Source organism: Oenanthe melanoleuca, chromosome 2 (assembly GCF_029582105.1).
Source record: "Oenanthe melanoleuca isolate GR-GAL-2019-014 chromosome 2, OMel1.0, whole genome shotgun sequence".
Taxonomy (NCBI): Eukaryota; Metazoa; Chordata; class Aves; order Passeriformes; family Muscicapidae; genus Oenanthe; species Oenanthe melanoleuca.
Window position 1 is genome coordinate 125142064 of NC_079335.1, and position 138940 is coordinate 125281003.

The 138940-nt window shown below is 39.9% G+C and overlaps 4 protein-coding genes across 5 annotated transcripts; 2 read left to right on the top strand and 2 right to left on the bottom strand.

Moving 5' to 3' along the window:
- Positions 1–24571: 24571 nt before the first annotated feature.
- BET1 (Bet1 golgi vesicular membrane trafficking protein) lies at positions 24572–32016 on the top strand. The gene is made up of 4 exons (XM_056483588.1): positions 24572–24784; positions 28114–28229; positions 30162–30218; positions 30747–32016. The coding sequence occupies exons 1-4, from the start codon at positions 24766–24768 to the stop codon at positions 30900–30902; spliced, it is 348 nt and encodes a 115-aa protein (XP_056339563.1). The 5' UTR covers positions 24572–24765; the 3' UTR covers positions 30903–32016.
- Positions 32017–32177: 161 nt separating this feature from the next.
- On the bottom strand, positions 32178–107830 carry LOC130249123 (probable acyl-CoA dehydrogenase 6). The gene is made up of 9 exons (XM_056483587.1): positions 107454–107830; positions 95930–96050; positions 62786–62915; positions 58245–58351; positions 51439–51606; positions 46195–46368; positions 40085–40246; positions 39828–39978; positions 32178–33048 (listed from the first exon to the last, which is right to left on the bottom strand). The coding sequence occupies exons 1-9, from the start codon at positions 107769–107771 to the stop codon at positions 32958–32960; spliced, it is 1422 nt and encodes a 473-aa protein (XP_056339562.1). The 5' UTR covers positions 107772–107830; the 3' UTR covers positions 32178–32957.
- Positions 107831–107912: 82 nt separating this feature from the next.
- LOC130249451 (guanine nucleotide-binding protein G(I)/G(S)/G(O) subunit gamma-11) lies at positions 107913–111364 on the bottom strand. The gene is made up of 2 exons (XM_056484251.1): positions 111051–111364; positions 107913–108306 (listed from the first exon to the last, which is right to left on the bottom strand). Exons 1-2 carry the CDS (start codon positions 111144–111146, stop codon positions 108181–108183), a joined length of 222 nt encoding a protein of 73 aa, XP_056340226.1. The 5' UTR covers positions 111147–111364; the 3' UTR covers positions 107913–108180.
- Positions 111365–114487: 3123 nt separating this feature from the next.
- On the top strand, positions 114488–120643 carry TFPI2 (tissue factor pathway inhibitor 2). 2 transcript variants are annotated; one of them, XM_056484252.1, is made up of 5 exons: positions 114488–114778; positions 114869–115048; positions 115504–115683; positions 116909–117082; positions 119516–120643. In XM_056484252.1, exons 1-5 carry the CDS (start codon positions 114697–114699, stop codon positions 119617–119619), a joined length of 720 nt encoding a protein of 239 aa, XP_056340227.1. In that variant the 5' UTR covers positions 114488–114696; the 3' UTR covers positions 119620–120643. The 2 variants fall into 2 exon arrangements, with proteins under 2 accessions (XP_056340227.1, XP_056340228.1); XM_056484253.1 differs by having other exon boundaries at positions 119519–120643.
- Positions 120644–138940: the final 18297 nt, after the last annotated feature.

The following is a 138940-nucleotide window of genomic DNA, read 5'->3' on the forward strand; positions in this document are numbered from 1 at the left end:
AAAAGGAAATTAAATTCAGTGGGGAAGTTGTTACAGGTTGGTTTGGGATAGTTCAACTCAATGAACATCTAAGGAAATTAAGCATTTAATATTCAAGACATATTTGACCATTGTACAAGCTTATTTTGATGCAGTATATGTAAATACTTTTAAAACAACTGAACTGAACTTTTTGAAAAATGTTTTCTTGTTTTCTGTCAGAAGAGTGGCTCGTTTCAAGATTTTCTCCACTGGTATAAATCCCTCTTTTCTGCCTACATAGTCAACACTAGTAACTTTTTATTATTCTTCTTGGAGGTTAGGAGTCAAGGAAATGAAATCAAACACAGGAACAATTCATTTTACTAGGATGCACAATCTGAAGTGCCATCTCCGGTGTTCAAGTGGTATTGGTGAGGTGCATTAAAGCAAAGTGCTCAGGAGAGAGAGGAATTCTAGTCTCAAGTCCTTGTGCATTTTCAAGCAGAAAATTCAGAGAGCAGTCCCCAGGTTTCTGGCATGCCTGGATGCAAAGTGGGCAGCTGAGAAGCCAGCAGCAGCCTCCTGGTCCCCTTTGCCCCTCCAGATGTTTCAGCAGGTACATTTCTGTGATGTTCACATTCCAGCTGTGCACTGATTCCAGGCTGCTATAGCAATTCAGGATTTGATCTTGAGTTGTTAGAAGCTAATGTTTTCCATTGGATGGAGGCTTCATCAGGCAGCAATGAAACATTAATATAAGGGTTTAAAAAGACTCTTTATGTGCTGTTAACTTCACTTGAGGCTGAATAAACCTCAGGGGCAAATACAAACATGACTTAGGAAACATGTTTAAAATAAGGCACAGTAACAAGTCAAATGCAGTATGTAAAATATGAACAAGTTCAATTCAGATGTTTCTCTCCATTAAATCCATGCTATTTCAGCTTTCCATCTAGATACTTTTATATATTGGCACCATAGAAAGGCCAATATTTTTATATTCCCTAGAGCTGCACAGAATCTGAATGGATAAAGCAAAGGCTCTATAGTTAAAAATTACAAATTCATGCTTCTTAAGATAAGTAGTATGAGACTGCTGCAGGAATATAATCATTCACTTCTCTGAGATTTATAGTAAGCTGCCAGAAATAGTATCTCAAAGTCAAAGCAGACATACTTACTCCAAGTCATCATGTAAAAAAATTTCAGTCAAGTCTTCTGGTAGGTATCTTACCATTGTGAATGGACAAAAATTGCATTTCAGAGGTCCCAGCACTTTAGAATCATTAGATAAATTAGAAAGCAGAAGAACCTGTCCAGTCAAAGACAGAAAGGTTAAAGCTTTGTGTCAAAGCAGGAGGTTATCTTGCTTCAGAGCCAACACAGCACAGTCAACAGGAGCTCTTTTCAGTGTTCCTCCTCTCACCCTCCCAAGTGACATCAGATACTCCTTAGTGTCAGACCCAAAACAAACTTTCCAGGAACCTCCTAAATAGCCCAGAAATTGATTTATTTACCTTGGACTGATTCAAGTCACCAGTGCTCTTCAGGTACAGAATTAAACCTGAATCTCCTACAAATGCCAGGTTGTTGGTGGTTATAAGTAGTAGCTTTTTGATCAAGCTTCTTAGAGCTGTATAAAGGGGGGAAGACTGTAATGTAATGATTACTATACTTACTTTGAAACATGAAGTTAAGAGATTCCTAATTAAAAACAGCTGTCAATTACCTTTGTAGGCATTACATAGTAGTTTGATAGCAGTTCTTTAAGCTAAATACTCCTGAAAATATTCCTGAGAACATAAAGAATAACTACTGTTAAATACATCCAACATGCATATCACCTGGAGGTTTCTCTGGATAGCTGTAAAATAATAAGCATTGTAAAATTTTCTTTATTCTGAGGTCCTCCCTGGACCTGCTGGCAATGCTTTTCCTAGTGAACACCAGGATAACATTGGCCTCTTGGCCATAAGGGCACTTGTGGATCATGCACAGCTTCTTGTTCACCAGGACTCCCAGGTCCTTCTCCACAGAGCTGAAGTACAACAACATAACTCAGTCAATTCTACTCTTTGACTGAAGTAGATTTGGCCTATTATGAAAGAAGAGGTTTAAAAGTGTGGGAGTCAGCACCTACTGCTCACCATCAGATGTTCCTTTGTGCAACAGGAGAATCACCTGCTCCCTTTATGGAATAGGTGGGCACCACATCTGCCCACTCCCCACTTTTCTCTGTATGTGTTATGACTTGAGGGCTTGTTACTTGACTTATTTCATTTGAACTAGCTTGTTCTTCAAACAAGAGAACTTCAGTAGAATCAACTTGGCATCTGTTCCATGACTAAGAACCTGCACTCTGTTGTGTGCCTGGACTAGTATTATTCCAGAACATCTGGGCAGTCCATGTGTAATGGAATCCTACTGCAAGAGCTCTTCAAGCAAAATATACCTTGAAGCTCTCATTGCTCACAGCCAGCAGTAGGCTGGAGAAGAGCATTTATTGAAGCAGGGTTACAGTGTAGATATAGAGCAGGGAGGGTAATGCTGTCCTGAGTGGAGACAAAGGTCCTTACAGGGACTCCTCAGTGCTTTGTAGAACCTCTGTTCTTCCTTTTGCCTTTTCTCTATTTCCTCATAGAAACTGAAAAAAGAAAAAACTCTTTAGAAAGACTGCTCCAGAAAGTATTGAAAAATGGAACTTCCTTATTAAAAACAGGCAAATTGAATCAGATGGGCTAAAGTTGCAGAGAGTAACAAGCACTCAATAACATGAGGTGAATCAACCTTCTCCCATGAGCTGAGAGAAGTCAGGAAAGGCCCTTTGCAGAGGTTACACAAATATGCTCCTACCCAAAAAGCACTTACTCATGCAAGATGCATGGTTTGGCAGATAACAAGACATTACCATACATAATTATCACTTTCATGCACAAGGGCCTATTTGTTTAGGCACACACACACAAATAATTTACCTACATGCAATTGAAATCCTGTTATCTTTGCTCTTATTTGTGGAGCATTTCAGATGTTTATTTGCTTAAATTTCTGGGAGGAATCTTAAACAAACATTCACTATTTTGTAAGAAACAGAAGATTAAAATACCAATTTTCTTTTGAATGATTTCCCTTAAAACTCTGAATGGCTTATAATTTCTAAGATGCTTCAGCTGGTATGTGTCAGAAAGCATAAAAAAACCTAAAAAAACAACAAAAAACCCCCCAAACAAAGAAACAAACCCAAAAATGAAACCACAAACAAAAAAACCACAACAAACAAACAAAAAACCCCCCAAAACAAACCAAAAAACCAAACAAAACAATAACCCCATTCCTGCACTATTCTGTCACCTGTAGCACATAATTGAAGGGATGAAGGATCATGACTTTATTATTAACTGATCAGGAACTTATTACAAGAGCATGTAGTAGTAATTCACAGGAATGACTTTAAACTGAGAGAAGGTGGATTTAGAAAAAATATTAGGAAAAAATTCCTAACTGTGATGGTGGTAAGACCCTGGAACAGGCTGTCCAGGGAAGTTTTGGATCCTGCATCCCTGGAAGTGTTCGAGGACGGTTTTGGTGGGGCTCTGAGCAACCTGATATAGTGAAATGTGTCACTGCTCACCATTCAATGACAATTAAGGAACAACTTCTCCAGGATGTGACTGAAATAGAGTATATGGGATTTTGGACTACAGCTGTCTATATAATATGTTCTGCTGAGTTTACAATACAATAGTATTAGCTCCAGTATAAAAAAACTACTTCAGGTAGTCTTTAAATTTGGCATCACAATTATTTTGTTGTTCTACAGTGAAGCTAGGAAGAAAACAGCTGTTTGAATTCAAGAAAGAGTTGAACCAGTAAAGCAAGGCAAGTTAGACAACATTTTAGCCTCTAGCAGAGTGACACTCTATATCCTTCTAGTTCCTGATGGGGTCAAAACTTCCACATGAGAGCCCACTGCATTTGCACAAGGTCCACAACTCGTGGCTCACAGCCACTCAACAGTGGGAATTGGTATTTGTTTGGAACAGCTAAGGAACATAGTCTGCTCCTTAAGTCACCTTTGCAAGCTTTCCTTGCACCATTAGTATCTATATAAAGCAGTTCTAGAATTAGAAATCCTGGAATGACTTTCATGGGCAGTGAGCACCTAAGGTTTAAGAATTTGGTGAGGAAACAGGGCACTGCTTTTGTGCACACAGGTCTGGAGTATGAATTTTCTTCATGGGGTATTTATTTTGCTGCATGACTGCACTGATCAACCTTGCTGCCCATCCCTTTTTTATCTTTTGATTGATCTGTTAGATCTGGAGTATTTTTAAACTTTTTTGGAGAATCAAGTTTTGTGACTACCAAGACTGTATCTTCAAGACCCATACTTTGCAACCAGTAGAACACATATCTAGATAATGTGGACTGGAAAAAGTAATTTTGCCATAAAATGGTGTTTACTGACTCAAAGTAAGCCATTAGTGATTCTGCACTCCTAATGGGTCTGTTTTGCCAAGATGCTGAGCTCCTTAATCTCTTAGCTATGCTCTCAGTGCTTTGCATTGAAAAACCAAAATAGCCCAGGTATTTCTACTCAAAATAGACACTAATAGGTTTCTCAGCCATCAATGAATCTCAAGGGTGCTTTATCCTGATGTCATTGGGGTTTTCTCAATTGGCAGTAAAATTGAGGACTTTCTAGTTAAAGAGACTTGGGTTATTGTTTTGAAAGCTTATTGAAACAGATAGGCACAAGAGACTGTTTCCCAGAGACACTTGAATTGTTTATCTTGAATAGTTTGGAGGAAACTATTAATCTCAGTAGCTTTTTTCCTCTGCTGGCCACGGTGTGATCATGAACTCTGCAAATAATCAGTTACAGCTGCCTGGCCAAAATATGTTTTGACATTTGAACTGCTTCATTGCTTGAACTTCTCTCTTCTTTGTCCCACAGGTGATAGAAAGAACCTGAGACTGATCTCTGGGAAAGTACAGTTCAGGTGAAGCACAATGAACACAAACTCTCTGCTGGGAGCACCATCAACCTAATGCTTTTAGTCGAGGTTGCATTTGTTACCAAATGGTGGTAACAGTGAAAATCATTTCTTCATATAAGTTTCAAGCAAGGCACCTTCAGAAAGTATAAAACCCAGATGATGAGTTACAATGATCCGTGCTTCAGCACAGAAGAGGAAAGCACTGCAAGAACCGGGTTGTATCACAGCTGATAAACAAGCTGATAAACTTGCATGCTGATAAACAAGCAAGAAGTTATTTGCTCAAGCAGAGGGTTGTCTACAAGAGTGTAGTGAGAAGTAAGTAAATACAAGATGATGAAGTTCTGCTCTCACTGGAGCTTGTGGGAAGTCTTGAATTTGGGTTTGTAGTTTCTGATATTGACTGGACTGAATTGTGAATTGCAGCTGTAACTGTGTCAGCTGTAAAACTCTACATGGTGAGACTTTTCCATGTTTGACTGAACACCAAATATTATGAAAATTAGTATCTTTTGAAGTAGGAATTCTTAAATTATAGTTTTCCATTGAAGCGTGCTGAGAAGAAATTACAGCAGAAGAAACAGCAAAACTGTTTACACCAACAGTTTAGTGCTACTAAAAATTACCATGGAGATGCAAAACATTGCTTCCTTCATATGAACTCAGTAGGCTACACACACCATTCTTCAGAGAAATGAAAATATTCCATTTACCAGCTCTGCAAGGTCAGCAATGGGCCACACTGTCCAATACTGGCCCAAAACCTACAACAATTAATTTTCAGCACAGTACATAAGTGAACCAATCTAAGTAGATGCTGATTTCAAGTTGTCAAATTTGAATAGGAGTCTCTGAGATCCTCTGGATTTGAAAGTAACAGAGTGTTTTGTTATGAGCTCTGTAGCAAAAGAACACACATGTTCTTTCACATGTAGAACATACTCCAACACACTTAGACATCTTAAAGAAAAGCAATGTATTTCTTTCCATTTTATTTTATAAGTTTTTTTAAAATGAAAAATGCACCCATGAAAGCTGATGCACTTTGCTAAAAGTATTTAATTCTAGTAAAATAATAAATAATTTAAAAATATATTTGGGGGTCATCAAATACATATTTTTTTAATATTTCTGTAAACCAGAATTCAGCAATTTTTATGTTTCAAACAGTTGTTTCTTCTATATGTCAGACTATCAACTTAGGAACAAAGTAAAAATGTCAAGCATTACATAAGGCAACAGGTTTTTGATCCCAAATAATTTTTTTCCTGCCTCTCAGTTCTGGAAATCTTCATGCATTTCTGCCTCCAGAATGAGAAAAGGAATTAAAAAAAAGAAAATTTCCCTCTTTAAGGCATGGTTTGTTCTGCTTCCTTAAAGTCTCTGTGGAAATGCTTACTCTACACTAGTCTGTATCCAGGGGTTGCTTAAGAACCATTTTCTGCTTGCACCAGTGGCTCTGGCCCTCTAATTATCCCTTCTTCTATCCAGGTTCCCAGTCAAGTTTCTGCCTCACCTGCTGGATTTCCCATAGCCTTAATTTACCTTTGATTTAGTTCCTTCTGGCTTCCAGAGTATGCAGTAGTTTATAATTATTACTTTACAATCAGTCCCAGGTTTGGCAAGAGCCAGGGTCTGCTGTTTCCCAGCTGCTGGCTCCAGGGCAAGCACAGAGCACACGCTGAAGGAGAAGGTGGCAGGGGACAGTGAAAACCTGCAGTGTAGCAGAAACACCAAATCAAAGCAAGGCCACATTTATTGCTCTGTCTTGACTAACAACAGAATAAATCACTTTCCCCTTGAGTTCTCCCCAGAATAATTCATCAGTTTCCTGCTTTGCTAATGTGTTTATAGACACTGCATAGAGCTGAGTCAGCCGTGGTCCCGCTGCCAATCTTGAGGATTACTCAGGGGTTTTGGAATCAGCAGCAGAAGATTCCCCTATGTATCATGACCTTTTCCTTAACACATTAAGCAATTAACAATCATCTAATTAGGCCCCAAACCACAGTGGATTCACAGCCATTCTTGATTAGAGCAGATGAAATCAGATCTCTGCTTGCTGGGGGCATCTATGTCTCACTGCAGGCACACCTCTGCTGCCTGAATTATCATGGGGTGTACATTGCTAAACCTTTTTTGCTTTATTAATATCTAGTTGAGGTTAACAAAGGAAGTTTGTCAGCTAAAAAAGAACAGAGAAAGACTTTATGAAAAGGCAGCTAACAAAGTCCTGACTTAAGCCCCATTAGTTGAACTCTTCACCCTATATTCAGTGTTCACCTTTATTGTTTTTACTGGAATCTTAAGATATGAAAGCATAAAAAATTTACATCTGTTTTATTAAAGAATACACAAATTATGCTTAAGCAGTTCAGGAAAAATATCTGGTTTAAGGGTAGTCTTTCCTAATCACAGATAATTCATCTTATTTGGTAAAAGATAGGAGCTCTCTGTTTCTGAATTTTATTCTGTTTTCCCCTGTGACATTTTAAATGGGCCCAAACAAGTGATTTGTACATTATGTGCATCCATAGAACTCATACCAGATACTGTCAATAATATTCCAACACACAATACTTGGGCATACTGCAGACATTAATCAGGTTACAAAGCTATAAACCACTCTTTAGTTCAGGCTGCTACAGAACTTCTGCAGAACTTGGTGAACACTGAAAGTGTGAGTCCAGATTTTGTATGATTTTTGTTTACAGCAGACTCTAGTGTCAGAATTTACATCAGCTGAGTCTAGTCCAGACTGCAAGTTATGAAATTTGGCAACAACTCATTTGTCCTATATCCCATACTGTTTGCTGCTAATAGAGAGGGAAGCAGTACACCCAGGAGGGAAAAAATCCAGAAGGAAAAAAATAAAACAGGGTTAAGGCTTCACCTTCAGCCCTGGAAACTCCCACCCACAACCAGCTATCTCAGTTTTAGACACTTGGAATTGGTCAGGGGACTCAACACTTCTCACACATTCCTGTGGCAAAAGAAGTGCAACCTTAACACAGCCACCAGATAATCACACACCTGTGGTCACTGCATGTGAGGCTGAAGGGACCAAATCACAGAGATGTGAGGAGCCCAAACTGAAGTTTGGTGACATAGTAAACTTAGCACTTCTAGAATTTCACAATATTACTTCTTGTGAGTTCTTCAAGCCTTGCATTTTTCCTCTCTAGAGCAACTGTTCCAAGTAATGCAGAACCATGTGGCTCTTTAAATGCATTTAATTTACCTGCTCTTAGCTCCTAATGACTTGCTAATAGCCCCACCTTGGAAATCATAAGCACATTGATGAGAAAATAAATAAGCTCAGTAATCACAAACATGCACCATAACACTCAAAGGAAAAGCACAGGCTATTTTATGGATTCATAAAACATACACATAGACAAAATCCCAAACTCCCAAAAGCTGGACTATATTTTAGTGGTTTCTCATTTGAATTAAATAACAACAATTTTTTCTCTTTAAAAATAAAAATCAGCTCTATTACCATCTGGTATTTCTACAACATTTTAAATCTACAGGAGGATGTCTCAATAATAGTACTATCCATTTAGAGTCAGCCATTTGACAGAAAACAAAAGCACTATCTCTTTAAGGTTTACTAATGCCTCTCTGTTTCCAAAAATAAGACATCTCTTTTGAAAATGAAGGCTACCCATATGGTAGCTTAAACAGCATATTTTTTTTAACATAGTTACATGAAGAATGATTTTTAATAGCTGTTTTCACTTTTTTTCTTCACAAGTGTCATACCTTTAGAACTTCCCTTATCCTAAGGTACAAACATTTATCAGAGAAAAAAAATTCTGAGTCAGACTTCATTTAAAATTTATCATATGCCCACAGATTTTGGAAGGTGTTCAAGATCATAATATAGAGAGCTGTCAAATATGAAATATAGATAGAAGGAGGTGGAAAAAAGTGATAGATTCAACCAAATTAGAAAATTTTATTCTTTTTCAGTATCTGACAGAAACACTTATGGTTTTTGCGGAGTATATTTCTGGCTTTGTGAGAAGATTCAAATCTTGATCCTAATTAGGATTTTTTTTTCATTCAAACTTTGAGGTACTGTTATGTATACTCTTCAAAGCATTTTTTTAATTTTTTTTTTTTTTTAGTGAGCTCTCAGGCCCTGACACATTCAAGAAAACCCAATTCTTTTATCACAGTGATTTGCTGGTATATACCCCAAACTGGAACAAAGACTGTACGAGGGGACTTCTACATCTAGAGGATTTCTTCACTGTGACTAAGATTTCACCCTTACAGAAACTCACTTTTTCATAACTGAAATCTGCTGTCTTCATAATGATAACTCCCTATGTTTTATTCAGCTTATTAAAAATCAGAATACCAAAAATGATACCTATAATCCACGAGAAAAACTTTGTCAATATCAACAAGAATTGCTAAGAAAAAAGTGGGAGGAAGGAACCTTTTTGTGAGCTCATCTATTAGCTAATATTTTCAAACTACTGAAGAAGCAATGATATTTTATTAAAAAATCACACTTATTGGTAAACATCTCCAGAAACCATGTCAAGGATAAAAACACACAAAGGCAGGGGAAAAAAAAGTAATTAAATTAGATTTGCTATAAAACCTATGAGTAAGAATATGAGATTGAATAATCCATACAGCAATCAAAAGAAGTAGCCACATCAGGGTATTGGCTGCTAGTCAGCAAAACTTATATACCTGATCTCTAAATTGAAAAATCCTGAGGAGGTCAGCCTTGTCCAAGCAGAAGTGCTTTTGAGTCTGTGTAGGAGGATTTAAGAGTCTAGAGGACTGGAGGGCTTAGGAGTTTAAGTGTTTGCATTATGAGACAGAAGTTGTGGAGAGGTTCTTGAAACTGCAGTTTGGGAGTTGAAAGCTAAATACTGCCTAAATCCCTTTTTCAGAAACACACTTTTTTTTTTTTTTTTTTTTTTTTTTTTTAGCATCCCTAATTAAACTTTCAGTTTTTTATTTTCCACCACAGTGCAGAAATACCAGAGTTTCTTGCATTATTCACACAATGTAAAGGAAATTATTAGGACTGGAAGATGTTTCAGACACAGCTGCCCTTTGTAAGGTCTGAAGATGAACCAATTCACCCCACAGCAGCTCCAGCCTTCCAAGCATCTGCAGATTTAGGAAATCCCTCCATGATAATGCATAAACAATCCTGTGTGCAGCAAACCTCATGGTCACACTGAGCAGACATTTAACACTCTACAAAATATTTGAGAAAGGCCTCAAAAGCAATGAATCCTAAAGAAATAAGGTATAATTTACATTTACAGGTGAGAAAAGCAGAGGTCTTTCTGACAAAATAATTTTTAATCATTTACTTGGATACTCATATGTGAAAAACATACGTCCTTCTACATTCTTCCTTTGTTCTGAGATTGTTTCAGTACAGAATAATTGCCCTTGCATGTGGAAGCTGGCACCAAGAAGCATACTGCAATGGTTCTGTAAACCACACACCAGAGATTTGCAGCCTGGGCCCTGAGCAGATACAAATAATAACTCTGGTATGATTCCTGAATTTACTGAACAGACACTGAAAAGCCACACAATGTAAATGAACACAAACCCCCAATATTTAGTGGACTCTAACAACACATCCAAGCATATCTCTGATGTGTAAAATTGTGAGCTATTAAATATTAACAGAGGAAACCATGTATTTCCTTTTTGACCAAAGAGCAGTGAAAAGATCTTTATTCAGCATAGATGAAAGGATTAACTTTTTCACTCCTCTGTCTAGAGCACTACAATCTAGGTTTATAATTACTTCTGTCTGTAATTTTTTAGTACTCAGTAGCACACTGGTAGTTCTACATCCTTTAAACTGTCCATAGGTAAATGAATCACTCTTGAGGTGCTCATTTTCATAAACAATTATTGTTGCCTTTTCTTTGTGGATTTGTTAATTCTCTCTTCATCATCCAGAAAACTAATTAAAAATATTATTAATAAAATTTAATTATTACTTATGCAAGTACCAGTTTGGGGATTTTTTCTCATTTTAAGTGAATTTTTCAAACTAAATTATATCCATAAGTATTTTGTGACAACAGCCCCAGAAACACTTTTCACTTGCTGGACATACAGCCATGAATATGTTGGTTTGCAGACTGCTGGAATGTATAGGCCACAACTATGGGAACACAAGCAACCCTTCTTTTCTGAGCACAGAAACTGTTCCCAGAGCCTCCTTTGTGGTTCCTGTGCTGCTGCTGGCTCCAGCATTGCCATCTCCTGCCTTGTGTGAGTCATTCTGCAGCACTCAGCTGCCACTTTCTAACTCTAATTGTGTGTGATAGCTCAAGAGATTGCACTTGTGCAAATTCAAAAACCAGTATGCCCATAACTAACTGAGAACATGGCCCTTAATGAGTTAAATTAGATGGTCCTGCTGAGACAAGCACAGGATAATCCATCTCATCCCCTAATCTATGGACTGGGGTACTACACAAATTCTGCCAGCTTATTTCAAGGGAGCCATGTGAAAAAATGTGATGGTAAGTTCTCAGCAGGTTTTTTACTTCTACCACTTCCACTGACCATGTGGATCTTTGAGGTCCATGGATCTTGGTGAGTTAGCAGATGGCAATGAAACAATTGTTTATGGGAGATGTAACAGACTCGTCCCTGCTAGGATACTATACACACAGTATAAAAGGTCCAAACATGTCCAAACCAAATGCAAGAAAAGAAAAGAAAGCTCTAATTCTGTGCTAAGAAACAAACAGCCTAAAGCCTGATTTCCCCTCTCAATGTGCCATTATTAAACAACAAACCCAACTAGTTTAAGAAAAGCAGAAAATACACTACATACAATAGAATTGTATATTAAGGGCTATTTATTTCTTCTCATTGAAGAAATCCTCTGTCCTAAAATCTGTGTTATTTCTTGATGCTATCAGAAATTGCTGCTAAATAAGTTTTTGATTGCCAGATTTGTCTGGTATAATAGATGTGTGCAAGCTTTCTATTTGTTGCCATGTTGACTAATACATACTCAGTATTAAGAAAGCTTTCTGGTATCTCAGATTAAGTGCTTTCTGAAAAATAGATAAAGCATCCAGCAGAAACCAGGTGATAAGTGGAGCATTTGAAATGAAGCAGTGAATCCTGTCAGCAACCTGCTGTGTGTTTGATAAAAAGGCTGGACTGGAAATACAATTGAAAGCTCAAATAAAAAATATAACTGTTTATGAAATTCCTCAGCAGATTTCTCCCAGTGAAACATATGAAACACAGTAGGAGGCAAATATTAAACTTAAGATATAAGCGAACCATACCAGTGTGTTCACTTGAGATTCCAGGAATCTCAACCCAGATTCTCAGGTAACCCCTCTGTACAGCAGTGTAATCCCTGTGTGTTTCACAGCTCTGAAGGATTCAAAAATGTCCTTGAGGCTTTCTCAAAAATGCTAAGCCTGCTTTCAGAGTGCTTGCAGAGTCATTGAGATAATCAATACATTATCCCCATCCTTGGAGATATTCAAAACCCTTCTGGACATTGTCCTGGCAGCCTTCTGGCTGAGAGTCTGTTTGAGCATGGGGTTGGACCAGTTTCCTCCAGAGGTCCCTTCTGAATTTGATACATAAGGAAATTTAACATAACAAATAATTTGTGTTCTTGATGCAATATCTCAGCTTATCTGGGAAATTTTCATATTGAAGATAAGGAATGCATCAACATGACATATTTAAACAGTGAACTGACAACTTCTTTAAAATGCTAACAAAAAAGTTAGAAGATAAATATATTTTATGAAATAATAATTATTAAGTGGCACTGGCCTAACAAGGCTACTGTAATTGCCAGCCTCTAAAATGGCTACAGTTTGTTGTTTTTATGTTATCTCGAGACAAACATGATTAATTTAACAAAGTTCTCAGTTTATTGAATCAATAGTTCAAAAGAATGAATACATCTTTCAAGAAAGCATCTAGGACAGAGTCACTATTCCTCACAGAAGAGAAAGGTGTTGCTAGAATTGAGGAAGGTGTATCTTTTTATCTATGCTATTACATATGTACAAGCTAAAACCTAAACCTGAATCTGCTTCACATCAGACATCTTTCTGGTCCTCTTTCAGCTACTTGTTTTCATTTCAGGATCAAAATTCTGTGCTCTTTAAGGTCAATTATACCTTTTGGGTCAGAAATTCCACCCAAGTTGTATGAACACAGGCTAAATAAAATCTGTCCAAGTAGCAATAATTGCAGATTTTACTGAGTTAAACCTACTGAAAGGCATTGAGTAATAACATCTCACATGACAGTATGTGAGAAATTAATAATCAATGACTAAAGCAAATTCAGAGCAGATGCTCATGATAAGCCTTTAGTATAGTAGATAAAATAGCAAATATTAACAAATATTCAGGAAGGAAAAAGATTTACATTTCTTTTTGCCAGTCTACCAGCTTTCAAACAATTCAAAGTGAAAGGTTTCAAAGATTTTTATATTTCTTTCCAAATCTTTATAATACCCAGCTACCACTAAGGAGTATGAAAAATTAATGTCTTAATTTAAAATCTATTTCTGTTTGTAGTAAGGTTTTTCCAGTCAGTGAGAATATATTTAAAATTATGATTCTTTTTGCATGAAAGGAAACACGCTGAGAATGAAAAAAAATACTTTACAAGGAAAGAGGAGAAGAGATGTCCTTCTCCATCCCTGGCACTCCTGAAAATGTTAACGAGGTCTCTTTTCCTGGCCCTGGGGAACTCAGCTGATTCTCCAAGTCATGTTTTTCAATGCTTCCCAACACCACCGAGTTATTTATTATACTTCTAATCTTGCACACTGTGGTTCAGGTTAATTTGCATAAACCATTTCCATTTTTAGGACATATTTATAAAGTCATTTACATAGTTGACAACTGCATTTCAGTGAAAGATTCAGAGCGTGGCTTCTGATCTCCTGCTAATTGAGGTTAGAAAGGCATTACTGATGTAAAAATAATAATGATTCCCTGCAACTCAGTGCAAACCTACTCATAATTCAGCTGTGGAAAGAAAATAATCTTTTCAAATCAATTAAATGTCATTTAAAATCCTTGTTAGTATTCCATTAAATAAAATCTTAACTGTCAGTGCATTATGGTCTCCCAGAAAGAGGTTTAATTGTTTTGCTGATCGTTCACAGTATGTGTAAACAGTTTTATTTGACTTCAAGGTAATATTCTACAGAGTCTTAGGAAAAAAAAAGCTCTTAAATGATTGAAGGCAGTGAGTTGGACTATTCTAAAAGTCCTGGCAAATAGAATTGATTATTATCAAAGTTCATATAAGAGATGCCTGAAAAGCAGTTTTGTACAAAACAGTTCACAGAAGAACATCAAAAATGTAAGGACTCATTAACCTCTTAGCAAAATTACAGAAATATACTCTTATTTTCAGCTGCCTACAATATTAACATCCTTACATGTGAGTGTCCAGCAGGATTTTGAGAATTCTTCTGGGTAGGGACAGTTGAATATCTCATCTCCCTCAGCACATCCCCTACACAGCTTCTTTGCTTTTGTGTTTGTACTGATCATGCACAAGGCTTTAAGTAATTTCTACCCCTCCATATATTTCCTCCAGTCTGAGGAGCTCTCTCTCCCTTCTACCCCATCACTTCTCCAGGAGAGGAGTCTTACCCCAGGAGTCTCCCAGTGACACTGCACTCAGTCCCTGAATCCATTTGAACACAAACCCGAGCTAATTGCTGTCTAATTTGAAAAGCCTTCTGGCCTTATTGGTGTTGAATTCCCAGAAGTGTCCTGCAAACACCTGACTGTTGAAAATCCCTAATAACACACCAGAGGAGGGAAAGGTGTTTTGCAAGTTCTTATGCTTTTTAGGCTACAAAAAAAAGCAAACCAACCAACCAACCAAACAAAACAGAAGAGGAAGGTTTCATTGCTTTCATTGCTCACAGGAAAGCCTGGAGTGGACTACATGTCAGGCAGCTCCCAAGGTCCCTGTCTTGCCTTTCCCTCTCTCTCTGTTCCTTGGGATCAGCACCAAGGCTGCTGCCTGACTTGGCCAAGAGTGGAGACAGCAGCTGTGCCCATCCCAGCACCCTTGCCATGGGCACCTGAGAGCTGATGCTGAAGAGGCTGAACCTGAAAGAGCAGAGAAACCTGCAGCTCTTCTGCCTTCAGCTCTCCTCATGTAGAAACCCCTGAGCCTGTAGCACATCAGGGTGCAGGGATCCTCCTGAGTGCTGCTGGCTGCTCCCCTCCCTGCTGCCAGTGCCACAAGGGAGGGATGGAGTTTCACTTTGTGACAATCACTGGGGGCAGGATGCAGGGAAGGTCAGGAGAAAGCCTTGAAAAAATCAATTCATAGTATACAATAAAACAAAGCTGCTTATTTTTATCTGTCCTCATCTGATTTAAAAAAAATATTCTTATGAATCTGTTAAAGGGTGATTGATATCAAATATTTCTTTATAATTTCTAAAATGAGCTCTTGCTCCATAAATTATGTGATTCCTAAGAATAGATTCTTCTCACCAGTAAGTGCACACACAGAATTTGTATTTATTCCGTAATAAAACATGACTTAGAAAAACCTCACATGAAAGCTCTTTGTATGTGTGTGAACATGATTTTGCAAACTTGTCTGCACATTCTGTGTTTTTTTAATACAACTGGAAATTCCAGTGCAACAACATCAAAACAAAGCATATAGCTTCTTTTATCAAGTGTACATTATTTTTAGCAAAAAATTTCTACTTTATTATAAAGACATATATAAAATACATATTTTATATACTGTTATATTCATGTATTTCTATTCAGTTTTCACTTCTATATACTATATATTTTTTTCCTCAAATGGCTTCCTTGTGGTTTAAATGTGGCATAAATTTGATGCTCACAGTAGGATAACATACTACAGGAGTCATAAGAGTTATAAGGCATCTAGGAGAGCTGCCATGCCTTTCTATAAAACATACAAGATGAACTCACCATATCATCTGACTCTATTATAATGCAAAATAAGGATCATTCCTACTGACTCTGAGGAAGGAATCATGTCTCCCTATGTAATCTACATCATAGATCAAGTCATTTGTTTCTACTGCAACACAAATAGTGGACATTATTCTTTCACTGACTATGAATAACATTTCTCTTTCCTAAGCCACCTTTCAAGGCATTAGAGCATATTAGTAAAAATGATTAAATAAACCTCTTAACATCCTTGGCAAGAAATCAACGTTTTAGTGACGGGGAAAGAGAGGAACAGAGATGTTTTTCACTCCATCCCAGAATTTATTTTCCAAGTTTAGAATCCAATTATCCTCTCCATCTTGCATATAGCTTTCTAGGAACATTTTCCGAGCTGTCCTTTGCACTTTGTGCTTTGAGAGAAATAAGGAAATACTGCCCCTTTCCCAGCAGCAGCATTTGGGCACAGACTGAGTCTCACTTCTCATGCACCGCCATGTCAGGAGGCACAAACCAAGAATTAGAGCCAGACCTGCTCCCCTGGCAGGTCACCAAGGTTTTCTCTGAGACTTGGCCCAGGATATTTTGTGTTTCCCACCATTAATAAGACCATGAGTCACATCCGAGAGAGGAGACTCAGCGCTGTGTGCACGCACACATTGACCTGCACACACATGGCACACACTGGGGATGCTGCACTTGCATCAAACCAGCTGCACACCAGCAGTGGCTCCAGTCCTGGAGGAGTCTGGCATCTGCTACAGGATGAGCTGACTGCATGTGCCAAGCAGATGCCAGAGTGCCTCAGACCTGCCTGTTCTGCTGCCTGGCTTTGCTGGGTTTTACAGGCTTCTTTCTGTTACTAATTTTTAAGAACTGTAGTCTCTGGAAATGGCCTGAAGCAATTTGGACAATGCAATTGGACAATGTTCTCAGGCATGTGGTGTAATTCTTGGGCTGCCCTTGTGGGACCCTCTTAACCCAGGATATTCTGTGATTAATATACAGTCAGTCACATTGTAGTTTGCCATGATTTGTCAAGATACAGAGAACTGCATCTTGTAAAACTCGAACATGTGGCCAGAATGATCCCTACTTTAGCTATGGTCTGTGACCTAGGCTGACCTATGAAGGAGGAATGTGGTTAAAGTTTATCCTGCTGACACCACTGAGCAGGAAGCCATCAGAGGAACTTTTGAAGCCAGATTCATGACCATGTATCCTGTCAGGAAATAGGGATTGTAACTGGGGTACTAGTATACTTCATTTAGTAATTCCTAAAGCATAGCTTTTATACATATATGGAATATATAACTTAAAAGACAGTCATATTGAGTAATAACTTTTATTGTAATGAATGAGGTTATCCTAGAACCTCATTCAAAGAAAAACTATCTTTTTAACTAAAGATTCATGAATATGAAATGCAGATATGCTGTCTAAATTTTCTTTTACACCAGTGGAGTATATGGACATTCAGGATTGCCCTAGTAATGTAGTAAACATTTGTATTTTAACTCTGTGAATTTCCAACAGAAGTAAAAGTAATTAGTGTTTGGACTCAACTCAGAAATGTCACTCTGAGTAGTTTGTTGTGTCTAGTGCCCACTCCATCGTTCCTGAACCCTTCCAGGAAAAGACATTCTCTGGAAACCACCAGCCTGACCCTTTCCCTTGATTCAGGATTTCAGGGAAGAGATTTGGATTAGAGGGTTCAGTTAAATAGTTGGATTCTAGGTAAAAGGATTCAAAAATTCCAGCCCATATTTACTCAGCTATGAAGAGCTACAGATTATTCAAGGATTATCTGAGCAGTCAGGATATCAAATAGTGTTGACTAGGATGGACAAACTGAATAAGGTCTCCTTAGCAAAGCATAAAAGGGAAGGAAAAAGTATTTAAGAGACCTGCTTAATTTGTTACAAGTCAAAGAGCAGGGGATGGAGTTCCAGCAGGCCAAGGCCAGCACTGAGAGTAGGAGACAGAAGAGCAGTCCAGCATAATTTGAGCTGTAAACCAGGACCCAATCCTCAACAAAACACCAGCTGGTGGACCCTGAACCAAGGAGCAAGGGCTCTTAAATACTTTTTCCTTCCCTTTTATGCTTTCCTAAGGAGACCTTATTCAGTTTGTCCATCCAAGTCAACACTGTTTGATACCCCAGCTCCACCACTGGACATGGTCTGCTGGACCTCAAGCCATCCACAACAGGATGCAGGTTTCCTGCATGTGAACTGGAGTTACATGGGGTGGAAACCTTTAACCCCAGTCCTTTAGCTCAACATGGTCCCTAAGGTGACAGAGGATGGTGCTTATTGTCTAAATACGTGTTTCCAAGTAGTGTTTGTGCCAATGTAGATGGTTAGTGTGTGATAGATGTGTAGAATATCATTTAATTCGAGCTCATAAATCATGTCCCTTTTGACCACACAAGTGACAATGACTTTTCAAGTTATTTTCAAGTAAATATTACTTCTGTTGCTGAATGATCTGCAGGAGACGGAATCTTTCTTCATGGTGCAGCATAAAATATAACCTACGTCTGATTTTAGCTACATTTACAGAAAATCATGAGGAGAACCTGACTTTTAATTCTGAAACACAATGATTCTTTCTACACTATAATTACTTCAGTCTTTGATCCCTTGCCATAAAAATGATGCAATTTTATCATTAGTTTCATTAAAAGTTAGATAATGTGCTCAGAATTTCAGTAGGTTAAAATAACTTTTTCTTAGAAGTACATTGAGGCATCTTTGTGGAGAACAATGCTACACTTCCTTCCAGTTTGCTACACTGCATCAAGCAAACAACAGAAATACAGAAATTAAACATGTATTCTTGTGGCCCATGCAGAAACACACAAGAAAACTCAGAATGAGCCACCACAGGACAGGAAGTCACATTGTCCCATTAGCACTGTGCTCTGTCCAGCACAGGCAATTAGCCCAGCTGCTGCAGCCCACGCAACAGTCTAAGAAAATTATCTTTATAAAGGTGCTTTGAATGGGCAATTTGCTTATAATGGTCTTTCTGGAAAACAGGTGGCTTGCAAGACCTTTTGCAGATTTATGCTCAGGCAGTAGCTTCTGTAATTAGTCATCAAATAAATTGGTTTGTGCCTGATTTGTTGACTTGTGAGAAAACTAAAGAGAGTTCTCTTAGGATGGAAGTGCATGAGGGTTTGTTTTTTTTCTTCTTAAGTAATTCTTCAGTGGCCAAGCACAAAAGTAGAACAAAGTGAGCTCCAATATCCGGGAATCTTGATTCACATTCTCAGTTTTGCCTTGTTGGACAAAGAAACAAGCATGATGTCTGCTTCAATGCTCTGCAAGTCTGCAAAACAGTGCTCCCTTCACTGAAACTCATTGTGCTCAAACTCTCTGTCTTCATTGAATTCTCTGTGAAAGCCTTTCCCACATATTTGAAAGGTCAAAATAAACATAACACAAAACATCAAATTGCTATTTAATTGCATCTTACAGAGGATTGGGTTTGTGTGCTCCATTCATCCCATATATTTTTTTTACTGAAATGAAAAATTACTTTGACTTCTATTTTTTATTTTAAATGTATTAGTCCTCCTCTTTAGACATTACAGTTATTAATGCTCAGGCTGCTGCCATGGCTCTGAATTCTTATCACTCACTCAGCTGATATTATTACCCAGTCAAAGCTGACATCAGAAATGGTACCTTAATATTAGAGAGAGAAATCATGACTGGAATTATTCATAGATTACACAGCATACACTACTTGGGAGACAAAGAATCAGCAGATGTGGTTTTATAATAAAAATTTATAGACTGATCCAAAGTCAATACAAAAATTTTCCATGACTTTAGTAAATTTTTATTCTAGCCCTATGTAATGAAATTTAGGAGGGAGGCAGCAGTTGTGTCCATAACTTCTCTTCTTTATTTTGATGTAATTTAACAGCACTGACAAAAAATTTATTAAAAAATGGCAGAGATTTCTGGGTGTATTCTCTGAATCAAACAGGAGCCAGAGCAGTTTACAACAATAAAAAGCAACTGAAGGAGAGAGAATAAGAATGATCACAGTATTTTGCAATTAGGAACACAACACTTACAATTAAATTATATTGTGCATGAGCTAATATAAAGCTCAATACTTCCCTAATGCAACTTATATCAAAGTGAAAAGGAAGATGCCTTCACTCTTAACAAATTCAAAAAATGTGCAAAGGTGAAAAAGATCATACTTTCTCACTAGACACTTTCTGCTGATGCATCTACAGATATTGTTTCTTTCCCCAAGGTGGTTCTTCACTGCTGATGTGTGTCTGACAAACCAATCTTCCTGATAAAATGTAAAATGGAGATAATATTGAAATCAGGAATAAGAAAATAGTGTGGAATGTCACAACTCTATATAAATGCAAACTGGAAATTTTGCTCTAAGTATGTTTACTGAGTTGTAAAATCTTGTGATAGGTTTATGTGATTTTTTAACCTGTAATCATACACACATGCAAAGCTATGAGGTAGAAAGTCTTTATAGCTACAAAGTGTTGATGATCCTTTGAACCTATGTATGGAAAGGCTTAGGTTGACTAGGCAGGGATAAATATGATTACATATATTCAAGGAAGCTCCTCTGATCCCCAGCAACACGATTTCATAAAAGATTACAGGAGTTCTCAGAATCTTGTCCGGGTAGATATCTTCTTGGTTATCTTCTAAAAACAATAAAAGGTTATTTTGGCAGATACTTGATAAATGCCTTATTAAAATAACATCACAAAAAAAATAGTTAGACTACAAAATGAGATTAAATGAGTCCAAACCCTATTTCAGAAGGAAGGTGCCAGCAATGATGGAAGTGCTTTAAGACCAGAAACAGTGATGGTTCTCTTTGGCAGTATTTAATAAAATTTTGAAGCATCATGATGGGTGACACCAACAGGTTTGCTGGTACTTGCACTGATTTACATGTGGTCTCATCATTAAAGAATTTTAATGATGACTGCACATACTATTCCTCATGACTTGGATGTTTAATTCTTTGCTTGACAATCTGGATGGCAATGAGCAGAAGCCTCTTTCAGCCACTTAAAGTCTTACAGAAGGTGTGGTTTTACACAGTATTTGGTTTTCTTGACAGGATTATTTAGAGAATACAACCAAGAAGAACAAGGTGATGACATACTAAGCCCACTATCAACAACTAACAAGATGGGATCAAAGTCCTAAATGATTTGACTGGGTTTATTGGAACAGAAGCACTTTGAGAGTTCTCATCTGCTAAACAGTCTTAGAAAAAACCAAGATATTAATTGGCAAGCACCCTGATGAAAGATGCTGACGTTACTCCTTTTTGAAGCTATTGAGGCTAATTAAAATAGTCTGTTTTCTGGTGCTGCTTCTCTGTCAATAATGTTTTAGTTTTATTTAGAAATGTCAGCTGTTACTTATCCATGCACAATGGATCAAGATTTAATTAGCAAGTGGGTTTTTTAAAATAATTGAAGCTTACTGCTTAACAAAACATTGATTGAAATATTTGATACTAAACATTATATCATGTGATATCTGCTTTTCAACTTGCTAATGATGCCTGTGATTAGTCAGGCTGTTTTCACAATCTATAATTGTTGAAAGTAGCAAGTTAATAATGAAGACTAAAAAGCTGTTTTTTAAACATGTAAAAACACTGAAATTATTGTTACTTATTTAATAATTTGATTAAAATCATGTCATTATTGTATCATGTTAGTATGAGTCATGTGTTATCAGATGAGCATTGGAAGACTGATTTTACAGGATGTTTGAATCAGATTCCCTGTGTTTGTTTGTTTTTTCCTTTTTATTGCTTTTGCAGTGGAGTCATGGAGTTATCTACTAAGAAAATCTATGGCATGTTTGCTATATAAATGTATTCATCTAGTTTAATTTGAGCCATTAAAGAAAACCAGTAGAAGTCAGTAAAGAGTCAGTAAAAATGGTAGCAGTGATAGGACATTTGGTAGGACATGTGGGATGCTCTTCTTATAAAAGACATAATTTTTGTTTTTTTAAACAGTAAATTGTTCATTAATATTTTGGGGAAAGGAGACTGACAGGCACATTGCCTCAGCAGGGTCTCTGACAATGACACACCTGCAGCAGGCTACAATTAAAAGATTGTAAAAGCATTGACAAGACGGGTAAGCTTGCAGGATTAATTTATTTATTTTATGTGAGTTTTCTTCCTGCATGTTGTCACTGGTTAACAAAACACTGATGAGTCACTCACTTAAAACCACTTGCTGACTACTCATTTAGGCTTCCTGGCAGGAAGAAGTGCAGATGCTGGGGAGCAGCTGCAGCCTCACCTGCACAGCTGGTTTGCCAGGGTGGGGGGTTCAGGGCAGGGTCTCCGCACAGGGAGCTGCCAGGGAATGGGCCAGAAAGACAACTGCAGCACAGATAATCACAACAGAAAAATTGTATTATTTCACAGACTTGCTCTGTGAAATCATTAACAGGAATACTATTTCCTGTTCCATGGAAATAGAGCATAAGCAATGTGAATATTAATGACACCCAGCTGACCTCTGTGTCCAGCCTCTGCTGTGAGATGGAATCACGATTTCCTTGCTATGAGGTACTTCCAGTGTATGAAAAAAACCATAAATTCAGTATGACTAAAATGGATTTGAAACATTAATCATGTCAGTATCATTTTCATGCTTTGCTGTAAGAAACTGTAGAATTAAACGTGCTATTTATAAATTGCATATAAACTCAAGATGTTATGTCACAACATAATAAGGAGATTATTCCTCTAACATTATGAGTTCTGAACATTTTACAAGTGGTTAATTGGGATTTACAAAAAAATGTAAATAAAAATGAAAAATGAGTCCCTTAACAGGAATTATAACTACAACACTTGTCGAGAGATATACATTTTACCTAGTTATATATAAATCCATGCTTACTGAAAAATTGAAGATGAGTCATGTGGGAAAGAAAAAAGTGATATGGTATACAAATACTGTAAAGACAAATCTTTTCATATAGCAATATCACAAAATGCAATAATTTTTTTGGATGATGTATGAAGAGGAAAATGTAAATAAAATTACACCTAACAAAGAGAGAGAGTCAGGCCAGCTGTTAGGAAAAGACATTTCCTACTGCCTCCTAAAACTTCAGTTTTAACTCTCTGACTACTTGTGTAGAGACTGTCACACTAAAATTGTGATGAAGAGGACATTGCACCCAACAGAGCCCTAGTTCAAATCTGAAGCACTCAGGAAGAAGGTTTTCTCAGAATCTGTTCATTTTCTGTAAATTTTGCAACGTGTAATTTTTGCTGCTCTAAGCACATAATCCTTTAAGAGACCTGGCCCCAATAAGGTAAGAAATGGAGCTCTCTGTGAACTTTAGATGGTTTTACCTCAAAGGGCAAATCCTTGAGCTTCAATCTGATAATAGCATTTTTTCCTTCTTTGAAACAACTGATGCATTTTCCTGAACTTCTGTAAATCAAGTGTCACGTTATCAATAATGGCAGCTAGCAAATTCCTGTAAGAATTGCTGAATTCCAGACAGAATCCCATGGAAAATAGCTGCACAGTGAGCACTACAGGTGACAGCTCTGCAGCTCACTTCTTCTCCTTGGCCTTCTCCTCTGTTCTAGATGTGCAAATGATGCTGTGCTTGAAATCCTGGATAAATTGCTTAAATTATCAAAAATTACAAAGCGACATTTGCATTAACTAACTTTACTCTTTATAAGGTTGTTTGAGACTAAGGCATCCGGAGGTGACAGAGAAGTAACTAAATCAACAGTTCCTCAATGTCTGTCCTGAAGTTAGACAGACACAAACTGAGGCCTTAAATGCACTTCCACAAATGGAGAGAAAATAAAAGCTGCAATTATTTTGGGGTTTATTCACTGCAAAAGGAGACTTGGGGTGCCTTACAGCAATTACACAGGAGGTCAGCAGGATGCCAGCAGGATGCCATGGGCTCTCTTATTGACCAGAACTATTTTATTTTCCCTTGTACAGGAGGGACTCCTGGTGTGCTGTGAGCTGGCTGAAGAAGGAGCTGTGGTCTGTGTTTATTTACCTTGTGCAATGCAAGTAGGGGCTGGTCCAGTACTGAGGGTCCTAGCTCCTGCCAGAACACAAACACCAGAGCAGCTAGTGACAAGGCAGCCTGTGGCAGCTGGAATGGCAGATCAGCTTCTTTAGGGCAGTGGACACCACACCTGAAATAGCAAACTCTGAATGGACTCCGGTGTTTGCTTTACATTGGAGTGCTGATAAACCCTTCTGGTATCATCCCGGCAAATAAATTCAATTCACTGGCGTAGAGTGAGTCACATCTTTCACATTAGCAGACAAAACACATATGCGCTAAAGCATTGCAAGAGGGGAAAGAATGAAGGAGAAATTATCTTCCAAAACAAAATTTAAATCATTCAATAATAATGTAATCTTCAGGTTTCCAGTCTAAGTTTCGGTATGCTGCAGCGGCATGCCTGTTACTTCTAAATAAACGGTGGAGGGAAAAAAGAAGTGAAAAGCTCCTGTCAGCACAGAATTTTTAAGTTTTTGGCGGTCCGTTTCGGCCCTCGGCCGGGACTACAGCTCCCAGCAGCCCCCGCGCGGCCCGGCGCGCTCCCAGCGGGCCGCGCGCGTAGCGCTGTCGTGGCGCTGCGGGTGCAGGGTCCGCGCCAGGCCCGCCGTGTCCCCGCGGCGCTCCCGGCCTCCTCCTCATCCTCCTCCTCCTCCTCATCCTTCTCCTCCTCCTCATCCTTATCCTCCTCCTTCTCCTCGTCCCGCTCCTCCCGCGGCAGCTCAGGGCAGAGCCATGAGGCGCGCGGGGCTGGGTAAGCGCGGCGCGGAGCCGGGCCCTGCCTGTCAGGGCTGGGGGCGGGAGGCGTGAGGGGAGCTGTGGCCTGGGGCAGGGTGTGGCCGGGCTCGGGAGCTTTGGCGGGGAAAGGCCGTCACCCTGCCTCTTCTTCTGGCCCAGCTGGATTTACGGAGCAGCGCTAGGGTTTGTTTTTTATCATGGAATCATAGGATTTCGTTTGGGAGTGACCTCGGAGGCCGTCTGGGTCCACCCCCCCGTACCGTGACCCCTTCCTCTAGACCCATTGCTCAGAGACCCATCCAGCTTGGCCTTGAACACTTCTAGGGATGGGGCATCCACAGCAACTTTGGCCAGCGTGTTCCAGTGCCTCACCACCCTCGCAGTAAAGCATTCTTTTCTAGTATTGCATTTAAACCCTTCCCCTTCTCCTGTCACTGCATGCTCTTGTAAATAGTCTTGCCCCATTTAGTTGTGCTGTTGTTTAGTTGTTCTAACATGTTAGTTTGGTGTTCCCATGGATAGGCAGATTTGTTGCTCTTCTGTCAAGTCCTTTCCAAATTCAGAAATTGTTCGTTTGGGTTGGATTTTTTTAAGTGCTTCTGTATGTTTTCCAGCCATGTTTAGGGAGCAAAATCCACAAGAATCCCAACTATTATAAATTTATTACAGATATAATCTGATGCAAATTGAGAAATCCTTGCAGACTTCCTGCTGAGTGTTGTGAGCAGCTCAGGCCTCATTTTTCAGCCAGGAGTCATGTTGATGACTAGAAGGAAACTTTGAACTCCCACGTCATGTTCTACAACCATGTGGGTGCTGTGACGGCACTGTAAAGCTTAGGAGATGTTTACACTTCTGAAATGTATCACTGAGTTTTGGGCTTCCTCCTAGAAAGTATTCAGGGCTGTGTCTGACACTACCCTAGATTTACTCCTACACTTCAGATTTGTATCGTGCAGTAGTGTTTTAATGAAATAGAACAAGTCTTGGGAACACTTCTTAGTGAATCAAGAGAGATGTTAGGATGTTTATCATTAAAACGTGGGCATTTGATAGTGCTTAGGTCTTCAGTCCTTTCCTTTGTGGATTGACAGGTCCCTCTTGGTTGGAATGGAGGTCATACAGCTGTGTGCTGCTATGAGGAGGGGATGGATGTTTCTGCAAGCAGTTCTGAAGAAAGAGCATGCCTGCTTTTAGGCTGTTTCTGGCCAGAATGCCTTAGGGATCGTCCTGAAACTGCTTTTTAAAAAAGTCTTCTGGAAGGTTAAGCAAACATCTGTTACCAGCTGCAGTAAAATTTTCTGCTTTACCTTGACATTTCAGCTGTCACTAGAACTACATTTTATTTACTAGGTTGGAAATAGAAGCTGGGTACCAGCACCTCTGCAGTTGTCACCAGCTTGTCACCTGGTGTCTCTCTCTTAGCCTGCAGTTATGTTCGCTGTGTCCCTGGTACAGTGTAGCAGCACAGCCACAGAACTGTCACGCTGAAATTTCTGTGCTTCCCCTGAATAGTTGTAGCCAGGCTTCCTCCTTGTGCTTCCTATGACATAGAAAGAAGTAGCTGTGCCTGTTGAAAAGCTTTGGGGTGTTTGTTCATGTCTGCATTGCCACAGTCCATTTAAGAACACTCAGTTTTGATGTTTTGGCATGAAGCTGTATGGTATATTAACTTACAATCAAGATCATGTGTCACTTGGTAGGAAGCAGTGTAGTTAGGTGCATTTGTACAATCAGACATGGTGAGAACAACCCTGACTCTATAAATCGTAACATTTTAGTTACATTTCTGTGTTAGGCATTTTAATTCAGGTCAGGGTAAAAAGGCTTCTTGACTCACTGTGATGAAATAAAAACATGCCTTTCATTGTAGTCTACAACTTCCTTGTGAGGGGAAGAGGAGGGGCAGGCACTGATCTCTTTTCTTTGGTGACCAGTGAAAGGACCCAAGGGAGTGGCCTAAAGTTGTGTCAGGGGAAGTTTAGGCTTGGTGTTAGAAAAAGGTTCTTCACCCAGAGGGTGGTTGGGCACTGGATCAGTCTCCCCAGGGAAGTGGTCACAGCACCAAGCCTGACAGAGTTTCAGAACATTTGGGCAACACTGTCAGGCACGTGGTGTGACTTGTGAAGATGGTTCTGTGCAGTGCCAGGAGCTGGACTTGGATGATCCTTGTGGGTCCCTTCTAACTCAGAAGATTCTGTGATTCAGTCTTGTTGAAGATCTGTCCAGCTTAACTTACAGAGTAACAGTTGACAAGTACAAATGAAAAAAGTCTTCACTACTTAGATCTAAAGGTTGGCTTAATGGGTAAATATAAAATATCAAAATAGCATTGTAATGCTTTATTTTAAAGTGTTAATATTATGGATGCCAAGCATACAATGAAGCTTTCTGAGACAGCTCTCAACGTGAATGTGGTTGGTGTCTCTTCGCTCCTTTTTTCTCAAAAACAAGAAATCCGCCCAAACACTAAATCTTTAATGTGTATTTAAAAGGCATTCAATTTTATTGTGCCATTTTCCCTATGCAAGAAAGTATTTATTTACATTTAAAAATATTTATTAATGTTATAATAGGATTTTTAGTTGAATTAATCTCGTGGGTTCTTTATCATAAATCTTACAGTATTTCTTTTCTGGTTGCCTTTCTACATCTTTATCTCTCTTCATTGTTTTCAATTCTTAGACTGGAGGTCTAAGACTGACTTTTTTCTTAACTGGATATGACTAATTCTCCTGTGCCCATGCTGCTGTCCAACTGCTGTGTGTAGGAGATCTTTATTAGAGGTTGGAGGAGGTGAATGTGTGGGGCTGAGCAGCTTTCATTCCTTCTGCCCCTCATACTGAGCTGACTTAGTTGTCTGGATGACAGTCCTGAAGCTCTATCACCCAAAAAAAGGCAGGAATGAGAATAGAACTGCAGAATGGTGACTGAAACAGCAGTGCTCTACTCAGAGGCCTGGCTTCTGCTCTAAGGTCTTGTTTATAAAGAAACTCACATGGTCATACTACAGTTTCTTCTTTAAAGGTGTGATTGAGTGATATTTTTCTTTGTTAGAGAATAATCTCAACTTTCCTATTTTCGGTTTGATTTACCACATATCATGACCTCAATGTTTCATTCATATCTCCATGAAGTGCCTGGATTGATTTCCATAGAACTCATCTGAAAACACTATCAAGAAAAAAGAAAATTACAGCCATTCCTCAGTTTCTCTTCTCTTATTTGCATATTGAAGGGTAACTTACGCATTTAGAAAAAGGTTGAGCTCCTGCTCCAGGAACATGCAGAACACTTGCTCCAGTGGTGTTGTCTGTCTCTGACTACTGACTGTTGTGTTTACAGGTGATGGAGCAGCTGCAGGGAGCTATGGCTATACCAACAGTGGCTACAGTGTTTATGAGGAAGAGAATGACAGACTGACAGAAAGTCTGCGTACAAAAGTCAGTGCCATTAAATCGGTACGTATTCAACTACAGTGGTATCACCACATTCATTAAATTCTAATATGTGAGTCAGGGAAGCAGTAGACTTAGTTAAAACAGAAATTTAAAACTGATGTGTTAACCTGGTTGGATGTCAGGTGACCACCAAAGCTTCTCTATCACTACTCAGGTAGATGGACAAGAGAGGAAAAAGTAAAATAAAAGGTTCATGCATCAAGGTAAGGGCAGGGAGAGATCACCCACCAAATATCATCATGAACAAACAGACTTGACCTGGGGAAATGATTTTATTGACAGCAAAATCAGTAGGGTAATGAGAAATAAAAGAATTAAAATTCCTTGCAACTACCTTTCCTTTTTTCCTGGGCTCAACTTCACTCCCAGTTTTCTCTACTTCTTAACCCTCAGTGGTGCAGGGGAATGGGGAATGGGAGTTTCAGTCAAAAAAATGTGTAATGTGAAAACAGCTCTTGGAAATAGTATGTAAAATCCTCTGAAGGAAAAATTTGGTGTGCTGATGATTCTGATACAGACATTGAAAACTTCTTTCAAACAACTCTAACTGAAAGACAGCTCTGAGATTAAAGTTATGCAGATTTCTTGTTCTTAAAAGCTTAAAGTTTTATAAAGCACATTCCAGTGAATTTTTTAGGCCTGAACTCACTCAAAGTCTTACTGCTTATACTGTTGCTTAAAATTTGTTTAGTCCCAAAGAGAAATCAAACAGGTTTAGAATAAGAATTTAGAGCAAGTTAAGGGGTAAAAAAAAAAAAAAAAGGCTTTGACCTTTGTTATCAGATTTCATTTCTTGTCCCCTGTTGTGGTAAGTTACATTTCAAAATCCATGTATGTCAACAGAACAGCTCATGGTGCCCCAAGGAGCTCTTTCTGGAGTTGCATCTTTTAGTGCAATGGAATAATCTTGGCCTATGGAATAGCCTTCACATAATCTTCCAAGAAGCCTCATGTAAAATCAGTTTCACTCTTGATTGAAATGCATCAGTATGAGATAATGAGATTCAAGTTTTGACACGTGAAAACAAACAAGTTTTGGCTAATCCAAAGCATGGAGTGCATCTCCCTCCACCCCAGAAGTTGAACAGATTGTTTAAGGCCAGTGTGCTGATAACAGAGGAACAGCTGCTAAGAATCAGGCTCAGTGCCAGTTCTCCCCTGTTTAACTCCAGAGCTGCTTTAAGCCAAGGCTCTTCTGGCTGGCTCAAAGGCATCACCTTTGTGATGTTGCAGCTCCAGCTGTGCCTGGTCTCATACCTCCCTGATTCCAACCCTAACCTGACTTCATTTTCTGGCTTGACCTGGGACCTGTCCCAGGCTTCTGCCCAGGCTGTTGCTGGCCATGGTCACTGTCTCAGGACTGGCTCTCCCTGGCCTGTGCAGCTTTCCTCCTTGTCCTGCAGTGCCCTTCTGTGACATAAAGCAGAGGATGGCTACACAAGTCCACTGAAGAAAGTTTCATTTCTAGCACAGCTGCAGCTTGGCAGAAGAGATGTGTTTGCAGGTTACAAGTATCAACTCCAGCAATGCTTTTAGTCAAGTCTATGCTCATGGTTTTCTCTGCTGTGTGCCAGCAGTTTTGACAGTTGTTCTAGGAAATGGGTAATTGCTACTTCAGGCTTGACTAGATCTCGAGTTTTTAAAAAGTCCATGCAATAATTCAAGTAAGACGTTATCTGCAAAAGGGAAAGAAGAGCATTGAGTACTTTCTGTGACTCTTTAGACTCATCTAGTTAGATGAAAAATCTTTGTTTCCTTAAGGGCTATTGATAGAATACTGTGCATGTTATTTTGTTTTTTGAAAATAGCAGGTATTGCTTTCACTGGGGAAATGCTAGTCATGTCTTGTATTTTTGACTGGGTTCTTTATGTATTAACAGGTTACTCATATTTAATACTTTTTGGTTTTTTGTTTTTGGGGTTTTTTTATAGCTTTCTATTGAAATTGGAACAGAAGTTAAAAACCAGAATAAAATGTTATCAGAAATTGTAAGTATTGAATAACTAGCTTTCTTTAAATATGGGTCAGGATTAGAAGATAATAATGTAAAGCATCCTGTTTTTTAGTATGAACATTGGTATTAAAATTTTGAGAGCTTGTTGTTGTAATATGATTGATTTGTCAGCAATATCAGTACTTCTGTTCAAAAAGATAAGATGTGCAAATACATTATGCTTCAGATATGAGTACAGGTTTTCAATTAGCAAATGTATAATTGAAAAGGCACTTTTATATTTAATTGTATTCATTCAAGAATAGAAGAAGGAAGCAAAAAATAAGGGAGTCAGAAATGCCTTTTTTGCTTATACTTTTCTTTGGCTTAGGGTAAAAATAGCACTGGATAAATGGGAGAAGGTTTTTCCTGTTTAATTTTTGCCTCTAAAATAATTTTAGTTTTGGAGACTTTGAAAAAACAGGGAAAACTGTATTTAGTGAGCTGTAAGGGTGTTTATTTTCTCAAAGTAACATGTTTTTTGTTCTTTTGTTTGCTTGTTTTGTTTTTTTTTTTAATGTAGGAGAATGATTTTGACTCTACAGGTGGACTTCTAGGTGCAACTATGGGCAGACTGAGAACACTCTCCAGAGGAAGCCAGACAAAGCTGTTATGCTACATGATGCTCTTTTCATTATTTGTTTTTTTTGTAATATACTGGATTATTAAACTGAGGTGATGCATGTTACCTCTGGTTTACATTGTGTAATTTCAACTCTAGTCTTAGTTAATGAAGACATTGATTTAAAGTGGCACATTTTGTGGATAAAACACAGTAAAATTGTTGTAAATTGCATTAACACTTAATGCGAAGTTATATATAGTTTTCTTAATGTATCAGAGTTTTTCCATCATCCCCTGTTTTGGGGGGGATTATTTGTAAATATGCAGAGAGTGCTAGCATAGCGGAATGGATTTTTTTTTAGGGAAAAATAGTTTTTAGAATTGATTGAAAAAATTCAAAGGACGATGGTTATTTGAAAATGAAATAATTGCAGAATTTCAAGGCTTTCTTTTTCATTCTGCTTTTCATTCTGGGCCATGCTCTAAATTAGAGCTCCAGTTTCAGGCATAAAGTAATTTCAGTTGCAAAAACACAAAGAATATGTGGATCTTTCTAAGTATATTTTACCTGTGGATTTTTAAAAGGCTGGCCTGAAGCTAGCAAGTGTAATAGTGGTACCCCCAAAATTACTTTTGTGTTTAGATCTGATAATGTTTAAGTAGTTTAAACTGCATATTTTGACAAGAAGTTACTTAAAACTGGATTTATATTTTTTAATTTAAATGTGACAGATCATGTTTACATATCTATTCTTTTAAGCAAATGCCTTTCATCATTGGGACCAACCAATATGGACACAGTACAAATATTTTCTTTATATTTAAAGTATCTAAAACTGAAATGATTCCATTGAATCACTCGAACTTTTACCATTAGTATGTTTACTTTTCAATTAGTGATAGACCCTAAATCTACAGTGCATGATATCTGAAATACAATGGAAGATATTTTGAATTTTATATTAAAGTATATTATAATTTGCTTTTGTTGGAGGTGCAGTCACATTTAGACAATTTATTTTGAAGACTTAGCTTTGGCTCACCAAGTAGTTTCTAATCATTGAGGCTATTATACTTCTGAGTTTAAAATTTAAAATAAAATTAAGTTTCTTAGATATTGAAATTTTCTCCACAGTTTTTGGAAAACTTTTCTAGAAATACTGTATGATGTGTTACTATTAATAACCAATTATGAACTTACAAATAAAGTGTCCTGTAGTATTATCCTAGCTAGTGTTGTTTAAATACATATTTTCCTACTGTAGAATACCAGTGTATTTTTTTTTAAATGGTGCTGTATTTAAGGGGCAATTTTTATTTTTTTAGTCAACAATACAGGCTGCCTCTTCCAGCTTAAATGGCTGTTTTAGAAAGGCTTTAAGCAATTCTGCACAGTTTTCATATTAGCATGTTTATTTTTTATTTTATATTGTTTTTATATTAACGTGTTTATTTTATTGTAATATTTTTTTAATAATTATGCACAAAACATGATACATTGCTGCTGAAGTTCAGGCCTCCACAAGCTTCAGATACACTTAAACAGTTGTTTGTAGAGTTCTGCAAATACAAATTTAACACTACTCCCATCACCAAAAGTCCATGACAGAGTGGAGTACAAATTGATATGGATTTGGCAAAGATGACAGAGCTCATTTTGATGATTGCTTGCTAAAAGTGAAAGATAGGAAAGGTACCTGTAATTAGAGAGGGGCAAAAAAGAGAAAGGGCACTGTTCTGGGGTTTGATTATGGCAGGGAATCATTTTGTGACATAATTGTTCATCTTGAAAGCAAAGCTATACTGAAATGAGATTAAGCTACACAGCTTCTGTTTTGTAATTGTCAGCTTAGGTGCTCTAAAGTGTTGATAAAGCTTGACTAAAGAACACATTTTTTTCTGTGTGCTTAGGATGGGTCATTGGAAAACTTAAGTAACCCACTGAAAACACAGAATGCAGGGGGCTGTAGGCTTTCAGAGTGCTCCATATCAACAAAAATTTGACGCTGGAAAACGCAGAGTGGTAATGGTGAAAGACCTTGATGTGCATTTTGCTGGCAAAATTACTGATCTCTTTTCAGCTTGAAGCGTCTTGGCTGCTTGTCACCTTCAGTGTGCAGCACAAGTCATGCTCTTGCTTTCTTCATTTTCAAGGAAGAGTGGAGATGCATCACTTTCTTGGAAGTACGTCCATGTGTTTGCATATGATGGAAAGCATGGTTTCATCTGAGCCACCTCCTATTGACATCAATCTCAAGTCCCTGCAGAAATACAAAGGGTAGATTTAAACATTTGCATGCTGTTCTGATGGTGCTCTGCTTGCCCAGAATTACTTACACATTGCACATGAACTCCACATGCCTGCAGAACACCTCATCCACTGGCTCCTGGGCAGGTGGTCTGTGATGCTTCCCACAGCACTCCTGCTGGGCCTGTCCCAAACCTCTAGGTGCCTAAGCCTACAGTTGAATTGTAGGAGGGGAGGGAGCTTTCCCAGGCCAGCAGCAAAAAGCGTTGCAGCACTTAAATTTGCTTAACTGTGGTGAAAGAGTTGACCAGCATGAGTTCTTGGAGAATTGCACAGAAAGGGGACAATTTCCATTCATGGTTTTTAACTAGTCCAGATTTTCCTAATGGCTATGTTAGATCAGGTAAAAGCCTTATCAGTGTTATATATAGTGCATAATATAGTACAAGTAGTGTTGTAAAGTAGTCTGGTATAGTTTTCTATAGTTTATAGAGCTTTTGTGCTATAAAATGAATGGCTGCTTCAAGAATATTTACTCTTGATTTGATACTTCTAATCACACTCGTTTAAAACCTGCCATTACCAGCCCTAAGTCATTCCTAACAGTATTGCCTAGGTTCCCAGTGCTAGCCAGAGTGGTAACTACTGCAGCCTTGGGCAATTTTACTCACAAATATTTTACCTCTGAGGAGAAGAAAAAAACCACCACCAATAAAACTACCAGAACAATTCTAAACTACCTACTTAGTAACCTGAAGATTCCTCCCCTTCCTATGGGCCTTGCTGAAGGCAGCAGACCTGGAACAGTGGTAGGTTGCTTGTTCTTAGCACTGTGGTGCTGTCTGGTTTGTCAAGCTGCAGAAAGCCCCTGCCAGTGCTCAGCATTTGGCATCTTCACTGTAGCAACAAGTAACTAATCCTCAGAGCCCCTCTGCGATGTCAATAGAAATCCTCTCTCTGCAGCAGGAATCCTGGACACATGGGGCTTGTTTATATAAAGTTACAAACAGGCAGTAGTAAGATCTGGCTTTGGTGGTGTGTGACAGACAAGTCAGGCTATCACATAACAAGACACATCTCAAAATAACAGAACACCTTTCATATGTTTTGTGCTTGTGTGTATCTTTATGAATTTGCTGATAATTATATTTTTGTGTCTATGGGTGATATAAGGAATATTTCTTACAGAATCTACAGCCAGGTGACTAATTCTGATCTCTCCTCTGGGGAGACAGGACAGAAGGTTTCCCCCTAATTTAAGCGGATTAAAATGACAAAAGACTCAAATGATATTAATCTAGCAGTTCTCTTCTGGGAAAGAAACTTGCTTTCATCATAAGAAAACAAAACCATGGGATTAACTATCCTGCCAGAAACTCTATAAGGAAGCTGGGGAAGAGGACATAGGATAGTCTGCTTGTGTATCAGTTACTTAATGTATGTTTATGGTTTGATATATTATATCAAGAATGCATTGTTAATACAGCATATAAATATTTCAATATATATAAATATTGGAATTTAAATGCTTTTGTAAGGGATATTTTTAGGCTACTGCTGTAAAGGCTTTTGATCTGGCACAGTAACATTTTGCTTTTGATTTCTGCATCCCCTTTTTGTTGCCACATGACAGAGCAGCACATCCTGAACTACCTGCAGCCCTGCTGAGGTGAGCACCAACCTGTGGTGGCTTCCCCCTGACCAAGAACCACGAGGAACCAGCCTGCAGCACACCAGCCAGTTTGTAAGGTGTCATTTTGAGGGACCAAACCTCTAGCTAGTTGCTGAATGCTGTTGAATGCTGTTTTCTTTAGAGAGTGGGAGTTAAGCTGAGGAAGGAGAGAAATCCAACTATTGTGTTCTATCCCTCTAAAATATTCTCTGCGAAGAGTTTCCTTATATTCAGGAAATCCCACATGTCTGATTATAAGACTTCTCTCAACCAAATCAAGATACATAAATGGTAAAAAATAATCCACATTTAATGAATAAAAGCAAAAAATTCTTCAATGTCAAGGTGAGAAACTGCACTTAGGAGGGAGGGTGAGGAGCCATTCCCACTAACCAAACTCAATCAGGTTGTCAATAACTTCAAGTTAGGTAGCAACAGGAAGAAAAAAAAAAGCCCTCCACGTTCTCAAAGTGTATTTCCCATCTCCATAGAAGCCATGTCATACAGCCTTCAGAAATGTGTCAAGCACTGCTTCAAGGAGAAAAAAAAAGCTCCTTTTAACCTTCGACCACCCTAATTTGAAGGTTATGAGATAACAAAGTTGTTCAAATGATTAGGATCCCTCTAATTTACAGCCTGAAATGTGTTTTTAAGTAGTGTAATCCAAAATAGCCTTCAGTTTAAATTCCTCTGTTGGCTGGTATTGAACCCTCAGCACCCTGAGTGACATTTGGACCTTGTTTTGCACAAGCTAAGCCATACCTATTACCCTGCCCCTAAAACTTTGGGTCCCAGTTTTCCTGAAAATCAGAGCTGCTGCTTATCCCAGTCTGAACTCTCCCTTGTGTACAATTTCCCTAGCCATAAAGCAGGGACAGATACCCATTCACAGCACAAGAGAAGTTTTAGTTCTTGTAAAATATCTTGTCTGTAGCTTCAAGCTGGTAAAATGCAATCATGTTTGCAGTTGTGCCTTTAAGTACCATTTATTACCTACAGCTGAGAAGCTGGGCCTGCTCTGGGAGCTGCTCTACACTACATTTTCCTCTGGAAAACCACATGAATTGGATTGAAGTCTTTTCTGTTCCCAAACAATCTGAGAGGAGCCTCCTGCACTATCTATGATGCAAGTGTCTTCACAAAACTTCAAACTCCTGTCAAAATAAACAGAAATTTTCTTTCCCTTTTCTGGCAGTGATCAGTGCTGGTCAGACATGGGGAAGAAAATGAGTTTTGCTGGCTTAAGCCCTGGTTTCCCCGAATAGCCTGGCTTTATGGCAGCAGTCCCTCAGAGATGCTGCTCTCTGCTTCTCTGGTTAGAAATCCTTACCAAGGTTTGCATGGCTCAGAGTAGCACTGCTTCCCAGGCCATTTATACACTGCTTCTTTTCAACATAAAAGCTTTATTCTTTTTTTCTCATAACTAAGGATTTTTAGGTTTTAACTATTTTAAGGTTTTATTCCTAGCAAGGATTTTTTCAAAAAAACATACTGATGAACTCTCAAGCCTAATATTTTGTGACTGCTTCCATCTGCAGACTCAGCTAGATTATAGGCTGTCCAAATTAAGCAGAATCTGAAGGAGGTTTTGTTCTAGAGTGAAGAGTTTGAGCTGGTGCCACCCAGTTCAGCAGGCCTCTGACCAGGCTGGCACAGCCAACAGCCGTGCCTGCCAGTTCCCATGACCCTGTCCCTTCCCCCTCAGGGACATTCTGAAGGCCAAGAGGAGGGAATGGGCATCACCTTGGCCTGCTCTGAGCATAAAGCAGAGAGTAGAGCATAGCTCTACTTTAAAGTCATCACTGTACAGGTATCTGCTTTGATTTGCTGTCATAAAGATAGATGTCATGTGCTTCATCTCCTAAATTCCTTCTCAAGTTACTCATAAAGTCAAAGTGGTAGACAGGCATCTGTCTCAAAGCCTCTGCAGAAAAAGGTGGAAACTGCAGATTTCGTTTCACAGATGACAGGAACTGGGATTAAGCCTTGTCTCAGCAGTTAGCTACAGACTTCAAAGCAAATTGTTTTTGTCAGCAGAAATGGATAGGTTTCATTTTGTTTGGTGCAAACATAAATTGCTGTAATGATAAAAACTGATTAAACCCCTGAATCGTCTGGACTCACTCAAGTTTAGACATGTTTTGTGAAGAATGAAAGATTATAAACAATGAAATACAAAATGAAACTGAATGAAGTATTTGAACTAACGTCCTGGGTTGGTGTTGTTTTTTAAATATGTGAAGGAAAAAAAATCTAGATGTAAATATATTACTTATTTTAAAAATCCACTTAAAATTATGCAGAAGTTTGTTTTTAACTCTCCTCAGTTACAAAAGGACCTTCATATTGCAGTAACTACATGACAATTGAGAAGAAAAATGAAAACGTGTTTCTTCAGCTATGCATTTGCAATGCTATTTACACTTCTGTTTCACATGAGTAGTCAATTTTTTTCACTCTTGCTTTCTTGAGTCTTTCACAATGTAGCAAGTAAAGAAAGGATAGCATTCTCCCCATCACAGCCCACAAGAGTAAAAGTTGTAAGAAATGGAAGCAGTTAGACATGGTGTTAAGTAATAATCTTAATTAAAAAAAAACAAACAACAAACCAAGTTCTTTTAAGAAGACCACATAAGTCCCTTCTATAACAACTGAAGTGCACATAATTACTATTAAAATATATGGATCATTATCTGAATTTTTTTAACACTCATGAAATCTGAAAAACTGCAATAAACTTGATACTAAAAGGTTTCTTTCCTCTGGTCTCTCATGACCTGAGTTTTTCATACAGATGATGGGTTTGTTCAGTAATTGAATTTTGCCAAGTCACAATGCCTTTAAGGCCTTTCAGACAGAGGAGAGAAAAATAAACACACATGACTCCGGGCTAGTGCTTTCCTTCTCCAGAATCCTGCTTTTAGGGTACAGTTTGGAAAGTCCATTCTTTATGGTTTTATATTGGCTTGTATTTTTCTATGAAACCTTTAGATATTTGGGCTCTAACTTCTTTTTTTTTAAACTTCTTCTCCTTATTAGAATCTGTACAAGTGAGACATTTACATATATAAAATCAAGCCAGTAGAGACACCTACATGGAGAAGAAGCTCTCTTTGTGCCTTCTAGAGAATAGGCACTTAAGAAATGCCAGTTGTTCTGCTAAGTTTAAAATGTTAATGATTAAATGACAGATATGAATAAAGTAATTTGGCAAACAGTTTTGTGCCATTTCTGTTCATGATCTCTAACTGACACTAAAATTTAGAGACTTTGTGGCCTGACCATGCATTGTGCTGTGTGTTCTTTGAGGAGTGACTAACAGCCTGATATGTCGAAGACTAACCAACATTTCTTTGGAAACTTCATAAAGATTATGCTACAAAAATGTTTGTACATTAGGACTAGATGTCCTGCTGTGCAATTATACTTCTGCTACTGGACAAACATCACACTGACGTGAATGGTTACTCAGATTGCTGTAGTAAAAACAGCAGCTTTAGGGAAGTTGCTGCTTTGCTTATTGTTACAGATTAACAACATTCTGACTTGAACCTATAATTATTTATTTAGGTAAAACTCTCCTTGTCCCTTCCTGGACCTTTGGTTACTCAATGGTGGAATTCTAATGATTCATAGAAAATTTCAGAGTATAAATATCACACTGTTTTTAGCCTTATTTATAACAGTGTTTGTTTTAGAGATAGATATATTTCTTTAGCCAGCTGACTGTGTACGCCAACAGGAAACACTCTGGATTTCTTCTAAGGAAAAATGTGACTGCTGGTGTACTTGGAAACCACTCTGGTGGAATCCACACAGAAAAGCCCTGCTCACAGTTAGCACTACTGTACTGGGCTAGGAAGTCTTAAAGCTATGTAAAAGCACATACTCATTAATCTGTACAGACTACAACATTTACAGTAAGTGCTGCAAGACAGGGATCCATTTTATTGAGTGCCTACTGCAGTAGCTCTTAACATCTCCATCATCCGTGACCATTAGTTATTAAAATAAGGCTGTGAAAAAAATAACTAAGAAAAAACATCAGATTGACAGCTGGCTTAAAATCACCATCATAAAGCAGTCTGTACCTTCGTAAGAAAATTTCAGAAGTCCACTTTTCAAAAATATTGAGGATCTCTTGACTTACTGCAATGACATTCTTGTTCATAAAATGCTTTTAAAAACAGAAAAAGTAACAACCTACCTAAGAAGAAACAAGTGTTCTGCTCTCACTTTACACAGACACATTTACCAAAACTTTTAGCTAATTGAACCACTAATTTGGCTAACTTTGGATTGGGTATTGTCTATGTAAGGGCTTAACAGAAAGCTGTTACTGCAAGAGAACCCAAGATTAATTTTTGTACTTCTACAGAATATGAGACACTGAGGCCAGATACCAAGAAAACTGTTTCCTTAAGGATAATTTTGCTCTAAGTAGACACAGACGAAAATTTGAAGGGATTTCAGCTGATTTGCAAAAAGGCCTCTGTACCATTTTAATGACCTGACAACTTTCTGGAAGCAATTACATCTCTCATATGTCTCACATAGTATCTAATGTGACTAAGAGGGTGGAGACTGCTATCAGAACAGACTACTGCAGAAGTGGGGAACTCCAGTTTCACACATATCTGGGAAAAAAGCTGATTTTCATTCATATTGGAAGAAAGCTCCTGGTTTTAGTTCTGTCCTTGTAATCAGGATTACAAGCAAATCAAAAGCAAAGAGAAAATTAAGTCACTGGTTGGTAGCTCTTAATTTCCCCCCCTCTTTTTTCTACTCTGTGGCAGATACCAGAGAACCATCAGGGAAAATACTGTTTTCTGCTTTCATTTGACATTTAAGCTAACCCATGGGTAGTTCAAACTTCACAACTGTAATGCAAAGCCAAGACTTGGCAAAAGAACAGTAACCTCTGACACTTAGTGTCCAAAGTTAATTACACTGGGTGTCCCTGCATCTGCAGCCCACTTCAGTGACATGCTATGAAGTGGAACAAGGCCATTCACACTGGTGAGGAGCTGGTGCTCTTTTCAAGTAGGTGATTGTTTATCAGGGCATTTAAGAGGCTGAATTTCTGTTAAAGCCACTTTGTGTTTTCATCACTCCCTTACCTGTAAAACCTGCTCACAAGAACTTCACTGGTGAATCCCATTCCTCCCCAAAACTGGAGACAGCTATCGGTCACCTCACGGGTCAGACGACCTGCCTTTAGCTTAGCCATGGAAGCAAATTTTGTCACATCGTTGCCTTCTACATAGAGAGCTAAAAAACAGAAGAGGAGATAAAAAAAGCAGTCACTCTGGAAATTTAGCCTGGTGAGGCTGTTGGCAGGAAGGGAAGCAGCCTGGGCTGCAGGTGTGGAGCTCACCCACGGCGCGCTGCAGCAGCGAGCGCAGCAGCTCCAGCTCGGTGGCCAGCTCGGCCAGGCGGAAGTGCACGCTCTGGTTGTGCAGCACAGGCTGCCCAAACACCTTCCGCTGACGGGTGTACTCAGTGGTTTCTTGTATTATGGTTTCCATTTGTGTCAGGGCTGGAAGAAACAAAGCACAGAACAAGGCAGCATTTTAGCTGGATCTGTTTAGCTTCTTGTTGAAAAAAAAAAGGTTTTTTCACATTGTACAACCAACACGTTAAAATACAAAGCAAATTGTTCTGTACACTCGTTTTGGGGTGAAGCTTCAGTTCTGAGAAGGGCTGGGTACCTTCTTGTACCTTGAAGACATCTATCTCACATGAGCACCAAATTGCCAAGGAGAGGGAAGTACACAGGAAAGAGGGAGAGTCATAGAAAGCAACATGATGACAGAAACTTTATGCTTAGTGTCTCATTTGGAGCCCTCGCAAAATCTTGTGGCAGCTCCTACTTTCCATGCTACCTGTGTCCTGAAGGTTTGTTAAAATCCTGAAAAAAAATCTGTAGGCAGACAGTGTAGTGTGCTTGTGAGAAATGCTGTAGAAATGTAAACGAAAGGAAGTCTTCAGGGAGAAGGCAGAAACCTATTCTGAGATCGAGGAACGCAAATAGACTGCTTATTACATCTGCATTCTGTGATCAGATCCCAGCATAGAGAAGAAAAAGTTCACATCCACTTTGAAAAAAACCATTCAATAATTCTCCTAAAGAAAACAGAATGAAAATAGGGTACTGCTGTAAAACAGGTGAGAGAGGCAGCAGACGATGCCTTAAAGCAGAACTAGTTTGCTGCTTTTTTTTTTTTTTTTTTTTTTTTTTTTTTTTTTTTGTGCAAACTGAAACATATCCCATTTTAAACAAGAAAAAAAGGGAAAAGTTTATTTTCCAAGGTAAACCAGCCTTGAAGTGAATGACTAAGCTATCAGTCTCTTGCAGTGTAGCTGGGATAACAGCAGGTACAGAATGTGTGGAGAATTTTGTTTGGCAAATGTGGACCTATCTTACTATGACAAGCAGCAGGGCATGACTTCACAAATCTATTCTATGAGAAGGGTCACATTTCCTCTTTTCAAAATATGCATATCCACATCCATTTGCATTTAGAGTCAAAACCACAAAACTCTGAATGTGAAATGCAAAATAAGCCCAAGCTTGAACTAGTATGAAATCCCTTTTACCTGCCACATGATAGTCCCTTGCAGGAGCCTGGTGTGGTTCCACATATCTTTTTGCTTTGTTTTCAAGATCATTGCTATTTAAATTTCACCTCTGTACTGCTCTCCTGTGTAGATTCTGCATCCCACCAATTCCCCCTGCCATGATCATTCACCATCACTTTCACAGAGCACCATTTTTCACATCTCTCTACATTCCATAAGGTGATCAGCTTTTCTCATTACCTAAATATTTCCTCCTCCTTTCTCATACAACTGACCTCAATGCCTATTTTTCAGAAGAGCATATACAGTAATATCCTCATTTCTTCTGTGTTAACACACTATGTTGTCACCCAAATACTGGCTTTCAGACAGGAAAATAAATTTTTGTTTTCAGGAACATCTCTTGAATAGAAATATTGTCCTTCCAAAAGACAATGTCACATAACACTGTAGCATATATAACAAGAACAGCTTCTTTACTTGTATGTCTGTGGTCTCCAGTTTGAGAAAAGTAAAGAAAGAGCAAGGAGTATCCAGGTACCACTTCTCCCTTTCCCTCAGACTGAAATCTGGGAAGAATACAGCAAAGTCTGAGCTTCTGGGTGGGAAGAGTGCATGCCAGTGCTAGGAGAGCAGAAGAGAAGTGGAAGGGATAAAGACAGGTGATTAATCTTGCATTGGTCTGTCAGAGCAAGGTGGTCCAGCAGGGTTTGTGTAGTTCCCAGCATCCAGCAACAGGGAAAGAGGGGATGGGAAACTGCAAAGAGTAAGCAGGAGCTTCAGGTGGGAAGAAACAGGACAGGAACTGTTTAGGTCCTGCTTGCAAAAGGTCTAAAGATCATAAAGACACTTTGGCCAAACTCTGCTCAGGCTGTCACCACACATCATGGCTCAGACTGGGGTTCTGCTCTGATAGTGTCCACCTCTCCAACTCACTGCCTCCTTCCTGCCCCTGCTGATCCATCCTCCTGTTTCCTTAGCTGCCATTACTGCCCTTCTTCTTATTTCAGGGACTGTCATTTGCACACAGAAACAAGCAGAGGCAATCTAAGGACTGTCCTGGGCTGCTTCAAAAGAGGCCATCAGGTCAAGGTCATGATTCTCCCTCTACTCTCTTCTCCCAAGACCCCATCTGGGGTACTGCATCCAGCTCTGGAGCCCACATTCCAAACAGACACTGACCTGTTGGAGCAGGTCCAGAGGAGGGTCCTGAAGGAGATTACAGGGCTGGAGCACCTCTCTCATGAGGACAGGCTAAGAGTGTTGGGGTTGTTCAGCCTGGAGCAGTGCAGGCTCTGGGGAGGCATTATTGCAGCCTTTTGATATATAAATGGAGCTTATAAGATGGGGACAGAGTTTTTACCAGACCCAGTAGTATCAGGACAAGGGGGACTGGTTTTAAATTGAAAGAATGTAGATTTAGATTGAACATAATGAAGAATATTTTGGAATTGGAACTACATAATCTTTAGGGTCCCTTCCAACCCAAATCATCATTCTACCATTCTAAGAAATTTCTTATGAGTGGTGAGACACTGGAACATTTTGCCCAGAGAAGTTGTGGGTGCCCCATGACACATCCATTCCCTGGCCATGTTCAAGGCCAGGATGGATGGGGCTTTGAGCAACCTGGTTTAGTGAAAGGTGTCCCTGCCTGTGGTGGAGGGGTTGGATGTGATGAACTTTAAAGGTCCCTTCCCAAACCATTCTGTGATGCTGATGAAAGGAATTCAGAGCTCTGAGCACAGCTCTAACATGGCAAAGCTTGTCTGTGCAGCAAGCAGCACCAAAATGCAGCACATCATGAATGCCATGACAGCCAAGAGCTGTGTTCAGCAAGATAACAGCACACAACATTCTGCCAGTCATACAAATTCAGAGAAATGCCATTCATAATATGGAACCCCCTTCTTTTTCTGTCTATTTGTTTCCTTTTTTATACAATGTTCCCCACATCCTCAGGCAAACTTAGCCCCATGGGTTTCAACTGACAGCACATGCAGGAAGTGTCACTCTAGAGCAGCCCAAGGAATGTGTGGCCCACCACACAGCTGAGAATTGTGAAAGCATTTGAAGTTGCCAAATGCAGAATAATCTTTTCCTGGTATCTCCATCCAACTTACATTATTCCACTTGAAATTTCTGCTCTCTGTAAAGACACTTTGTCTTGTTGCTAAGTTTCCTCTCAAATCAAAAAGAAATTAATATCTTTTTCTTAGGTTGTGGCTGATCACTCTCTAATGAAACATACAGTAAGCTCTAAGCTGAGCAATCTGATTCTGTGTTGCCCATGCAAAAGGATCTGTCATCCTGCTTACTGGCCATGACTCAATGGTGCTCATAAAAGTGAAGTCTCAGGAGCAAATAGAAGTCATTAGAAAAGTGCCATTCTGCTCTCATATGCACACTGAACTCCCTCTTTTCTCTGAGTTAAGCAATTCACAAAACAACTGTTTGCTTTTTTTGCCATAGCAACATTCTTTTCCTATGATCAGTGCAACAGGTCCTCAAACTGACAGCATTTACCAAGTGTCACAACATGGGAGATACGTGGCACCTCTCTTCTTCACGAGAAGCAAAACCACAGTGACTTGGACCAATGCCTTTGATAATGTGTCACTCAAGAAGAGACCACACCTGGGACCAAATTTTGCAATTCCAGGAAGTTAGTTTTACATTTGAATTTTAAACCTGTTTGACTGAAAATAGATTTTAAAAGGAAAAAAAAAAAAAAAAAAGTGAAGAAAGATACTGGCCACAAAGAAGATAATTAATAAATAAAAAAGATGTCCAGAGCATGTGATACTTGAAACTAAAATACATAAAACCCCCACCAAAGAAAGAGAAACAGAACAAAAAGCCCTGAACACAACAAAATAACATCAGAAAGGAAAACAGACAAGAATGGCAGTCAACTGCCTTTTCCAATTAAAGGAAGCAGTGAAAGTGAGGATGCCAGGACTGGTCCCTAAAGCATTTAAAGCAGATTGATGGTTTTCAATGTCACAGCCATGAACTGGGAAGGAACAGAAAAGTCCTTCTGAGGGTCAGAAGTGAAGACCAGGATTAAACATGCAGACCTAATCACAAAACTACTGAAGGCACTTACATCATTTCACACATCTGAGCCTTCAGCAGAGCATTTGTGTTGGACACATGTGAAACCATTTGCAGGACTGGAAGTTAACACCTCTGGATGTTATGGTACAACAAACTGCCCCCATCAAGTACTGGGCTCCCTTCTGAACACTGGTTACTCTCTCTCTTGTTTACCACAACTGGTGATCTCTGAGGTTTGCAGCTTGGCCCAAACCATGGACCCATTGTCCCTGCTGCCAGTGCTTTTATGCATTTCATATCAGATAGGTGAAGAAAAGCCAACCCAAGGGGTCCAGCAAGGCTTACACAGCAGCACTGCAGAAGGCAAATCCCTTTCCTTGTGAGCTCCCAGCCTCTTCCTCCCTGCTGGCCCTGCCTGGCCATAGCAGTGGTCCCTTCCCAGGCTGCTCATCCAGGGCAAGGGTTCACCTGCTCCTACTGCGCTGTTTTGGACAAAAAAACAATTGAAACCTGGTGTTCCAGTTCCTGGCAGAGCTCAGTGACAGCCAGGCAGTTGTGCAAGACTGGACAGTTCCAAGCTGCCCGTGGTTTTAGCAGGAGTGATCTAACCTGCCAGGCTTTGTGCACTGATGCTGTCAGTGCACGTCACTTTTTCTGGGGCATGACTAATGCTGCTGGCTACTCTGCTGCCTGGGAGTCTCACTGCAGCCCAGAGCTTCTCATGGTTTGTTTAACTGAGATTTCAAACTGAGCATAAAATGCACAATGCACATCCTTGCAGTCTGTATACACACCTCAGTTAAAGCAGAAGCAGTGGTAGGATCACAACTCCTGCTTGCCTTAGTCTGCAGTGACATCCTTGGCAATTTTGACCTCCTGTCCTTTGCTAAAACTATTCTCATATGTACTATTTATCTCAGGCCGAACTAAGAACTTTGTCTCAAAAAACTATCTTTTCTTTTTTAAAGGCATTTGAACTCCAAAATATTTGGTCTTGGATGAGCCCAAAATAGTGAGTGTTTTTTAATTTGTTCACTGAATCAAAACACCACTTCTTAGAATGCTCCATTCCCCAGCCACACACAGACAGTGACAGATAGGGAATGCACAACAGCATGAACACAGTGACATTATTTAGATAACCCTGGAATCTAAAGAGGACCAATCTTCTTACAGTGAACCACATTATATTTAACTTGAGAAGCAAACACTGGGAGGTAGAGAGAAAGTTTGCAGGCTGCAAGTAGACAATCCAGACTTGGATGTGGTTTCCTGGAATATCCAGAATCCACATAACCCAAATACATGGATTTGAGTACAGCCTGAGCTCTGAGTAACATGAACTCTGTGACAACAAAACTTCAGGGAAAGGTATGTGGTGCTGTACCACTTGTGTCCAAAGTGTACAGAGGTAAAACAGATCAAAACAAAGCTCTGACATCCTGCAAGAGCCACTTCTTTACACAGCCAATAGATTAATTTTCTGAAATCCATGATAAGCATCATAACTCACTGTACTACAGGAAGTCACCATCCTTCTGTTTCATGCCAGTATTTTGATAGCCTTTGCACTATATTTGTAATAGACACAACATGATGCCATATTTTCTTATCAGCAGAGAAGCACCAAGAAAAAGAAACAAGGCAAAAAGAGCCTCTGCAGTGGCTCACAAAATATTTTCTGCTTTAGGTTTTTCTACAGAAAGGGAATGTCGTCTGTATCCAGGCCATGACGGATTTCAAAAACAGACCCCAAAAGGTCATCACAACTCACAAGAAAAGTGCTGTTTGTCATGCACAGTGACCCCTGTGTCCCTGCCCTGCTGCAGAAGCACGATGACTTACCAGTGGCCACTCCCCACAGCCGCTCCTCCTGGAATTGCAGCATCTGGTACGTGAAACCCTTCCCTTCCTCGCCGATGACGTTCCTGCAGGGGACCCTTACGTCTTCAAAAAAGATCTGAGCAGTGTCCGATGACCTCATCCCCAGTTTGTCTATCTTTTTAGCAACCTGAATGCCTGAAGAGAAAAGCATATGGGAAAGTTCACAAAAAATAAAAGCACTATGAACAAGTACAATGTTTCCAGAAAGAAAAGTCTGCAGATGTGAATGCATGTTCCAAGACAACAGTGGAACATATCTTTAGGGAAAACACAACAGTATTCTGGAGTAAAATGCTTTTACAATTTTAAAAGGTTTTTCCACTTCATTAAACCAGCAAATCAGAAACTTTAAAAGTCCCATTTTTCATTATGTCCCCAAATAATAAATATTTACCAGTATTAATAATCTTACTCCACAAAGGTCTTCAAATAATGCAATGTTTATTTGTTTATGTTTGATTTTTATCTATCAATGTAATAAAATGCTGAAATTCAATTTCAGTATTTGCCAAGAGCATGCACTGCTGTGAAACACTACACAAATATTCAGCAAAGACAAAAACAGAATTATGTTTTAAGCTGCAGCCATGAGTATTTCTCCTCCTGGAAATCCTCTACCTTCCCTCTCTTTTTTATTCATCCTCCCCTTCCTAGCCTGTGCTGATTTTTTCTGGTGCAGTGATCACTCTGAGTTTTCATGTGTGTATGTGAGGAGGGTTTGCTTCCCCACAGACCCCTCTGCACAGCACTGGCTCTGACCCACCTGCACTGCTCTGCTGAAGATGAGCCTGGCTCATTCAGGTCTGGCTACACAAGGGTTCAGCTGCCTCGTCACAGCAGGCAGGACTCCTTCCCATTGCTTGTTTTTTCATAGCTACAAAGTTCTTTTTGCTGTTGTTCAGATGCAAGCATGGCTTACCACTGTGCCACGAGAGTTTAACAGGCACCCACTGTTTTCCCATGGAAATTCTCCTGACTTCAGCTTTATCTCCCTGTTGATCTGGAGCTAATTCAAATATTCAGGGTGAAAGTCAAGAATGTTTCAAAAGCAAAAGGAGGACAACAACCAGGCATAAGGATTTGTGCATAACACTTTAATTACATCTGACAAGTCTGTATATGTTGCAAAACAGTCCTCCAACTCAGCATATGTATCTTTGCCAGAAAACCAAAGCTTTTTGCTACTCATGTACATGTTATTCCAACCAGCTTTGTGATAAGGAGGTATTCTGTTGTTATTTTCCTCTTTATTCTTTTCAATCCTCTGTTACTCTCTGGTATGGCTCAGTAGAAGCTGACTGGTCACCACACAGATTGTTGTGGTCCCTCTGTACTTTTCATATCTTGCTGCTCTTCCCAGCTTTCAGAAAACATCTCTTACTGAACTAATACAGATGTCCCAACTTCTATTCACAGGAGGCCTTCAGCCATATGAAAATTACTTTGGTTTTGTGGGCAGAAGAAGTTGGCAGCAATTTCCTTCAAATTTACTCTCTCTGGCTGCATTAAATAAGGTTGTGGAAATTTTCATCTCTTCACAGAGATGAAATACTGACAGTATTTACAAATGCCAAGACTGCTCTGAGAACAAGGTCCACATAGATTTCCACAAGTTCTGCTCAAGGTTTTTTTTCCCACCAACCAATCTGTAAACAGATTATGTACTAGGAAGACTTGCTTTGATATATGATCAATGCAGGAATAAAATCAGGACAGCTGTATAAAAATTCTTGACTCTTGAACTGAAAATTATCCAGCAATTTGTACTCAGCCAGCCAAAAAAGCATTTGTGGTTTGTTTCCCGTATTAAGACAACTAAATAACCACACACTGAGCGATTTACAAGCCCAGATGAAATCTGGAACATTGTTTCCCACTGGAATATTGCTATTTGGTTTCTTTGAGAGCTGCAGAGATCATGTATGGTCTAAAGCCAAGTGGCTTTATGCAATCACTGCTCCTCACCCATGCACTTACTGCTCTTGTTAATGGGTGGTTTAAAAGGACTCTCCTCAAAAAAGCACAACTGCTGCCAGTTTATTACATTACTAAATCAATCCTGTTGTTTACTTCCCAGATCCACATACAGCACCAACTACTGAAGAAAGCTCTCACAGGCTTGGCTAGAGGAGCTAAATGTGCTCATGGCTTCTACCTGTAATTCCTCCAGACTGGGTGGTGTGCCCCGTTTTCCTGGGTCCAGCAGCATCCCCCTTTGTCATGCCCTACCAGTTTCACTTGCTCTTCATTCCTGCTTCTCACCTACAAGGAGACCAAGCTGCATCAGTCTCATGTGATGCCCCCTCTGAGGCAAGCCCATGCTTTACATCGTGCAAGAAAATCTTACACAATCATCTCTTTGGCCACTATGGGAACATCACAATCTCCCTTCTTTTAATTATCTTCCTTCTCTTCCTAAGGGGTACTACAAATGAAAAATTACCAGCAGCAGTAGAAATCATGGGCCCAGATAACTCCTGGTGTTTGTCTGTATTAGATAAATCACATGCAATAACTCACAAACCTCAATTTAACAAGGCCAAGTGCTGTTTCTCTGCCTTGGCAGTTCTTCCCAAGTGTCTTTGATTTTAAATTTTCTCCCATTCATCCAGCCTTCTGACAATCCCTTTTATTTCCTATATTCTGTCTTGAGAGAAAGGCAGTTGCTCTCTCCTGACACCATTTAGTGCCATTACAAATGGAAACAGACACATTTTAAATTGCAATCCAAGAAATACGCTCTTTCTCTTTTCCTAGTTGCTCTTCTCTTTATCAACTCCTCCTTGCAATGTCCCCTAGAGCTATCTGAGGATTCACAGGACAAACCAGAGGACAAATAGTTACCAGATCAGGGCTGCCACCCATTTGGCTATGTACCTTACACACAGACATTTTGTAACTTGCTAGATTCTCTTTCATTATATGAAAAATTCAGCTGCTTTTTAAACACATGGTTGTTTTATGAGGAGTATTCACCCAATCTGGATATCTGTTGTGGATCCATGGTGCTGTTATCCAAATTTCCTTCATGAGGAATGTATTCAGCAGTGTCTATCAAATCTAGACCATTTGCTTCAAAGATTAGAGAATATATATACCTAAAATTAGAAGAAGCAGATCCTACTTTGTCTATCCAGCAAACTACCAATTGTTGAAATTAATAATTGATTTTTTGGACTTGGAATCCCTTTTTTTTTTTTTTTTTTTTAATATACACACTATATAGATACAAAACAAGTAAGTTTTTTAGCAAAAACACACCAGATCCTTCCTTACCCAGCCATATAGGCTGTTGCCTGCAGAGGTGAGTCAGACATAGCACATTTGCTCTCCAGTGCAGTTGTTTCTGAGCTTTGACACACACACATCCACAGACGTTTGAGAGTGCATCACTCGGTGATGTCCCCAGACACTTCCTGCACAGCCTTGGTCTGCTGGCCTCCACAGAGCACAATCTTCAGCAGACAGACATCCTTAGGATGTATCAAACCAGATGGAGCTTCCTGAAAAAATCTCACTTCTGATATGACTCACCCACTGAGCACAATCACCAGCCTTAATGCTTCATTTGAAAAGGTCACCAATCTTGGTACTCTGAGCCCTTTGGAGGTAAATATGCTTATCATCACAGAAGAATTAAAACACATGCATCTTGAGGAGCACAAATTTTGTTCCTAGGAAGACTTCTACACTTCTGCAGATCAGCTTAAGGTCTCAGGCAATTTTTCTACTCTAAATCTATTTAATGCAGGTAAAGAAGGTCTGTGTGTAGGCTGTGAGATCTAACATCTCCCCTCTCTTATGACAACTTGTGTCTTTTGAGTAAGCAAAGTATCTGAAAACCTCTAAGTCCAGTTCTATATACTTTATCTGCCACCAGCTGTGGCTGCTGCTTTGTTGTTTTAGGAAGGTTGATCTCAGAGAAGCAGTACTACATTCACATGAAAAATCACAAGAAGGACTTATTTCATTTATCAGCAAATGGCTAATAAGTGAATTTACCAGGAAATTCAGAGAAATTCTGGCTCTAAGTTACATGTTCACTCATCACTTCTCAATAAGAATGAAGTTCACAGCTGGAGGAGCAGCTCAGGTTTGCCCATGAGCTCCCATTCAAAGCCTGTCTTGCATGAGCAGAGGCAGAAAAAGCTCACAATTCACTCAGAACCTGCTTGATTCCCAAGTCAACTCACTTGCTTGACTTACTCCATGCTGAAATTCACTTAAAAGACATCCCCTTAAGAAGCTCTCATCATCCTCTTTTGCAACACTGGAAAGGTTTTGTTCTCACTCTAATCCATTAAGTGAGCATAGGGACATTAACTTCACTGCTATGGTGGTGTTCCTACATGTGAAATGCCAATAATGGCACACATTTAGTGTGTAAAATACTCTGAATTGAATGAACAAAAGAGTCCAGAGTATAAATATTTTTTATATAAATGCATTAATATACAGTATTCTAGATTTAATGAATATTAAATTGTATTAAACTATTTCTTTGCATAAAAGAAATATTATTATGTTTAATTAAGTATTAAATATACTATATGTTGTATAGTGAATAAATAAATATGTTGCATATTTTTAAATATAAAAATGAGTAAAAACTGAAAAGGTTTAAAAACTTTTGAACAGGCATAAAAATTACAAGATTGCCACCAGCACAAACTGCATCCTCTCTGGCTGATGTTCTTTATGCATACAGCACTCATGCATTCTGCAAAGTCTGCAGATTACTTACAAACAGACACTGTGTGGACTCTACCACTGAAACTGATACCCTTTGCTCAGGATCTATTTCTTCCATGTCTTCACCTCAATTGCTAATCTTAGTCAAAACCAAATCCCAACTTACAGGATATTGGAATCTTTCACTCCAACCCACATTTGACTCTTAGACTATTTTTATAATTTAACTGGTAGTAGTGCCCTGGTGAAAGGATCCCTTTGCACAGCTATGAAACACTCTGAATATCCCTGCAATTCTCTTCAGCAAGCCCACCAGACTTGAGAGTACTTCCCAAGTTTGAAATCTCTAAACCTTTTATCCTTTACTTTCATGTGGTTATGAATCATTGCCATGAAAATGCATCTGAACAACTCCTCTAAATATATTTTTGGTTAAACACCTTTCCTGCTTGTATTAAGCATACCAAACAATCCATAAAATCAAATCAGTAGACAAAGAGTTCTGTGTTTTACCAGGTAGATTCATTGGCAGGCAAATGAGAGATTTGTTTCGATGGGGAGGTCCTTCACTGGTGTTTGCCAGCAGGCACATCCAGTCTGCCTGGCTCCCAGAGGTGATCCACATCTTAGCACCATTGATGACATACTCATCGCCCTTCCTCACAGCTGTTGTCTTGATATCTATTCCAAAACACAGGAAATGAAGGGTTATTCTGGTGAAGGAGGGGAATATTGGTCCAGGTGTGACTGGCAGGTCACTCCCTGGCTCTCAGACAGAAAATCATTTGGTTCTCCCTCAAACCCCCCGTCCAACAATCCTTCCAGGCCATAAGGCAAACCAGTCTGGACAGCCCTTGGAAGGCAAGCCAGGGAAACAGGACCACTTCTCCCACCTTCTTTAGACAGAGTCTTTATCCCAGTGGATGAGAGCTGAAAACTTCCTAAGTAAATGTGGTAGTTAAAAACTTGGGGCAGAATCATTTCACTGTGAGGTGATCTATTGGAGTTCCTCTTACTGTGTACCTTAGTCCTGAGGAGGTCATTAATTCCAGAGTTATGACTTAAACAAACACAAGCCTTGGTATCTGCGAATGCAGAAACATAAACCAACATGCACATCCTGTATGCTCTTGGTCACAGTGCTGCAATACATCCAAAGCTGCTTAACTATTAAAGGCCAAGTCTGAATGCAATGAAGACCATGATGAAGTTCTAAACACCTCCTATTTATACACCCTGGCAAAAAACAATGTTATTTTCATCTGTGATGGTTCACATCATGCTGCAGGCAGCCCTAGCTGCAAGACAACCAAAGAGTCATTAGTTATTATTTATTCTCCAGCAGAGTTTCCAAAGGGCTGCCTTCTTTTCCCTGCAATAGAACTTCTTTGACAAGAACCCCAGTTGATGAAGACTCTCCAACAGATATCCAGCTATAAGTAGGTGATGGTATAAGAGCACCCTGCCACACTCCTAATAGCACCTGTAAATCTAACAAGACTATGAAATCCAAACGAGACCATCCACTGAAAGGGATCACAGACTTGGAAGGCAGGAGTCAGACACCAGGTGGAGTGGGCAGGCATGTTTAATTCCTCTGGTTACACTTCCATACACAATCACCTCAGCCTGCACATGCACATTCTTCCCTAGGGCTCTAAACATAAACCAAAGGCAAATCCAACTGTCTGATCTTCATTTAGGAGAAAAACTGGGACTGAGGTCAGCATGGCTGAAGATTAGTCTTGTTAATGAAGGCACAGGAGAAAAATGATGGGAGAAAATTGTGTAAGGTATGAAATAAGGAAAATATGGGATATAGCTATGGATAAAGGAATGTACTAGCTGATAATGATGAACAGCAAGGGAAAGAGATAGCAATCATGTGGGTAAAACCAGCAGACACAGAGGAATTCACCCAATGAAAGAACTGTGACAAATCTGTCCAAGGGACTTAAATCTGTATAACGATGAATGGCAAGAAGCCTAACTAATCTAAAGTACTGGCACTCATTATACATGGACACAGACATTGGACACTCATACACATGGAGACTAAATAATAAATGAAGGACACACAAGAGCTGGAATAAGAAATACAACTGTACTGAAATGGTGTGATAAGGGTGGGAGCATACACAGGGATTTACATCACATATCCCTGTGTTGGGGAACAGCTACTGAAGAGATTAGATAGAAGACCCACAGAAGTTCTGCAGAGGAACAATGAGCACTGTGATGTTACCACAAAAGTAAACAGTTCTTGCAGCCATGGCGTCACAGGGGCCCAACCACACAAACACAGATTCAAGAACAAATGCCTTACTAATGAGAATGTACTCCAGATTCAATTGTTCACAGTTTGCTTCAAACACTTGAGAAACAACTATTTTAAATGATCTGAAGAACTGATGCTCTTTTATAAGAAAGATGATCAAATCAATACATAAGTTTTATGTTTAAAATATAGTAGGCTTTGAAAACCTCCTTAACAATTTACTATGGCCAAGTGGACTCCGGAATATGGCTACAAAGATAATTTTGAATATCTGACTAATTATTTTCCCTGGCAGAGCAAAGCTCTGGGAACAGACTACTTCAGTGGGTGCTCCCTGACCCATTTTACAGACCCACATCCCTGACAGCTTGCTCTGAGGAGCCCTTTTAGGGAAAAGCACAAGGCAGCACCAGAGGTGAAGGATACAGCTGGGGCCACATAAGCAACCAGGGCTGGTCACATCACCCTACAGATCACACGTACTCAAACCTCAATTTTCTTCTCCACTGCACTCGAGTCCAGCCTTGCATCTAAATAGATATGACTAAAAGTAAGGTTGGCTTCAACTTTTAAGGTCAGTATTACAGTCACAGATAGCCAGCACACATCCTTAAAGTAAAAGATGAAGAGCACTTATCTGAAATTTACATCATCAGCACAGGAAAAAAAAGAAAAACAACAAACCCCAAACTTTAAAGAAATACCTTTAAGTCTAACTGAATGAATAATCACTTCAAAAACCAGGAAATGACTTGCAGGAAATGAACAAGATTAATCATGAAAGTAAGTTACAATTTGGAGGTCAGAAGATAAGGACTGCAACAGGTTGAACTAAGTTAAATCTTGCAGATGAAAACCAACAAAATCAAAGAAGATTTGGTGGCAGACAAAACTGTTCCAGCCATAGAAATGAAAAGAAGATGGGAAAAAAATGAGGCATATAGAGGATACTTCAAAAGAAGAAATATTTCACAGGAGATTACAGACAGATTCACCCTATGGCTGAAAAAGCAAAACACCTACAAGAAAGACTGCACAGAAACTGAAATTAGTGAAAACAGAGGTTGCTGGTTTTGGCAATCTGCCCAGCCTCAAAACACATTTGGAAAAAAAGAGAATTCAATGATAAGATACTCATGGTATCTTATTTAAACTCAATCTGATTTATTATGAGATTAGATTTTCTAGAGAAAAATCCCAAGCAAGTAAAATTGACACTACTAGGTAACTATGAGTTAAAATTTGGAAAGATAAGAATTAGGGCAAAAGTGGAAATGTGTATAAGGAACTTGGCAAAGCAGAAATTGCATCAGGTTACATTAAAAGAGGAAGTTCTGACGTGCAGTATTAGTTAAGCCCTGCCTTGGATATCAGCCTCTGGACATAACCTCCTGAATATTTGCATTAATGATCTTTAAAAGGATAGGAATACACTAATCAAATTTGTTTGTGACAGAAACTTGTGAGACAGCACCAACACAGACAACTGAAATATGGCCAAGCAAGAAAGGAATGATCTCAAGTTTTCAAATTCAAGATGGCAAATACAAGTACCCAGACACAAAGGAGTAAAAGTGGTTGCAAAATCCTGAAATGTTTCAATAGTAAACTGGTGATGAAGATGATCCACAGGATTCACAAGTCTGTGAATAACAAAGTTAATTAATTAATTAATGAAAGTATGAGAGCCTTGGTAATCACAGGATTCACACACCTGCAAGCTGTTGTGTAACATCACATGTTGGAGAGTAACGCTTCTACTAGGGCTGGAAATGTATTTGTGCCATTCTAGACACCATGTGAAATTCTGGGGTTTTATGCTCAGAAGAGACAACCCCAGCCCAGAAGAGCAGAAAGGTTGGATTCCACTGAGACAAAATGGAGCAAGATATTTATGTTGAAGAGGCAGACATGAACAGTGTCACTAGTTGCAGATACCTGGAGATAACTTGAAGAAAGAGGACATGTTTTCCATGATGTGTTCTTATATAGCTACACAGACTACATTCTATAAATTGTGCAACTGGAATGAGATATAATGAGACAGTATCATTCAAACTGACACAAATGTTTATGATTTGTAGTACCAGAATACTGAAATTAGACACTTCCTGTACCATCTGTACTGTTCTGGTTTTTCTTCTCAAGCCAACTCTGTGCTAGTTCAGGTGCACATGGTCACTACTATGGACAATATAGAACAACTGCATTTGAAAGGTGGTCCTTCAAATTTATATGAATTTTGTATTAGACTAATACACACAGTCCTTTTTGTTCTGCTGAATTCTGAATAAATTAGTTTGAGGCACATTTTTGTTCTCATGTAAACATTGTTTTTTGTCTTTTGTGTTCATATCACCTTCAGTAATTTTGGAACTGTAGGAAAAAATGTTAGAGATACCTTACTCTGTCATTCTTCATTTTAAAATACTCTGGTTCACATGGCCAAGCACATCCCCAACCTTCACATGTGAACAGTTGCTATGTTCCTTCACTTCTTTTAGGGAGACAAACATCCCAAGTGCACAAAAGTGCAATTTCACACAGCTCACTCTACTTTACAGCTGGGCCATCTGGAGATGGTGTGAAATGGTGCAGCTCAGAACACAAGCTATTGTTGCTCACACCTAAGTTGCCCATTTAATTGCCCTTCAAAAGCACTGTAAGCTAGATTTGGCACTTATATCAGGGATCAAATATTCCAGGACAGGAGAAGAAGCATTTTCATTTCATCCTGCCGTGTGTCACCAAGCTGCAGCACAGGTCCATTAGATAATAATCTTTTATTTCAAATTGGCTTTTAATTACATTAAGTGTATCATACCACTTTAACTAGATGATGAACAAGATGCTGCTGAAGGAATATTTATGTTACTTATTATCTGGAGCACTGCATCCAAAAAAATTAAATTCCTACTTAAAATTTTCCAATAATCATCTAATTAAACTAGACGGATATTTATTAAAAGAAATTATGTTTTGTTTCTTAGCAAAATTCAAATTTATAATTACTTTAATAAATAAATAAATAAATAAATAAGTACTAGTAGAAGATTTATCATTTACATACTAATAATATCTAAATTATAAAAAGCAATAATGTTAGTTTAAATAACACTGAAAATTAATATTTAATAAGTATTATTTGTAATTATTAAGTATTATTAATAAGTACTATTTACTAAAAAGTCTATTTACTAAATAGTCTATTTATTAAAATTATGGAATTTTTCTTACGAAAAAAATTCAATTAAACCTGAAAGGAAAACAGCAATAAATTATGCAGGAATATTTAGTCCCGCTATTTCATTATCCACAATAATGTTCTTGAAATCTACCTACTGCACCCTTGCTTGAGCACCAGATGTTTATCTATCTGCCTTGAAAAAGCAACGGGAGTTTGGTCAAAGAGATGGATATAAGACTCCTCAGATAAAAATGTCTGTCACACTTGGCAAGTTTGTCTGCAGTAATTTGTAAGAACATGATGTGTTCAACAACTGCTCTGTCCAACAACTAAACCTCTAAAAGTGGCCACTTATCATTCCCTTTGCTGTGAAACCCATGATTCATCATCAGAGGAGTCATCTTTTCTCTTTCTACTGCAACTGTTTTGATTTAATTTTTCAAATTTTCAACTGCCTCAGGCACTTCAGAGTAATGGTTTCATTTATTCTGGTTTCTAAACATATTCTTGCACCAAACCAAGACAAACAGTTGCATGCAAAGTAACAAAATCATAAAGATAATAGATTTGACATGGCAAATTCTTCATAAGCTCTAAATAAAGCAATCACCAGTTGAGAGATATTTTTGCTTCACAGGAATGACAGAAGGGGCTGAGGTAAGGATGAACAAGAGGAAATAGCTGTGAAAGTGTTGCCTTGACAAAGCAGTCCAGGCTCTGGGTTATGAGCAGGTTATGTTCCCTGCCATTGCACCTGGAGCTGCACGACTGAGAGTGGCTGTGCAGCTGACGAGGTGCTGTCACTGTGTCACAAGTGCCCTGTCACTGGTGAGCCTGGTGTGTTGGGCTGATGTGGCCAGAAGTGTGTGTTCTGTCACCATCTGTTGAAGCTGGGTGGGGCAGTGATCCTTATCTCCATGGCACATACCATCTGCTAATGGGCCATCTTTAAAACCAGGTGGGGCAATCACCTTTATCTTTTCCATCCTCCCTCCAGGAAGATATCATCTGCTGCTGGGCCATTGAGCCCCACTGTGTGACTGATAAAATTACATCATCCCACTGGGAGGTGCTCCAGCCAGGGGGAGAAACCAAGCCATTCCTACCTTGATAAAAACTGAGATTTTGGACACCAAGATACCCTTCTTTCCACTGGATTCCAGAGAAAAGCTGGACCTTTCTACATCATCCCTATAATTTTGGAGGAAGGCTGCACCCTTCTACAGGAGCACTGCTCCAGCTGAACCACACCTGCCACTGCAGGAGGATGCAGCCACCATTGAATGGGACTGCTGCCAACACCCTGACTGACTGACAGGATGTCAGGTTGTATTCTGACTCTGTCAGGATTGGGATTGTTCTTTGTAATACTGTACTTCTATTTTAATTTTCCCAGTAAAGAACTGTTATTCCTAATTCCCATATCTTTGCCTGAGAGCCCCTTAATTTCAAAATTATAATAATTTGGAGGGAGGGGGTTTACATTCTCCATTTCAAAGAGAAGCTCCTGCCTTTACTGGCAGACACCTGTCTTCCAAACCAGGACACCTGGACAGAGCAGGACAACACTAGAAGAAAACTGGGGCCAGCATAAAAGCTGCATTAATCTGTTGTGCTCAGCCTCTACAAGGTTACTCCATCAATTCACCTGACAAATGCGTTAAAATTGATTGCTTTTGGATGCATGAGAAATATATGTTATGTTCCTGGAATGTCACTTTTTGCCCTCACCACACCAGACTTTCCTTCCTTTTGTTTCTTACAAAGGATGAGGGCAAAGTGAAGGGTCATGAAAAGCAGATTCTTTCCACTAAAGCATCAGTCTAAAACTGGCAGTTTGCTAATTTAACTTACTTGCAACATCCGACCCAGCTCCAGGTTCACTGATTCCCAAGCAAGCCACAAAATCACCAGCTATAGTTGGTACAAGGAACTGTTTTTTCAACTCATGAGAGCCAAACCTGCAACAATATAATAAAAAAGATTGGATATTAACAGCTATGAAGGTAAATTTTATCTAGAAGTTAGTTACAAATTCTGTTCCACCCACACAGTGATCGATTTTCCTATGACCAGGTAAAAGCTGTCCCAGAGCCAAAAGACAGAATAGATACCCTCCAAAGCTGTGACTCAGAGTCTTTACCAGAAGTACAGTCACAATAATTTCAAATGAGTTTTAAAAAGTATTCAGGCATCTTACTCCCAAAAAAACGTGGTCTGAGTGCCCAAAATCTATCTTTGTGACTGTTGCTTTAAAAGATCCAGATGTTAGCAAACACAACACCTGAGGATTCCCCTCAATTCTCCTGCACCACTCTGCAGCCAGCCAGGATGGGGGACCTGCTCTCTGTTGTCTTCTGACTTTTGCACCCTCTCTTTGCCAGGCTTTAGTGGTGACTGAAAAGTTTTGACATGTGATGGCCACCATCTGCAAATATCTGTATTTAAATAATTTATATTTCCCATCTGCATTTGAATCACATAGTAAAATCCATTAAAGCTTCTTCTCAGCTGCTTTTTTATCTCCACCAAAATAAAAAGGGAAACAGCAAACTGTTGATGGTATTTTAACACAAAAATTTCACTTGGCTGTATTTCAGTTCAGTTAAGAGGCACACACTATTTTCCCATTGTTCAGAAAATCATATCCATTCAAAATATGGTCCATCTCATTTTATTATTAATGTTCACTGATTTCTTCTTGTGATGAGTTCATGGTCTAGTTCTCAAACCTCTCTTGTGTGACTAAAAAATTCCTTGGGTCATGAAATGCCTTCTGTGTCCAGGTATCCATAAATTCAAGTTCCTCCTCGGCCTCCTCCTTGTTGTGAAGGATCTCAGATCATCATCACCACTTAGGCTTGCTGGGGCCTCCTCCTAAATCATTGTCCCAGAACTTCCAAAGGAGTGGTGCCATTTAAGCTAAGACTAAGCCATCCCCTCCAACCAACCCTGACACATGGGACAGCCAGGGAACAGACTGGGATCTGGCAGATCTTCCACTTGAGCACAAGGAGCTCAGTTCCTGGTCCTGTCCCTGCTGAAAATCCCAGCAGCAATCCCAAATAAATACAGGAAGCAAGTTTGGAGTGCCTACTCCTTCCTCTAGCACACTGGAACCAAGTTCCCATGTCTGTTAGGCAGCACACTTGGTTTTCTAATTTTCCATGGGACAAGTATGGCTAGCTGCACATTCATTTGTCAAAAAAAAAAAAAAAACCCAAACAACCCAAGCAACAACATCGAAAATCAGATTATGAGAGCAGATAGTGGTGATTTTTTGGAAACACTTTCTGATGCTTGAAACTTTGCTAACCTTTAGCATTTCAACAGAGAATTTTCACAGCAAGAACTTTGCTTAGAATAATATTTTTGGTTTGATGTCTTTCTTTGTTTTGAGTTCCAGAAAACAGTTCAGCTCTATCCAAAAATGTGGCTATAGAAGATGTTATTTTGCAATCAATAAAAGGTTGGGCAATACTACCTTTAGCAGATGGTGGGTCTCTGTGCCTTGCAGGAGACAGCTAGCTTCTTGCTCAGCTGGAGCTTTTGTGTTAGAAACATGTTACTTCTGTAAAATTCTACCTGTCTCAAAGGCATCCCAGAAAAATCTCAGGTTTGCACAAATGCAAACACCCACTTCTTCCCAATTTACAGATCCAGAATTAGAAAACTCTGTTTTCAAGAAGATCATGGTCTGGCTCAAGACAGACCCGACCACGTTTGCTTTCTGGTTGGGCCACACCCCAGAGGATGGATTCCCATCTGATTAACTGTGCAGCCTTAGCACCACTATAAAATAGATTTCTATGCATTTGGGCATCTATACACACACACAAGTCTACACTGAATCATGGTGATACTGTGTAAGACAGAAGTCCCAAGTGTGAGATTCTGACACACTGACTTACACCAAAGTGGTTCATCCCTTCTTGCTCCATACTTTGCAGCTAACACTGGTGGAAGGTCATGAAAACAGACAGAAATTCCAGTGGTATACAGTCTCATAATTAGAGGGTAACAGGAAAGTAAAACCATGGCAAAATGCACTCTGTGATGCATGCAGTTCTGTTTATATGTTCTAATTGTCAGCTGCAGCTTCTCTACAGCAAAAAATAAATCAGATAGTAAAACTAACTTTTTTGATATTGATTCCCAGCTATGCTGTGGAGAAAGAATCAGTGATGAAATAGAAAAGCACTCTCTTCCTACTAAATAACCATTATCCTTGCTATTTGCCTATAAACAACAGGGGGAAAAAAAAAGTAAAGTTCACTGCCTACTGCTGAGGTAAGCAGCTCTAAACTGATCTGGTATCACTACAGATGTGACACCCTGCAGCTCTGTCTGTAAGCTCTGGGAAATGCATATCATTCACTGCCTCAGCCAGGAGCTGCTTTCTCCACTCTGTAACAAGCAAGGGAAGTATTATATCTGAATTTTTGAAAGACCTGGCAGAAAGTTTTGTTCTGGATCATCAGACGTCAGATCACTGCTGAAAAAACATTTTTAATTTAGTTCTTAAATTTAGAAAGTCCTACTGCTTCACTTAGGGGATCCTGGGAATTACAGGAATCACATTCAGTTAGTTTGTAGGTGCACTCAGTATGTTCTGGATGAATACTGAACAAAGCCCAGAGTTATGAAAGCCAACAAAGAGCTACAGAGGCTTTTTTAGGGGTTGATGGCTGATTCCCACATTGTTGTTTGATTTGTGCAATGCATAGTCAAGATGCAAAATCTGACTTATTTCTGTGAAGATGCTCAGAATCCCCAGAGTGCACAGATATTTTTGAAGAAGCCACCCAGGACATGGGTGCCACTTGAATCCATGACCCAGGACAAGCAGCTGGCCCTCCCACCACACAGCATGAGGTCAAGATGCACACAGGCAAAATCTCCTGGAGCAACCAGCTTTCTCTTTTCACTACCAAGCTTCACTTTTACATGTGTGTGAGGGGCATTGCAATGCATAAACAGCCAGTGGAATTGGCTTAGCAGTGAAGGAAAAATTCGATAAGGCAGATAGAAATTCAGTTAAAGATTTCATCAAGTTAACAAGCATTTCACTCTTATTTTCCAAGAACTTCCACTGTAGGAATTCACTAGCACAAATATGCAAACCATCACTGTTTTACTACAGCAGAACAGAGTAACAGCAGGCCAAAAAACTTAAATGGAACAAAATTCCATTTTCTTTTACCCACAGATTTTCTTTAAAACCCTGAATAAAAAGCTGTCATGGGGGCAAGGTAGTACTGTCTGAAGTCTTTTAAAATACTATTCTTATTCTCAGTTGGACTATAGCTAAGGCACTGTTGCAACAGAAATACTGAACTCCAGGCATTTAGCAAGCTTTTGGTGCATTGCACAAAGGAGAAGAAACCTTTAAGAAAAATTTGTCATAGATGAGATCTCCAAAGTCACACAAACAGCAGGATAAGAAGATATCAAGGGAATAGAGCTTATATTCCAGACTCTACAGTAGATTTACAGGTGTTTTAATTCAAATTGAGGAAAAAAAACCAACAACTCCCTTAAAATGACCAAAAAAATCCCTAAAATGTTCTTCTAACTTCCCATCTTGTATATCTCTTTAGTGCAGAGAAATTCCTGATTTCTACATAATTATTAGAATTTAATTCCCACCCTCATCTTCCAGAATTGTAGGTGCATCCATATTCCAGGGGCAAAATGCTGGATCAGGCAGTTGTCCCACTCTAGTTTTAAGGAATGCTGCTCTGACACAGAATGCCTGAGAAAAGACTACATGAAGAAGTTGGTAGCTGTCATTTTTATTGAGGGAGGAAAATACCCCAACAAATCAGATTAAGAAAATGCAGGAGCCTGAATGGTAGTAAGTGATTAAAATGTGAACACTGACATGGCTGGTGAGAAAAAGAAAATGATTAATTGTCTAGAATGGATGTATTTAGGAAGCATGATATATGTGCTACAACTTCAGGATGGACACCTTGCAAAGCTGGAAAAGGAGAAAGTAAATTATAAAGCAGAATTAGATTGATCCTAATCATTACAACTAATTGCACACTTAGTATTACTGCCCTGGGATATAAGAAAATAGACAAACATGAACAAACTGGATTCTGGAATTTATTCTTTTTCAATTGGTTGTGGCACCAAGATTCTGTGTTTGTAAACATATCATCTACTACTAAACAATATGTTTTAACATATAATTAATATAACTCTAGCATGAAAAAAAGAAATGAAGCAGTATTTTCTCCCCTAAAGCAAACTGACTGAGAGAAGTAGAGAGCAGGTTCTTTCCTCAGGCATTACTGAATAGCAACAAGGCAGTAAATCTACACAGTATTGTTTTTTCCACTCATGACACTTGGGTTTTAGGCTAAACCAAACTTTCTGACAATTACCTTGTAAGGGCAGGGGTAGCCATGCCAGCTTGCACTCCAATGGCCATGGGAATTCCTCCACAACGGATATTCCCCAGCTCCTCTGCCACTGCAATGTTGTAGGAGAAGTCCAAACCCATGCCTCCATATTCTGAGGAAAAAAAAAAAAACAAATCTGTGATTCTCATATTCTAGACTGGCATAAGCAACAAGGAAAACAACAAAAAAGATGTTGCTACTGCAGGGACCTGCCAACTGCAATTTAACTGCTAATTTTTGAGTACTTGACAATCACCAGCTTCCCTTTCACAAAAGTGATACCACATTATTCTCCACAATATTGAGCAGTGAATTGAGAATGGCACCTGCTATAATTATCTATGTGCACATCAGTCACCTCTGAGTGTCCCAAGCAGCCTCATTACTTTTACTGGAAACAGCAGGGAGAAGCAGCACGCTGCTGAAAATGATACCAGAAGGCAAAATTATTCTTTCCAACAGCAAGGTCATATGAACAAATCACACCACAAGGTAATAAGTGCTTTTATTTCCCCGTGATAACACCTGACACCCGTTCTCATCACACAGTGCAATCATCTTTCTCAGTCCCAGCAGTCAAGTCAGCACGGAGCATGACCACATGCAGGTCATGTTTCTATTCTAAATTATTGTTGGAGCTCAAAATTCATGTTAGACACAGCTACAGTAGTGAACACTCTTATTCCATAGCCTGGCACCTGGTCTGTGCAGTGATAAAAGCACTCTTTGTTCACAGGGAGTGACAACCTGGGCTGCTGACCTGCTGCCAGCACAGCCCACTGCTCCCCTTTCCCTCCACAATTCAATTTGCAAATTCAATTAAAGAAGAAATTATTCTTCACCTCATTCCCTTGCCCAGTGCTGATAAACCCACTACATAGTGAAGCACAGAAAAAGGCTGCATTGCTATGATGGATGAGGTAATTTTTAGCTGTATTAAACAGCTCATGGTCCAAAGGAAATATGGTGAGAAAGGGAAGGTTACCACTTGACATCATTAGTTGACTGAGCAGCTTTGATTAGATAATGTTGCCTCTTTTGTTGTTTTTTAGCTCCTTTGAAGACCAGCTAAGAAAATTTCAGATAAATAGACACAAACCCTCAGCCCTCACACACAATGAGGGGCAGATGACCCTCTTCTGTTTTCACTTGCTGACCTCAAACACTGAGTGCACCCCTTCACTGACCTCCTCTGAAGTTTTCAAAAAAACACCATTAAATAAAGGTCAAAACACCACAGTGCATATAAACATGGGGCTTTGCATGCTATCATCTGTTTCCTAAACCCACAGAAACTATCTTTGTGCATCCTTTCTCTGCTGAAAGGAAAACACAATAGGAAAGGCTAAGCATAAAGTCTGCTTTCCAAAAAACATTATTCCTTAGGTCATACTGAATAGTCTGGACAGTCAGAATGCAAAAACAACTACTTCTCCAAACTTTTGATTGAAAAGAATGTTTTTTAAAAAATACACACAAAATCAAAGTTCCTACTGGAAGCTTAAACAGTACAATCAAACAACTGTAATATGGAAATGTGGTTTTAATATTTTTAACATAACCGATAATCTAATTTTCTTGCCTTTACACAGTGCCCATCAATAAATAAATGTTCTAAGGATGTGTATGTGTGTGTACATAAAGGCAAGACTGTTTAAAGATATCTGGCATGAGAGAGATTTTGCTAATTTGATATGGATCTATAGCAGAATTGTAATAGATAACTTCAGTTTTGCCACTTCAAAAATCCTTTTCATTAGATTTTTTTTTTACTTTAAATAACAAAATATTTATTAAATACTTCTATATATGAAAATACTTCTATTGCCAAACTTCTGTTATTACTGAAATAATTCTGTTATTTTAACTTTGGTCTACCAGGCAGTTATATTCCTATCTTTCACTTAAATTTCACAGATCAAAACCTTAGTCTCTTGATTTATCCAAAGTAACTTCCCAGGAGAAATGTCATGCACAAAACTGACCCAAAGAAGGGCTACATTATCCAAGTATATAGAGACATTCTATGTCCATACCACAATCCATTGTATATTACCACATAACAGATTCTTCTTGCTCTCACTTGAGAAAAATTACTAAGCAGTACACATTAATAACAAAATACTGCAAAAGGCCAACTTTTAAAGGGATAACAATGAAAGAATTTCTGACCAAAGAGTGTAAAGGAGCAGAATGAAACTTTGGGAGCTGGAGGTAGAGAGGGAATTCCTTTCAGGCAAAAATATTATAAAATCCCAAGATTTTATTATCTGGGGATAGATAATGCTAGAGACAACCACAGATGCAGGCAGGAAGGGCAGAAGGAAAAGGTAAAACCATTAATCAGACCACACCCAAGCTTTCATCAGTTCTGTTCCAGGAGACAAGAAGCTAAAATGTGATGGAGAAATGTGAGTGATTTGATGGACAATGATAGGCAATGTGGTTTTGAGCCTGGAATATGCTGGTGGCAGTAGGTTTGTATTTGTCAGTCTCATCAAAAACCACCACTTTCTGTACTATGATGTAATGCTAATAGGTCAATTAAATTTTAATTCAGAAGAGCAAACACCATGCCTAACATAGGAATGAAAATTTCAGTGAAACTTTTGGTGAAGAGTCCATAATGAAAGAAACAAAATCAATTCCAGATTTGGTTGCTTTACAAAACATACAAACAAACATACACACACAAAAAACCCTCAAAAAATAAACAGTAAAAAACCCACACAAGAAAAACTCCACAACAAGAATAATAAACTATATTTAAATATTCACATGTAAAACATTTCTGGGGTAAGTACTTCATTTTACTTTAAAATGAGATGAGGGATCTTTAGAGAATTGTTTGACTACATTACCATTTTTAATTTGAAAGAAAATAAAAAAACAAAGCACAAAGTAGATTAAACTAGGCAGAAAGTATAATGCACTGCTGCTTTTATAGCTGAAAACAGGCAGAAAGAGGCAACTCAGCTATATTCAAATGGTTACAGTTTTGGTGATAATGGCACAACTTCCAGCTGTTAAATGGCCTAATGCAAGATCTTATCCATTGCTGGATTTCATTTACAATTTCCTTTCCTCTGCTTTATATTGAAGGAATTTAAAGAATTAGCCAGGCTGTACTCTCTGTCTTGTACAATTTTCCATAAACCCATTCTGAAAGGCTGAGACTGATGAAGTTCAGAAAACACCCACTGCCTCCTTGGTTATTTGCTTCTGGCTGGGTGTAGAGGAAAAAACCTCTCATTAAATGTAACAGAAACACTGTGAGTCCACTTTAGTCTTGTTGAGATTAAGTATTTTTGGGCTATTGTTTCCCCCCCAGATCAATTCACAAAAAAAAAAAAAAAAAAAAAAAAAAAAGACGAAGAAACAACCAAAAAACCCAAACCAAACAAGAAAACAAAACCCCAACAAAACAACAACAACAAAACCAAACCAAACCAAAAAACAACCAAAGAAGAAACCTCCAGACACAAATAAACCCTTATAACAAAGCAAAGTTCCTTTTAACAGAGTACCTTAGTAAGACCAAACTCCCTCAGTTTAAATGAAATTTTGTCCCAAACCAGGAAAAATTATAATGCTTCGTGATTTTGTTTGGTTGATCCTAGAGAGACTGCAGTCACCTTCAGTACTTGCTCTCTCACAGGTACTACTTCATCCAAAAATTTCAAGACAGGTAAGGACTTACTCTGTTAACCAAACTTTTAGTATCACTCATGACCCAGTAGCCCTTGGAAAAGGAAGAATATGGATTGGCTTCTCATTACTTTTCAAGCACTCATTGTTAGCAGCACAAGTACAATCCCAAGAGCAATTAATGCAAAACGTGCTCCTGCAAAACTCCTTCTGTATTCTGTATTCTGTATTCTGTATTCTGTATTCTGTATTCTGTATTCTGTACTCTGTACTCTGTACTCTGTTCCTTCTTGCTGCAGAAGTCAACACAGTTGCCACCACAGAAAATAAATTTATTGAGACAAATAAGGTGATTGGGTCTGTCTAGGACTGTTTTAGATTAAGACAGATCTACACTGTAAAATAAAGGAGAAACTTCTCACACAGTGTAAGGATAAAAGCTCTCCTATTACACCACAAATAAAATAATACAGAGGAACTTGGCAGTGCCTGCCACTGAGCAGATAAATTCTGCCATTAATCAGATAAATGCACCACATAGACCTGGCCCCAGCCAGGGACAGCATGGACACATTTAAAAAGAGTTCAAAGCTGTATAGGACACTTAAAAAAGCCAGAGCAGTATATTCTAAATCACCAATTTGCCAAAACCTGCACCCTCTGATTTCTAAAACATCCCTCAAAAATTTGTAAGTTTACTTCATTTTCTAAGTGGTTATGCAGAATCACCCAGTGACACTGAGTTAGTAATCATGTCTGCATAAAACTTTGAACTCAGAAAGTTATCAGAGCTCTTAAATACAATATCTCACAAACCCCCAAAGCTGTGTACAATGTTATGGGGAAGGAAAAGCTAAGCTGCCTAGTACAACAGAATAAAATGTCCACATGGCAACATAAGAAATATTAACAATGTAAAAGATGCAATAGCCAAAAGAAAAGGGAAAAAAGAAGTTCCAAAGTGCACACAGCCCCAGGCACCAGCAATTGCATCAGCTCCAGGTCAGAGAAAAACTTTAAGCAATGCCTGGTCACAGACCCCTCAGTTGTCTTTTGCCTGGAGTTTTAAAAGGAGCTTGTTCCCCCCTCACTCAGCTCTGATCCAACTTCTGTTCCAAAGAAATTGGAATTTAATGGAAATAGTTAGACCACCTTACAGCTTTTTCTTTAAGGTTAAAGAGCACAGATCTCGATTATTGTACATTTGGAAATGTCAGTCAAACTAAATGCCACAGCATAAAGAAAATGAAATAAACACCAAACCCATAGAAAAACAAAGTCAGGAAGCATAAAGGCTGAATATCACCCTTCCTGAGCTTCATGTTACTTCTCACTGGGCATATCCTAGGGCAAGCTCAGAAACAGATCATGGGATGGATTTCAAGGATATCACCTTTGTAACCTGCCTGCTGCTTGAGATCCAGCAAGAGCTGCCAGCCTCCTTCTGCACATCAAACACACACACTGAGCCCAGCCCCTGCACAGGCACCTGCTCTAAGCTCTGCTTGAGGATGCTCAGGAAAGCTCTCTGAGTCAGGCACATCCAGCACAGAATGCTGGTTCTCTCCAGCTTGGAGGTGGCCACCCTTCTGATGGCCAGGACACTGCACCACATCCTTCAGCACAGTGTGTGCCTGCAGTCCTCCTGACACAACCACAAGTCAGCCCTCAAGGCACCAAAACCTGTCATCAGCATCTGTCAGCTCCACATAAAATGTGCTCTTCCTCCCAAGAAAATGTCTGAACAGCTGCTCAGCTACCTCAAATGTATTTGTTCCTGTTGAACAGGTAACAATTAGTCCCACACTACAAGGATGTAGCAGGTATGTCACCTTCCTGTGCTGCTGGTGCTTCTGTTCAGGACTCATCCTCTCCATGAACTGCCACAAACTCCTACAAAATGTTTACTTTACTCTGCATCATGGCAAATTTTCTTCCAGGAGGACCTTAAGTGTGAACACACAAGTAGATATTATAAGGAATATACAGTAATGTGCAGACATTCAACCATCCAGAGGTCAACAGGGAAAGAAAATGGGAATTGACTTATCAATGGGTAACCCACAGAGATATCCCAAAGAACACACCCCAGGTTAAGCACAACAGAGAGAGCAGAGGAGTGACAGGACTGAATACAAATATGTACATTTGTAAGGAATTTTAAAAAGCTGGGTGAGAAGGAGTCACTGTACTCAGTTTTGTAGGACTCAGTGAGCAAAAAGCAGACTTATTGCTGTCATTTCTTTAAGGCATCCAATTAATACAGTCAATATGACAAGAATCATTCTGTTTCTTCTGAGTTCCAAATTAATAAATAATTAAACTGAGAAGCAATACTAAGTGATGTAAGGATTACAGATTTATTACATTTGCTACTTATTAAAATTTCTATGCTAGGATTTAATACAAAGGCTAAATATTTATCATCTGAAAGCTATGTTTAATTTTCTTCCTTGCAAGATCTTTTATTCCACTACAAGCTAATAAATAGCTTGTTGGAAATTCACATTTGTCTGGCATGAAAAGCTTTAGACACTTAATTCAATATGTCACACCCAAAGACATAAATTTTATTAGTTTGCACTTTCCAAAAATTGTAATCTATCAATGGAATTATAAATTGAGAATTGGAATTGTGGGCATGGGGGGAGAAACTTGAAAAATATTAATTTTAAATTACTTATTAAAAAACCAAAAGGATTTCAGCATGTGTGCAGTGAATAATGAAATAAACTTTGGACGTGCTCTGGAGCTAGCCTGGCCAGAACAGGGATTTTAGCTCAGTAGCACCAAACTTGGAACAGAAGTGCACTGCAGGAGGTTTCCACAGGAATTTCTGATCAGCACAGGCTTAAAGGACTAAATGAATTTCCAGTGGCTGACTTCTTAAGTCCCAGACACTCTGGGTCAGATACTGAGAAAGACACAACACTCTGCAGGTCAACACAGTCCCAGCACAGCCACAGACCACAGGTTATTAAAGAGGCATCTATCAGGCAATCCTGCAGCTAGAATAACACCCCTCTGTCTTTAGGTAATTTCCTTGCTTATAAATTCTCCTCAGCTGGCAGATCTGCATCTGCAGGCTGGCTCAGCCCCCAGCATGGGCAGGGCTGGGACTCCAGTTCCACATCTCCCACCTCCCACTGCAGGACAGCCCATCGTGCTGCTGGAGCATCTCCAGAGGTTTCAGCACAGCAGAAACCAGAGACCATCCTCTGCTTTTGTGACTGTTGAGAAACCTGACTCATTTTGAAACTGCTTTCTGTTAGTGAAAGGAAAGCAATAAAAAGTGTATTTCTAGATCTGAGCAATGGATTGTGGTCAGCTCTTCGAGACAAAACCCAAATTTGCAGTTTTCCAGGAAAGGCAATGGGAACAAAATTCAAATAAAAATGAAAAATATGAGTATTTTCATAACATTAAATTGTGTGCTTCTGTCAGGTGACTTTGTTTTTTTTTTAAAGACACACAAAGAAAAGATCACAATAAAAACCACTTCTGGGATAAAAATGAAAGTGTTTTTGCAATGTCAGAACAAATGACTTTCCCTTCATTTTATCCAACAAAGTCAATATTCAGTAAAACTGATACTTTTATTTGATTTAAGGAGTGTGGATAAATGTTTTAAACCATATAATAGAGTTGTGTACATCTCTCTCTGTTCTCTTTTTTGCCTATGATTCTGTGTGCATCCTTGTCCTCAAGATTTGTCAGATTATTCTGACAAACAGATTATTCCTCTCTGTTTGTAGAAGAGCTGACACAGTGAGATTCTAATCTGAACTGCAATCCCCAGTGTGAAATATGCTACAGTGCTAATTTTATTTATAAAATTTATTTATTTATTTATAAAATAAATTTATTTATTTTATTATGGAGGGTGTGCCTTCTATGTGCTACTGGCTGAAAATGATTGTTCAGTGTAGTCCAAACATGCCACAAATAAAATTCCCCATTCAAGATTATTTTCTTCAAAAGAACCTTCTACTCAGAGTATTATATTATTTCTATAAGCATTTCATCCCCCAATGTTGTCTCCTCCAAGAAATTATTATTGATCAGAGTTATCTTTTTCTGCTTACAGATTTGGTTCTGAAATCAGTAACAAATCAACTCACAAACCAATAAAAAGTTAGTTGCTTCAAGGGGGAATAACAGCACCTTGCTGCAGAGCAGATGAAATTATAACACAGTTTGCACTTAAAATCACATCAAACTGCCCAATACACAATTACCAGTGTGACACACTGAGGTCCATAACATACCTAGAGAATACCCTAGGGCAAAAGGGAACAATGACATGGCTAAAGGTAACTGTAGATGACTGAGACACAGAAAAATAACAAAACCTCCTTCCCAGAATATCCCTGTCACCTTCCTTGATTCCCAATCCTACCTGAATTACAATGAATGATCCTAAGAATTCATGCACCCAGCAGTGTCAGTACCCTTTTACTACACAGTTTAGCTGTAATTTTTGACAGCAGAAATAGAAATTAGATTTAACCATAGCAAATTAAACTCTACAGGAAGGATGCATTTGCACCACTTGCTATGTAAACATTTAGGACTAAACTCCAACCTCTCCCAGTTGTGAATATTCCCTGTTATTTACAAACCATTCAGGAACCCAAGAAGGGTTCACTGCTCATCTCAGAAATTTACTTTTCATAAGTAGCTATATAACAAATTCTATTTCAAATTCTTGTTCTCAAAATATCACTCTAGACTTACATAGCAATAAATGTGTTTTTCAGGGCAATAACATATTGAATACATGGTCACATAGTAAATTTGTAAAGGAATTAAATTTCACTGCATTCTCCAAGAAATTCTGAAAGGCAGATTATATTAAATGAACACATGTATTGTATTGTTATGGGATGTCCCTGAAACGGAATTTTAAATATTTATATTTTAGAATAAAGGAAGCAAAAAAATTTTTATTGAGGGAAAAAAAAAACACCTTCTTTATAGAAATTCAGAAATTATTCCAGGAGATATTTAAAAAGTAATCTTAGAAGTATTGCCAAATACCTGAATTATCTCCATGGCTCAATTAAAAAAACAAACAAACAAACAAACAAACAACAAAAACAACCAGGGAGGCTGGAGGGGACTCCACCTTCCACCTCCCAAGGACACAGACTTTCCAGAGTTATTATGCTTTCCCTATCTCTCCCACACATGTACATGTAGACATAAAGTGGGGATAATGGGAGAGGGAAAAGTAGCTTTTTTCATGCAGGAAAAAATCTTGTGTCAAAACTAGATATTACTGCTAATTATTTAAATTGGTCTTGTGTGTTGGACTTCCCATTAGATCCATCTAATTGCAAAGAATTTTTAAAGCATTTGCAACCATCCATCAGACACCAGGTGTTTACTACAGTGTTGTGTGTCTTGTTTCTAAATGAGTAACTGAAAAACCTGAAATAAAAAAAAAATAAAATCCCATGCAGTGCATCTTGGCAAGCAGTGTAAGAATCTCCAGAAACAAAACACACAATTAGAAAATTATTTTAATATATTAAGGATCTTTGTCATGTTTTTGAGTTATATAACTTTCCATCTCATAAGAGGCACTCTTTTAGAAGGACACTCAATAGTGACAAGCTATTTGCTGATTTTCACGTGTCCATCTATCACCACAGGTTTCTGCCATGAAACCCCAGGGGCAGCCCAGGTCTGTAAAAAGGGAACTGAATAGGATTTTATGACCACAGGCACCTTTTATCACAGTCAGACATCTCACTGTGCAGCCACTCTAAGATTGCTGATGAATCCTTTGTTTTGTGTGGTCTCCTGGACATTTCTGCTCAGAGAGAGAAATATTTTCCACCACCTCCTTGTTCCTCTTAACATCTCCAAAGAGCTTGCTGATCAGCTTTCCAGTATTCCAGAGGCACCTTAAAGAGGTGCTGGGCTAAATTTGTTTCCTCATTTATGCAGCATATCACATAGGAGGTGGCAATGTCTCAAACAAAATTATAATAAATGCATTACAAGCTTCATGATGCTGAGCATACTGCACATCCTTTCAGTGCTGCATTATTATAATCCTTTTCCTCCTTAAGAACTGGAACTATTTGCTAGCTCATTATGATTAGTCCAGTGCACAGCATCTCTCAGCATCAGGTAGTCCCAAACTGAGTAATTCCGGCAACAGCAAATTAATGGTGAGCAAGCAGCAGTGACTGTGCCTCCTTTTCACCAGCTACATCTTTACACAGAACCATAAAGAATGATAAATCCCACACCAAAGACATCAATTTACACAACTCTCACCCTGTGTTTAAAATAGTTGAGGAAAGGACAAATACATTGTTCACTGAATACTGAACACTCTAAATTAGAAATAAGGTTTAAGACCATACATCTTTGAAGCAGTGAAAACTTACATGAACAATTCCTCACTTGTAAAGCTGGAACTGTCTTTCCATTAAAAAAAAAAACCCAAAAAACAAAAACCAAAAACCAAAACCAAACAAACCAACCAATCAAAAAAAAAAAAAAAAAAAAAAAAAGAAAAGAGTAGGAAGTGAGATAAGTTATTTTGTCTGGAAAAGATCACAGCATCTTCCAGGATACAGCCTCATCACTTCAAGTCAGGTGATATAAAACAAGTAAAACATGAATTAATGTGTATCTTCTATCTCAAAAAAACCCCAAAACTCCAACACAGAAGCAAAGGGGAAAAAAGAGCTTATTTATTTTGCTCTCATTTATGCAAACATGGTATAACTGTAATGACTGAGCTTCTGTTTTTCTTACATCTCCAAGTGTCAATAAAAGTTTTTTCTTGTTTGAAATCCAACTCACATTGTGGCTAATCCTGTTTTCTAAATTTACCTATTTACCTAAAATTTTCTAAATTTTGGAGTTGCACATACATTTGGATAATGTATGGACTAAGAGCAATTAACTAAAACAAGACATGAAAAATGCAGCAAACACAAATTCACCTAAACAGCATATTAAAAGGCAGACTTTAGGAATTACATATTCAAACCAAACCATGTCACTATTCTCTGCATTTTAAGGAGATTCACATGAAAGTCTAGATACATATTCCTGTTGCACAGATTTTCTTACGTGTTAGAAGTATTGCCATGGAAAGAAATAGAAAGAAACCCCAACCTTTTACCATTTTAGGGAAATTGCTGTTTGGAAGCTCTGCTGCTGCAGACTGAGGTCAGCCACACTAATGTTTTACCACTGGAAAATATCTTCCAATTGCAATTTAATTGCTATTCACTCTGTGAGATTTGGCTTGCTCCTGACTTTGTGCTGGAGTGGTTAGTGCTGTTGGAGCTTTGTATAATCTTGCCCTGCAGTTGAAAAGATGTGTGCAGCCTGTCAGCTTCCAGAAAACTTCAGGCTAAAACTTTAAGCAAAAGAAAAGAACTACCAAGTTTTACTGTGCTGGAACAAAGAGATATAAGAAGCTGGTTACTCTTATTTGAAGATGAACATGCCCAAGTAATCAAACAACAAACCCTGATATGATTTTTGTTTGTTTTCCATCTCTCAGTGTCTCCTTCCATGCCAACTTTCCAGAACTAAAATGTGTCTTCAGACATATCCCATTCTCTGGTTTGTGTTTTCCATACTAACCTGGGGTGAACCTGCTCCCTAATTTCTTCTTCAATGAAAGGTCTATCAGTGTAAATGCAGCTTTGGCCACCCTGCTTCACTCAGTCCTGTTTCTCATGCTAATGAAGATTTATCTTCTTTATCCCATGCTCAAGATGGTTTTGGAATATCTTAGCAAGATGAATGGGCATTATTGATGTGATTGTTTTGTTGACTACAAACACAGAAAAGATGGAAGAATCCAAACCAAATTCATGAGATTTTACAGCTGGATCAGGAGACCTCTTTGTTTAGCCTGCCAGCAATGGAGAATGTGCTGCAACAAGGTTATATAAAAACTAATCATATTGGAATTTAATTATTCCTAATGTTTCCCTGTTGACTCACTTCATTTTTTTTTAATCTGACCTCTAGCTAAGTTTCTCAACTGCTGTCAACAGCAGCCACAGTGCTGTGCTCTGCCAATTGCTAAGCAAAAAGCCTCAGCTCCCCACACTGCCTCCCCATCTCTTGATGGGCAGATTTCACTTAGAGACACAGGACTGCTATCAGGTCCTTCCTGCTAAGGAACAGAGAGATCTAACAGCTGTACTTCTTATATTTCATTCACCCATTCATCTACCTGCATTTCCTTATCTCCTTGCATAAGCACAGAAGCATTTTATACGTCTTCAAAATAAATGGCCAGTGAGGCAATAAAGCCCTGGTATTGTACTATGAACTTTCTTTTAAAATGCCTTACTACTAACTGAAAAGATGAAAATTGTTTGCCCTTAATGATGACAGCAGGATTTACAAAACCAGTAAAAGATATGGAGGAGGATGGCATGTAAGGACAAAGTAATTTAGAAATAGTGCATTGCCTGCAATTTACTATTCTGATGTTTCTGGTCTCTGTGACAAAGGAGATGTTGCAAGATAACTAACACAAGTATAATGAGTAAGTCTCTTTTATCACAGTCTAGAAGAAGCCAAAGGAGAAAAAAAAGAAACGCTGAAGCTGAGAATAGTGTATTTAATTAACAAGGAACACAATAGAGGAACAATTTCAGGGAAGCACAGGGAAAGGAAGGCAGACATATGGGAAGAGTGATGCTCACCATTGCAAAAACAAAGGAGAAGGAAGTTTAAGAATAAAAGTATTTTATTTTTAAACCTAATTCAATGAAGCAAGGGGTGGAAGGAAATATGAATCCTCACAACCAATTTTGTATGTGCTTTTACTGGAGATTCCCCCTGGAAAAAGCAAACAGTAAGAAAAACAGTAAATCTCTACCTGCTTTCTTTGGAGGCAGGTAGAGACTGGAGAACAACCCACCTCCAATACTCAGAACTCAGCTTTCACAGACTAAGGTTTTTATTGCCATCCCATAATCTTGTCTAGAATTAGAGTGGCCTCCATGGCAATGGGCATGCACAGGACAAACCTAACAACTGGGTGAGAGCTCACAGCTCCACAGAGACTGCAGCCCAGACAGGTAAAGGTAAAGGTAAAGGTAAAGGTAAAGGTAAAGGTAAAGGTAAAGGTAAAGGTAAAGGTAAAGGTAAAGGTAAAGGTTTGGGATTTTACCAGCTGGGACCCTCATTTTCCTTATCCCACTGTGAGGACTGGTTTAAGATAACAGACTGTCCCCTGTGTGAGCCCTGCCCCATCTGCAGGCAGAAATCAGCAGGAGAAGGATTTGTGACTCCTGGAGCAGCCCTGGCCATCCCACTGTGCTGCTGCCAGCAGCTCTGCTGCTGTTCCAGCCCAAGCATCATTTGTCTCTGTTTGTTTCCTCATCCCTCAGACACACAATCACAACTGCCTGAAGCAACAGAAGAGTTATAAATTAACAGCACTGAAAAGTGGCAGATTGTTTTAAATTACACCACAGTGTACTTCTCTGGTTGTGCTCTCTCCCTGCACAACACAGTGGGTCTTCACTTTTAATTATTAGAAGGATACCTTTTGAAATCAGTTTGTAAAATTTACACCATCACTTTAAGAATCTTTATGGCATGAAAGTATGCTTCCACTTTAAAACTCCCTTTTTTCTAATTTGAATGGCCACTCTACACACTTTTTAATGAGTGTCACCAATCCCAACAGGGCTATCTGAATAATGCAAAACTAAACTAGATGCACATGAAAAACCTCCTGTCCCATAACCAAACTCTATATAGAAGTTTCATATTTGTCTGTTTAATACTCTATCTGAGTTTTTTACATGACAGAATAACAAAAGACATGAACAAAATTAAACCAGTTTTGGTGGGTTGTTTCCCAAAATTTGCTTTAGAAGTCTTTCCATCTTATACACTCTCTAACTTCAATGTGACTTAACAAGCTGTCAAGAGGGAGCAGCATCAAAACTGAAGACTGATGGTTTTCTTACTTATCTTTTTCTGTTTACAGTTGAGATTATTTTCTCATTAGCATGATAAATAACTTAACATTTTTCACTACTTTCAATGGTGACATAAGCCAGGCTTATTTTACACAGAAACAGAGCAGAACTTTTTTATAAAATATGTGATTGAAATGTGTATAGCAAATAATTTGCAGTCAGATAATGGTCTTTTTGCCTGTTTGCCAGTAGACAAGAAACTTATAAATGTGCTTGAAATAGTTTAATACACACTTTACTGAACAAATGTATGAAAATTCTGAAGACAAACTGCCTATGAGCAATACCAATATGATTTTTTTTTATTATTCATACTCTTGCACTGGTCACTGAAAAGAGAATATCTGTCTTATCTATACAGATGCTCTTTATTTATATCTGTCTCATCTATAAGGATGCTCTTAATGATGATTAAAGACTTGAGTACATGAGAAGGAAAGCCAAGAACCTCTACAGAAGGTCCCAGAAGACTGAGTCCCATATCTTCCCCATCAATACAACTGGAATGTCTTCATCAGAAAGGTTTCCAACTTTTGGTGGAAAGTGATAACCTCAGCACTTCATTTGCTGCCAGTTTTTCAGCCTATATTTCTAATTTTCTTCCTAAACAGGTCCTCATGTCCTTGTTTATGCCAGACACTTACATTGCAATCACATGACTCTAATCACTCCATAGCTCAACCAGAGAGGTCTTAAATTGTTCCTACAGATCAATCCCTTGAGCTTTCTTAATTTCTTCCTTGACCTCATTAGTTTGCCAAAAACTTTCAGGCCAAGACATGCCTAGCTAATATCTTCCATTCCAAATCTGTCCTCAGTTTTAGTAAAATATGCAGTTAATTTAGTTTCTGTCCTAAGAGTTGTAGATGAAAATTCCCTGAAACACAGAAAAGATTGATTCCCTCTTTTTTTGAGGTTTCACTGGTAATTACAGTGATGACCTCTGCAACACAAGTGGTAAAGAGATGCAGAAAGAAAAGCAGCCTTGTAGCAAAGAGAAAAAAGAAAACAAATATTGAAAATAAAGAATGGGATCAAATTCTGCTCAAACATAAAAGATAACTGCAAAATTCTGACAGCAGAACGATTCAGTGCTACTTACTGGACTCAGGTCTTTTACTGGCAGAAGCAGTCCAGCATCACAGTGAAATTATTCCAACAGTCAAATAAGATCTCTCAAAAATGTCTTTCTAGCTGATTATCAGATGGGTAAAAAATATAAATCAGAATCACAAACCAAATTAAACTAGATAAAATACATTACTTGTCTCTAGCAGCACATAAAATGGTAATTTTTCAGTATTTTGTATTTGGGAAAAACAAAAGAATCATAGGAAACTAAGGCAAGTTAAAAAAATAAAAACAGATCTAAGTTTATTTTTATTATTATTATTGTTATTGCCAGTAGACATGGAATGTACTGGGAAAAGGGCTCTGTTGTTTCTACAGTTTTAAACAAATTAACAACAGTTTTCCTAGCTAACAATATACACTGCATTAACTACAGATAACAGACTAAAAGACACCTTACTTGAGAATATTGTCAATTGTTGCTTGGGATTCAGAGCAACCAAGTGCATGGAGATCCAATTTTACCCCAAGTAAGTACTTTTACTGTCACCCAAATGTCAAGGGTGGCAGCCAACTGCAGTAACTACCACAGACTCAGTAGTTCAGTCTGCAGCTCCTCAGGAATATTCCCTTGGAAATAGAGACCCTCCATCTCCTCTGTGTGCCAGGAGACAGCACTGCTGCTTCTAAGAGTGAGATCTAAGCCTCTGTGTCTTTACTGAAATAACAGAGACTCAGGTGTATGCTGCTTATGACAACTCAAGACTGCTTAAGGAATGTTTAAACAAAACCACAAGAGGTACAAAGCATTAGTAAGTTTCCTCACTTCAATCAAACTGGCAAGTTTCCAAATTTCAGAATGACACATTTATTGCAAGCTTACGGTAATGCCCATCTGCCCAGGAGCAGGAATGGAAAACTTAAGAGTGTGTAATGCTTCACTGAAGTTTGACTTGCTGATTAACAAAAGAGCATCTCCAACTAGCAGTATGTCTACTTCAGGACACTGAACCTCTGAAAAACAAGACCTCCTGCACAGACTCCCATATCTGTAAATCCAGTCAGGAAAGAGCCTCAGAAGAATATGATGTTCCACAAGCAATACAATTATTTCATCCTTTAAAACCGTGACAAAATAAAAATTGTTCATTAATTTAATGGCTGGAAAATACATATATCTGGGTGATGCTCTTAGTCATATGGTTTAGTTTCAGATAGTCCTGAGAGGGGCAGGGAGCTGAACCCCGTGGTGCTGTGGTTCCCATCTGACTCTAAAATTCTGTGACTCTGTGATGTGTCACATGCATGTGCACACACAAACACTTATGTACCATGAGATACACACATGTGGTACACACATCTCCACCCCAGCAGCATGTCCTGCCACTCCAACTCATGCTCCAGACACCAGGACTGAGCACACAGCCTGGGGCTGGCCTGGTTCTCCTTGCAGGACAAAAGCCAAGCACAACACTGAGGCTGTTTTGCCACTCCCCTCTTCCCTCTTCCAAAGGACAAAAGGAGTACAGAGAAAGCTGGAGAGATTTGCCTAAATTTGTTCAGCCATACCTGAGATCCAGCCTTGATATAAAACTGCACCCCATGTCTTCACATGGACTGATCTCCTACCACTCCTACATCTGCAGGTCTGGGCAATTAATAGCCACAGAATTGGTCTAATTTGTTTCAAATTAAATATTTTTAAAACTCTCTGAGAATACAGTGAGTAAGCCATGCTAATGAAATATTGAAGGAATAAGTGAAAATAGCATCAGGAGAGGTGCCTCTCTGCCCCACTCCCAAGGCACAAAGGATTTAAAGGCATTTATTAGAACTCATTAATTGGATCTGTGAGCTTCTGCTTGACCCCTGATTTTTCTTCAACATATTAAGGCTGTGTAAAATATGTATAAATGCATGAATATGCAAAGCACAGCTACTGAAAATGGATTTATAAAGATTTTCTTATAAAAACCAAACCAGTGAAGGTTTTGATGATATATCCAAAAGGAAAAAAAAATGCACTCAACAATAATAATGTACCATCTCAAAGCAATACAGAAACACTCTATTACCAGCATGCAAAATATATAGTAAAAAAAGCACTCCTGCAGAAACAGCACAGTAATTCTTCTCACAGATACCTGAATATATGCACCATTACATTAGCCCACAAGAGCACAGTGATGAAAAATGAATCAGCAAACAGAGAAACAGTGAGGATAAATACCTCAGTGAAAGTGGAAGATGGAATGGAATTTTTTTCCTATAAATATTTATGGCATCAATGATGATCACCACCCTGGCTGGTGATCCAGCAAACGAAAAATAGATTGTGGTATTTTTTGCCATCGTGTAGAGGGAAGTCCTGTCTGAGCTGCAGGTGCTCTGCTCCCCTGCTCTGTTCTGTGCTCAGGCTTTGCACCACCAGCCCCCCCCTCCAGACCCTCAGGCTGCAGCCAGGACAAAGGCTGGAGTGTAAGGGGTGAGCAGCTCTAAAAGCAGCTGCCCCAGCTGGGCCAAGGGGTGGAAGCTTCAGCTCACACCACATTTCTCTCCTGCGTGGCACACATTCCTCTCTCTCATTAAGGACTTTCTCAGATGCTCAGGAACTGGTTATCTTTGGGACCTCAAAATTCAAATATTAATTTAACCTCATAATTAAAAAACTGATCTGGCTAAGCTTTGTAATATCCCAAAGTATTAAAGAAACTGAGCAATTAATTAAGAGTTTTTTAGGAAACCGACTCAAACCACATCAGGGCTTCATAAAAACAGCTTTCAGTGCCCCCCTTGCTTGCAAATGCCACTGCTGAGACCAGGCAGCATTGGTGTTATCACAGGTATCCCTCTGCCCAAACTTTATAAACTGTTCTGCTCTGGACAAGAAAGGGGACATGGTGACAACTGGGTGACATCTATGAGTGGCTCAGGGAGCTTCCCTTGTTACAGACAAGCTGCATCAGACATCTCCTGCCCTTTAATCCAGAGTTTATTAAAGGCAGTGAGGATGTGCCTTTAGAACCAGTGCAAGCAGCACTTCCACCTGTCCCATCACTGCCCTGCAACTGTGCAATCCTTCTGGGAGCCAGGGGAGCAGCCCAGACACCCTGGGACAGACAGACTGGTCTGGTCACAAGGCTCCAGGCAGCTTCAAAACCAACAAGGAGTTCTAAGGAGGCAGACAAAGAGGAAGCATATTCATCACATCATGTCCTTTCTCGCATTACAATCTGAGTTTCCAAAAAACTAAAATTGGAAATATGTCCCCAATTCTCATTGATGTCCAACAGAGCCAAAACCCAACAACTAGCACTCAGGCTTTTATTGCACAGAGATTATTTTTTAAAAGGTGATATTTGACCCAAAGCAGCTAAAAAGACAGGCAAGCCACAGGGACACTATATTAAATTATCCAAGTCTCAGCCAGCAGCCCCAGTGCTGAAAGCACTGTTGTAAGAAGATACATGTTGACATGCAGTTTTAACAGAGGATCAATTCAAAAACAATCTTGAATATAATCCCTGCAGTTTCATCCTTTGCAGATGACACACACACACAGCAAAAGAAGAGCAATGTTTTGGTTGTGCTTTTCCTGAGCAGCTTCACAAACATGGTGAGTTCAAAGCCCATGTTGAACGTTGAATGATGTTTTCATCTGACCCTATGCTTCAGAATGACTTCATATCATTGAGATATTTTTCACCCTAAATGATGTCCTGACTGCAATTTGTTACTTATGATTAAATTGCAGCTGACCATTAAAAATGCATTTGTGGCATTCTTCAGATTTTTCAGAGTCAGCTAAAAAATAACCACCCCTGCAAGTGGTTTCACAGCCTGATACCTGATCAGCAAGGACATTTTCTATTATGTTTTTTAAAAATTCCTCTTTTTTTCTGAAATGTACTACTCTCACAACAAAAAAACCAAACTAGTTTGACTCAGAAACATCACAGAAAAGAGTGGAAGGGTGGTTGGAAGCTGAGCAGGGATGTTGGGAGATGCTGGAGGTAAACACTTCTTCACAAGGTTCCTCTGTTGGGATCTTTCAAGCCCTGGACTACAGTAACTCCCTCAAGATTTTCTGAGAGCAAGCACAAACCATCCTGATCAGGAATCTCCTGTCTCCCACACTCATCACAGCTACCCAGACTCCCAGATTGGGGGTTCATTTTCTGGCTCTGCTCCAGACTTTGCCATTTCTGTATTTCAGCTCCCAAGCCTGGCTCCAGCATCCACCCAGCATCATGGCCCTGGTTACACTGGTGGCCTCCAGATAGAACCAACAAGAATTATGACCATGTGAGGGTTTTCATGTCACTGTAATAACCCTGTATGTGTAGCTCTTGGAGCAGATTATTTGGCTTTTGTTTGGATTTCTTTCTTTGTTTTGTTTTTTATTTGGTTTGGGTTTTTTTTTTCCTTTCCTTTTTTTTTTTTTTAATAAGCTGGCACAATTAGAGATAAAAAGGAAACATGTAAGGCCTTGTGCAGCTCCAAAGCCAGGGATAATTGCAAAACACAAGTCTTACCTCATCACTGTCTATTACACATTTTGCAACTTTAGCCACAAATTGGTGCTTGTGTTATGTTTTGATTTTTCCTCTTATTTGCTGCCTATTTTTCTTATTTTTTTTTAAACAATACATCAAATAATTGACAATCCTTTTCTTTGCCAGCTTTTGTTTACATTTGCATGTCTGTGAAATTAACTATGTAGAATCACAGAATGTTTTGGCTTGACCTTTAAATGCCATCTAGCTCAACCCCTCCTGTGCTGAGTATGGACTCCTTCAACTCTGTTTAACCTGCCTTGAATGTTTCCATGGAAGGGAAACATCTACCACCTTTCTGAGCAACCTGTCCCAGAGCTTCAGCACCTTGGTTGTAAAAGATGTTTTCCTTGCATCTAATCTGAATCTGCTCCCTTTTGATTTAAAACCATTACTCCCTGTTCTATCACTACAGGTCTTGCTAAAGAGCTTGTCTTCATCTTTCTTATAAACTCCCTTAAAGTACTGAAAGACTGCATTTCACCTTTTCTCACCAAGCTTTGTTATGACCAGAAATTAATTATTCAATTAATAACTTTATTATTATTCAGTAGAATTTATATTTAAATTTTCTTTGCCCCCAAACTAACTTAGTATGCTTCAACAACTACCTTTAAGGATACTCCCTTACAAGAAATTAAACTCCAAAGCTTTGTGATTCTTTTTGAGTGTTGTCAGTTCAAACGTAGTATTAAATTAAAAGCTGTTTCATAATGTTAAAAAGAATGTTCTGTATAATAATCTACCTTCTGATGGTAATTTTGTATAATTAATGCCACCTTTCCATGCAATCTTTTGTGTTCTAAAGTTTATTCTGTACTCCCACATGGAAAATTAGATCATTCAGCATGTGGAGGCATTTACAGAATACAGCTCACAACTACCCATTGAATAAATAAAATAGGGAAATGAAGGGAAAAATATGTTAAAATATCAACTATTTTTTTCTTTCAAGCACTACCAGTGTCTTCATTCAAATGACAGGAAAGGAGATGATGGTAGCCACTGCTAGAGATCACCAGCCTCCATATGTGCTGTTTCCCTTCTCATCAGGACATGGAAAGTCTCTACCTGAGGTTTTCTCCACCTTTCATCACACACAGGTTAATTACAGTGCTCCCTGGAGTGGTAGGAGAGGGAGCAGGTTCAACCCCCAGATCATGTCCACAATACCCACTCTTCTTTTTATTCATTTTCTCCTGACTAAATCCATCAGGGGAAGACTGTGCACACCACAAACACAGACCTACCCAAATCCAGGCAAAATATTTTAAAGCCATGCAGGACAGCCTATCCACAGAGCTCAGCATGAATCCCACACAGCTTGAAACTAAGACAGAAGAGCTGAGGATGCCTCCTGAGTGCCCATCATGCAGGCACAAGGTACCACACAGAGTGTGTCCCCCACTCCAGCCTCCCCACTCTGCTGTGCATTTTCCTTTCAGAAACCACTCTATGCTATGGATATAGACAGTGGTTGCTGCAATGACAAAAATCTCCTGTAATCGTGTCATTTTAGTTTTTGCCTCTTAGATTGTTTCAAAGTCCATTGTCTGAAACCTGGGAGCAATTAAAATCTGTTAAACCTTTAGCAAGATCAAAGTTGGAAGAGTTTTCTAATCCTCTGCATTTATATGTTTTAAGTTTCTGACACCTAACTAAACTGCTTGAAAAAATATCTTTAGAGAAAGTCCAATTAATTATCTTCCACTGTTTTTCCACTTTCCTAATAGAAAATGGGTATTTTCACTCCCTCCATTAATTTAGAAGGCAGCACCACAGAATCTGTGCAGTGGCCAGACTCTGATCCATCTCAAAGAGGTGATATTCTGAAATGTCTGGAGCTGCTTATGGGTTACACAATGCAGAGACTTTACAGATCAGGCCAGTTCTTGTACAATCAGTTTGCAGAAGCATGTTCAGTGGACACCTCCAAAACTCCTTCAGTTTTAAATGTACCATTCAGCATCTTTCATGTTCATTAAAGATCTGCTGGTGACTTTAAGTTGATGATGAAGCAAACTTTTCAAAGACCAAAATACTCATCTATCTTCTAGGAGAAAAGAAACTGGATTCTCAGCAGCAAGAAATAAAGGCAAAATTGGAATAAAGTGAAATTAGTATCTTGAAAATAGTTACAAAGTTCTGCCGGAAGGAGCAGAACATTTCCTGTCAAAATGAGCTGTATGTAAAGAATTTTCCTCCTGGTGTTTGTTTGCTCTTCTATTCTCCTCTTTCCACATCCTGCTCTGGAGCTATGGGATCTGATGACACACAGCTTCAACCTGGGCAGAGATAGAGGATGGGATTCCCAACATTGTGTTGTAAGGGCATAGGGAGAAAATGTAGGAAGCTGCCTTTATTCTTGAGAGAATTGAGTTTATCTGGGCATCTCATTAGTGGGGTGCCAGGGAGTCCAGGTAAGACCTGTCCAAAAGTAGCAAGTGCATAATTGTTTCCTTTATAGGTCCAGCAGCCCACAGGTCTTACAGGAACAACCAGAATGTACAGCTTACACAACTTTTCCCATGCAGAAGCATATAAAATAATAATATAATGCACAAAGAGGTCAGAGGATGCACTGAGGTCAGCTCAAACACCCTCCAGAATGCAAAGATGCCAAAATCTCCTCCTCTGAAATGCAGCACTGCTACAAGTATGGGCTGCTGTAACTATATTTTTTAACAATGCAGAACCTGACCTGTGCAGAATATGAATTAGTGTAAGGTTTAATAAATAAATAAATAAATAAATAAATAAATAAATAAATAAATAAATAAATAAATAAATATTTTACATGGTTCCTTTTTGCTCTTCCAAACAACCCCAAGCACAGTGTCACTGTCCAACCAGTAAAAGTGTCCTCCCTCCAGGGTGCCAAAGGACCTGGTTAAGAGCAAAATAAAAAGCAGTTTTGGTGCAATTTTTTTTTTTTTTTTTAAATCATGTGCCAAGTATGACAGCAGCCTTGTGCACAGGAAGCATCTGGACACACTGGAAAGAATTTCCTGACCAGCTTTGGAGTGACAAACTCAGCTAACAGCTCCTTTACACCAGATACAGAAGAGCAAATTGCTCCCATGTTATTGCTCCTGGGAGAAAGAAAAAGGATGAGGGGGAAGCTCCCCTCATTATTCTACCTAAAACAAGCAAACAATCAAAGCCCAAGAAGTCAGTAAAATGGATTAAGAGGCTTTTTGGTTTGGTCTGTAAACATGGAATTCCATGATACCAGATGATTCAGCCTGAACTGCTCAGCTAGAAGAGAAACTTGGAAAGCAAAACCTTGTTAAAACGCTGAATGAATAAGATAATCTATTTACCTTCCAAAAGATAACTCACAAAAAGATTATTGAGCAAAAACAAACAAAATACCAGGTAAAGGAAACACAGCATTTTACTAGCTTGAGTTAAAAAAAAGCAATTTAATATTTCATAAGCTTTCCACACAATGCAAAGTCTAAATTCCTCTTAAATGGCATCGACTTTGAAGAATAAATCCACAGCTGGTGATTTATGCTGATTAAAAAAGCCTCAATAGTCTCAGTCTTCAGGACCTTGAGGACTTTAGTAATACCAAAAATATCTGATCATAAAAGATGATTCCCCCCTCCTTAAAGCCAAATGTTCGCTACTGTTTTGCAAAATATTTTTATTACCTTCAGTCCTTCCCAAGTCAGTTAAAATAGAAGAAGCAGCAAATTGAAGTTGTTAGGAAAGTTACACAAGGACCCACCAGAATCCTCTCAAGAGGTTAAAAAAGCAAGAAGAAAGAGATGAGGCTCAGCAGGAAACCCAAAAAGATAGAGGCAGCTGAAAACAACTGGTAAGGTTTAGAAAATACATATGGATAATAGTGACCTGTAAAAAACATGCTCAAAACCACAGAGACAGTGCAAAAATTAACTTGGCAGTGCTGGGGCAATGGTTGAATTGATGATCCAAGAGTTCTTCTCCAATCTTCATGGATCTGTGACTAATTAAAGGCTTCCTGTCTTGGGCTGTGGAAGGATCCTGGACAAGTCAAAAAATGTATTGTTGGTGTTTTTGTCAGGCTGAGACTCCAGCACATGGAGTGCTGGATGGGCTATTCAGGGGGGAGCTGGTGAGGCCACAGAGTACAAGAAGCTGTGAAATGATGTATTTACCTGCTAAGTGAGCAGCTGATGACCAGAAATACAATTAGTAACTGTGGATGGTGCCACCATCTGTACATGTATTTAACATCCTCTGGATTCCTGTTAAACTTTGCTCCTTGTGATTTCTATGGAATGAGTTTCACAGGCTATATATACAGAATGTATAACGGAAAAAACCATTAATTCCTTTCAGAAGGCTTATTACTCACTGGTCTTCTGCTCTGTTGAGAGACCCCTGTTCTTGAATAATAAAGCAAGGGTGAGAACAGTCCCATCCATTTCCTCTGACACACAGTACAGGAAACAGAAGAAATGCTGACTCAAGTCACCTTCAAAGAATTTTAAAGCATTCAATGATGCCATGAGAAACTCAAATGTCTTCCCCTGTGATACACATTCAAGGAAATTTTTCATTAATTCCATCTTTATTCCCTCTTTCAGGTGCATAAGTGGAGCTGATTTGTAAGTGGTTGAGGTTCTGGGCAAGTGCCCATTTTCTGCCAGCTCACAGGCTGAAGGGAAGTGCACATAAACAGGTCATGGTGCTCCAGAGCCCCCACACAAGGAGTTCCTGCCCTCCTCCAGAGTCATGCCACGTTCCTGCCCTGCTACCCAGCACTGAAGGGATCTCCCAGGGCAGGCAAGACCACAGAGTGGGTTTGTAGCTTATGGAAAACTGCAGCTACTGCACTGGAGATAACAGAAATCAGCTATTCTAGGCCACCCAGGAAAGGCACAAAGAGAACAAACAGACCCATTCTTCAGGAAGTACATTGTCCTGCAAAAAATACTTTGTTTATCACAAATGGACTCCCATGCCTCTGCTTAAGGAACAAAACAAAGAAAAAAAAATCCAACAGAAAAAACCTGGCACTGAGGTCTTACTTCAAAACTTTTGCTGTAAAACAGAAATATTAAATTAAATTTCAGTGTATGTACAATTCTGGTGATTTGAAGAACACTTTCCTTAGCACTTTGTCTCCCACAGCTGGTCCACACATCAAATATTTAAGCAGACAATTTTCACAAGTCTCTGCAATCAAAAAAGGCTCCAACCTCTTCATGTTACTGAAAAAACCTTACAAGATTAAGGTATTTAAAGGGTTTCTTGAGTGCATGAAAGGAAAATAATTTTTAAAAATAAAGTTGTATTTCAACTTCTTTTTCACATTTTGTTGAACTGACATAATTTTCCTATTTTTTTTCCTCTGTAAACAGGGTGAAGCTGTATTTCCTCCAGATGATCATGACTTTGAAAGGACAGCCCAAAACCAAACACACCTGGAATAAAATGTTAAACAAATCTTCACCCTGTCTTGCAGCTTCTTTCCCATTTCCTCCCAAATCCTGTGCCAGGTCCCCAACCTCTGCCCCAATAAACTTCAGACACCTCTCCTCCCAATGCTTCTGTCTACAAGGTCAGCTGCAAAATAACCAAAACAGCTACTCCAGCTTTACTGGCACCACACTGCAGAAGCAAAACTCTTTTTACAAGAAATCATGAGAAGGAGACGAGTGGTAATGGGTACAATGAACTCCTGGGGAGATCCTGATTTTACACAACAGGAAAAGTTTTCACATGAGAACAATCAGCTGGGAGAATAGTCTCACCAGAGAAGTGGTGAATTCCCCAGAGCTGGACATTTTTAAGATTCAGATGGACAGAGTGCTGGGCTATCTTGTCCAGCCCATGTTACTGCCAAGAAAGACTGGAACAGATGATCCTTGAGATCCCTTCCAACAGGTATTCTAAGACTTTATGATTTAATAGAATGAAAATAATAAAAGAATCATTCTCTTTATATATATACACACATATATATATACATACATATATATATATGTATACACACATATATGTATATTATGTATAGAATAATATAATTTTAATGCAACATATGCAAAAATTTCCAATGTATATAATCATGCTTATCACTACAAAGTAATAAGCAGAAGAAAATATTATTTTTCCATATGGAGTATATATTACATCTGGAAAGAATGGTTGCATGCACCTGAGGCTCTGATTCAGGGACTTTGGGAATTTGCATATCCCTCAGAGTTGCAAAGCACACAGTAAATAATGCAATTCAAGTTATGATGGCCCCACATACCCATTTGCCTCCACACAAATGAACCAGGCACTTGTCTTGCACTGGTCAGATCATTCAGACTGAACAACAAGTTTTGAAGTTTTAAAGCATCTTTCCCTCCTGTCTCCAATGTATTAGCACTTTAAAAACAATTCACTTTTTTTTAAAAAAAGTTAAGAAACAACTAAGAAATGGAGGGTACATGGATTTATTTTTTGTATCTCAAATCTACAGTACAGTGCATTATTTAGACAAATCCTATAAAAGATGTTCAACAGGGTTGTCCCAACAAACCAGAGTGTAGGATCCAAATACTTCTCAGCCCAGTTTAACAGACTTTAGAATTATTTTGGAATAAAACAAATTTTCTCACTTCCTAGTTCACTTAGTAAAAGATGCCATGCACTCTCTGATGTGCATATCAGTATTAAATGAGAGCAAAAAATTAATTCCAAGTAGACCTAAAAAGAGTATCAACATAAGAGTCAGGATGAATAACCAGGTACAGGTAACTTTCAGGTTTGTTGTGAAATGATGACACCTATTCCCCACAATACAGCATAATTAAATCACACATTTCAGTTCTCTGCATCTCTGCCTACAAACTCACTTGTTCCAGTCCATCAAATAAGAAAACCATAAATGACCTAGCCTTATATAAATATTGAGGAGTTAAATTCCTTGTGTTACTGTCCTTCCCTGGCATCCTTTTGTCACAGTGCAGCATGTGCAGCTCCTGAGTATTGTGTGCACTACTTATCCTGTAAGCAAGCTGCCTGCCACACACAGATTCACAAATACTGTCTCTGTGCCTTTGTCTGTCCTCCTTTCTACAGAATTACAGAATGGTTTGGGCTGGAAAACGCCATAAAGATCATCTAGCTGCAAATCTCCTGACATGAGCAGGTGCATGACCTGATTTTCACCTTTATAAAAAGGCACTTTTTTTTGTGATAGGGACCTCTGAACTTCCTTACAGACACTGGACTAAAGCCTTATGCAAGATCCTCAGGGATTAGATTAATAATGATGTGTAAGATTTTGCATCATGTGTGTCACTGGGGATTAGAAATGCTAGAAGGAGAACCAAAACTAAATGCATTTCTTTTCTTTTTTTTTTCCTTTAATTTCTTCTCATTTGGCTAGGCTCATGTTTAGGCTTGCAAGCCTGGACTCCAATTTATCATGCTCAAATGCTGGGAATAGAAACACAACTGGGAACAGCAAACTTTTACTGTAATCTTTGAGATCCCCTCTTCAAGACAGATGTCGTTCAAAATTTGTAAAATGGGATCTGCAAGTGTTGACAAGTCAACAGCTTTTCAGAGGTTTTCCATGTCAACATCAAAGTGACTGTTTAACAATATTCTTCCCCATTTCAGCCCCATGGAAGAAATCAACCTTCACATCCAGCAGTTCATAATGCCAAAGAGAGTGGATGAAACTGAATCAATCCTACACTTCACAAAAATAATTTTCTCAAACTCACCACAATTATAGTACTGACAGGGAAGTGTAAGAGGTGCATTTATACTTTCAGAAAGCTTTTAAATTACACCACTTATGTATATGACAGACATCAAGAATCTTGGCACTGGGAAAAGACAGTTATGTGCAAATTAGAGAGATTTGTACTACCCAGGTAATTTTAGTATAAGCTCATTCATTGGCCAGGCTTTGTCAAGAGACACTCTAGCTATTTAATCTACAGAAGTAAAGAATAAGCAAGACTCCTCTAACAAAAACTTCCTGAACAGTATGTCTTACTTGATAATATCTCAATCTCCATATTCTTTTCAGGTGTTATATTATTTCATATTTCTTTAATATATTCAACTGTTCTCTTTAGTGTGCATTCTTCTCTTATTCACAATTATAAAATCAAGAACATCAGATTCTTAGCAGACATATATCTCTGAAAACCCCCAAGCCAAACAATTTCCTACAAAACTGGAGAGAAGTCAAGTACAATAGAGGACAGACTCTGCTGCACAACCCAGAGTAGAAGAGGTGCAGAAGAGGGACAGAATAGTGACAGCTGCTTGTAACACTCTCATCCCTGCAAACAGATTCTAAGTGCTCCTAGTCAGATTCAAGACACCAAGTGGGTCTGACACATTGTGCAATGCCTGTGACACACAAAAGTGAATTTTGCATGGCTGGTCTGCTGTGATAGAAATGTGTGTCAAGAGCTCAAGCATTAATTGCACATACATAGCATTTGCTGTGAGCATTTGCTCCCAGTTTGATGCTTCTAACTTTATCCAGGAAAGAGACATTTTAAATTGCCTTCTCAATGTAATTTTGACATAACCTGTAACTACCTGTACACATACCAGATTTCAGAAAATCCTAAGTCTGACCCCTGAGATAATATTATTAGCACACCTGAACTGCATGAAGTACTGCTGTGTTCTGCATTACCAGCCACAAGTGTGAGGATTTGCCTTATCTGAAGCACAAAAGCAGAATCCCAGGAACTAATCTGATCCCTCTATCAACAACACATTTAAAAGAAGATTATCTCTTCTGCAAAGACTGGGTGTCCTTCAGTAAGTCAGCTCTCTGCTGGCTGCTATTGATAGCTGAACAAGCTATTCCCACTGCATTTCCCAACCAGCCATGAAAAAAATCCACAACCATTTCCCAAGTCATGTGCACAGCTGAGGGAAAAGCCAAGGAGCAACTCAAGTGCTCATTTCCCTGTCTGATCAGAAATACTTGGTGATCTGTGAAATGTAGCAAAGAAACTCCCCCCTCACCATTTTCAACTGAATTTCATCATGCACTTGCAAGATAGTAGAGGGGACTTGGTCAGCATTTCACAATCAGTGGAGGAGGTGAAAAAAAGTCTCAATACGCAGAACTCAGGTGTATATACACATACAAAACCTTGCTTTCCTGAGATTTCAATCCAATCCACCAAAATGGAAGGTCCAATAAGCACCAGAAATTTCTTACACTTAGCTGATCAATGTCTCCAAACCCTGCCACACATCACAAATTTTGTCATCAAATTGATTCAAACAAAGCAGTGACTGATTTGGTCTACTGTTCTTTGGAGGCCTATCAAAATTATTTCTTGATTGCAAAACAGGTATAAATTACAGCTGGTAAATACTTCAGAGTGCTGATTTACCAGTTCATTGGTGTCTGAAAACATGGACAAAGGCTTCTCTTGAAAACCTTTAGAGTGCAACTGTTTTTATGAATTATTATTGCACTCTTTTGTAAGTGGGAAAAAGATCAAGCAGTTAATTCAGCTGACTGTATTTATATCTACTAAACCAAGAACAAGCACTGCAGCTGGTCCTACTGCCATACAGAAATGGTTTGAGGCAAATTAATTAATTTCTGACAAATATATCTCTCCTAGTTCTATCCACAGAAATACCTGGCCATCTTCCATTTACTTTCTTAGATACCATCAAATCCTGTCTCACCTGAACTACTAAATCCCTTTCTAATTATTGCTCCTCTCAGGTCCTTCTATGCTCATTCTATATAATAACAAGGCTTAGTATTATAGAAAGTGGAAAAAAAATTAGCCCAGACAGTCTTCCCAAGTGACACTCCATGCCCAAATTCTCACAAGGTCTCATTTTACCAGACAAATGTACACTTGTGAAGAAAACAAGAATTAAACTTAGAGGATAGTATGGATCTATATTCCCTCCCCCATTCCACACAGACACACTGGTAATAAACAGCCTTTCTGAAGAAAACCTATTGTATCATTTTTCCAATTGAAGTGCACTCAGTCACCTAGAACACTATTTTTGTTTTATTAGATGCTTCTCTGTCTGAAGTGACAATAAGGTACTGATTATCACTTTCTCCAGTCCCAAATCTGGCATTTGTCCCAGCAGTAGGGGAAGGGGTCAGACACTGTAGAACTACACTTTCCCACCCATGTGCAAATCATACCACAGTTACCTAAATTTCCTGAAATATATAAGAACATATCTTCTAAGTTCACTGCTAAGCTTCTGACAGTAATAAATGAAGGTTACTATTTGGACAAACTTGTCATAATTATTTCTAGATGCTAACACATTCCACTAAAAATTCCTACAGTACTGCCAGTGTAAACACTAATGAAACACCCAGAGCAGGCATCCTTATCACTCATGTTCCACAGTGATGCCACGTGAATATGCAGGAGGGAAGACACTGCCCTCCACAAACCTTTCCCTCCCATCCTTTCCAGGATTCCTGTGCTTTTACATCAGCTGATAAAACTTTTAATCATCTGCATTGGCATACGCAGGCACACAGCACATTTTGAGCCTGCATTTTTGGCAACACATCCTAAAATTTAGCAACAGCCAGGGCTTTGATTCATAAACCATAAAATCACAAATAACCACATAGATACTTCCAGTTTTTAATCCAGTATCTATCTAATCTGCCCATAAAACTGTTCAAAGAATATGTCTTGTCCACTTCCCTTAGCAAAACAGACAATGGCAAACTACCAAGGCTGGTTAAATATTTCTGCTGCCTGCCCTAATATTTTCTGCCCTTAGTTTTGGGACTGGAAGTAGCTCAATAACTCAAAATTTTATAGTTTATGGAGAAATACACAGTAAATGTAAATGAAGAATATTAAGTATATAGGGATGTTGTTTGTTTCTTGTGAATCCTGAATAATTCTGTAAAACACATTTTGCATAGAGCAAAAAGACACTTTTTTATGCATAAATTATGTTTATATTTCACCATGTATTTTACTAGTAGGAAGAATCCTGCAATGAAACAAAACACAAACTTTTTCCTAAGGAAAACTAACATATGCACTTTTTTGAGTCATGTAAAGAATACCAGAGCAGAGAAATGGTTCAAAGAGAAGACTCTTTCTGTGGTATAGAACTGAGCAGACAGTAAGTTAAATCTACTGATGATCTTAACAATTCTCTAATTATGGCTACATGTCTGAGCTTTGCCCACAGTGTTTACATGACCTCCAGTGAACATCCTGAACTACAGCCAATATTCACTAGAACCAACTACTGTGTAAACAACTGAGAAAAAATATACAGGAAAAGCTTTGTCAAGTTTGCAGCTCACAACTGCATACAGTGGGGATTGAGGGAGCTTTGAAACACAAATAGTGCCCCAGATCAGTTCTCCACAGAGAAAGTTTCCAGTGATAAGGGACACATGTAAGGCACGTTCTTTTAAAAAACCTGACTCCCATTAAGCAGCTCATTGTTCATAAAGGGAATGGTGCCTACACAGGAAAAAGCCCACTTTCAACAAATCTGAAATCCAACAGATGTTTCCTTCTATCCAAGCAAAACAAGTTTGTGACCCATTTCTGCCCAATCAGAAAACTTCAAAATTATTTCTGGGGAAAAAAAACCCTCCATACTTGACAGAATGATCTTGGAAAACAAATTCAATAAAACTTGTATTTCAAAATTGCAACTATTACTAAAGTGAATTAACTTTAAAGAAGTCATTGCTCTTTAAAGATAATGTCTTGACATCTGAATTTGAAGAAATACAACATGATAATTTTGGTTTGTGGAAGAGAAAGTAGGGTAGACTGTTAACTCACAAGTGCTCTGCATTGCAATTGCTCTCCTCAAATCAATTTAACCTCCCTTCTTCAGACCTCCTGCAACACCCCTCCAAAGCTCCTGGCTGCTTTTGGCCTCTTCAAATCTCATAAGACTTCTCTTCCTCTGCAAACAGCAAATAAATAATAGAAGTGGCTGGCCAGAGTACAAAAGGTGGATCTTTAATTTTATTTTACAGTATACACTAATCATACAGCAAGCCTAAGCACTTTGTAGAAGTGTAGAAGATAAAGAGTTCCAGGCTTTGCCAGAGTTGTGCAGGTGAGGCTGTGCTGTTACACACCTTACTTTGACTTACCATCAGGAGAAAGTTTCAGGACTTTCAGGATGTGCCTGGTGGCATCACACCATTACAGAGCAAAGCTGGATCTGGTGACACTCTGTTGCACAGCTTAATTCTGCAATGACAGCATCTTCCAAGGAGCTGGTGCACTTTCTGTGCTCAGCAGTACTGAACTGAGAGTGATCATGTATTGCTGAGGATTTTGTCAATTTTTTTACACCTTGTATAAAATGTAGCTGCAGAGGTCAAATAAATTACATTAACAGCTCGATACAAACAACAAAGCCAAAGTTAAAATTGTCTTAAACATGAGTATGACAGATGTAACCTTCTGTGCCACCTTTACCTCCACGAGTCCCCTCTTCCCTAGATTTCACTCCAGTTATTTCTTGTCCAGCTATTTTGTGAGCATTATACAAGGTTCCCACCTCTGTAATGTTTTATATGCAGCACCTTCAGCATTGAGGTTCCTTACCCCAGCTGAAGCCTCTGCATATCATGCATCTCATGCCTGAGATGAATATAAGAGGGGAGAATGAAATCTGTCAGGCACACAATGCACCATTGCTACAACCAACATGAAAACCAGCAATGCAAAGGAGCCCCACTGAGATGCAATTCAAATCTGCCTACCAAACAAGTACAGAAGAAAGTAGAAGTGGTCTTCTCTCTCCCCTAGTAATCCTATTTGTCCTTTAAATAGATCTTAAGCATAATCTTGAACTGCCAGCATTTCTGTAAAGAAATACCAGCTCAGACTTAATTGGATTTGTCAGACAATCACAGCCCAAGAGCCCTCTGAGATCTAACAGCTGAGCAGCTGTGGGACAGCCTTCCACATTGTAATATAAGAATATCAGTTCATTTCAACAGGGAATATCTCCTCTGAAATTAAGTGATAAAAAGACATAATTTGCTGCACAGAACCCTGTGCCTTAGCAACATCACAATGTGGTGTGCCATAGCTAAGTTTTGTGAGCTGCTTCATATAGAAAATTACCTGCAGTTAACTGTTCAAATGCTGTCACTTCAGTCTGCTCTGAATGTAGGAAAATGGGGGTAAAAAAATCACCAAGAATTCTGAATTGAACATGTAACAGTAGCATTTGAAAAGAAAACAAGTATATCACATATAAATAAAAACAGCAGAATATGTGTCTTAGCTGAAGAGCAGAAATACTTCTTATTCCTCTGGACTTTTTGTGTCACCTACATATATAAACATATACACAAAAATTTGCTCTCTGTGTGACCAGCTTCCTGTCCTGTTTAGGCTTCCATGGGCTGGAATAGCACATTTTAAAGAAAATCTAGGGGATAATGGCCTAAAGGCCACACTACCCTCAGCCTTTGAAATGATGGAGAGGTTGCATGTTCAGGAATTATAATAAACCAAATCTTAAAAGACTTCCAATGCCTTCAAATTGTGGTTTCTTTAATGAAGATCTGGATTACTTCATATGTATCTGGACCCAGACGAAAACTTATTATACAGATTTTATGTTGAAAATGGAAGTGATGTCCATTTCCCTAATTTTAAAATAACAGTCATAGAGGTTTTAATATTTGTGTTTAGAAGAATATCAACTTAAGTACTCAACAATGTTGTTCTGTGTATTTGCAGGGTTGGTAACCAGCATGTATGTGACTGAGGAATATAAGTAAACTTTGCACTGAATTCTAACCCATGCTTAGACCTGGGGCAAAAGCAAATTAATGTATTGAGCCTGTCACTATCAGTAGGAGTCATACATTCACCTACCTGTTGGCTTATCCACACCAAGGAATCCAGCCTGTCCCAGGATTTTAAACACTTTATGTGCTGGGAACTGTCCTTCTTCTTCCCACTTGTCCACAAAGGGATTAATCTCCTTGTCAATGATCTAGATTTGGAAAACAAATTGTTCAAGTTAAAAACACAACAGGCATCCTACACAAAAACTTTTGACTACTTTCACCTAAAAACTGCAATTCAAAAAGAAAAAACAATATACAGGGAAAAAAATTGAAAGCCCACTAATTTTTTACTTCCAGTTGGATAACCTTATTCTCAACTCACCCACAACTATTACAACAAATGTAATGAGTCAAATGTAAATGATTATTTTAGCAATTACTGCTAGAACAGGCCATCATGGCCAATTTAAGACTCTCCAAGGTCTATGAAAAGGGCTGTTTCCCCCATTATTTGTTACCTTTTTGGGTACAGTTTCTAGAAAGTGACAGGAAGGGAAATCTGGATTATCCTTCTTGGCAAAAAGGGTTGATCTGTTCTTGATGACCACACACAGCACCAAGAAAGTCAAGCAGAAGAGATTCATTTCCTCTCCCCTTGCCTGAAATATTCCCAAGGAAGTCGGTGCTGTTTGGGACACTTATGTCCAGTCTGTATTTAGACTTCCCCACAAGTCTGACAGAACCTGTACTGGAAAAGTATCAGAATCCTCCCCCCAAACTAAACCCTACCAAAACTAACACCAAACCTACCAAAACAAACACCAGTTGCCAATAGAAAGGTAATGCCATTAACCTGTGACCATGATTTCACTACTACGCTGTTTCATGAAGAGAGAATTTGTTATGTCAAGAACTTACTCCTCTTAGTCTTCTTTCCCCACTAAATAAACAAGTCCCGTGGTGCTAACTATTTCTTGAGCTGGAAATAGAATCCTCTCCCTCCTAGACTGCTGTGCTTTTAAGACCCTGCAGAACCTTCTTCCAAACTATCTATTTATTGCACATTCTTTGGAGAATTTCAGCCCATATATGGCTGCTTTCTGCCTTCCAGTTGGCCACAGAAATAAGCATACTTGAATGCTGGTAACAGAAAATCCAGTTTTTCACTTCTCTCCCCAAATTCTGAGAAATTCATATACTGAATGTTCAGTTAATTCAGTAATTATTATCTCTCTCCTTCTGTTATATTGATTAACACAGGCCTAATGATCAACAGTAAAAAAGATACTTGGCAGAACCCTATCTAGGAGAGCTCTCATTTGTCTTCTGTATTGCCATATCCCATATGCTCCCATCCTAGGATGCTGACTCTCAGTGTTGAAGGTGGTGAAACCTTTTTGGCTGTAACAGCATCTGGTAATGCCCACTGGATACACCAAGGGGAATACCTGACAGAGCATACAAAATGTTATTCCAGTGTTTTGATGGATCTTGGCAAAAACATGTGGTGAATATACTAACATAGAGTTTTGTCTGCTGTGGGCCAAGTGTTTTGTAGCCTGATGCAAAGCTACCTCTGAAGCTGAGCAGATTCTGAATGACTAAGCCATGATTTCTGCAATGCCTTTGAGCGAAACTCAAATTTCTTAACAGAACTGACTTATTACCAGATGAGTGAGGTTGGCCACATTGAATAAAACAAGATCTTCTTTGCATGACACAACAATAAAATCCCTAAAGAGAACCTCACTGCACAAATCATAAATTGTGTATGGCTTTAAAAAAAAAAAAAAATCACAGTACATATACTGATAACCACAGTTTCTTCTTAGATATTGGCTTATCCACTGCATTTTTGCAAAGATTTAAATAAATCCTGTCAAAAGCTTTTATGCTTCAGTCAAAAATTGCTGCAAAAAATCACACATTATTTTATAATCATAAGGAGATTGGGGGGACACCTTCCCTTGTACTACCACATACAAACATAATCCAAACTGATGGAGAACTGCAGTGCTGCTCAACTGGCTGCTGCTTCAGCACTGATTGCTGGGTGTTGTCATCCCTTCCTAGAAGAGCTGACTGAAACAAGGAGAGGTATTTGAAATGGGTCAAGCCAGCAGAGACTGAATGATCACAAAATTTAACATTTGCTTAAAACATTTGCAGAAGACAGATCAAATAAAGCTTTGTGCTTAACCCTCTTATTTGTCCCTTCCCTTGGCTTTAGCAATTTCCTCACATTTGTGCCCCCAGAAAAATATCTGACACTTGAACTACAGACACAAATTATGTAGGCATCTTAATTTAAACCTAAGGTACCCATGCAGCATTTGGCAATTATACAGAAGACAGCTTCCAGCAGTGTGCAGGCAGCTGCTCTGCTTATTTATATATGCTTTATCATGAGAAACATGGAAATCATAGGTGCCAGCATTTAGACTTCCATCACTAGGATACCAACTATAACAAGACCTAAAACTTCTGCAGTGGAAATATTTCACACTGCACACACAGATGCCATCTGACAGATATTCCCAGCCACAAAAGAAATCTTTCCACCTGATCTAGCTTGCCAAATCCCAGTGGCATTTGGGATGTAGAGTTGATTAAGGATAACTTTCCCACCTGCTGAAGTACCAGTAAGCCATAACAAAACCTGCTATTTTCCTGACAGCAAGGGCACAGTAAGTCTCATGTATGAGAACCTGTGTTTTTCTCAGGCTGCTTTGTCTGAACAAAGATGCAAACCCAAAGGACCAGGCTCCGGAGGCAGCCTTGGTTTAGCCTGCATCCCAGCATGAGCTCAGGCTGCTCCCTGGGGAGCCTCCAAAAAATGGCCTCAGGGCTGTTATCAGTTGTGAATTATTAAAAACACTCTGGATACCTGCCCAGTCGGAAATGGATCAAGCCAACAAATCCACCTCATGTTGAATGATGGTAAGAAAAATAAGTGTTTTCATTAGAAACTGTCTTGACAAAGTTTTGTGAAAACAGCACCTGTAGCTTCCTGCCCAGCACTGGGGAAATGCCATGGCAGGGTTGGAGAGGGGACAGACACATAAATTCAGATTTTTTTAGAAATAGGTAATTTTAATTTCTCTTCAGAAAAGAGCAATGAAAATATCCCCTCAAGCCACTGTCGTAGTTTTTGACTATTATCCACTGAAACTCAGTACACTATTTAAAAGAGAAAAGTAACAAAAATATATGATGCAGATGCTCAGTATTTTGTGTTGATATTATACTAGCAACAACCCAAAAACATTGGCAATTGCCATTTAATTCTGCATTCTAAAATAAATGCATCCTACACCAGTAGAAACTGCACTTGAATTAATTTGGGTACTAAGAGTATGTACAGATGTCCTTTACAGCAATTAAAGATTAGTTATCATTATTCACCAGTATGTTTTTCTATCATGAAATTCAGAAATTAAAGATCATACCAGTTCTACACACAATACCTCTTCTAAGTACCCCCATCAGACTGTACAGCACACAGTTTGAGCACACTATTAGTAAGATGATGACTTTTGAAACAATAAATTGAATTCTTAAAAAATTACACAAATTTTTTACTAAAGCTTCCTGTGAGTTATACCTCAGCTGAGATTAGACTAATTTACTAGAGAAGCAGGAAAAAATATCTAAGAAAATTTATTTTGTATTAAGAAGATTAAATGGAGTCTATGGGGCCAGGATTAGATTAGATTAGATGTTAGGAAAAAATTCTTTGCTCAGAGGGTGGTAAAACACTGGAACAGGTTGTCCAGAGAAGTTGTGGATGCCTTGTCCCTGGAAGTGTTCAAGGTCAGGTTAAAAGGGGTCTTGAGCAACCTGATGTAGTGACCAGTGTCACTGCCCATGGCAGGGGGGCTGGAAACAGAAGATCTTTAAGGTTCTATCCAACACAAACCATTCCATGATTCTATGATTTTGTGAAATATCTGTTCCTTTTATGTTAGGAGCAGCATTTTTTCCCTTTAAATCAAGTTATAAACCAACTGAACTTAGCTCTATTAATATAATAACCAAAGATGACACAGTTAATAGGGTCTTTAATGTAAAATGCAAATAAATAAACAACAAACCACTAATGACAGTTCTTGTGTGGTTATACCTAGACATTAGCACACCAATGACTTGAACAGGAGATAACAGACCAGAGATTCCTTTGGTTTCCATACCAGCAATAAATCAAGCAAATAATTAACAGCCTTCAAAACAAGATTTGTCCTTTGGTTTCAATCAAAACCACAAGCAGCAATGCCTGCATGATGAGACAACTCAGCATTGTAGCAACACTGTGTTGAGGTCAAGGTACTTCAGAAAGATGCAAGGCAAAGCTGAGTGGGCAAACCCATGGGCCACATGTGGGTGCTACCAACCCAGGACACCAAAATCCATCCCAGGGGTGCAAGGCAGCCAGAACCCCACTGGTGAGCTCCTGACTGGCCACACTTGCAGCCTTCTCAGCTGCTCTAGCAGGGCCTGAGGAAGGTTTTCCATGGTGATATGGGGTGGAACTGAAAAAGCCCAATTTAAAAGTAGACATCCACTCCATAATCCTGTGAAAAACATGGGGAAGAAAAAAGTCCTAAGTCCAAAGAGCAGCTGCCCACATGTTGATCTCCACCTGGGTTCCCCCAAGGCATGCATCCCAAGCACACCTGAATGAGTTTCTCAGAATGTATTACTCATTTCTTCTCACTCCTGGGCTTGCAGGTCACAGTGCTCCTTGACTGTCCCAAGACTCTTCCAAAGCCCTAAATAAAGTTTGATGGACAATACTTTCTCAGTAACATTCTTCAGAAAAATGTTAGAGAAAAGGCACAGGGAAGGAGACTGAGGTGTGGAAATTCAGGACAGAACTAGGGATGATGCATGAGAGAAGCAGGTCAGCTCCTTGTAGCTGCTGTGAGGGAGGCTGTGGAGACACTGAGCTTCTGCCATGGCAGCTCACTGATGGGAATGTCTATGGCATGTAGCAGGCAAACCCATGTCCTGCTGTCCCTCCTGCATTCATGAAGTCCCTCCAGCACTGGCAGGATGGATGGCAGTGCTGTGCTTCCAGTCCCCAGGACACAAGCAGAATCCAGGAGCTGCCCACGTGCCTGGGTCACCCAGCATGGTGGTGGCAAGCCTGACCTGACAGGCTCAGTGCCCCAGCAGAAGAGGCAATCATTCAGTCTGTTATGACATCTGGTGCAGAAGCAGAGACAGTATGAGACTTAAAAGACCACAACAGGCTAAAAATAACCCCATTAAACAAATATGATTTAACCACACAGCAGCCAGAAAATGTTTCCCGCAGCGCTAACCTTGCCTGCTCACACAGAGTTATTTAGTGCACTTTGTTCTGGCAAGTAACATCCATTATTACAAGCTTGCCTGTGATTTGCAGCTGTCTAGAGAGTGAAACTGCAGCCTACTGCTTCCTCTTTCAGGATGCACCAGCAGCACAGGGCAAAGGTCTTCAGGAAGTTTTGCAGGACTGTCTTCTGGGGATTGTTTTCTTTGTGGGTGTGTTTTTGGGGTTGTTTGGGTCTTGTTGTTGTTGTTTTGTGTTTCTTTTAATACTTAGTGAAACAAGGGGGATAGCCCTCACTCCTCCTATTACTTAGGAGCTCAGCTAGGAGATCTATGTAAAATATAACTCACTGCTATGCCAGGGGTCCTGTCCAGATAGCAAATGTCCCAGATGCTGCCAAAACACTTCTCTGTTTCACAGACAAGTCTCCTCCTGCCCACAACATAGAAGATTTGGCATTTGGATATAATATGCATCTTTTACTCAATATTCCCAGTTGGGTCCCAGCAAAATATATCTTGTGACACACCTGGGCAAATGACCAGCTATGAGAGTTGCATATGGGATTTGAGGCTGGGCCTCAGTGGTGATATGGAATCTTTTGTACTCTGAGCTGCCATTAAACTGCTTCTGGAAACAAGCCAAGAAAACATTTTCCATTATGATATGGGGTTGAACTGAAAAAGTTCAGTTTAAAAGTAGGCATCCATTTCACAACCCTGTGAAAAACATGGCAGAAAAAAAAGTCCTAAAAGCAGAACATCCTAAATACGAACATAGAGAACAAAAATGAAGTAATTTTGACTTAAGCTTTTTAAACATTTGATCTCCCCAGCTTTTCATACATTTCATATGCAGAAGCCAATGGCTCTACTTGGTGGACAAGACATAGCCCATACAGAGAAAAAAACCTGAAGAGGACACTTCAAACCAGCTGGAATATTTCACCGTGAAAAAAAAAAAAAAGAAAGTTGGTTTCTCCAACGCTGTTGCACACAGCTGTTGCCAGAACTGACCTTCCAGAGAAGTTTCCAAAGGATTTTAAACCAATATTGAGTAGGCTTATATAAGGAAAAAAAAACAGAAAAATTTCCTAATAGCTGGAAAATATATGGCTTAAATGGGAAATACATATATTTAAAACTGATTAATTAGAGCACCACAATTCCTTTTTGTACCTTAATCAAGCTGTGCCACAGGTAACAAAGTAATCTGCAATCTGCTACTGCACTGGGTACCAAAGACTGCATTGATGGCCAAAAATGGGAACAAACAGTTACTAAATGAAATTTTCCCTTTCTCCGAGGAAAAAAATTAGTGGAGGGAAAAATCCTATAATGTAAGAGTTGGCAGCTTCTCATCGTGTAATAAAACATACCTGTTCTCATCTATTTTTACAAAATCTGATTTTCCATGGAAAAAAAAGCATGGACTTTATAAGTATTATGCAATTGTGCCTGGTCTATTCATTTGCCAGTATCTAGACATGCTTCTGTTTAAATCATTGTGTTTCTTCCTTTTCACTGCACTGCAGTTCCTTGCAACAAACCCAATAGAAAAAGCAAGGCAGATTACTGGTTTGGAAAATTGAATACTGATTATTTTTTGGTCTCATACATCTGGCTACAGTTTTTACTTTGGGAAACCAAAAAATCCAAACCCTGAATCAACTACAAAGTTTTTGCCAACACTTTCTGAGATCTTAAAATGCTACAAGTTTACCAGGGAGTGCAGAAGTATGTTCTGCCCTCTACCCTATGCAGCTGCTGGCATATCTGGGAGCCCCACTGCTGAAGCAGAGAGGGCACACATCATCACCATACTAAGAGAATGAAAGCCACCACCCTGAAGCTGAGCCCTGCTCAACCATTTCCTGAGGAATGAGAGGCTAGGAGGCGGCTCCAGCTGGGAAGGAACACACATGATCCCAGCCAACACCTTCTCCCTCCTTATGTCATTTTTCCAAAGACAGTTGCAAAGTCAAATCCCTCCTGTACAGACCTGAGTGTCTTGGCAGTCTCTGCACACTCACAATCACAATCCCTTCAAGTGCCCCATCCAAGAGTATTGCAGAAAAGGGAGGATCCCAAGATCCTGTGCTGAGGGCACAGCTGTTCCTAGGATCTGAGAGCAGAGGCTTTTGAACCAGGGTAGCTCTACAAGATCAAAAATGTGTGCTGTGCCAGTCTAGGCACTGATCTGGGATAAGCCTTTTGGATGACAGGGAGCTCTGGCCACTGGAATAGTATCCAGTCTCCTTGTACTGAGTTATGAAAGAGATACAGAACTAAACAAGTGGCCATCTTTTTCTTTTTTTTTTTTTTTTTTTTTTTTTGTCCTGCAAATCATACTTTCCAACACAGAGATGCTGGTGAAATATAACATAATGTCCACCAGAGATTGGCATGTGGGGTTTGGATCCTCCTTCTGACTCTCAGTTACATCCTTGTAGGAACAAAACAAGTTCTCTCACTGCAGGCAAAACCATCACATCTGAACTGTCAGATAAAACCCATATCAACCCCAGGTGTCTGCTCAGTCATAAACTGCTTATTAAGACCCAGTTTTAGTTGTCATAAATGCATAACTGTATTGCCTATCCAAATGTGGCAATGATAAAGCAATATAATAGCTAGATCTGAGACACAAAAATATCCAGTAGGCACAGTTCTACCAAAAAACTGTCCACTGAAAAGTCTAACTAGATACAGTGGAAATTTGTTGTAACATTGATATGGGGCAGGGAAAAAAATCCAGCATTAAGACACAGCAACTAAAATCTCAGATGTATGCACTACTCTGACACCAAGTAACAAATAGGAACACTGATTACAGAATTGCACTTTTGCTACACAACGACGCATTTGTACAGAAAGGGGCATTTTTCCTATTGTGAGAAAAAGTTCTTACAGAGCTTGCTTAAATAAGCTGAAGCTGATTCTTCCCCTCCTGTTCTCCTGCACTGCTTTAAAAGCACTTCTTGGTAGGGCACTAGTAGGTGTACTGGAGGCTCTCTCATATAACAGTGGTGTATCCCAGCTGCCTCTTCCAATAACAACACAATTCAGTTATGAAGATTTCCTCTCTGATAAATTGCTACCAAAAATTCAGGGCATTAGCAAGAGAATTAGCCCCTAAATGTTTGTGTGATGTTTCTGTTAGACACAAGATGAAAAAGTGTGCTGCAATACCCAGGAATCTGGGAATAGATTTTGCTTCCCTTGGACAGAAGGGCAATCAGTGCAGAATCTGTGAGCCTTACCAGTGTCACATCTAACTGTTTTCTTCCTGAAGCTTTTAACTCAAGTGTATGATAAATTAAGTTTTAAAATTACAGATGCCAGTCATGTGCTTTTCAGATTCAGCTGTGTGTCTTCTCTCTTCCAACTTAGTGACAAACTAGCATTTAAGTGATTCTTTGTAATAAAAGCAAGTTATTACTTCAGCATCCTGTGGCAGGGGTTTAGGATTTCTTACAACTCCATCCAAGGTCCAATATTAATAGTGGTCCCCTTCATTGTTTTGCAGGTAGTCAGTCAGAAAGTGCTATATCATTTTGAAGGAAAATTTACAGAAAGTTTACCAGAAAGTTAAAGGAAGTGTCAATATTAAATTCAGATTCTGCATGCTCTAATATGAAGAGACATTTACTGCTGCAAATATATATATATTAATAAACAGAAAATCATGACATACAAGCCAAGAGTGGCAAAGTAGCAGTGTCCTCTGGTAGAGTCACGGGGAAAATCCTCACCCTACAGACACACAACACAGTGTAACTATACCCAGTCACCACTGGGCATGAAATGAAATGTCATTTCCCAAAGTTTCTTACTACTAATTCCAGAGGAAAAGAAAAATAGACAGCCCATATACATTCTGTATGCATATGAATGCTGTTAGACACACACACAGAATAAATTAGAACTTTTTTCTTCAAACCAGTTGTACTAAATACTGAAGCAAGCTGTAGGATATCAGTGTACTGCAAGCATTGTTCAACAAGTTAAGGAAAAGTTACATTTTCAATTTCCAAGAGGAAGGGTGGTGACCTATAAAGCTGTAAAGGAAACCACTCACAGGATTATTTCAATACCCTTGCTAAAAACAGCCCCCTGGAATTACAAGAGTCTCTTCCTCATCCTGCCCAGAACAATTGGGAAATTATAGATCATTTAAAGTACATTAACTTAATATACTAAAAAATAAATTTAATGCAACCAACCAAACAAAAAACCCAGTTCTCACTCAAGGAATTGCACTGCTCATTTCTCTGATTTCTCTGGTACTCACATCTGGATTTAGCTACTGAAAGGGTGCCCCAGAATATATAACAGGTATACTTAAAATGTATAGCAGATACTTAATGGTCATTTTCTCCCAAAGACTTTGGGGACACTTTTCAATTTATCCTAAAGTCATTTGGAACAGGCTTAGCTTAAGCTAAAACAAACAATAATTGTTAGAAAGTTTGCATGAACAACAGACTGGGTTTGACATAAATAGTGATTTTTTTTTTCCAATATGATCAGAGCAAATCCAAAATAAGCGCTACATAAGCATTTTTTAAAATTCAGGACACTGCAAAAAGCAGGTTTATATTGCCTAATGTGATTTATTGTACAATATATTCATCACAGGGCATTATGTGATAAATGTAGCATCACATTCCCTCTTAGCCTATGATGTAATAATCTGAACCCAGATAGGTAGAGCATATTGTTATCTGCACTTCAGTAGGTATGGCAGGCATAAAAACTAGGGAAAGTTTTATTTAAAAAAGGCATTGTGTCACACAGCAGAGCAGCAAACACTGCACTAGCAGACCCTAATACAGCTATTTTCCCCATCCTCAATAGATTCACAGCTGCAAATGCTTGAGATACAAAACAATGTGTGCCTTAACCTATCCATGACAAGGAAGCAGGATTTAAAATCTTCCAGATCACCACCTTCACAAGGTCTGGCCTTGTCCTCTGTGTTTCAGGACACTAGTTTTTTATTAAGGCAGTTGTTGTCCCTGGGCAGGTAATGAAGAGCAGCATGCCAGGGAACAAGTTTGTTGGGCAGATACTTCTGCAGACACACAGATATATGAAGGCTCTCTCCAGCAAAAATTTGACACAAGGGTATTAGCTACAGAATTCTACACTGTTAATCCAGGTGAGAGAGGAGGATTCATTTCCAGCTTCTTCTACTGGTTCTTTCTGTATCACCTTATTTCTCCTTTGCGAGTCCAGCAATGTAGAGTAATGAAATTAACTTACTAAGAAAGTGACAGGTCATGTATCTCTTTCCCTTCTTGCTCGGGTTTCTTTTTTATAACACAGAAGATGTACCCCCTTCTCCCAAAGCTCAATGATTACAGATCTCAGTGATAGAAAACTTGATTAATTACATTGGGTTTGGGATATTTTAACACTGGAAGTGTGAAAATTAATGCCCAATAAAACCTGAGGTAGGTATCACTTCACTCAGAAGTGACTGCACTATCTTTTGTCCACAGTGAACTGGAGGAGAGGTGAAATTTGGAAATGATTAAGTTCATCCAGGGAAATACAGGATTCTGCAAGTAATTTTTAAAAGCACCCATGAAAAATAGGACAACATAGCTCCAAACTCACATAAAATCAGTATCTGGCAATCCAGAGCATACTGTTTTAAAAAAACTGCAGCAGAGCACTGCATGACCAGCTAGAATTTGGAAACTTGCCTACAGGTCAACCTGAGATAAGTCCTTACATTCCCTTCTTCTGCACCCACTGTATGTTTGTTCTTATGTGTTTGAATGCTGTTTGTACCGAACTCCAGCACGGTTCTCAGCGGTTCATAGGCTAAAGGTGAATTTTCTTGTCTCTTTCCCAGCGCTGCTCGGCCCCGCAGCGGGCACACACCAGGGCTCCCTGCAGCCGGACCGGCTGATTCCCGGCTTTGCCAGGCGCCCGTAACAGCACCAGGAGACCTACGGGCGACACCGACCTCGCTGTCGGGAATACGCAGAGCTCGCCAGCACCTGCAGGTTGCCATCTGGCACTCAATTTAACGCTACGTTACCAGAAGCGCCCCGTTTCCTCTCGATTTACGATTTGGTTTTGAAGGCTCCCATGATGTGTCCTAGAACGGGACCGAGCCGGGCTCTGGGTCACAGGCAGGGGACACACACACGGCTCCGTTCCTGGGCTCGGCAGAGGGAAGTTTACTCATTGAAGCCGTTCTGTCGGCTGTGCCCTTGCCCGGCTCGCTCCCCGGGGCGAGGTGTCCCAGGGTCCCGCCGCTCCCCGGCCCCCCTCGGTACCTTCCGCAGCGCCTCCCGCAGGTCGCGGTGCCGCGGGCTGTGCCCGGCGTCCTGCGGCTCCGAGCCCGGGCGAGCCCCGCGCCCGCCGGCCCGCAGCGCCACGGCCCGGGCTCCGGGGAACGGCCGGGACAGCGCCACGGCCCGGGCTCCGGGGAACGGCCGGGACAGCGCCACGGCCCGGGCTCCGGGGAACGGCCGGGACACCGCCATGGCCAGGGCTCCGGGGAACGGCCGGGACAGCGCCATGGCCAGGGCTCCGGGGAACGGCCGGGACAACGCCATGGCCAGGGCACCGGGGAAAACCGGGGACAGCGCCATGGCCAGGGCACCGGGGAAAACCCGGGACAGTGCCCGCCGCTCCGGGCAAAGGCCGGGCCAGCCCGGGGCAGCCCCCGCCCCGCCCCGCCGCGTCCCTCCTCCCCTCCTCTCGCCCCGCAGCAAGGCACGGCAGCTCTCGGGTTACGGGCAGGTTCTCTTTAATGCCAGCGAACAGCCATGAAGCGACCGACAAGCGGGTGGCGAGCGGGCCCCGCGCAGCGCCAGGGGCGCAGCCGGCCCTGCCCGGCGGCTTTGGCGCGGGTTTCTGTGTTTTTGGAAGGAGAAATAGAACATCGAAAGGAATCCGCTCCTGTGCTTGTTCGACACGGACCGGCGGCGGTGGGGACACGCTAGTGACTCCCTAGGGGTACGGGAGGAGTGTCTGCTCCGGGCAGGCGCGGGATCCCTTCTAAGCGATGACACAGCCTCCCTTCTCCTTGAAGGGGTTCTTGTCCTCGGGAACCCCCTTCACCAGCGGGTCCTCTCCCGACCGCTCCTCGATGTAGTTCTTGATCTCTTCGGAGCACTTGGACACCTCGAGGGAAAGGACAGAAAAGTGGCTGCGTTATGGCCGTGGGAAATGCTCATCAGAGGAGGAACCCCGTGAATTTACGTTCTCTCTCATTCACCTTCCCACCAAGCATAGAATATCTGCCCACAGAGCACTAAGCACGTGCAGACTCAGCTTCCTTCCTCTCTTTTCACTGCCCGATATTGACAGAACATGTGAGTATCTCTGAGAATGTAAACGCCACTCGGAACAGCAGTTGCTGCAGAGTTAAACTTGTGCTCATTATTAGCCAATCTAGTTTTATTAAGTGTGGATCACACTCTCCCTCAGCACCAGCATGACTTGCAGTCAATACTTTCAGGGTCAGTCACTTTCAATTCAGTTTCAAAGTATTTATGGTTTTATGTGTTTTTCACAAACAAAACAGTCAGCAATGATTTTTCAGTGGTAATACAAATTCTTACTGCGCAGTTCTGCAATGGACCTTGAATGAGAGTCTAACTAGGAAAGACAATTTATTTACCGGGTTATTTCAGACAATGGCTATTAAAAGAGCCTATTGTGTTATGAGACCATAACACTTCCCATAGCATTCATACCAAACTAGCACTGATGTAGGTAAGCCTGAATATAACCCACCTCTGCAGAAGTGTGTTTAGTTTCTGTTCACTGACACAGGAGCACATGTGGTAATGGTGTCTGTGGAGTCAGAGAGTGCACAAGTGAACACCTGGGGCTCCTGAGGTTCCTTGTGCACACACATCTCTTGCTCCCTGTGCCAGCAGGAATATTCAAGCATCCTTAGGTGCTTGAATACCTGACATGCCTGAGGACACACTGCTGCTCTGAGCCACGCTCCTACCTGCAGGCCCTGCAGCAGTAAAGCTGTGCAGTTAGGAGCAGGAAGCAGCTATTGGCCAGGCCACTAGATGATTAGTATTTCTATTTTAAGGCCCCTTGCTTCCTCTGTTAATTATATTTTATTTTAAAGGTAAAATGACAAAAGAGAACCAGTGAATTAACCCATTGTATCACAGACAACAGAGCATGGCCTGTGCAAAATTAAGCTTTAAGCCATCAGAAAGAACAGAGTTAATTCCCAATTAAACAGTGCATAAAATAAGATCTAGCTGCCTTAGAGCAAAAAAGAAGCTGGACCTAAAAATCCCATTACATGTGTCTTGTTCTTCTGTGCCTTGCAAACTTTGTTCACTCAAATTGGAGCATCTAACACCACAGTAAAGCTGCACACCAAAGTATATAAAGGATCAGAGTTTGTTTTACTTCAGTCAGCACTGCCAGGATTACTTTCACTTAAAAGAGAAAAAAGCCTGCTTAAATACACATTTAGAAATTTTTATTCATTCCAAAGGACACTTCCTTTTTATTCAGTAAAGTTGTTAGTGGGGGTCAAGAAAATTTTGGCTGATGTTTTATTTTGGTACCAACAGTAATGCGGTATTTCTGCATTTCCTTGTCTGTGTAACACCCATACAGGTACCAGGGGACTGTGGCAACTGCAACACAGACTTCATTCTCACAGTGAAACTTCTATTACTATGCACTGGTAAACTGAAAATTGAAAAATATTAATTTTCCTAAAGTAATCAGGGTTTTGGTTTATTACAAAAATGTAGATAAGTATTTAAAATTAATATATTATTTCAAAAACTTGACACCCTGCAGGGTGTATTTCAGTTGCCTAAGAACCCTCTGAGAGAGGATATAGGTATCTACACTAGTTGGATATTGAGCCCTCAGTACTGCTGGAACTTTAGTCTATAGTGTAACATCTACAATCACTAATACCTAACTCACAGCTAAAACATTACTGTGGCATTTGCATTTTCTGGACTAAAACCTAGACCTTCAATGTAATCAACATAATTAATGCTACTGATTCCCACATATAAATGTGTTCTTGGTCCTAACTAGGACCAAAAGAGAGTTTCTAGGTGTCATTTGCTTCAGCTGACATGCAGAATGAAAAAAAAAAAAAAAAAAAAAAAAAAAAGACAAAAGGAAAGAAAATGTTAGTTTCGTAGTGGAGCAGGATCAGTTCTGCACATCTTTCGTCCCTAGAAAATGTACAAAACCATAAACCTTTTAGGGAAAAGTACTTGTGGGAAGGAACAATCAGTGTAAATGCCTAAATGTTTTATGGAACAAGGCTGGGTGGGTCGCGGCTCGGCACGGGCGATGCTCTGGCTCCTGCCCCGCCCGGGCACGGCACCGCACGGGACCCAGCTGCGGGCCAGGCAGGGTGCAGTGCCGACAGGGCTCCCCGGGGAGGGACAGCCCTCCCCAGCACCAGCACGACAGCAGAGGGGAGCGGGGCGCCATGTGCTCCTCCCTCGCCTGGCACGGCTGCCTTGAGCCGGCCTTGGCGCCAGGGACTCGCGGGCAGGGGAAGTTAAGGGCTGCCAAAGCCACCGGGAACTGGCCCGTGCCAGCGCCTCGGGGCGCTCCGTCCCGGGCTGTGCTCTCCTTGTCCCGGCTCCACGGTGAGCCCCGGGAGGCAGCGGCGCTCCGGCACGGTGTTAGCGGCGCTGTGCCGCCAGCGCCGTCCCCGCCCCGACCCAAAGCGGCGGCAGCACCGTCGGTGCAAACCGCGGCCGTCCCAAGCGGCCGGGGCTGTACGGACGAGCGGCTCCCGCAGCCCGCCGTGCCCCGGCCCCGCCGCCCGAGCAGGAACGGGCTGCTCCCCGCTCCGAGCCGGCCCCGCCGCCCGCCGGGCAGCTTCGGGCCCCTTCTCCGTGCCCGCTCACCGGCTGCCTTTCCAGCTTCACTTCTTTCCGCAGCTGCTCCACTTCCATTTTCAGTTTGTCCTTCTCGCTCAGGTCCTCGATGTTGATGGCTGGCATGGTCCGCACTGCCGAGGCGCGCAGGGAGCGAGGACAGGAGGTTACGTCTGGGCAGCGAGGGCGCCGGGGCCGGAGCCCCCGGGCGGTGGCGGGGCTGTGTGCCGGCCCCCGGCCCGCCCCCGGCTCTCTCGCACGCTGCCCGAGCTGCCCCGCTGCTCGGCGGCCGCTCCCTGCCGGCTCGCCTGCTCCCCTGCCCCGCGCCGCTCCGGCCTTTAAACCCGCACGCTAATCCCCTCTGGCCGGATTAGAGCCCTCCGCCCGCCCGGCCCCGCTGCCGGGGCGTTGACACGGGCCCTGCCTGCACGGGGAGGTCCGGCCGGCCCAGCAGGAGCCGGGAGCTGGAGACCCTCCTGTGCTGAGCCCCCCGGCCTCGCCCTCTGCAGCTCCAGTGCGGGCCAAGAGCAGCGAGATCGGCTGCGGCTTTGGGCCCAGCAGGGAGATCTTTACCACCTTCTCCTCATGCACCTCCCGGCCACAGAAATCACTCATGCTGCGAGCCACCAGCATCTTTGGGCTCTGTGTTGTTCTGCCCAGCGACTAAGGCAGAATCAGGTGGTGTGCATGGGGACATTCCTCAATACTTGTGCATTACAACTGCAGGTGAACTGGACTAAGGTAGAGAGGGAAGAAACCACTCCCGTGTAAAGTGCCTCAACAGGTAGCCAGCCCACCAATGCCAGACATTGCAACTTTTTGGTAGGTATGTCTGCAAAGCAGAATTGCAACACTGCATAAGAGGGTTATTGTGCTTGGCTTGCATCAAGGGTCTCTGGACACAAGGAGTCATGGCAGGTGGAGCACTCAACATAAGGGAAGTGATGCATTCAAAAGGTGCAAGGAGTTAGGAAATTCTTCTCCTGTGCTTGCATACAGTTTTGAGGTCTAGATCCCAAATAGAGTTCTGTGCTTTTAGGAACAGAGTGGTCCTTCCATGCACGTTTGTACAGCACCTGGCATCTCTCATCTTAGCACATGCTTTCCTACAATAGAAATGGAAGCAGAATTGGGGGACTGAACAAAGCTACAGGCCATTAAAATGAGCTTGCAGTCCTTCTGTTACCTGCCACTTCAAAGATCTTTATAGGCAGTTAGCCCTCCCTCTTTCCTCCTCTGTTTTTTTTCCTATTAAACACACTCCTTTCTCCTCCTCTCCCTACTCACCAGATGTAAGCAGCTGTCAGCAGCATGTAAGATTTACATGTTCTCCAGCACTGCTCCTATAGTGCCCTTGGGGTTTGTATTCGTTTTACTTTTGCCAGTTCACTAAAATAATTTTTCTCTTCCTCTCCCTATGGCTACTATCTCCAGCTCCTGGTATGTACTTTCTACACCCCCATAACCTACACTGACAGCTGCATTCCCAAACCCCACCAGCTGCTGGTCCTGGGCCAGTCAAAACAGGTGGAAGGAGCTGGCTGGCCAGTGTCCCAGAGGAGCCCAGGCTGTTGTGGCAGCAGAAGCACTGTGCTGTGGGGAGGCAGAGAGCATGTGATGTGGTGGAGACAGGTGTAGGGCACAGGAGTGAGCTGAAGGTGGGCTCTGCACACCACCTACACAGTTGGGGTGGGAAGCATTTGGCTCTGTAATGGAAAGCTTTCACTGACCTGTCTGCTGACGTGACTAGCTCTGCAGATGGCAGTCAGTATTGGACTTTCTACATTCACTGTGTTAACTTCTATTGTGGTTAATATATTTTTACAAATATTTACCTGATCTAAGTTAAAGCAAAGGACAAGATGGATAGCAGCATTGATGGATAGGTGGCTTTAACTCAGACTTTGATTTCTATGTGTCTGTGCACAGAGGAAATGGAAAGTATTGAAAATGGTGTTTGCATTACAGCATTCCCTTTGCTGATGTTGATTAAAGTGGTATTTAAATTTCTTTCTTCACAATTCCAAAGAATGTGATGAAAACTGGAGGACATCAGTCTAGGACAACATATTAAAGAACATCATATTGAAACCACTTTAGTTTCCCAATACTAGAAAGATGAGTTTTGCTTTCTTTAGGAAATAAAAAAAGTATGTGGCTTTCTTTTTGTTGTTTTTTTTTTCTTCTGGAGTGACACAAACTTTAATACAGCTGCTCTGCCTAATAAACTGAACAAAATCCTCATAAAAATAAGGACACCCATTAGTAACAGTTGTAGCTATAAGAATCTAAAGCATGGGAGATATGTCCCATCACAATGACTCAAGCTGCACCAGGGTTTATTTTCTTGTCACTAAAGTACCCACTTGTCCTTTAGCTAGTGGAGATTCTGAAAAAAAGGAACAGTTCTGAAAAAGGAGGGAAAGAGGTGCCATTCAGGTGCCATACCCTTTCAGATGTCACGTAGGTGGCGTAGGGTTAGACTTGCTCCTTCCTTGCTTTTATGAAAAATCAAACTATGTCAGGAAACTAGGCTGTAATCCTCCACGACATAGATAAAGCACGAAGCCATTGAGAGAAAGTCAGTTCAAATAATCAGTGTGCTTTGAACTCCTCCTGCTTACAGCCCGTACAGTCTTTTTTTTCCTGCAGGCCACAGATTTCCAGGCCCTGTTTGCACCCCATCCAGGGCAGTGCTTGCCTGCAAGCCCAATGTCACTGTAAAGGGAGCAGAGAAGAACAATAGGAGATCAGATTAGTTTGTTGTTATCTGTGGAGAACACGCCTAATTGCAGCCACTCTTATCTCTCTTACTATGTTCAGTCTGGGGTAAACACTAATTAATGCAATGTATCTAATAGATTAGAGAGGGAAAGTATATTGTCTGCTGCTCACCCTCTCCTCCCACAGATCACACCCCATTGCCTGGTGGGGTTAAAATCTACAGAATAAACCGGATGATGATATTTCCTGAAAACCGTCTCTCTCTGCACTGCCAGAGGTGTTACCCATTCGGCCCCTCGGGTTTCTCCAGAGCCCAAACCCTCTGACGACGCCTCGATTTTCTCCAGTTCATCAGCGTTTTACACTACAGAGATAAACTAACGCCGCGCGTTTGTCTCGGCGGCACTCGCTAAGCAGCCTCTACTCCGTCCGGCTGGACCGGGACCTGCAGCAACATCAGCGTTCGATTTTCGGTCCCACCGCCCTCTACCCGGAGCCTCCGAATAGGGAGCGGCCTCGGGGGGGCGAGGATGACGGGGGGAGGGAGAGGGGGCGTTCGCTGAGTGACCCGTCCCGGACTCCGCCGTGGTTTACAGGAAACGCTCCCTGAGCATCATCCCGTAACGCGAGCGGGGCGGGGGGGGGGTCACCCCATCCATCCAGCCCAGCGGGAGGCGGCCCGGCCCGGCCCGGCCCGGCCCCGCTGCTCCCCGATGGCGGCGGGGCGGGGCGGAGGCTGCCCAGGCCCCGGGCCGCGGCACCGCGCCGCCTCCCGCGCCCCGCCGGCGGCCGGGCCAGCGGCGACCTCCCGTCCCGCTGAATCAGAGCTTCCCCTCCCACCACCTGCGCAAGGAGGCGGCCCGGGGAAGCCGCCTCGCCGCATATAAAGCGCTGCCGTCGGAGCGGGAGGCGCCGCTCGCTGCCGGGACCCCGCCGCCGCCGTTCTCCCGCCATGGCCGCCGGCCGCCGCCTGCCGCTGCCCGCGCTGCTGCTGCCGCTGGCCTGCGCCGCGCTGGCCCAGCGCCCCCTCACAGGTAGGAGCGGGGCCGGGGCCGCCCCGCCGTGCCCGGCCTCAGCCCCAGCCCCGCCGCGCCCGGCCTGACCCGCTGCCGCTGTCTCCGCAGAGAAGCAGCGCGCCTGCCTGCTGCCCCCCGACGACGGGCCCTGCCGCGCCCTGGTGCCGCGCTGGTACTACGACCGGCACACGCAGAGCTGCCAGCAGTTCACCTACGGCGGCTGCTACGGCAACGCCAACAACTTCCTCACCTTCGACGACTGCGAGAAGAGCTGCTGGACCATCAAGAGTGAGTCCGGGGCCGCGGTGCCCCGGGGGAGCCCGGGGCTGGAGGGGACACCGGGGAGGCCGCTTGGCTTTGCGGGACGCTTTGCACCCACCCGATACACCACAGAGTCATAAAATTAATCGTTTAGCTTGAAAAAGACCTTTAAGATGATCGAGTCCAAGTGATGACCCTCCTGCTTGCTGCGGCTTCTTGCTGGTGTCAGTTTCAGGCAGAAAATGCAGAGTGGGTTGACCCAGAGATGATGTGTGGAACTTATCTGTTAGTATTTAAAATGTGATTTAATATTGCACTTAATCACTAATTAACAGCTTGGATTCCTCCAGTAAAAAGCAGGTGGGACAAACTGGGACTTGCCTGCAGCTGAAGTAATACCACTTTGCCTACACTACTGTGTTATTCTGCATGTGCAGCATGAAGGGTTGGCTTTACAGAGGATGAAATAATTTTTTCTGCAGAAGTGCCCAAATTATGCCGGATGGAGGCTGATGCAGGACCTTGCAGGGGTTATCTAAGAAGATATGCCTTTAACTTGAGCTCGATGAGGTGTGAGGAATTCATCTATGGCGGCTGTTATGGAAACACCAACAACTTCAGAGATTTGCAGTCTTGTGTGGACCACTGTCTGCCAGAAAAAAGTAATGGTTGTTCCAAATTTTTAATAAAATAGATGGTTTGAAAGTGATATGAAGATGATACTTCATTTAATATTTTCCTCTGCTTACCCATAGAGTGGTATTTTTGAAGACTTGTGTAAAGCAGATGTTTATATTGTCCACTTTGATTTTAATATTCTATCGTAGCTGTTACTAGAAGAACAAAAATGCTGAAATCTTAAATACACCCACAGCTATACCAGACAAATTCCTTGATTTCTAGAGAGCTGTACAGGTGTATCTGAAAGCAAATAATAAGATTGAAGATCTGTGTTGAGGCAGATGTGTCAGATTGTGGCAGTCACATCCAGGGAAGTGGTAGTATAATGTAAAGCAGAAGCTCCTTCTTAAAATTCAGGCCTGAGAGATGATGGCAGGTGGCTTGGGTTTTGTGGCACTCAACAGCTCAGCTTCTGTCAAAAGTGTTTTGCCTGATGTGATTCTTCACTGTCTTTCCTCTGAGCTTTAAATAAGAATGGTAGTAATTATGAGCAGGTGACTATAGCTAAGTTTTGACGTGAGCACCAGGTTAATATCCAGTTCTAGACAGGCTCTTTGAAGATCTACCAGAATGCATAAAAGCTGTCACTGCCCTAAGCTTTATTAGTGCTTGATGACAGTTATTTGTGGCTGATGACAGATTGTCAGCATTTTCTTAGGTAAAAGCTGAATTATTTCTGTTGTGCATACAATGAGTTGATAAAGGGGCTACAGCAGGAAATATAAAATATTGTTTGGGCAAAAAGAAACATGCTGTTGAGGAAAGTTGTTGGATTTGTACTTTCTGCTGCAAGCAGAATTTGCTGGCAAAATCATAGCAAAGTTGTGCTCTTTTTCTCTCTATAGAGGTTGTTCTACCAAAATTATTGCTATATTCCTATATATATATGAAATAAGGTTATGTAAAAATCTTAGATGCCATACGTATAGCACTACAAATGGGGAAAGCTGGTGAATTTCACTTTTGGGATATAATCCTGTTTTCTAGGATGCTCTGTTACTTTCTCAAATTCACAGCTCACAGGAATAAGATGTAGAAAGTCTCTGAACTCATCAGTAGTAGTGTCAATTCAAGGGGGAAAAGAGCTGTTTAGTCACAAAATTTATTGCAGGTTCAGTTTTAAGGAGCTATGTACAGAGATGGCATTAATGTAATTTTTCTTGCTCTCTCTGTGTTTTTTTTTCTCTCTGTCCTTTTCTCCCCAAGCTGGCCCCTTGCTGTGCTATAGCCCAAAGGATGAAGGACTGTGCTCCTCTTCTGTGCCTCGCTATTACTATGACACCAAGACTAAATCCTGTAAGGAGTTCAGATATACTGGCTGTGGTGGAAATGCCAACAACTTTGTCACTGAAACGGATTGCTACAATGTCTGTAGAAATGGTAAGGGTTTTTTGTTTCTTTTTTGTTGTTTTTTTTGTTTGTTTTTGTTTTATTTTGTCAGTCACAAGCAGTTAAACCAATCCACATGCCAGTAACAACTGTTCATGGTGTTCTTTTGCTCATCTTGGCTTGCTACAGGGGTAGCAACTTATGTAGCAACTAACTCTTATGTTTTGAAGGGCCGGGAAAATTGAAAGGCAATGCTAAATCCTTCTGGCAAGATCAGTGTGATGTGAGGTGGTTACACCATATTTGAATGAAATGCAGAGAAGGGCACACAAAAAGATTAAGCCTACTCTCTAGAGCCCACAGGGAATCAGTCTTTAAACTGTTCAGTACCTCTATGACCACTAATTAAAATATCCTTTTATTCTGGATGGTTTTAAATAGGATTAAAGTCAGTTGTGAAATCAATTTACTTTTTTCCTTTCAGAAGTTACCATCCTACCTCAATTCCCTGTTGCCTACTCACATTTCCTTTTCCCATTACTAAAGATTTCTGCCTCATCAGTTGTGCTGTGTCAGCTGTTTCTCTGGCTGTGGGGAGAAAGCTTGGAATGCTAACTGATTTTTTTTTTTTTTTTTTTCAAATGCTTTTATTCAAACTGGCTGTGCTTGTACATCGAAACTGTTGTGCTTTTATTTGCAGTCATATGTTCCTACCAGCTATTGCAAGTTTTAATTCTCTAGTTTAATTGATATGAAAATAAATGAGAGAGAGAGAAAAGCATAATTGTATGTTGTTGCCCAGAACATTTAGGAAGCAGACATAGTGCAGTATTTTAAAAAATGATACTAATGGGGAAAATATTTAGGGCTGTATGAAGCATGTACATTGTCTTTGGGGAAAAAGAAAAAGTAGCTCTGTTTTAAACATGTGCACAAGGTTTGAGTACTTCAGTATTGAAGTTGTGTAGTCAGAAGCCTTAGGTTGGGAGATGATGCTTCAGTTCTGGGGTGGAAATCCAGCTGGAAGTCTGGGCTGGGGCAAGGATTGTACCCTGAGCACAGTCCTCAGAAATAAAAATATTGCCTGCCAGTTAGTCATGACAGCAGTATTTCTGTGGATGGCAAGTCTGAGTTTGTCTCTCTCATTGTATTATGAGAGAGTGTCTAATAGTGTGTTAAGTTTATCTGAGATGCCTGTAATTATCTAATTTGCATCCATTACTACCTGTGAAGTGGTGGGGCCAGGCTCCAGTGTGGAGTGTTGGGGAGAGGAAGAAGGAAACTGCTTCTTCAGCATCTTACTCCACACTGCCCCTGCCCACACCCAGATTCACCTGGGGGTTCTCTCTTCCTCACCTTTTGTTGTTGTTGTTATTGTTGTGGAAGAAAGAGGTAAGGAGATGCTGTCTGTCTTGTAACTGGAGCACCAGATAGCCCCATGTAAGGGATCAGTTACAAGCTTTTTCATCAACTCGTGGATTTTGCAATTCAGTGAGGCTTGGTGCAGCCAAAGACCAAAATTAAGGGCATGATTAGTGCTAATTAATGTTGTGCTATGCATATTCATTTCTATAGCTTGGGAGTGCACAGCAACCTTAGGCAAATAATTCAGGCAACTTAAGCCACTCCTCCTCTCCTGCTTCCATCATTTTCTCCTCAGCATCTTTCCTGTTACTTCTTGGAGTCTCAAGTTGAACTCAGTTGACCTTCACTGTGTGAATATACAACTGTTCGTTAAACTGTTCTGTAGTGTTTTGAGTGAAAAGGCTTGTGATTAATTTAATTTTTAAAAGTTTGTATTGGAAAAGAAGGCAAATGCATTGGGGTGGCAGCAAAAGAATTGGGAACTGGCCACAGTGGCTCTACATGCTGATAAATGGGTAGCATAAAGACAAGGATTTTCAGTCAAAATTGCAGAGTACTTGTTTTCTGAATTCCTCTCACACAATTCCTGCAGCCTTTGAAGCGTGTCTGGAGTTAACTCTGACTGCCTTAGGAAACTGTAGCTTCTGTGAGTTTTGTGCAGAAACTCAAATACTTTTGTCTTTTCGTCTCCCACAAGCGCTGACTATATTTTAACATTTGCCTCACTGTTCAGAGAAATGTAAGAATAGGTTGTGGTTTCTTGTTTGTGCGTGGGTGGTTTTATTTTTTTTGTGGTTTTTTTGTTGGTTGGTTTGGTTTTTTTTTAGTCGGGGGGCAGTGTATTTAGTTCCATTCTGCTGTCGCTGTAGGACAGCTAGATAAGGCTTTGATGCCTGCTCAGGAAAAGGGCAGCAAAGTAGGATTCCAGTGCCAAAGGTGAACACACTAGAGACCTTGCAGTGTGAGAACAGGGGATGCAGAACACGTTACAGTTTCTGGTATGTTTGTTATTGCTGGACAACTGCTTGAACAGCATAACATGAAAAAAGCCCAAACACAATAACAAGTAGTAACAGTTTTGTCATTCAGTTTCCCTAACTGCTTCCTTTGTTTTGTTAGCAGGAAATCAGAAGCTGAGAATCAACAAGCCAACAAATGTATCCCGCAGAAAATTGGTGAGAAAACTGATTAAAAAATCTCAGCCGTATAACCCCAAGTCTTAAAGCTGATGTGCACTTGGATGTTTGAAACACTTTTTGTCAATTCCACTTTGTTCTTTTGTAAGATATTTTTCACAAAGTTTTATACTGACATAGTTCTGTGTTTCAGAGCTGCTTTTTATGCAATTTACTTTTTTATACTGGACTGCATTTAATAGAAGAATGAACCTAAGTTTGGTTCTCTTGCTCTGTTGTCTTTACAAGAATATTTTGGAAAGACTTGTTTAGATTTCCATGGTTTTATGGGGGGAATGTTGCTGCTGCTTGGGAGAATATTTCAGCTGTTGCAAATCAATTAAAATTTGAAAAATCAATTATCTGTTATAACTAGAGAGAGTCCAACACTGAAAATCTACCATGGATTTTTAATTTTTTTTTGCATCCTCTGCTTGTTAAAGAAAAGGAACTTTTCACAAGTGTGTTCAGAGATTTATTGCTCTTCCATTTACATACTTTGGCCCTATCATTTAAATAGATTGTCATTTACAGTTAAGTTCATATGAAGGCTTCCAGAAGCCTTCATAACAGTAAAAAAAGTGTAAATTTAAATGCAGATCATCCCACAGGAGATAATTTGGAAGAAGGATGCCTTGATAAACACCCTGACAAAGGCAATGAATAAGCTAGTTGAGTATTAAAATAAAAATATAGCCATTACTTTTTCATGACATGTGATTTTTTTTGCTAATTTACTCCAGATCCTCATATGGAATTAATCAGCAGTTTCACTGATTTCAGTGGAGCCATGCTGATTACATCTGCAGAGGATCTTGATATTTGTGATAATGCAGTAGCTGTTGAAGCAGAGCAGCAGAAGTTTCTGCAGATTTTATCTACAAAAGAGCAATCTGTCTTTTGAGGCACTTTTATATTTCTTATGGTATGTTATGCCTATGATGATACTTTTGCACATTGTTTTATATTTTGTATTTCAGTCATGTCTGAATTTCAGTTAATTTCATCTGCAATATTTTCTAAGTATAAATTCATAAATAGTGTTAATAAAATGTTTTTTGTGGAAAAAAAAGCTTGTTCTGTCATTATCCTGAATGAGTTGTGTAGACCAATATGTGTATTGGAACCTGTAATTTGTTAATTATGACTCTAACAGAGTTTAGTTGTCTCTTCAATCATTTCCTTACACTGAGGTCTTTATTTGAAGAAAGCCAATAAATTGCATTGATGTTATTCATCCCCAGCAGTTTTGTAGCTCAGCTGGCTCTCAAAAGAGCAGCTCTCAAAGGGGTGCTTAGTTTAGCTTATGGTTTGCTGCTGGGTCTCCTATTTGATGTTGCACTCTCTGAATACCTTTTGTGTGGGTAACAAGCTATTTGTTTGAAATTACATTTGCTTTCAGTTAGAATAATTCAGGTGTGTTCTTTAAACCTATTTTGGAGAGGGAACGTGATGGACAAAGTAGTCAAGATCTGGTTTTCTTACTGATGTTTCTTTCACTGCCAGATTTTCGATTAAAGCAGTTGTCTGTGCTTGCCATTGTCTTTCTACCACTCCATTTCTCATTCTTGGTCTCAAAACCCTTTTTTATTTTAATAATCTCTTGCTTAGTACAGATAGACGAGGACACTGTGGCAGACAACAGCAGGTAACCAGTGACACAGTTTGGACTGCTTGTCCCATGCCAGACCTCTTCGTAACCAGCCTTCAAACAGAAAGGGACCAGTCTAAACTCCCTCGGGGAGCCAGGGCACAGTACCTGTGGACATTGCCCATATCCCTTCCTGTTGGTTGTGAATTTTGACTGTGCTGTTTAAAGCAGCAGCCCAGAGTGTCCTCTGAATATTTTTTTTATACCTAACACATTTAGGGCTGCGTTCATTTCATGCTCTGATCATGGCTTATAAAAATGTAAGTCTGTTTAGGAAATCAAAGTTCAATTTAAACACAGTTTATAACTGTAAAGGATGGCTGCCTTTTAACAGCAACTCCATGGGTTATATAATACATATATAATATTTAGGATCATGTTTGAGAAATTACTATTACTTCTTATCTCCCTGTGTCTTTGACTTTTCATGGGAGTGTCTTTGGATGGGATACAAAAGTGGATTTAGGATTTAAAGGGAGGTCCAAATCTGAGAGCAACCCCACTCTAGGTTTTTGATCTCAGAGTTGGATACCTTCTCACACATTATAACATGCCTTGAGTAATACAATACCCTGTTCATGTCTTGGAAAGGATCCAAGAGTTTGGAACTCTTCTGTTCATGCCAACTCAGGGGCTCAGCAAGAGCTGTCTTGATGAACTGGGGTGCTGCAGTGACCACTGCAGCACCCTGTGTAATGCACTTTCTTTTCTTGCATAACAACATAGTTTGAAGCCTAAGGGCTTGCTGCTGAAGTACTCAGTGAAATATCACAGTCTTGGGTTTTAATCCTGTATCTACCTGCTATTGTATAGAAATTCAATGTAAACCATGATTTTTACAGGGTTTCCTAGTGAGCAGGCTCTTGAGTATTGTAGGAGAGGTGGGGCAGGGAAAGGAAGTGCTCATGGGAAGATTTTTCAGTTCCTTATTGAAGCTATTACATAAGTGGTACCATATTTCCAGGTAAATGCCTTCATCTTTTTTTTTTTTTTTTTTCTTCCTTTTTAGCCACAAAGAATTTCAGCTGTCACTGTGCTGCTCTGCTTTGTGTTCTCAGGTTACTCTAACATCCCTTCAGACTGCTGTGACTGACTGATCTAAACGCTTGTCATCTAATGCCTTTTATATGATTCATTACTTACTTCCTTTTTCAATTTGCTGATGAAACAACACTGGCCCAAGGTTGGGCCAACTGTTAGTGTTTAGCCATGTTGAAAATTAATGCAGCCCATACCATCCTGCAAATTAACTTTTATTATAGTAGCCAGTGTCCAGCATCTGGTAGTGTGTGTCACAGTGCAAATTTCTACTGCAGAGGAGGGAAGCAGTGATTATAATCAGTTGGGTTTGCATAGGCAGGCTGCCACTGAAACTCCTGACTAGTGATTTGCACAGGACAGTCATACCTGCCACTGAAAAGTAGTTGCTGGAATAAGCAGATTTGAATAAAGTGCATTGCAACATCCCTGCTCTTTAACTTTCATTGTGACCTATAATTCCAGATCATTTCTTAGTGATATCTTGCAAAGAACTGTATAAAAGTTATAAAAATTAAAATCTGCACTGACAGTACTCAATGATTTGTTTTGTAAATTATTTCCAGAGTAGAAGATTGGCTTTGTCTTTATATTTAAATGAAATTTTAAATGTCAAAAAGAGAAAAGAAAAAATCTATGTGGAAGCAGATAGTATTTTTATTGATAAGCTACATGATGGCAAGAAAAATTTCACCACATATAATTTTAACAGTGATTTGCCTCAATAAAAGGCTTTCTCACAATTCCATGAGTTCAGCTTGTATGCCTAAAGTCAGATTTCTGTTTGCTGGAAACATTCCTGTTTCTCTGTCACTTCTCATTAGTTGAGGAGGTAGAAAACATGGAATTTTTTTTTTAGTAAAAAGCTTTTTTTTTTTTTTAGAAACAATGGGTCCCAATAAAAAAATATAAATTAAAAAATCCCTAAACTTGTGTCTCAGATCAGAGGTGAGAGATTTTTATCCTGAAGCTTGCAGTGAGCCATATGGCTGAGGGCAGCTGTTCTGACACAGACAGGGACAAGAATTCTGTTCTACTGGAGAAACACATTCCAGCTATAACTCTGTAAGTCTGGAACAGCCACACTGTGGATGTGCCAGAATTATTATGTATTTACAACAGTGTTATTGAAAGCAAAATCTGTCTCATCTTTCTAGTAAGAAAGGCTATCACTGGCAATAATTAGCACAGAAAATACACACTTTTGTTGAAGTAAGCCTCATTTTTCAGTGTGTGGTGGTCCTGTACAATAATCTGTCATTGATAAATTCTGTGAAATAAATCTGTAAAAATAAATCTGTAAAAATACAGCCTAATGAACAACAGTGATATTTAAAAAGTAATCTATGCAAACAAGAAGCATAAATGATGGTGTGATCATGAGCTGTGATTTCCAAATAAATGCCAGAGAAATGAGTGTTCCCAGCTCATGTGTGAACTATTAATAAAAGAGAGATAGTTCAGGCAAGTTAAAGACTAATCTATGAAATGTAGAGCGTCATCTCTATTATGTGGGAATAAAAAGTCACTTGTAATGAAGGTTCCCTTTGTGCTGACTGCAATTTCAGGTGAATATGGACAAAAATGGTGCTCTGCCAGACAAATCTGATTAGGTGCCTAACTGCTGTTGTGTGAAAGGTTTTAAATGCAATTGCAACTCAAAGCACATCACATTGTCTGGTGAGGTAAACTTCAAGGGGCTCAGCATGCAGGAATCTTAAGCCTTATTTCTCAGCCAGATTCCCATGAAATGACTTAATATATTAACAACAGGTTAAAAACTTTACTATATCTACCAGCTGAACTACACTGGTTCTGCTCAGTGAGCTTTCTTGGAGGTAGGGCACTACTCAGGAAGTTGCAGGAGCTTTTCTAAGGTGGCAGTGCCTGTTTACATTTTTTAAAGCTTAGAGTAAAATGCAGTAATAAAACTCATAGTATCTAATAAATGCATATGGACACTGCTGTCTATGAATTGTTTTTTTTTTTCTTTCCTGTGTGTGGGAGGCAAGATTAAGAGGATTATACAATTAGATTATGCTAATAAAAGCTATTTAAATGTAGAGTCAAGAGAGTAGAGGGTGAAAAATATACCCTACAACCAAATCAGAAAACTCCATCATTGCAGTAATTTTCAACAGGGACAATCTTGATTTTTACTGGTGTTGAAAAAGAACACTTTATAGAAATGCCTCCAGCAGAAAGCAGCACAACTGGCAAGGCTTTCCCCTCACCTCCTTTTTTTTTTTTTGAAAGTGGGAGGGCAGTCTAATGAGAAAAACAGTGATGACAAATGGTATTTACTGCTCTCTCATGGATCCAGGCTGCTGCACTGGAGCACAAGGAGCCTCTACAATTTCCACTGTGCCAGCCAGAGGGACTCTGCCACGATTTCAACAAGAGCTGGAGTGAATCCAAAGACTTCAGTAACTTCCTTTTATGTGCAGAAACATGATCTTGCACAGAGCAGCATTCCCCTGAGCACATGCATCTTCTTTACCTGAGATCTACTTCACCAGTGTTCATCCATGGGTGCAAGCAAACAAAGGCTAAACAAAAAGTTTCCAGTCTTTATTTCAGTGCCCACAGAGTTGCTGGATGTGGTTGCTTGATCTGGTGGGGCAACTAACTCATTGCTTTACTCCAATATGTCTTTAAATAGGGTTAGAACTAAAGATGCTGTTCTACAAAAAACACTGGGAAGTATCGGCTTTAATATTAAAGGAATCTCCTAAATTAGGTTTTATCGGGATTTGTTCTTTCCAACTTTGTCAAGACTTCTTTTAAAATCTAAACCAATATTCAGATATTAAAGATCAGTTTATATTGAAGGAGGAATTTAGTATGGTTTAAATTCATCAGATAGTTTGGACACTGTTCTTTCCAATGTATTATACTTTAGTAGACACCTAAGTGCCCATTTGGTACTGGTAATTAAAATGAGTTCCTTAACTGGTTTCATAAGAACAATTTTGCATCTTTCTAGTGTGAATTAATTTAAGCAATGCTCAAACAAAACTGTACTGTATGAATCACATAAGTTCTAATGATCATAGAACTTATTAAAGCCACAAATACTAAAAATTAAATGGGTCACTGAATTAATGCTTACCTCATTTTTATTTTCCAATTTTCTAATTTTTTATCTAACATGAGACTGAAAAATATTACCAACTGTACTCTGCAGTAATGCAGATGGAAGCTGCTCTTGAACTCCAGGTGTACAGTAAAGAAGCTCTTCATTGCCTCATTTTTGTACAGACACCCCCAGTTTTTCTATCCCATACAGAACTGTCCCTTTAAATATGACAATGAGCACTCAGTTGCATTTAAGTTTGAGGTTTCAATTTTTCTCAGTTTTGAGAAATCAGATTTCTCAACACAGCTTTCTGATTTCATCCCATAAAGTGTTAGGGAGGAGTGTGCTGAGTCTCAGCTGCAGAGGGTGAGGCTGCAGATCTCAGAGCCTCAAAATGCCCTCAAACCATTTATTGCTGGAGCCCTCAGCTCTCTGAAGAAGCCACTGGCAAACAGTTCAAATGGCTTTCTGGAGAGAAAAGACCTTGGACATAACTTAAACACTTGAGTAAAGTAAATCAGAGGAAAATAAAATAGTCCCAGCTCTTGCAGGCTCCCTCCTAATCACAGGAGACATTTTTGCAAGTTGTGTGGCGATGATCATTCCTTGGCTAAGGAATCCTGGGCTGGAGGGAGGAGGGGAGATTTTCTGACTCACTGCATTTCCTTCTGCTTTGCCCTCCTGAACAGCCTCTGCCTGCACCATGTTTTTGAAAAATCCAGGCACCACAGGACCTGACCATGCTCTCTGTGCTTGTTAGCCAGATGGGCTGAGCTCCTTTCACTCTGGGTTTTCCTGTGAGTGTGAGCAACTGTCTCGAGTGAAGAGTAATGTCATGATGGAAATGCAAATAAGTTTTCTGAGGACATCACAGAAAAACTAAGGATACAAATGAGTCCATCCACCATTCTGGGCACCCAGGGCACTTAGGATTGCTGTTACCTGGGGAAATCCCTATTTCCAGGGCAAGTCACAGCCTGTGCTAGAAGTGTCACTGATTTGGGGAGGACATCCCAGTACCATGCAGAACTAGGGGAGCTGACTGCCAGGGATGTTAGCTGGGAGCTACAGAGCAGGAGGAGCAGGGCCAGGGTGCATCCCTTGGGATGGGGATGGGGAGGTGGCTATGGGGAGAGGGAGAGCAGGAGTGAGCAGGGGGCTCCCACCACATGGCCTGGCCTGCTGGGATGCTGAGGCTGGTGACAGAGCAAATCTTTTGGCAAATCCATCCCACTCTCTATTCTGTACAGCACCTGATAAAAGTTGCATATTTTATTCCAAGGAACAATGTTGGTTTATATTCTTTGGGAGCTACATTGTAAACTTGTTGGCCATGTGGTTGTATTGCAGCTATTACACAGTAGCTGATGGACAAAAAGCAAAAGGAATTTTAAAATCAGCTGTCTGAACTTTCAGGTGGGAGCACAGGGTATTAATAGAGTTTGGAAATGCATCACTGTACTCAGCAACAGCTTAAAATGCATGTACTGTTTTCACCATCAGACAACTGAAAGCATAAAATAATGATACTTGTTCTCCAGCTGATGCAGAAAATCTCAGCAGCAGTGAGACCTCCATAAAACACACTGATGCATGATTTTTTAGTTTTTTGGAACTGGTGGATGACTGTGACAGCTTTCTCTATTTTATGGCTTTCAAACAGGGCAGGTGTGAAGAGAAATTGCAATGCATAACTAAATCAATACCTAGCAGTGGTATGGGTTATTGGTAGCATTCACTTGTGGTTTGATAATGCCTCTTTCAGGTAGTTGCATGGTCAAGCTCTGAAACATAATTAGGACTCAGTCTTTCTGTGTGTTATTTCTGCTAAATTTCCATTAAAAGTTAGTCAATATTCAAGAAAAATGCTTATTTTCCTATTAAGGGTATGGGACTCTGCCTTGACTCAGTGCATGACCTTATGGGATATGATTGGGGTGTACAGTGTCCATTGTAATGCAGATTTTGCAGTCTGTATTTGGGTCTCTTACATGTCTTCAGCTTTAATAATGAAGAAGAATGGAAAGGAGGTTGGTGGTGAAGGAACTGCACAATCCTGTATCTGCACAAACAGTGTTTGTACAGCTGAAGGTGGAAACAGAAGGGATCAGGAAACAGAGATTGCATTTGCAGAGGTTTGATTTGTGGGATTTTAATAAGTCCTTAGCTTTCTAAGCCCTACTGATAGAGCTCCCAAGAATTTCCCAGGAGCTTTTAAAAAAGTGTCTAGGGTACCTTATCTCTGTCATTGGACATTTATTTCTATCTTTATTTATTAAGGTAAACACCTTGGAAAATCTGGCTCCACCTCTCACTTTCAAAGTGCTTGAAGACCAGGTGGCTCACAGTTCGTGCTAAATGTCCTGCTCAGAATCACACAGCTTGGCATTGCTGAGCATAAAACTCTTTCTTTTCTTGTGTGCCAAGGGCCAGGATCTCACCATGCAGTGCTCAGCAGGTTAAATCACCATGAAAAGGATGTGCATAATTCTACCCATTAGGTGAGCAGTTATTTAAAATGGGAAAGCTGAAAAACAGGAAAATAAACAAAAAGTATATAAAGGCCTGGCTTGGCCTGAATTGGCCAATGAGTGGCCAGAAGTGGTCAGAACCTGAGCCAGATTCCAGTCTCTGCTGCTTTCTGTCTTCTGAATGTAAATTTTGGGCTGTGAATTTTGGAATATTAGGAGTTGCCAAAATTTAATTGATTTGAATAAAGGGGAAAAAAAATGAATTCCATAAATGCTGCAGTATAAGAAAGCAGCAGAATGTGAAACACTCCTGTTTTCAGATTTGCAAGCCAGAAACCTGCCTGACATTTTGTGCAATCAAAACCACACCTTTTCCATTCAGCTTTGATTTCTTAACAAGAAAGCTCCCATATCATTCCCTTTTTCCATGGTTGCTGGTACTATCTAGAGTTTTAGATTACATAAGTGAAAACTGGCTGTGCCAAAGATGGCAGTGATTATCATACTCATTTTTTAACACAGTTATCATTTTCACATTTCTATTTTATGTGTTTTTGAGTTCTGAAGTGAATCACACATGGAAAAAAAATAAAACACTTTATATTAAATCAGTCTCAGAATGCCAAGAAAAAACATCTACCACACCCTGTGATTAATTCATTAATCCATCTTTCAAAACAAGCAATCTAATTAGCTTGCAAACAAGAACATGACGCACACGTGGCTCTTCAAACAGTGTTGACATACTGAATACTTTGGATTCCAGCAATACACATCCTTTCACTGCAATTCCTGCAATTTCACAGCTACTTCCACTTCCAGTAAGACCCAAAATCAGAATATTTTTGATCTCTAAGTTTACTTGATGCACTGTATGGATCAAGCTCATGGTCTGAGGCTGGGACACAAAGAACAGATTCTTTGAGGAAAGATGAAATTTCAAGTGCATCCAAGCAGCAGTCCTGAACTGAACAGAGTTGACTCAAAAAATATGCATATGTTCAAAGATCTGAGTGCTATTGTTTGGCCTCTTCATGAGAACTAGAACTCCACTGATGGCTCATGCCATAGATATGTGTTTGCATACATGGAAGAGGAGAGCTGATGGAGGCAGGCTGTGAAGATTGCAAGCACAGATAGCTCTGTCAGCTCAGCTCAGGGAGCAGTACCACATCAAGAGGCTTTACAGTGCTGTGTGAAGTCAGGGTGGTAGTTTCAGGGGGGAAGGTGGGGCTGAGGCTGAATTTCATATGTGCCTCTCATCCAGTTAAAAGGCAATCCAGAAAACCTACCAAATAAAACCATTACCATTCTATTCAGAGTGATACAATTACCTTTAACTATTTCTGTAAGTTCAACCAGGATAAACAAGCTGGTTTTAATATCTTATTAGTAGCTATTTTTACTCTCTCTGTGCTGCTCCTATGTCACTAAATCTCAGAAATGGGGCTGAGATGAGCGTGTGGTAACCCTCAAGGTCTCTGCCATGGCACTGCAATATCAGCCCTTTCAGCTAATGGAGGTACTGCTGCACTGAATTAGTCCCTGTTATCATCCAACACAACTTCTCATACTGACTTCTTGACTTTTTGCTAACATTTTTGGCAATATAACTGGTTATATATATATATATATATATATTTTATATTCAACACAAAAGAGAGAATTAAGTTGCTAGATAAGTTTCTCAAGATTTTGTTATTTTTGGAAATCTGTAAGGAACATAATCAGTTTCCAAGACTTAAATTCTCCCATTGACTGCTGAAAAAAAAAAAAAAAAAGGCTATAATCCTACAGCAAAGACAAGGAAGGTGAATGATCTATCACATTTACCCATGGCTGACAAGAAGTTTTCTGTCACACCTAATGTTTGGTTAGTGGCTGGGATGGGTGAGGAGTAATGTGAGAAAATACACATGCAGCTGAAGTGTTGTGAAATGGTTCTTGCATTGGTTCCCTGCACCAGCTGAATCAGAAAGCTGTGGCAGGGTGGCCTTGCAGCAGATTATGGGGAAGGCCAGGGATTTGGGTTCATGTGGATCCAGTTATGCTAGTAAAACAGCAGGGAGTTTCACAAATGCATTGATGGTTGAGAATGACCAATATATGAGTAAACCATGAACTGATGGAATTTCTCTATAGAAGCCACACTGTAAGGAACTGGTTTGGAAGCAATCAGAGCACTCAATATGTGTGAAATTCAGGCCTGGTAAGCAGTGCTGCTTGTTATAACCCCAAATTTCTGTCCTTTGGCTAATCTCCAAGTTCCAAATATTTTCTTTTACTGCTGGTCTGGAACAAAAATAAAAGTATAAATATCAACTTTTAATGAAATGTTGTTTTTATAGGATTGAATTGCCCCTCAAATGTATCATTTTTAGTAAAAGAAGTACAGGAGTAATCAAGTCTAACCAAAAAGTTCTTCATGTAAAGAAGCAAAATGCTTTGTTCCTTTCTGCCCTATAAAATGTGTGGAGAAGTATGTTGTCATTAAACAGTCTCACACAGACTGATATTTCTTAGCACAAAGTTTGTTTATTTTCTAATGCTTTGACAAATCAGTCAGAATTTCATATATACCCACATATAATTTTCATATCACTGAGAAGTTTTGGAGGCCTGGTAGATGAAAAGTTGGTATGAGAAGTCCCAAGGAAATACAGGCAAACTCCAGTGTCACATTTTTTGAAGAACTGCAGGGCCTGGTTGTCCTTTCAGGGTGCTTATACATCCCCAGTGAGCATTTATCAGAGATGCTTAATCTGCAGAGAGGTGCCCTTTATCTGAGGCATTGAGGCTGAAGCTGGGTGGGTAAGTGAGCACACAGAAAGAGTTTCAGCTTCTGCAGCTGGTTTAGCACTAATAGTCAGGTACAGCCAGACCACAGCACAAGCAAGGGAAGGCTGGGCCACCTGCAAAAAGAAAGATGGGCATACTTTTAGCTTGTTTAGCCAAATGTTTTATATGCCAATGCAAATTTTTTATTATATTTTGTTTTCTTCTTACATGCAATTTTCCTGTTAAACATTAAATGTTTGGATTCTTTCTCTTTAAACACAAAGGTTTGTAATCTATTATAATGTAAAGCAGTTATGGCAGCAATATTCAGCATAGGCAGACACCAATGGGATGCACATTGACCCATTTCTGTATCTCAAAATTGTTTCAAAAAATAAAATCTCACCAACTTTTTACAAGCTGCATAAACAGCCATGCTATTCTCCTAAGTTAAATCTGATTAGCAGTTTTTCTTGTTGCACAATACTGTTCTTTTTTACCTAGATGAACACCTTATTTTATGCCTTGTAAAAGTTCTGGTCCCTAAAATTTGCCATTTAAAAGACAGATGTGTAGAGCACAAATTATACTGAGAAATGTAGGAACATATACAGGAATTGCCTTGAATTCACTTTTCTAATCACATAAAGTGGTTCTAGAAAGCTAAATGTGGGTAATAGGCTATTCCTGCTAAGTCATAATCTTAGGCCTAAGCATTTATTTTTCCAAATTCAGGTTTATTATCATCATGTAACCTGAAAGAATCTATCATGTCCCATTTAGTTTGCTACATAAAATACTGTTTAGTTAGAGGTATTTGGAAGAAACACAGATGTCTCCTTCACTTCTGAGATCACATTTTCCTCTAAAGTTAAAACAGAAAGATTGGTTTATAAAGTGTTTGCAGTTAGCTGTTATTATGCACTGCTGGTTTTATAGCCCACTGTTTTATGATGTTCTGTAAAACTAACCCAGAAGCATCCCACATGTTCTTAAAAGCTAAAAGTCTAACTCTCCAGGTTTTTTTGAGGCAATATTCTTACTGAAATTCTTGGGACTGCCATTGAATTTGTGTTTAAACCATTCCTAGCTAATTTGATATTTCTATTTGCTTCATCAGTTTTAATTTCAGGAATGCCCTGTAGCAACCAAATATGATGATAGCATCTTTCAGAAAATCGTACTAGCTTTGCTCCACTAGTTTGCTTCCCTAAAATTTTGCTTTGCACTCTTGTAGCCCTTGTAACTCCACCCTTTTTTACTGCCTTTTACTCTTGATACAAGAGTACTTTACAATTATTCCCACACATTTGGTAAATAAAATAAAAATCAGATAGCAACGATAATTAAACCAGGAAATGTTCTTAAAAAACCAACCAGAAAAAATGCTAATGTACCTCTTTGGTTAGCATAACAAGGATTTCCTTCTAAGTTCAAAAAGTCCTTTGAGTTGTCCTGAGGACTGTCCATTTTCTTTTCTTTTTCCCCTCAAAAAATTATAATGTACAGTCTCAATAAGCACAACATTTATGTCTGTAAAATCATTATTGCCTGGAATTGTTTCTAAGAAAAATGTTTTCATGGCTCAGGAGGGGGATAAACTCACTTTACAAACTTGATGTCCATGAGATCTCCCAGCCCCTGCTGTCACAGTGTGTGAAGCTCAGCCCTTGTGCTACCATTTCTTTTGCAGGGATTTAGCAGCAGACTGAGCTGAGTGAGGGATCACCTTCTGTGTTATTGGAAACAAGGTTTGGATCATGCTGGGCTGGATTTGGACAGAGAATTCATGTGGCATTGCAGGACAACCACACAATCTGCATTTCCACCATGGAGCAGACATTACCCTGTCCCCCATATAATTCCTCTTTTTATTCCATCCTGGTTCAAGGCCACACAGAGCTGACAAACCCCTACAATGAAGTGAGATTCATTTCACTAATTACTGGAAAACAGAATGGGAAATTATACTCAATAAGGTTGACTAAGAAGGTTTTAAAAACACAAAATATAACTCAATTTGAAAATCAGTAAAAAAGTAGATTCATATCATCGCTCATTACAATCAGAGATGATTCTTCAGAAATGCTGAACAGCTTCAAAGTACAAATTACCTCATCTTTTAGGAAAGCCAGTTTTCTGAGACCCAACCTGCACATTATAACACAGCAAGAACCTCAGAAGTATTTTCAGCTGCCCTGTCCCCAAGCTAGACACTTTATGTGTTGTGCCTCCCTATCAGCCTGCAAAGACTTGGAAACATTCCAGGGTGCTGGGCTGGGCTGTATTCTTCCTTTTCAGAGGAAACTCTGAAATGTGCTGTTTTCCACCTGGATAAATGTGGTGATCCCTGGCCCCAGCTGCTGCAGTCTCCTCTCCTGACCCTGCTTTGCCCACTCCAAATCCTGATGAGGAGATCCTTCCCTACAGCATCCACAGCTCCCTGCTTGCACACAGGCAAGCATGCCATATGACCAAAGACCAAATTCTCTGGGTCCTGAAGAACAGCAGCTTGAAAATGGGGATCAAAAAGGCAAGATTCTAATTGTACCAAGGCAGAAATTTTCCCTCTTCTTCTTCTAGCCTGTTAGAAATACCAAAGAGTTTATCTTCAGAGCTCCCAGAGCCTTTGAGGTTATTTTTGCCCATACAAATTAAATTCCTCTTTTCAAGTGATGGATATTTGTCTCATATGCAGGCAATGTGAAGAAATAACTACTTCATAACCATGAAAATTTACCAAGAGCCTTGATCATGACCTGTTAATGCCATATAGCAAGTGATTAATTTTGCCCATCATTTAGCAAGGTACAGCATTGTTAGGCTGCAATGCATGCACCCAACAAGCCTTAGGTGCTTAAAAAAATCACAGCTCAGTGTCCATGACAGCTCACATTGACTTCTGTGACAATATTGCTGAGAAAAGATCCTTAAAGCTACAAATTAGCACTGGTCAGCTGGATGGGCCACCTGATAAACCTGTACCACACCCTTAGTGAAATAGTGATATCTTTTTAGCAAATTTTCTGATTTCACTTCCATCTTTTACATAAGAGCTGTTTTTCTGCTGGTGAGGAAATTAGTGACTCAGTGGCTTAATAATGCAAGGAACTGTTTTGAACCATTTTGATTTCTTTTGAATTGGATAAATACCTGCAATATCACTTGAGTTTCTGCCTGAGTCTTTTCTCAGATGTAAGCTACATTTTCTTTGTCTCATGAACCATTGATTTTCTGAGTATCTACACTGAGTATCCCAAGGAATTCCCCAAAGACAGATAGGTGAGAGGATGTTTCCTTGCTCTCTCTTCACCTCAACTTCTTGAATGCTTGTTTTGAATGAAGTAAAAGGAAAGAGAAGGAAATGTTTCAATAGAGTAAGCTATTATTTTTTAAATCCAATTTTGTCTGTAAACATCCCCCCTGAAGATATTCTGCCAAATCTGCTCCTGTTCAATGAAAAGTCTCTGCCTAGCTGCAGGGTCACCAGTAGAGAGAATGAGAGGATAGGAAAATATACAGTGAATGATTGGGAAGAGAAAAGACACTGCTCTGGTTAATGCCAGAGTACCATGAGTACTGTGAATATGACATTTGCTTAGAGGTATTAGCTGCATCTCTGTGCATGCTACTTCAATCTCCTTTTTATCTGCAGCATTTAGCCTCAGATCTCATCAGATCTCTGTACTGAACAGATAAATAAACATTTATAAGGATATTCCACCTGAACTGATAGAAAACATTATTTCAAGCTGTAAAAAGACAACATAAAAGCTTAAGGAAAAAAAAAATATTTCTGGCTGAAGGGCCTTGTGACAGGCTGACATACAGAATCCTGTGGGAGCCTTGCCTTTCAGTGTCACCATCAGATTTCTGCTCCCCAGGAAAAAAAATCTGGGAACATTTAGAGGCTGATTTAGATAGTTTCTAGAGGGATGACAAAAACACACTATGGCCATGGGCCAAGCAAGTGCTGGAGCACCCTTGGTTGTTGCTGTTGTGGGAGTCTGCATGTCCCAGCTCCTGCCAGGAGCAGGGTGCCAATACCATGATGCATGCTTGTCTGGGGGCCAGCAGAAGCTTACAAATGTACAAGAAAGATTCAGTTCAAAATTCTCATGATTAGCTGAAGATGATTCACCAAAAGAAAAAAATAAATTCAGGCATACTTATTTGGCCTCCTCACAGTTGAAATGCAGAAACCCATAACCTCCAATGGCTTTTTGATGCCCCTAACTTGTAAGGGGGAAGGTTAATTGACAGCAAGTGCTATCCATCATTGCTCACACTTAAGGTAGCCAGCAAAAAGCAGTCTTCAAGTGGGCCAGTGGAACACAATTCAGTGTAAGCAGAGTACTGGCCTGGAATTCTGGCAAGGAATCCCCCACTAGGCTCCTCCTTGCAGGGTAGATTGTGCTAAATAATATTGTTCCTACTGTTTCAGCCATCAGCTCAATGGTTACAGCCCTTACATCCATGTGAAGACCCAGAGTCAACTCTTTCCTCTGCTAAGATATCATAAACCCACATATTCCTCTTAAGCACTCTGGCCTCACAATATGGCCTATCTCTTCCAATCTTTCTTGTTGAAATTATTCAATAATTCAGTATTCATTGAAAGAGAAAGATGTTCTTAAGCAGAACTATATTCCAATGGAATACAACAAAATGAGAGCTGCATTCCAGAAACCTGCAGCAGGGAACATTTTGTATGAAAAAGTAAGTATTTTCCATCTGAATTTCTGCCTCTTCAGAAGAAAAGAAAGCAGCTTTACAATCAGATTCCAGCATTTGATTCATCTCCCAGAGGAATCAAAACAACAACAGGGCAACATTGCCAAGAATTATCACTTGGAGAGTACATGCACTACCAGGAGCTGGTGACTGGGGGAGTTAAGGGAGGAAATTATGTTTAGATGTGGGAAAGGCTAGCAGAGATAAGAGAAATACCAGAGGAGAGGAGAGGAGAGGAGAGGAGAGGAGAGGAGAGGAGAGGAGAGGAGAGGAGAGGAGAGGAGAGGAGAGGAGAGGAGAGGAGAGGAGAGGAGAGGAGAGGAGAGGAGAGGAGAGGAGAGGAGAGGAGAGGAGAGGAGAGGAGAGGAGAGGAGAGGAGAGGAGAGGAGAGGAGAGGAGAGGAGAGGAGAGGGGGGATCACTACTGCAGAGCTGACATTATTTACAGCAAGGTTAAAAGTGAAGATGATCAGATTTTAATTTTCTCAGAGGAAATTTCAGAAGTTAATTTTTCTTATATTTTCATTTTTCCTTATATTTTTCAACTATACAAATGTTTGATGTGAACTTTATTGCTTAGCTTCCTCTTAACTTTTGTTCTGTGCTTATTCCAGTATCACATTTACATTGGATGACGTGTGTGAGTTATGTAGGATGTTTGAAAGTTGAAAAATGGTAGTTTATCTTTCAAAAATTACCTTTTATCTTTCACAAGAGCATTTCAGTGGAAATTTCCTTCAGGTTCCTTAAAATTATTTGAACTAATAGAAGTTAAATAAAATCTAAACTGGGAATTTTATGTGAAGATTAGCAAGGTGGTCTATTACCACTGTCAAGTTAGAGAGACTGTGAATTATGTTAAATAGAGATAAATTATTTTCAGTGTTAAATGAGGTTAAATGAGGCAGAAGTAAGGTATCAGGCAATCTCTGAAAATGAGCAGGACACCTGCAGAGTTCAGAGAGAAGCAAAGCCTTGGCAGCAAACCCTCCTCTGGGCACCACTTATGTTTCAGAGCCATAATCTATATCCAGAACCCACAAGCAGGGAAAGCCACACCCCTGCTTTAACACCTGAAAATTGTAGAATTTCACCAGTGATCACAGACAGAGGTGATGGAAGTCCATGCTTAGCTTTATCTTTAAAACAAAAAAAAGAAAGCAACAAAAAACTCTAAACTCTCCAACTCCAGCTGTTGTCACAGGTTCTGATCACGGTTTCATCTGTGAGCAAGCACCAGTGGTGCAAACTGGACTTAAAGTGTAAGAACCATGAAAAGAGCAATTTCAGATATTAATCTTGTCTTACTAAAGGGGTTGTATCCCAGAAGACAGAATTTCAATGCACAGGAAGCATGATAAAAACACTGCAAATAAAATTATAAGTAATACAAGGAAAATCTGTAAAGAAATGCACTTCCAGACTTTTGAGCAAGAAAAGGTAAATAATCTTAAAAGCACTCAAATTTTTAGAAGGTTCTGATCCAACTCTTTTGTAAATTAAGGCTTTTCATTGTGCAGCCTATTTCAAAATCAGACAAAATTATTCTTTAACCTTAACTTGTTTGGATGTTGCAATAATCTGAGCAAAAGCAGAATTTATTAAGCAAATTATTTTGCTGAATAGTTATGGGTGAAATATGTATCTGCCCATATCCCTAAATGTTTCATCAAGATAAGATGAGGCTTATCAGTAGTAATTTTAATTCGTTCTTAAAAGGACAGACAAGATTAAAAGATTGCTTCCTGTTGCATAAATTGGACCCTTAATAGCCTCCTGCTGGGAAATAGTAGGTCAACAATAGCTTGAGAAGCCCCAGTAGCTTCAAAATAATTTTTTTTTAAACTTGATTAAGAGAGTGATGTGACACATTTGGCTGTCATAGCTGGGATCCAGAACATGGGTTATATTCTTCACCTGAGTTTTGACTGTCAGATATAATGCTGTCATTGCTGCTCCCTTCATGGGAGGAAAATATTTTAGTTTTTTAGAAAAGGGATCAGAGTAGGAAGGAATCATCGTTTAAACTGGCAATAAGGGAGGTGCCCCTTTCCAGAATAAAAAGTTTCATGGTTGGAGGGAAATACTGCTGCTACAAAGTGCAGCTCCCTTGGGGGCTGTGAGTGCTGAGCTTGCTCCCTTTGTGTTGGAAAGCAGCAAGGAGAGAAAGGATTGGCAGTGTTGTTATGATGACTCATTATTTCTCCAGCTCTGGCTCCCCTCTGGCATCTCCTGGTCATTCTTCTCCCTCATATGATTCTTCCCACAAAAAAAAAAAAAACCTTATAAATACATGTCAGAGGATCTACAGCCACAGTGCAGCTCAGCTGTTTTTTTGGCAGCTGCTAGGAGTCCTCTGTTATCTCTGGGGCCTCTAAGGAGCCTCCAGTTCTTGCAGCCCAGCTCAGGCTGACTTAGGACAGAACTGGGCTGCATGAGCATTTACACCAGTGATACCCTGGGAGGTACCTAGAACAGAGGCTAGACAGTGTGAAAGGAATAAAGCAGGGATTTATTAAATGGCCTTACAAGGAAACACCCTGGGCAGTGAAGAGCTTGGCTGTGGATGGACCCAAAATGGACCCAAGATGGACAGAGTGCCACGAGTTTTCACACTTTTATAAATTTTGTTCCACTTACATATTGGGGTCAATTGTGCAGTTATAACTATAGGATATGCAGTGCCATCCTCCCAGTCTGCTCTCCTCAGTTCACTGTTGTTTACACTTGTTGGGTTGGAAGCTGCAATGGTGTCCTTGGTTCTCAGGCTGGAAAAGGATTGTTTTGTCTAACTAAACTGTGAGGAGGACTTGCTAACACTTTATATGGAATTCAGAGTTACATACTAATGCAGTACAGAATCTGGAAAATATGAAAGCTAAAACTTAAGGCATCACCAGCTTTATATAACATGAACCACATCCTCAGTCCCACCAGGTATTTGGAAAAGATTCTTCTGATGACTTTACTTGTTTAGGTTTGTTTTGGCTGCCAAAATTCTCATAGGTACAGAACAAAGATTTGTGAGCAGAGAGTGACAGATTCCCTGGAAAAAGCACTCTGAAAAGAAAAACAGCCTTTTTTGATGCTGGAGTAATTCTGTCATCTAAAAAATCCACAACAAGGAGTGGCCAGGAAGTTTCATTCACCTCCTCAGATGCAGTTACACCAGCTGGTGTATTACAGATCTGTTGAAGGACAAGCCTGGATGGAACATAGAGAACACAGAACAACAAAATGCATTACTTCTACATCATGGTGCAAGTACATTAAAATTAAAAAAACCTTTCAAGACATAAAGAATATTTGCTCAAACCCAGTGAGGCATCCTGGTATGTACTATCTGTGTCAGGAGCTGCCTTGGCAGATTTTCTGCACCTCATGGTTAGTCAACACCTGGAGGGATTTGGAAAAAGGGAGTAACTTGTGCATCAGGGGCTGATCCAGAGTTTGATGGTTGGGAGGAAATACAGAGCTGGCAATCTCACAGGGATGTTTTAGAATCTCTTCCCTGTGCCTGTGATCTTTATGTGCTTAAGCTTGGCAGTGATCAGTCAGCACCTGAAAATGCATCAGTAAAACAGAACCTGTCCTTCCTCCCACCTCAACAGTTAGTATT

What these genes read in the sequence shown, in the direction of transcription:
- BET1 (XM_056483588.1), top strand. An exon ending in AAGTCAGTGCCATTAAATCG is followed by an intron (nt 28,230 to 30,161) that starts GTACGTATTCAA and finishes GTTTTTTTATAG; the next exon opens with CTTTCTATTGAAATTGGAAC. An exon ending in ATAAAATGTTATCAGAAATT is followed by an intron (nt 30,219 to 30,746) that starts GTAAGTATTGAA and finishes TTTTTAATGTAG; the next exon opens with GAGAATGATTTTGACTCTAC.
- LOC130249123 (XM_056483587.1), bottom strand. Translation starts at nt 107,771, where the DNA reads ATGGCGCTGTCCCCGGTTTTCCCCGGTGCCCTGGCCATGGCGTTGTCC. An exon ending in AGCTGGGTCGGATGTTGCAA is followed by an intron (nt 51,607 to 58,244) that starts GTAAGTTAAATT and finishes GTTTTGGAATAG; the next exon opens with ATATCAAGACAACAGCTGTG. An exon ending in GCTGTGGGGAGTGGCCACTG is followed by an intron (nt 40,247 to 46,194) that starts GTAAGTCATCGT and finishes TGTTTCTTCCAG; the next exon opens with CCCTGACACAAATGGAAACC.
- LOC130249451 (XM_056484251.1), bottom strand. Translation starts at nt 111,146, where the DNA reads ATGCCAGCCATCAACATCGAGGACCTGAGCGAGAAGGACAAACTGAAA. An exon ending in TGAAGCTGGAAAGGCAGCCG is followed by an intron (nt 108,307 to 111,050) that starts GTGAGCGGGCAC and finishes CTTTCCCTCGAG; the next exon opens with GTGTCCAAGTGCTCCGAAGA.
- TFPI2 (XM_056484252.1), top strand. Translation starts at nt 114,697, where the DNA reads ATGGCCGCCGGCCGCCGCCTGCCGCTGCCCGCGCTGCTGCTGCCGCTG. An exon ending in GGCCCAGCGCCCCCTCACAG is followed by an intron (nt 114,779 to 114,868) that starts GTAGGAGCGGGG and finishes CTGTCTCCGCAG; the next exon opens with AGAAGCAGCGCGCCTGCCTG. An exon ending in CTACAATGTCTGTAGAAATG is followed by an intron (nt 117,083 to 119,515) that starts GTAAGGGTTTTT and finishes TTGTTTTGTTAG; the next exon opens with CAGGAAATCAGAAGCTGAGA.